At 45.8% G+C, this 143,208-nt stretch overlaps 4 protein-coding genes, 1 long non-coding RNA gene, 1 other non-coding gene and 1 pseudogene across 17 annotated transcripts in view; 4 read left to right on the plus strand and 3 right to left on the minus strand.

Annotated features, from left to right (window-relative positions):
• Positions 1-16,605: 16,605 nt before the first annotated feature.
• On the plus strand, positions 16,606-31,222 carry GRIN3B (glutamate ionotropic receptor NMDA type subunit 3B). Its single transcript, XM_078154074.1, is given in 10 exon segments — positions 16,606-17,254; positions 20,552-20,569; positions 20,571-21,124; positions 22,436-23,510; positions 24,082-24,227; positions 24,331-24,446; positions 25,739-25,890; positions 28,861-29,025; positions 29,520-29,587; positions 29,877-31,222. Coding segments are annotated over 10 exon segments (3,171 nt in total). The 5' UTR covers positions 16,606-16,756; the 3' UTR covers positions 30,256-31,222.
• Positions 31,215-88,733, minus strand: TMEM259 (transmembrane protein 259). Its single transcript, XM_020969233.2, is given in 13 exon segments — positions 31,215-34,034; positions 34,036-34,217; positions 35,332-35,431; positions 35,798-35,930; positions 36,433-36,516; positions 36,903-36,960; positions 39,356-39,456; positions 40,280-40,402; positions 48,857-48,967; positions 58,792-58,915; positions 61,791-62,057; positions 88,162-88,344; positions 88,347-88,733. Coding segments are annotated over 13 exon segments (2,259 nt in total). The 5' UTR covers positions 88,452-88,733; the 3' UTR covers positions 31,215-33,346.
• Positions 88,734-89,045: 312 nt separating this feature from the next.
• LOC144457382 (U6 spliceosomal RNA) lies at positions 89,046-89,152 on the plus strand. Its single transcript, XR_013486684.1, has one exon. It is a non-coding gene; the product is annotated as a U6 spliceosomal RNA (small nuclear RNA).
• A 6,056-nt stretch (positions 89,153-95,208) lies between these two features.
• LOC144456724 (ribonuclease H1 pseudogene) lies at positions 95,209-95,738 on the minus strand (annotated as a pseudogene).
• A 10,783-nt stretch (positions 95,739-106,521) lies between these two features.
• Positions 106,522-125,446, plus strand: CNN2 (calponin 2). The gene is made up of 7 exons (XM_020969316.2): positions 106,522-106,718; positions 116,645-116,766; positions 117,593-117,659; positions 117,903-118,040; positions 120,280-120,396; positions 121,544-121,690; positions 124,081-125,446. The coding sequence occupies exons 1-7, from the start codon at positions 106,656-106,658 to the stop codon at positions 124,351-124,353; spliced, it is 927 nt and encodes a 308-aa protein (XP_020824975.1). The 5' UTR covers positions 106,522-106,655; the 3' UTR covers positions 124,354-125,446.
• A 7,324-nt stretch (positions 125,447-132,770) lies between these two features.
• On the minus strand, positions 132,771-142,151 carry LOC144457097 (uncharacterized). 2 transcript variants are annotated; one of them, XR_013486434.1, is made up of 5 exons: positions 141,690-142,151; positions 140,816-140,965; positions 140,230-140,338; positions 137,595-137,759; positions 132,771-134,842 (listed from the first exon to the last, which is right to left on the minus strand). It is a non-coding gene; the product is annotated as an uncharacterized LOC144457097 (long non-coding RNA). The 2 variants fall into 2 exon arrangements; XR_013486433.1 differs by having other exon boundaries at positions 141,415-142,151.
• A 108-nt stretch (positions 142,152-142,259) lies between these two features.
• The window catches only part of LOC110196176 (phospholipid-transporting ATPase ABCA7-like), a 59,756-nt gene continuing 58,807 nt past the window's right edge, over positions 142,260-143,208 (plus strand). For 5 of the 11 annotated variants that reach the window (XM_078154078.1, XM_078154076.1, XM_078154077.1 and 2 more), the window contains exon 1: positions 142,263-142,396. The gene's annotated coding sequence lies outside the window, so the exon portion shown is untranslated. Of the gene's footprint in view, positions 142,397-143,022 lie in introns of all 11 variants that reach the window. The other 6 variants (XM_078154083.1, XM_078154084.1, XM_078154075.1 and 3 more) reach the window with 5 other exon arrangements.

Raw genomic sequence — 143,208 nt, forward strand, 5'->3', positions numbered from 1 at the left:
CAGGGAAGGCTTCCAGGAGGAGGTGGCATTGGCTTTGGACTTTAAGGCATGGGTTTGAAAAGGAGGAAGGAGGGCATTCCAGGCGTAGGGAAGAGCATAGGCAAAGGCTGGGAGGCTGGAGAAGGGAGCATGATATGTTTAGGAGAGAGAGAGTTATCTTGGTTAACTGGAGCATGGAGTAGATGAAGGGGAGTAACAAAAGGCTAACAGTTCAGGCAGGCAGTGCACAAGCGTTTAGTAAATGCTTACGCAGCAGGCACTATGCTAAGGGCTTCCAAATCGATGAAAAGAAAGGCAACGGCAACCCTGCCCCGAAGGAGCTCAGTGGTCTCCGGGTGTTTTTTCTGGCTGTTCCCCCATACTGGGGCCCTCTCCCTCCTCTACTTCACCTGCTGTCTTCCCTGGATTCTTTTCAGTCCCAACTAAAATTCCATCTTCAATAGGAAACCTTTCCCAACCCCTGTTAATTCTAGCAACTTCCCTCTGTTAATTTTCTCCTGTTTATCCCTTTGGAAGCATCTAGGTGGTGCTGCAGTGGATAGACCACTGGGCTTGGAATCAGGAAGACTCATCTTGAGTTCAAATTTGGCCTCTGACACGTACTAGCTGTGTGACCCTGGGCGAGTCACTTAACCCTGTTTGCCTCAGTTTCCTCATCTGTAAAATGAGCTGGAGAAGGAAATGGCAAACCACTCCAGTGTCTCTGCCAAGAAGACCTCAAATGGGGTCATGAAGAGTCAGACATGATTAACAACAACAAATTTATCCTGCATATAGCTTGGTTTGTATATATGTGTTACATTAAAGTGTAAACTCCCTGAGGGCAGGACTTGTTTTTTGCTTCTTTTTTTTTTATCCCTAGGACTTAGCACAGTGCCTGGCACATCACGTAGGCACTAATAAAAGTTGATTGATTGATGTAAATAGCTAGGTGTGTACTAGACTTATACAGCGCTCATACAAGGTAATGTGAGCGGGGCAGGCACTAGCCACTGGAAGGCCTCTTGCAGAAAGTGATACCTGAGCTTAACCTTGATGGAAGGAAGCCAGGGAAGCCAAGAGTGGGAGGTGAGGAAAGGTAGGCAGGGGGTCTCCAGTGACAAACAAAAGATCTTGAACTTGACTCGGTTTGCAGTACGGAGACCCTGAAGGTTTGGGTTTTTTTTTTTTTTTGGCTAGGCAATGGGGTTAAGTGACTCGCCTAGAGTCACACAGCTAATGTTATGTGTCTGAGGTCAGATTTGAACTCAGGTCCTTCTGACTCCAAGGCCCGTGCCCTATCCACTGCATCACCTAGCTGCCCCGATCCTAAAGATTTTGAGCAAGGTGTGGCAGTGGATTGTAAGACCCTAGATTTAGAGGTGCCAGAGACTTTGGAGGTCAAGCCCAACCCTCCTCATATTATAAATGAGGAAATTAAAGGCCAGAGGGGCTAAGCCACTTGTCCAATGTCACATAGGGTTAGGGCTAGGGGTAGGATTTGAACCCAGGATCTCTGAGTCCAAAGATCAGATCTAGGATCATAAAATTACATTTGGGAGGGACTATAGAGGCCATTTAGTCTAAACCCCTCATTTTACAAATAAGGAAACTGATGCCTGAGAAGGAAGTTAAGCAACTTGCCTAAGGTCACAGAGGAAGTAAACATCTGGGATAGGATCTGAATCTGGGTTCTTTGGTTCCGATGACTAGATGTAGGCCAAAAAAAAAAAGCATTCTGGCATGAATGTGCAGAATGGTTTAGACAGAAGTGAGAAAGAAAATGGGAAGGCTTGCTCTGTCCCTGGCATTCCCAAAGCTCAGGAGACAATGAAGTCCCAAAGGAAGGGTCTGTCTGCCAGGGGAGAAGGGAGGCCAGAGCCCATCCTGGAGGCTCCCCGAGCCACCCCACTGCTGCTCCAGCAGCGACTGGCTACGGTGCCCGAGCCTCCCCCTAAGCCATTGCTGCCGATAACTGCGGCGGGAGGGGGAGCTGGAGGCGCCTGCTGCCAGCGCTGAGCTCATGCTTCCAGTCTCCTAGGCGTCCTTCCCCCCCACCTCCACCCTGCCCCCGCCACGGGGGCTTTGCTCCCTTCTCTGCCTCCTGGATTGGTGGCTGCACACCGCATCACCATCACCGCCTCTCCCCACTGCCAAGGAGCCTCCCTGCCCCCGCTGGGCTGCCAGCTCCCAGGAAAGGACCGAGGGCTTGGGGGGGGAGGTTCAAGCCCCCTGTCTCACCTCAACGCCCTCCTCCCATTTCTTGCACCCAGGCCTAGAACACCAGGATGCAGGGCAACCCAAAGGGTGAGAAAGCTTGGACATCAGCCCCTCTGGGGAGCAGGTGTGGGAGGCCGGGATTTTTATCAGGGAGAAGACAAGGCTTGGGAAAGCTGGCCTTCCATCTGGACCTCCTTTTCCTTGCCTGCAAAATGAAGGGGTAGATCTAAATGATCTCCAAGGTCTCTTCTAGCTCAAAATCCTCTGTTCCTGTGGTCTCCCACCTCTGGGTCTTTGCAAGGCTATCCACCCAAGTCTGGAATTCCCTTCCTCCTCCCCTCCATGTCACAGAACCAGTGCCCGGCTTTCTTCAGGGCACAGCTTAGCAGCAGCCTCCTACTGGAAGCGTTTCCTGATGTCTACAGCTCTTAGGGTTTTTCCCCCACCTATGTGAACATGCTTTGGTCCCTCCTGCCTCCCAGTCTTGACATTCAGGCTTTGCTTCTGCTATTCCCTATGAATCCCTAGAATGCCCTCCCTCCCCTCCTGCCCTTCCCCGTTCCTTAAAACCCAACTCCAGCTGTGCCTGGGCCCAAGCTGTGCCCCTTCCCAGCAGAATACAAGCATTTGAGACCGGGGAGGGTTTCATTTTTTGCTTTTGTATCCCAAGGACACAGCACCTAGCATATGTGGTTCCATCATTCACCCACGTCTAACTCTTCATGATCCCATGGACCATGGGAGTTTTCTTGGCAAAGACACTGGGGTGGTTTGCCATTTCCTTCTCCAGCTCATTTTACAGCTGAGGAAATTGAGGCAAACAGGGTGAAATGACTTGCCCAGGGTCACACAGCTAGTATTTGAGGCTAGATTTGAACTCAGATCTTCCTGACTCCAGTTTGCACCACCTAGCTCCCCCAGACCCTGAATCAATGTTTATTGAATTGGTAGAAGGTAAGGGGGAAATATGGGAAGTGAGGAATGGAATAAGCATTTATATAACATGCTTATTACGTACCAGATGCTGTACGAAGCGTTTGTGTTTTTTTTTTTTAACAAATATCTCATTTTATCCTTTTAACACTTGGAGGGAGGTGCTATTATTCCCATTTTACAGATGAGGAAATTGAGGTTTCAGTAACTTGACCAGGATCCCCTGGCTAGTGTCTAAGGCTGGATTTGAACTCAGGTTTTCCTGACTCCAGACCCAGAGCTCTACCTACTGAGTCACCAGCTGGGCTCACAGAGCTAAAACAGGAAAGGCCTTCAGAGGTAGTCTAATATGACCTGCCTCATTTTCTACAGGTGAGGGAAATTCAGGGAGTCATGCAAGCTTAGTAAGGTAGCCCTCGTCAGAAGCAAGGACCTGCACACAGATGTCTCTTCCTCCAGCACTGTACCTCTTCTAATACTTCGAAAACATTAAAGGGATTAGACTGGGGGGTCCTAACCTGGGGTCCATAGACCCTTGGGTAATGGATAGATTTTACAGGGTCTATCTGTGAACTTGGGGCAGCTTGGTGGTGCTAGGCCAGGAGTTAGAAGTCCTGAGTTCAAATGTAGCTAGCTGTGTGACCCTGGCCAAGTCACTTCACCCTGTTTGCCTCAATTTCCTCAGCTGTAAAATGAGCTGGAGAAGGAAATGGCAAACCACCCCAGTATCTTTGCCAAGAAAACCCCAAATGGGGTCACAAAAGTCCAACACAACTGAAAACGAATGAATCTGTGAACTTGAATGGGAAAAAAAAAATCTCTTTTCTCACTAACCTCCCACTGACACTTAACATTTCCTTAAGTGATGAATGTGGGTGACAGTAGTCTTCATCCTGATCTTTTTTTTTGAGCCAATCAGGGTAAAGTGACTTGCCCAGAGTCACACAGCTGGTAAGTATGTGAGGTTAGATTTGAACTCAGCTCCTCCTGATTCCAGGGCTGGTGTTCCATCCACTGCACCACCTAGCTGCCCCAATACTGATATGTTTTTAAAAAATAAAATCCAACTTTTAAAACTTGGATATTTTTAACTTTATCATTTCATTTGTTTGCTAATAAGGAAAAAATATATTACTCAATCACAATTTTTAAAATATTTTGATAACTTGATTTCATCATAATTGCTTTCCCCCCTAATCTTCTGTATTTTATTTTATGCATTTAAAAACATGGTTCTGAGAAAGGGTCCATAGGCTTCACCAGACCAGCTGCCCAAGAGTCCTGAACATAAACAAAGGGAGAAGAATCCTGGGTTAGGCCCCTGAGGGCAGAACCAGGATGGGAATTGCAGAAGGGGGTTCCTTTAGGCTTTACAGCAGGAAGAACTTCCTAACCACTGGAGCCACCCCAAAGTGGAGTGAGCCATCTGGAGTGGTAGTGAGCTCCCTGTCACTGGAGGTCTTCCAACCAGAGGCTGCTTCTGCAGGATGTTGTAGAGGGAATTCCGGATTAGTTTTAGGTGGCCTGTGAGGTCCCTCCCAGCTCAGACACTCTGTGCTCTGAACCTCTGACACCTCGCTGTTGTCTTTTGCTCCTTGAGGTACCTCTGGGTACTGGGAGCTGTTTGGAGGAGCATATCTTAAAATTCAATTTCACAGCAATTGATCATGTCCACCACATTTTGATCTATTTCATCAAGCTGTGATACAAGCCCTGTGAGTCAGAGTGGGCTTTGCCAGGGGTTACCTGCTTTTGAAAACAAGGAAAACAGAAAAGAGGGGGCAGGGCTGGATTGGAACCCAGACATGCTGCTCCCCTCCCTGCCTGGTACCTTCCTTGTTCAGTCATTTTTTTTTTCGGTCTCGTCTGACTCTTTGTGACCCCAATTGGGGTTTTCTTGGCAAAGGTACTAGAGTGGTTGCCATTTCCTTCTCCAGCCCATTTTACAGATGCAGAAACTGAGGCAAACAGGGTGAAGTGACTTGCCCAGGATCACACAGCTAGTAAGTTTCTGTAGAGCCTCTTACCAACCTGGAGAGAACATACTCAGAGGGAATCACTCTATGCTACAGGGGATGAAGAGGACATGAGGGTAAAAGGGAGCGACTGGAAAGATTGGTTTCAGAGCTAAGGAAGGGACCTTAGCGTTCCTCCAAATTCCTCTTTTTGCAAAATGAGTTACTCAAAGCCAGGAAGTAGCAAAGGGAGGATTCGAACTCAGGTACTTCGACTCCAGTCCAGAGCTCTTTCTCTTTTATTTCTATTTATTTTCATTTTACTACCTCCTGCAGGGCTAAACAACCTAATGCTGCCTAGCCAGTGGATTTCTAGGTGTGGGGCCATACAGCACGGGGTTTGAGGACGCCCCGCCCTGGCCTCCGATCTCACCTCTGACACCCACCTCCCACATGGCAGGACGCAGCTTCCTCATCCATAAAAGGAAGAAGTTAGACTAGGTGTTCTCCCAGGCCTCTCTAATGCTAATGGACATTTCTGGAGAATTTTAATGTTTGCAAGGCACCACGCACAGAGCATCTCATTTGGTCTTCACAGTTACCCTGTGAGGTAGGCACAATTATTACCCCCATTTTAGAAATCAGGAAACTCAGGCTAAGTAACTTGCCCAAGGTCACTCAGCTAATAAAGCATCAGAGACAGGATTTGACCTCTGGGCTTCTGAAATGGAAGTCCAGAGCTCTGTCCCCTGCATCACCTGGCTGGTGGTGGCTGGTATCTACTTTACAGATTTTAGAATAAGCCATTTTATAGAGAAACAACTGACGTTCCAGTAGTTTTAGTGATTTACCCAACTAGTGAGTATAAGAGGCAGGATTTGAACCCAGGTCTTCCTGATTCCAAGCCCTCCACTCTTTCTGCCAAGCTACAGTAATGCTGAGTATGTCACCCTCCATGGTTGGGGAGAGGAAAGCGTCCAGCGGAAACGTGAGCCGAGGTTTCTGGATGGCCAGGCTCAGAGACTGGGCCCTCAGCCCCCAGACACCCACACCCCACACCTCCGCCCCCGACCCCTTCACCCCTTTCTCCCTGATGCCCTCCTATCTTTCCCTGGCTTCTGTTTCCCGTCCCCCTGGGGCTGAGTCCTGCCTGTGCCTCAGCTCAATATTGCAATGTCAGTCTGGGAACGGACAAATGATTCGTTCTGGAAATTTGGTTAATGGCCATTTGGCCCCACCACTAATTTCATTAGGATGAATTCTCAGAGAAGACGAGGGGTTTGGGAAGCTGCTTGGGCAGGTTCTGTCTTGTTTTGGTTTTTAACCATGAACCTTAAAAGAAGTGGAGAGAGAATCAATCAATCAACCAGCAAATATTTGTTATGCGCCTACACTGTCCTAGGGTCTGGCCAGGACAGAAAGAAATAGACCTTGAAGGAGGGGAGACTGGAACGCATATAGATAGGCTCTGCATTTCTCACCTGCTGGGGCGGCTCCTATCCTGCCTCCCTCTTCCTACCCTCCCCTGCCAACAAATCCTCCTCCTCTCGGATCTCATCCCTGGCTTTACTGTTTTCTACAGAGGGCTACAGACCTCCTAGATAAAGGATTGATAGGGGCCTTAGAACCCAGGATGTTAGAGCTGGGAGGGCCCCTAGAACCCAGAAGGTCAGAGCTGGGAGGGTCCTCAGAACCCAGAAGGTCAGAGCTGGGAGGGTCCTCAGAACCCAGAAGGTCAGAGCTGGGAGGGTCCTCAGAAACCAGAAGGTCAGAGCTGGGAGGGTCCTCAGAACCAGAAGGTCAGAGCTGGGAGGGTCCTCAGAACCTAGAAGGTCAGAGCTGGGAGGGTCCTTAGAACCCAGAAGGACAGAGCTGGGAGGGTCCTTAGAATCAACAAGGTAAGGTCAGAGCTGGGAGGGTCCTTAGAACCCAGAAGGTCAGAGCTGGGAGGGTCCTTAGAACCCAGAAGGTCAGAGCTGGGAGGGTCCTTAGAACCCAGAAGGTCAGAGCTGGGAGGGTCCTTAGAACCCAGAAGGACAGAGCTGGGAGGGTCCTTAGAACCCAGAAGGTCAGAGCTGGGAGGGTCCTTAGAACCCAGAAGGTCAGAGCTGGGAGGGTCCTTAGAACCTAGAAGGACAGAGCTGGGAGAGTCCTTAGAACCCAGGGTGATAGCTGGAAGTCACCTTGCCATGTGGCCCAGGAAGACAATCCTTTCAGCCTGAGCCCTCCCCAGCCCCTCTGCCCATTCTCCTGTTCTCACTGGGCCTGCTTCCCTTCTGCTGACAATCTTCTGGTCGCCCCCCTTATTGCCGCGCACAAACCTTCTGGAACCATAATCAAATGAATACTGAGGGGGAAGGAAAGAGAACAATTATTTATAAACTGCCTACTATGTGCCAGAGGCAGCCAGGCGGCCCAGCAGATAGAGTGCCAGGCCTAGAATCAAGAAGACTCCTCTTCCTGAATTCAAATCCAGCCTCAGACACTTCCTAACCAGGTGACCCTGGGCAAGTCACTTCACCCTGTTTGCCTCAGTTTCCTCATCTGTGGAATGAGCTGGAGAAGGAAATGGCAAACCCCTCCGGGCTCTGTGCCAGAGGTCACGAAGAGTCAGACATGACTGAATAATAGCTCAGTAAGAAGAACAAATATGTGCCAGGCACTGTGCTGAGCACGTCACAAATACCATCTCATTGGATCCTCACAGCTCTGTCAGGTAGGTACTATTATTATCCCCATTTTATAGTTAAGGAAACTGAGGCACAGAGGTAAAGTGTCTTGTCCAGGATCACATTGATAGTATCTGAGGCTGGATTTGAACTCAGGTCTTCCTGACTCCAGGTACATAGCTCTACTCACTTTGCTAGCTAACTCCACCCTTCTAGGCCACCCTGGTCATCATTCCTCTATATGTGTGGTCTCATTCTGTTAGAATGTAAGCTCCTTGAGGACAGGGACTCCCTTTGCTTTTTTATCTCCAGCAGTTAGCACAGTGCTTGGCACATAGCAAGTGTTTAATAAATGGGTTTTCTTTTTCTTTCAGTGGATAGAGTGTAGATCGGAAGACCTGAGTTCAAATCCAGCCTCAGATACTTCCTAGCTGTGTGACCCTAGGCACTTGACCTCTATTTGCCTCCATTTCCTCATTCATAAAATGGGGGTCCGAATAGCACTTACCTCCCAGGGTTGCTGCTGAGGTAGTAGTAGTAAAGCACTTAGCACAATGTCTGACATTTGGTGAGTTCTGTGTGAATGTTAACCATTATCACTATTCATTTCATGTAATTCTAGCATCAGATCTGGGAGGCACCTTCAAGCAGAAGATAGAAAGCCGGAGTCAGAAGAGATGGGAGAGACCGTCTAATCCAACCTCATCATTTTACTGTTGATGAGAGTGGAGCCAAAGAAAGGGACCGATCCCACCTACCACAATGGGGTAGAGCCAGAATTAGCCTAGACCCTAGTTCTTCTGACACCAGGGCTTTTCCCATTACACAGATCCCTCCCTTTGGGGAGAAAACTCTAGCTTCCAAAGTGGGAAAGCCAGGGGTGAGAGTTGAGGCAGAGATGACGGGGGTCACTTTTCACTTCCCCACTTTGCCTCCCTGAACAGGTCTTTTTCACTGGCCAAACAGCAGACCCGCTGGGTCTGAATTGGACACAGCCGTTTCTGTAAAGGATCAAAGGCTGTTTTCCACTCGGACCACCCTAGTCTCTGTCTTCCCTCCCAATTCATCCTACCCCTTTCCTTATTACCACCTTCTTACTTTTTTTTTCTTTTTGGCTAGGCAATGGGGTTAAGTGACTTGCCCAGGATTACATAGCTAATAAGTCTGAACTGTTTAAAAAAAAACAACAACTTGATTTGAGGCCAGATTTGAACTATTTAAAAAACAAAACAAAACCAGGGCAGCTAGGTGGCACAGTGGATGGAGCATTGCCCTTGAAGTCAGGAGGACCTGAATTCAAATCTGGTCTCAGACACACTACACTTACTAGCTGTGTGACTCTGGGCAAGTCACTTAGCCCCAATTGCCTCGCCAAAAAAAAAAAACAAAAAAACTTTTTATTGTTGTCTTTTATTTTTTACATCATCATAGTTTTATCCAGGAGCTTCCCCCTCCCCATCCCATAGAGCCATCTCATATCACAGATAGTATTTCTTAAAGACCAGAAAAAGAAGAGGAAAAAGTCAGCACAACCCATACATAGAATGAAAAAGTCCAAAAATGTAGGCCTCCACCAGCGGAGGCTGGACGGTCTGGCAGCTTATCTATGGCTGAGCCGCGGTCCCAGGGCTGGCGTCTGGCAAGTGCTGAGGCCGGTGGGGTGTTCCTGCATTTCCCCAGGGCCACCTTGAAGCAGGCGGTGGTCTGGCTGCTGGAAGCTATCTGTTTGCCCAGGGCTATGGTGAAGCGCTGGCAGTTCTTGGAGCTGGAGTCTGCCGGTTCCTCTGGCTATGCTCAGGCTCATGGGGGGGTCCTGGTGTTGGTGTGTGCCTGTCCCACTGACCTGCTCAGGATCTCCAGCTGGTTTGCTGGGCTGCTTCCTGGCCTGGACTGCGCTCCTCCTCCACAGACCTTTCTTGCCGATATCCCAAGTTTCTCGGGCTAAAAACTTGTTTTGCCCCGTCTTTTTGCTGGTTCTGCTGTTCCAGGATTTATCTTGGGGTGCTATTTTATGGTTGTTTGGAGGTGAATATGGGAGGGCTACAGCGATTTATTGCTTACTCCACCATCTTGGCTTCTGGAAGTCCTAATAATCTCTTAATTGCCAATTCCGGAGGCCTTTTCTCAGCCTAGTCCATTCAGGCTTCTGTGCCTCATTGGACAGAGTTGGTCATCTCCTGGAGGTTTTCTTCTGTCTAGATTTCAAGGCTCTTCTCTCTGCTGGCTCTTCTCCCATCTGTCTTTTCCTCGGTTTCTTTTACTGGATCTTTATCTATGTCATACCAACTAACTGTGTGTGTCCACCAAGGCTCTGACCCCCAGCACCTTTCTCTTCTTTCTATATGCTATATATAATAACATATAATCATTATATATTATATAATGTATATTTTGTTATATATTGTTAATAATGTTATTGTATAATAATTACTATTAATTACTACTAGATCTACTATACTATCTATATGCTATTTTGTTGGGAGACTTCTCCAACTGTCAAGGGTTCAAGGAACATGTGTCTGGAGACAATTCTCAGACTTGTGTCTCAGCCCTGGTCTCTCTCAGACTCCCATCTCACACTGACAATTTCTTACTGAACGTTTCAAACTGGATGACCTGCAGACATTAGAAACTGGACATGTCCAGGGAGAGCTCATTATCTCTTCCCCCAAACCCACTCTTCTGTTTCATTTCCCTGGTTCTATCCCAGGCACTGCCATCCTTCCAGTTACAACCTTCCTCACCAGTAGCCTAGATTGCTAGGTCTCCTTCACCCCTCAACTTTCCTCAATTGCCAAATCTAGTCATTTCTCCCTCTACACCATCTCTTGCATCTGTCTTCTTTTTCACTCTACTCTCAAGGCCACCGTGCTCATTCCAGCCTTCAATGCCTTTACATGGTCTAAGTCACCTTTCTCTACACAACTGCTAACGTGACTTTCTCTAAGCACATAATTGACCATGGCATGCTCTTCCTCAATAACTCCCAGCGGTTTCCTCTTGCCTCTAGGTTTCTATATCCCAGTATGTATATGCTGACTTGCTCAGCCAGACCGTAAGCTTCCATTTCATCTCATATCCTCAGAGCCCAGCATGGCATGCAGCTGGCACACAGGAACAACTTAAGAGGTGTTTTATGAGTGATTGATGCCAACTAAGAATATACAGGGAATGATGCCCCACCAAACTGCATGAGATGATAAATCCTTAGCTCTCCCTCATCCTAAGCCAGCCCAGGCAGTTTACAAACTGGGCGGGGGGGGGGGTGGAGTTGGGCTAGAGCCTTCCTATTTTGACATTCTGCGTTTTAAGACTCTAACCAGTTCTGACATCCTGTGTTCTAAGGGCCCTCCCAGCTCTGACATCCTGGGTTCTAAGGGCCCTCCCAACTCTGACCTTCTGTGTCCTAAGCACCCTCCTAGCTCTGCCCTTCTGTGTTCTAAGGGCCTCCCAGCTCTGACATCCTATGTTCTAAGGGCTCTCCCAGCTCTGACCTTCTGTGTTCTAAGAGCCCTCCCAGCTCTAACCTTCTGTGTTCTTTCTAAGGGCCCTCCTGGCTCTGACATCCTGTGTCCTAAGGACTCTCCCGGCTCTGACATTCTGTGTCCTAAGGACTCTCCTGGCTCTGACATTCTGTGTTCTAAGGTCCCTCCCAGCTCTGCCATCCTCTGGTCTGTGCCTCTGATCTCTGATGTTCTCCATTCTAAGGTCCCTCCCAGCTCTGCCATCCTCTGGTCTGTGCCTCTGATCTCTGATGTTCTCCATTCTAAGGTCCCTCCCGGCTCTGCCATCCTCTGGTCTGTGCCTCTGATCTCTGATGTTCTCCATTCTAAGGTCCCTCCCAGCTCTAACAGACTGTGATTCCATGGGGCCTGAGCCCCACACAGCCCTGCTCCCTTTGCCCAGCCCTGCCAGCTGCTAGTCAGAGTTGGGGCTGACAGATGGCTTGTTAGCTGGTTGGGAGAGCAAGAGAGCACTTGCTTGTGATAAAGCACCATGACGCCAGATATCACTATCTGCAGAATGAGAGGGCCCTTGGTTATGGAAGCGGCGTCCCTTCCCCTCTTCGGTCATTAAAGCTGATAGCTACTGTGTGATGAGGTTGTTCCCCCTCAGCTGAGGGACTTCTCCTCCCCCACAGGCCTCCCCCCCCCCCACAACTGAATCCCCAGCCATTCGTTATTAGCTGTAGTTAAGGGCCGAGTGATTTCTGAGCCTGGAGGAGGGCAGAGTCTGGGCACCAAGAGTGATGGACATTAGATTTGTCCCTCTTGGCAGGACTTTTTCTAGTGTGATGCCCTCATATTTTACTCCCCCCCTCCCATCCGCACTGGAGGCTGCGGCAGGACTGCTTCCTTGTCCTGCCAAGTTCCCCATAACTGAAGTCACACCACGGACCAAGAGCCAGCAGTCCGGAAGGGAGAGTCCCAAGGATGGATGTGTTGACCGTGCCAACAGATGAGGTGAAGAGATTGAGAGTGAGAAGAAGGGGCAAAGAAAAAGGGAATGGGGGGGGGCTGGGGCTTCTATAATGAATCAATGACATGCAAATCTTAGGCAAATACGTGCAAGCTAATTTTGAGTTCAAAATGCTGGATTACTTCAGAAAATTTCTCGGTGAACTCCTAAGGTGCAGAAATTCCCTCTATAGTGGTCCAGGAAGAGGGTCATTCAGTCTCTGTTTGAACACTTCCAAGGATGGAGAGCTCACTACTATCTCATGAAGCAGCCTATTTATTAGACAGTTTTTTAAATTCTGGGCAAATTCAATCTTTTCCTGATTTCTTTGATGTCAGGATGGAAATATAATTGGACAGGTTAGCCCCTGGACCATATGGAATTACATAATGTTGCATAATGCCAGCAGAGGGGTGGAGGGTCTAAAATAGAGTGCTACAGGGCTTGGACCTCAGCCTGTTTCTGTTCTGTTCACTTTTTTACTAATGACTTGGACAAAATTTGTGGATGGCGTTTGAAGCTCAGAGGAATAATCAACACAAAGCATGACAGAATGAAGATCCAAAAATTCTCCATAGACCAGAGTAGGGTGATTTTAGAACCAGACAGCCCAAGGTCAAGTCCCCCCTTTGCCACCATCTAGCTGTGTGATCTTAGACAAGTCACCTAAGGTCCCTGGGCCTCAGTTTCTTCATCTGCAAAATGAGAAGGATGGACGAGATGGCTTCTGAAGTACCACTAGCTCTGAATTGGTGATCCTAGAAACCATTGGCTGAATGTAATCAAATGAAATTTATAAGAGATAAAGGTAGAGTCTATTATGAGAGTAAAGAGAAGCAGGATGAGGATGGGTCTTTGGAGCACATCCATGCACAGGGGGCAGGGCATAGATGAAGATCCAGCAAAGGAAAGCCAGAAGGAGCAGTCAGTCATGGAGAAGAATTAAGAAAGTGGTGTCACAGAAGCCAAGGGAAGAGGAAGTAACCAGGAGGAAAGGATGGCACTGGGTCTCACACAGTGAAGAAGAGGTCAAGACATTAGAGGACTGAGGAAAGGCCATTTAACTCTCCAGTTAAGAGATCACTGGCAAACTTGGAGAGTTCCAGGCGAGTAGGTAGGGTCCAGAGGTAGTCATCAATATAGATCAGTAGAGGAGTGGAGTGAGAAAGGAGAGACAAGTGTCTTTTTTTGTTATTGTTGTATACAAACAATGGATCAATAGTATGATCTGGCAGCTAAAAAGCTTAATATAATCTTAGATAGCATCTGTTCAGTTACATTCGACTTTTCCTGACCTCATTTGGGGTTTTCTTGGCAAAGATACTGGAGTGGTTTGCCATTTTCTTCTCCAGATCATTTTACAGATGAGGAAACTGAGGCAAACAGGGTAAAGTGACTTGCCCAGGGTCACATAGCTAAATAAGTGTCTGAGACTGGATTTAAGCTGAGGAAGATGAGTCTTTGTGATCCCAAGCCCAAAGCTCTGTCCACGGCACTGCTTAGATATCATCTACAGGATTATAGCCCTGCCATCCTCTGGCCTCGTCAGACCACATCTAGAATACTGGGTTCTATTCTGGGGCTACCACAGTTCAGGAAGCTGGAGAGTATCCAGCCTCCCTGCCATCTCATCCCCCCCAAAATGAAAAAAAAAAAAGGAAAGGAAATGCAAAACCCTTTTAACAAATAAGTTGCAAGGTAGAACAAATTCCCGTACTGGCCATATGGACCTAAGAGACACTCATTGAATAGGTGAATAAATGAGCCCCCAAGAGGGAAGTTGCCTTTGCTTCTGGTCATATAGGAAGCAGAGCTGGCATTCAAAGGAAGGTCTTTGGATCTTGTCAAGCCTTGTGTCTGCCTCCAAAGAAGAATGGTCAGGAGGGATGGTGAGGGGATTAGAGACAATGCCATGCAACCTGTCAAGGACCATTTACTAAGAGCCTACTGTTGGAGTCAGAAAGATCTGAGTTCAAGTCCAGCTCCAGGCAATTACTAGCTGTGTGACCCTGGGCAAGTCATTTAACCTTTGTTTACCTCACTTTCCTCTCCTGGAAAATGGGGATAAGAATAGCACTTACCTCCCAGGATTGCTGTGAGGATAATATGAGATATTTGTTAGGCACTCAGCAAACTTTAAACGATGATGATATACAAGCATTCGACCCACCTTCTGATAGAGATGTGATGGACTCAAGGAGCAGCAGGAGATGACAGTTTTGGGAGACGGCCAGTGTGGGAATTTTGTTTTTACTTGACAACTTATTGTTAAAAAGGTCTTATATTTCTTTTCCATTTTTTATTTTTGTGCTTAGGGGGATGAGGGGAGAGGGAGGCTAATACTAGAGTTGCCCCAAAAAATAAGAAAAAGAAAAAAATAGAGTTGTTGAAACATTTTCAAAAAAATACACAGAAGTCACATATTAAATTTATTATATACTTAAGAAAAGCAAGCTATATATAGGTGATAGAGATTTACTGGTTTGTGCACAATTGATCGACCATCTTTTCCTGTGCTACTTTGTATATAGAAACACTTTTGGTAAGTTCAGAATTTAAAAAAAATAAAAAATTTAAAAGATGATGCATGGGAGAGAGAGAGAAGGCTGGAGGAAGGTCCTAGAAGGGTTAGGAGCAAATGGGATCAGGGGTGCAATGAGAGATTAGTCTCAGTGAACAGCCAGAAGTCCTTTTTTGAGTGTGATCTGAGGGCAGGAGGAGAGAGAAGCTGGGGATGCTGAGTAGAGAGGAAGAGAGGAGATGAGCTCATAGGATTCTCACTCTTTTCTGGGAAGGAGAGGGAAGATAGCACACACAAAAGGGAGCTAAAAATCTGAGAGAAGAGAGGAAGTTACGGGTGCAGGGGCACCGAGGAGAGTCAAAAGGGGAATGAAGCTTAGCCTGCCTGGGTCAGCCAAATAATGCAGTCCCCACCCCCTCATAAAGGAACTCTCCAATAGAAGAAGGGGGCTAAAGCTGTCCTCAGAACACAGAACTGGACATTCCACCTCCCACCTCAGTGCATTCTCCTGAAACGTACCCCAGGCCTGAAATGCACTCCTTCTTCTATGCTGAGTGGCATCCTTAGCTTTTTTCAGTCCTCAAATCAGACGCCACTTTCTACCATAAGCCTTCTACCATAATCGCTTGAATTGTTAGTACTGTCTTGTTCCTCAAATTATCTTATCTTTATTTAACAGTATGCTGTTGTTTTCATCTAGTATTTACCCATCTATAAATTGTGAACCTGCCTTCAAGATCTAGCTTTGACATAAACTGGCCGTGTGAGCCTGGCCGATCGCTTCACCTCGCCAACGCTCAAGGCAGCTTCCTTACACTTTACATTGCAGAGGGGATTTCCTCACTTGGGAGTTCTCTACCAGGGGTGGTGAACCTTCTGCCTCGAGGCCACTTATGACCTTCCAGGTTCTTGGGTGCGGCCTTTTGACTGGGTCCAAGTTTGACAGAACAAATCCTTTTATTAAGTTTGGATTCGGTCAAAGGGTTGCACTTGAGGACCTAGGGGACCACATGTGTCCTGGAGGCTGCAGGTTCCCCACCTCTGACTCACTGCAGTCCTAGTTATGCAATCCCTCTACAATTGGGTTCGTCCGAATAGAATGCCCCTTTTAGGGCTGGGGACCGTTTTTCATTGTTGGTTTGGCATTCCCTGGGCAGAGTGGTTGACGCATGGTTGATGCTTCATGAATGTTCTTCACTAGACCTGAATTCGAACGCCGGAAGGGCTGTCGTGAGGGTGAGCAGTTCACGAACTGGGGAGGGGTATTTCTGAATTTCCTGAGCCCCCCACCTCCAGATCTGCCTTTGGAGCCCCCCTGGTCCCTGTCCCCTCACACGTGGGACTACTGGGGTGAAATGGGGGAGGTGGGACGGGAGAGGGAGAAGGGGAGCCGGGAGTGCCCTGGGGCCAGCCTTCCTCCTCCAGCTGTCATTCCCCAGCGGTGCATTCGCCACTGCCCTCAATGTAAGCTCCTTAGGGGATGAGGATGGGGGATTGGGAAGGGTCTTTTGTCCTTTTTGCCCACGGATGCTGAGTTAGACTTGTTCAGCTTGGCCCCAGAGGGCAGAAACGGGAGCAACGGGTGGCTGTAACAGGTACGCAGACGGGCTGGTTTTAAGAAAAAGCTACCTAAAGACCAGAGGGCAGCCAGAGGGAGGGAGTGGTATGTGTTTGCTGGTGGTCGAGAAGAGGCTGGATGGCTACTTGTTGGGGGTCTAGGAGAGGGGATGAGGATGCGCAGGAGACTACGTCTGGCTCAAACTCGCCCCCGCCCTCGGAGCCCCTGCTGGGCTTCGCGCGGAGATCTTGGGATTCTGCTTGGGGAGCGCAGACCTGGAACCTGTGTCTGGGACCTGGCTGGGAGGAGATGGTTGGGGGTGATCTGGCCGGTCCTGGGGGGCGGGGCCGGGGAGCACGTGGGTCTGGATGCCGGCTTTGGCCCCGCCCCGCGCACCTCCCGCCCTCCCGGTGCTTTCGCTCCCTCTCTCCCGGGGCGCTCTCTCGTAGCCCCGAAGTTTCCCATGGAGTTTGTGGCCGCGCTGCGCCTCTGCCTGTGGCTGGGGTTGGGGCTGGGGCTGGGATCCGGGCCGGGGCCCGGGCTGGGCCACCCGCAGCCCTGTCCCCGGGGCGCGCAGCTCGGGGGCCCGCTGCGCCTGGGAGCCCTCCTGCCCCGGGCGGCGGCCCTGCAGCGCCGCTTGCGGCGCGCCCTAGCCCGGGCTATCTCGGAGGGCGCATGGGGGCCCGAGCTGGGGCCGAAGCTAGGGCTGGAGCTGGGGCTGGGGCTGGGGCCGGAGCCAGAGCCGGAGCTGGAGCTGGAGGCCCCCGCACCCCCCTCCCGGGACCCCGCCTCGCTGGCCGCCTGGCTGTGCCGCCTGCTGGCCCGGCCCGGGCTGGCTGCACTGCTGGCCTTCCCCGAGTCCCGGCCCGAGCTGCTGCAGCTTCACTTCCTGGCCGCCAGTCTGGAGACCCCCGTGCTGAGCCTGCTACAGCTGGACGCGCGCCTGCCGCCTGCCACGCCGGTACAGCTCCCACCCCGCCAGCCACTGACCCTCATCTTCTCCCTAGGGAGCCCGTAGACTGACTTCCAGCTCCCCCCGCCCCAGCACGGACTCCCAGACTCCCCTACCCCTACCTCCCTTGCCCACAGAAGGCCACCCGGACTTCATCCCACTGTTCCCCGTCTCTGCCACCAAGAGCCCTCCGGCGCTGCACCCCTTCACCGAGACTCCTAGCGTCCCAGCCTTGCCCCAGGGAGACCCCTAGGCTGCACCCCATTGCCCCCCCATCTCCATTCTCAAGGAGACCTCCCGGACTGCACCACTTTCCAGGGACTTTCAGTCTCCTAGCCTTGACTCGGGGAGCCCTCAGATTGCACCCTGTTGTCACCTATCGGGGTCCTCAGGGAGTCTCTCCTTCCCGGGACTCCTAGTCTCCCATCCTTGACTCGGGGAGCTCCCAGATTGCACCCCGTTGTCTCCCATCGCGGTCCTCAGGGAGATCTGGATTGCACGTCCTTTCGGGAACACCCAGCCCCTCAGCCCTGTCTCCGGGAGTCTTCCTTCCCCAAATTACATCTAGACCTGCTCATTCTCCCTGCCCTCACCCTGGGGAGCCCCTGGGGAATTATACTCTCCCTCATACCCTTACCACTGTCACTGAGGACTTCCCAGTATATCATCCTCTTCTTAAGACTCTAAGCTCCTCATTCTCCCAGTCTTGCCTCTCTGGTCCCCACAACCCAGAACTCCCAGACCACGACCCCCATCTCCACCTTGATCCACCCAAGGTCTGCATCTCTGAATCTCTTGGGTATTTCCTTTCTGATCCAGCATCGTCCTCAAGTCCTTCTTCATCTCTAGAATACCACCCCCCAACCCCCTTCACAACCTCGGGGGTAGCCTCAGGATTTGCCTTACTCTCTGTCCTCCTTTCCCCTGATCCATGTCCAGGCCTGCCCTACCCTGGACCCTCACACCCTCCTCCTAGGAGGCTCCAGCTCCGCCCCCCTCCCCTGCCCGAGCCTTCACCTCCAGCTCCACCTTCAGAGCCCCCAGTGTCGTCACAGGCTTCCCTCCATCCCTCCCTCCTTAAGGGTGGGACTGCTAGGGGAAAGAGGAGAGGTGAGACACAAGGGAGAGAGGCACCTGGGAATCACCGACTTTAGGGAAGCGCCCTGAGGCAAGGGGAGAAGCTAGGGATAGAGATGAGGAAGACCTGGAGGATATTCCCCACCCCAGGCTTGAGAGAAACTTGCGGGAGGGTTCCACTGAGGTGGGGGGAGGGGAGGAGTGACTGAGAAGAGGGTTTGGGAGACCTAGGGAAGGAGGACGCAGTGCTGTAGGTCCCCAAGAGGGTGCTGGCAGGGGCAGGGGCTGGGAGGGAAAAGGGAGAGGTGGGGTGGGGTGCTAGGGCCTTGGGGAGCCTGGGAGCTATGGGCAGGGAAAAGCCTTGGTCTCAGGCTGACTGGTAGTGGGTGGTAAGGAGGGGAATAGCTGCAGGCTCTACCTAGACCCCCCAGGAAACAAGGCTCTGGGGCTGGGAGCCCACCAGTGGGACATCCTAACATTCTGTCCTTGGAGCCCGCCTTCCTCCTTGGGGTCCCAAAGTCCTGTTCTCTGTCGCCCTCTACCACACAGCGCTCATAATGGCACCCAGAGGTCAGGGCTTAGTGATTCAACAACGTTGGACTATAAAGGAAGGGGCATTTATCAAATACCTTATGTGTTAGGAGCTGAGGATCCCGGCTTTGCCCTTGAGGAGCTTACCAGGTTGGGGGGGGGGATGACATCTAGTAGGGTATAAATACAAATGAAATATAAGGCAGTTGGGGGGAATCAGGAAAGGCTTCCTGGAGATGGTGACTTGAAAGGAGTGAGGCGTTCAGTTAGGTGGAGATGAGGAGAGAGGGCCAGACCCAGGAAGAGAGATGAAATGTTCAATGTTGGGCATAGAGGAAAGGCCAAGATGGCCGGATGTGGGCAAGGGAAGCCTGAAAGGTAGACTGAGGCTAGATTGTGAAATACTCTAAAAGGTCAAGAAAGACGTTGGTGTTTGCTTCTAGAGGCAGTAGGGAGCCATAGGAGTCTATTGAGCAGAAGAGTGACCTATACTTACGGGAAATTACGTTGGCAGCTGTGTAAGCACGGCTTGAGGCTGGGAGCCCAACTGGGGACAGCTCCTGCAAAGGCAAGTAAGATGAGAAAAGGAATATTGTGTATTGAGAAACAGCAATTATACCAATTTGGCTGCAATGTAGGCTGTAAAAGGACAGCTAGGTGGTGCAGTGAATAGAGTGCCAGGCCAGGAGTCAATAAGACTCATCTCCCTGCGTTCAAATCCAGCCTCAGACACTTCCTAGCTGTGTGACCCTGGGCAAGTCACTTCACCCTGGTTGCCTCAGTTTCCTCATTTGTAAAAATGGGCTGGAGAAGGAAATGGCAAACCACTCCAGTATCTTTGCCAAGAAAACCCCAAATGGGGACACGAAGAGTTGGACATGACTAAAAATGACTGAACAACAAAGTAGAGTATAAAGTGTGGGGAAACAGGAAATCAGGTAAGGAAGAAGGTAGGCTATATGTCTGATGGTCAGGTATGTTGTAGAAGATTCCCGTTCAGGCACAGGTGGGTTAGATGTTCCCCTGCTGCTGTATTGTCAGCAAAGACTGACAGAGCTGGAAAGAGAACTTGTAGAGAGAATCTAGTTCCCTCATTTTACTGAAAGTCAGGCCCCGATATCTAAGACCTTCAGCAAGCATTATATGTAATGGGGACAGGCTAGAAGCATTTCCGGTAAGATCAGGGGTAAAACAAGGATGTCCATTATCACCACTGTTATTCAATATTGTACTGGAAACCTTAGCCTTAGCAATAAGAGAAGAAAAAGAAATTGAAGGCATTAGAATAGGCAAAGAAGAAACAAAGCTATCACTCTTTGCAGATGACATGATGATATACCTAGAGAATCAAGTAAAAAACTACTTGAAATAATAAACAACTTTAGCAAAGTTGCAGGCTATAAAATAAACCCACATAAACCATCAGCATTTCTATATATTACTAACAGAGCTCAACAGCAAGAGATAGAAAGAGAAATCCCACTTAAACTTACTGTAGACATTATAAAATATTTAGGAGTCTACCTCCCGAAACAAACAGAGAAAGTCAGGCCCCGAGGGGGAAGGATGTCCCCACTGTCACACAGGTGAGCTTCCTCGTCCTTCCCCCAGGGAATCAATGGCAGGGCTGGGATTGGAAGGCATCTTCTGTGTCTCCCAAGCTCACAGACATTCTTTCCTCCCTTCCCTGTCCCTTAGAATCCGTTCCACCTGCAGTTTGGACTGGGCCAGCCCCATGGAGACACTGGTGGACGTGCTGCTCTCTGTGCTTCGGGCCCATGCCTGGAAGGATATCGCCCTGGTCCTGTGCCGCATCCGTGATCCCGGCAGCTTCTTGGACTTCTGGACCCAGCGCACGGGGCTGGCCCCGAGGATGACCCTGGAGCTGAGCCGGCTGCCCGGAGCCCTGGCACGCCTCGAGGCACTGGCTGGGGAGCCTCCCCCTGTCACAGCTGCGGTCCTGTTTGGCTGTGACGCCAACCGTGCCCTTCAGGTGCTGGCTGCTGCCCCCCCCGGGCCCCGCTGGCTCTTAGGCACCCCTCTGGAGGCCACAGAACTACCTACTCAGGGCCTGCCCCCAGGAGTACTGGCCTTTGGTGGGGAGAGCCAGCCTCTCCTGGAAGACCTTACCCAGGATGCCGCCGGGCTGGTGGTGCAGGCGCTGGGCAGGGCTGCCCATGCCTACCCTGACCAGGCCCTCTTCCCCTCAGCAGTCAGTTGTAACAGCCCCCAGCTGGCAAGGCCTGAGTCGTGGGGCCAGCACCTGGCTGGGTGAGTATCCCTTGCTCCCCAAATGCCCTGTCAGGACCCAGGGTCATAGAGAGGTAGCACATTGTATCCCAGACTTGGATTCAAATCTCACCTTTGCTATGTACTAGCTGTGTGATGTTTGGGGAAATCACTTCACACCTCTCAGAGTTTCAGAATGTTCTTCTATAGAGAGAAGCATTCTTTGCCCAGGTCTTAGGGAGATTGAGGCTCTGGTCAGACCCTACCTGGAGTATTGCATTCAGTTTTTGGAACCAAATTTCAGGAAGGACGTTGACAAATAGCAGCATGTCTATCATGTTGGGCACCATCATCTAGGCTGGCTCCCAGCGGCTCCCACAGGAAGCTCCATACTTGGTAACGATGCTGTGTATAGGGTATGGTGAGAGGGAGGATGTTGAGAGGCCTGCAAAACCATCCCTGGTTGAAGCAGTTGTGAATGCTCTGCCTCCACAAGAAAGACGGGGTAGGCCGAGAGGAAGAAAGGCCATCGTGGGGAACAGGCTTTGGCCTCGATTTGCCCATTGGCCCCAGGGGGCAGAAATGGGAGCAGTTGGGGGGGGGAGGCATTGCAAAGAGATAGATTTAGATTTGACTTGTAAGAAGAAACTCCCTAATACTGAGAGCTATCCCAAAGGGGAATGGGTGGCCTCTGGATGTGGTAGGCTCCCCAGCAGAGCCTGGATAGGCAGCTGTTGGGATATCGTAAGGTTCTTCTTCAGATGTGGGTTAGACTACATGGCCTCTGAGGGTTCTCCCAGCTCTGAGATTCTACGAATCTGTGAAAATGGGGTGGCAGTGGGACAGGCAGGGGAGACATGAGGTGACCCCAAAGGTCTTCCCTCTAAATCTTATGAAACTTGCCCATGAAATCGTGAATCCTGGTTCAGCTGCCTACTTCAGTCAAAGGAGCCCTGGCTGTGGCATCAGGACCTGGGTTCAAAGCCTGCCTCTGATGCTTACCGCCTGGGGGACCCCAGCCAAGTTATTTCCCTTTAAGTGACTGGGCTTTGGTTTCCTCATCTGTAATGTGAAGGGGTTGAAAAAAGGGTCTCTGAGGGAGGTCCCTTCCCCTCTGGGATCTGTGGTCCTCTCGCTAATCTGAGGGGACACGATGAAGGTCACACAGTTAGCACATGTCTAAAGCTGAGACGGAAGCCCAGGTCTCCTAAATCGAGGTGATTCTGCTTCATAGGACCCACGGAGAATGGTGGCCCTTCATGAGGCAGAGACTAGAGCGGGCATCCTGGCCCTCATCTCAGTCCACACTGGAAGGCCCAAGTCATAACTGCTCCTTTCCCCACTCCCCCACAGGTTCCTGGCCAATGCTTCCTTCCACGGTCGGACGGGCCACATGTGGGTGACGGGCACCTCCCAGGTCCGCATCCAGCGCCACTTCCAGGTGTGGAGTCTCCTGCGGGACCCCCGAGGTGCCCCAGCCTGGGTGACGGTGGGCCACTGGCAGGACGGGAGGCTGGAGCCTGCGGCAGGTGGGGTGTGGCCGGGGGCAGGGGGCCTTGGAGGGCGGATGTCCCCCCAGTCCTCACTGCTGGAGAACGAAGCTCGGCAGCAGAAGCTGCGGGTGGTCACCCTGGTGGAACACCCCTTTGTGTTCACCCGGGAGGTGGATGAAGACGGGCTCTGCCCTGCTGGCCAGCTGTGCCTGGACCCGGGGACCAATGACTCAGCCATACTGGGCGAGCTCTTCGCTGCACTGGACGAGCCAGGCAACAGCTCGGTGCCCCGTGACCTGCGCAGATGCTGCTACGGGTACTGCATTGACCTGCTCGAGCGGCTGGCAGAGGACTTACCCTTCTCCTTTGAGCTGTACATCGTGGGGGACGGCAAGTACGGTGCCTGGCGTGATGGGCGCTGGACCGGCCTGGTGGGAGACCTCCTCGCAGGCACTGCCCATATGGCAGTCACCAGCTTTAGCATCAACTCGGCGCGCAGCCAGGTCATTGACTTCACAAGCCCCTTCTTCTCCACCAGCCTGGGCATCCTGGTCCGGACTCGGGACACGGCCTCCCCCATCGGGGCTTTCATGTGGCCGTTGCATTGGACCATGTGGGTGGGTGTCTTTGTGGCCCTGCACCTCACCGCGCTCTTCCTCACCCTCTATGAGTGGCGCAGCCCCTACGGCATGACGCCCCATGGGCGCAATCGCCTCAAGGTCTTCTCCTACTCCTCCGCCCTCAACCTCTGCTACGCCATCCTCTTTGGCCGCACGGTCTCCAGCAAGACGCCCAAGTGTCCCACGGGGCGCTTCCTCATGAATCTCTGGGCCATCTTTGGCCTCCTTGTCCTCTCAAGCTACACAGCCAACTTGGCGGCGGTCATGGTGGGAGAGAAGACCTTTGAGGAGCTGTCAGGAATCCATGACCCCAAGGTGACCCAGGGCAGGGTGGGAAGAAGGGGGGGTGGAGGGAGTGGGATGGAGCGTCACTGCTCTAGTGTGAGGCTTCAGGATGTCCTCAGCCAGCCTTCTCCAGCTCTGGGGGACACAGGAGTTGCCTCTGACCAGATAGGAGCGTGGCTCCTCCTTTCCCTGTAATTCGGAGGTACAGGTGGCCCCTGGATGGGGCTGCCCAGCTCTGGGGGACACTTAGGAGGTGCCTCTGACCCAGATGGAGTGCGGCTCCTCCTTTCCCTGTAATTCAGAGGTACAGGTGGCCCCTGGATGGGGCTGCCCTCCAGATGTGGCAGCCCCCCTCCCCCATTGTAGGGCCACACCCCAGGTCTAGTTGTGCTCACAGAACAGCAGAGAATAGCATCTCGGGTTGCTGGGGCTCTCTGAGGTGCCATGATCCGCCCCGGGCTTAAGGTACTAGGCTCATTTCAGACGTGGTGTCTGTCGTGTAAGGGTCCCCAGCTGTGGCTACAGAAGGAGAAGGGGCGGGGCTTCTAGGAGAAGCCCCTTCAGGTGCCTTACTCTCCGTCCCCCTCCCAACCCTCCCCAGCTCCACCACCCCTCCCAAGGCTTTCGCTTTGGCACCGTGTGGGAGAGCAGTGCAGAGGCCTACATTAAGAAAAGCTTCCCGGAGATGGCTGAGTACATGCGAAGGCATAACGTGCCCACCACGCCCGATGGGGTCACCATGCTCACGTGAGGGCGGGGTGAGGGTGGGACGGGGTGGGGTGGGGATGGGGGGCTGGGCTAGGCTGAGCTGAGGTCCCTGCCCATGACTGGGCATGTCCTTCTGACCCAGGACAGACCCTCCAAAGCTCAATGCCTTCATCATGGACAAGTCTTTGCTGGACTATGAGGTCTCTATTGATGCTGACTGCAAACTGCTGACTGTCGGGAAGCCATTTGCCATCGAAGGTGAGTGCCCTTCTTCCCTCCCTCAGGAAAAAGGCAGGGTCATGGCAGGGAAGGCTCAGCAGAGGGCCTTGTGATGGGCAGCTCAGACCCTGCCTCTTGCCAGGTTGTGGTGAGTGGTGGGTGGCACTGGGGGTCACTGATGGCAGTGGGGGCTGGGGCATGAGGCATCAAACCCTGATGACAGTTACTGCACCCTATTGTTCAATTTCCCAGCCCCCATTAGGAAAATCATAGGGCTGGGAGAAGCCTTAGAACCCAGAAAGTCAGGGCTGGGAAGGTCCTTAGAATAGAGAATGTCAGAGCTGGGAGGGGCCTTAGAACAGAGAGTGTCAGAGCTGGGAGAGCCCTTAGAACACAGAATGTCAGAGCTAAGAGGGTCCTTAGAACAGAGCATCAGAGCTGGGTAGAACCTGGGAACGTGGAATACAGTTTATCAGAGCTGGTACAGACATTCAGGGCTTATAGGAACTGAGGAGAGATTCCTGTGGGCTGGGGCAGTTAGAGGGCTTCCTGGAAAAGATGGGACTTGGGCTTGTCTTTGAAAGACAGTGAAGATCTGGCTAGGATGAAGGGTGGTAAGGAGAACCTCCCAGGCAGGAACTTTGAGGAAAGTTATGAGGCAGAAGTCTGAAAAAGCACATTCAGGGCACAATACACAATCCACTTGAGGGGAAGAAAGTGTTTGCAGAGCAACTTGCAGGAAGGATGGAGGGCATGTGGACACAGAACTTCAAAAGTGACTGCAAATTGCATGCATAGGTGAAGAATGACCATTTTGGGGGAGAGGTTAGGCAGTGGGGTTAAGTGACTTGCCCAGGGTCACACAGCTGGTAAATGTTAGGTGTCTGAGGCTGGATTTGAACTCAGGTCCTCCTGAATTCAAAGCCAGTGCTCTATCCACTGCACCACCTAGCTGCCCCAAGAGACAGAACTTAGAATAGTGGACTGAAGAGTCTGGACTTCCTCTAGTGGGCAGTGGGAACGTGGGATAGTTTGTAAACCGGGGCTGGGTGTAATCAGAGATGCACTCGCAGATGATTCTGGCCAATTGTATAGGAGAGATTGGAAGAGGGACAGAGAGATATGGAGGTGAGGCAGGAACCTTGTACTATGGTCTAGTGAGAGGCTTAAGGCATTGGCTATCTGTGAAAAGCATAAGGCCTTGGGGCATCTGGCTATCCCCCTTTCCCCTTAAGTTTTGAGCACCAGGAGGACCTGGGAAGTAAACACGGCCTAGAATTTACATTCTCTGCCTTAACGAAATGAGGAAGAGTCCTGGGTCCTGTCTGCAGGCTATGGGATCGGGCTGCCTCGGAACTCACCACTCACCTCCAACCTGTCCGAGTTCATCAGTCGCTACAAGTCGTCAGGATTCATCGATCTGCTGCATGACAAATGGTACAAAATGGTGCCCTGCGGCAAGAGGGTCATTGCTGTCACGGAGGTGAGTGAAAACTCCTGGGTGCGGTGAGCCCCAGTCTCCATCATCATCATCTTCTTCTTCTTCCTCTTCCTCCTTTTTCCTCCTCCATTCCACTACCACTAAATTCTTAACGTTCTTCATCAGCTTCAGCTTAAAATACAGGAAGAATGAGCCCTTGTCCAAGGTCAGAGAATGCTGGGCCTCTGGTCAGCAAGTTCAAATCCGGTCTCAGACACTTACTCGCAGGGTAACCTTAAGCAAAGTACTGAACCTGTCTCAGACTCAGTTTCTAAATCTGTGAAGTGGGGATAATAACAGCACCTACCTCTCAGGGTCGTTGTGAGCACACAAGGAAATACTTGTAAAGCCAAGCACAGTCATTCAGTTCTGTCTGACTCTACAAAAGTCCATGGGGTTTCCTTGGCAAAGAAAATGGAGTGGTTGCCTTTTCCTTCTTCAGTGTGTCCCCATTTTACAGATGAAGAACTGAGAAAAATAGTTAGTGACTTGCTCTGTGTCACATAGTTAATAAGTGCTCTATTATTCACTGTACCAGCTAGCTGCCCAGCATACAGTAGGGGTTAAATAAATGCTTGTCTAAAAAACAAACCTGGAGAACACCGTAAGAGGGCAGCCAGAATGTGAGAGGCCTCAAGAACTCACCACAAATGGGTCAGTTGAAGGTACTACATTTAGCCTGGAGAAAGAAATGCTTGGTAGAGAGGGAGGGAGATACGGACAGTCATCATCACTTTACCTTTCAATGCCTGGCATATAGTAAGTGCTAATAAATACTTGCTGACTGACTGGGGGCGGATTTCTTTAGGAATTTAAAAGTATGGAGGTGGGGTTCGATGTCTATCTGGCTCCCAGAGAGGAGAACAAGAGAAGGGGCAAGAGGATGAAGGTGCAGACGCAGACGTAGGCTTGATGTCAGGAAGAACTTACTAGCATTAGAGCTGCCCCTAAGTGGAATTGCGGGGCCAGGGAGTCCCAGGGGGTACTCAGGTTCTCCTCCTTTGAAGACAGAGGTGGATGACCCCCTCAGGGAAGTCAGAGAGGGCATTCTGGCACAGGCTGGACCAGGTTGGTTCTGAAGCCCTTTCCTTCTCTTGAGATTCTGCCCTTCCTTACTCAAAGGCCAGTCATTTCCTTAGGGTCTTAAAGTCCTTTCTGTAGTCACTCTGAGGTCATGGAAAATTTACTGCCCCCATTTGACGGAGGAGCCCAGAGAGGTTTTGTAGAATGGCATAGCTCGAAGCCACCTCATCGAGCAAGTCTCAGCCCATTCCCATTTTATTGATGAGAAAATGGAGAACTGGGATGGGGAAAGTTGCCCCAAATTCCATCTTCCCTGGGGAGGCAGGGGGAGATGGGAAAATCATAGCATAGGGGACTGAGGTGGCCCCCCCAGTCATAGTTTTAGGGCTCCAGGGGGGATCTCAGAGAGCATCCGGACCAACCTGTACCCAAGTGGGAATCCCCAGTATAGAAATTCATCATCCATCACGGCAGACCATCCCATTTTTGGACAGCTCTCATGTTGAATTATTGAGTTTTTCCTTAGACCGAAGTGAAAACTGCCCTTTTACCCGATCCCAATTGGACCCCGTTTCTGCCTTCCAGAGCCAGGCAGGCTCTTCTCTCTTCCACGTGACAGCCCTTCAAGTATCTTACGGCTGTCAGATCCCAAGAACTCCTCTTCCCCATCTGCTTTTTTCCAAGTCAGCAAGCATTTATTAAGAGCCTATTACGCGTCAGGCGCTGTGCTGAGCTGGGGATAGGAAGAAAGGCAAACCCAGTCTCTACCCTTTGGGAGCTCACAGTAAACATCTGCAGTCTCTCCAGCAGTGCCTAGCACAGTGCTCTGTAAGTGGCTTAAAAACGGCGGAACTGCGTCCTCTTGTGTCCTAGGCATCTTTTATCTTCCTGAATATGTGGTGCCTGGATGTGAGCTCAATAATCCAGATGGTTTGACTAGGACAGAGTACGGAGGGAATGACCCCTACCCAACCCCCACCACGTTACGGTTTGTCGTTTCTGCGCACTAATTTTTTAGTCATATATGACTGACTCCATTTGGTAATGATACTGGTTTTCCATTTCCTTCTCCAGCTCATTTTACAGATGAGGAAACTGAGGCCAAAAGGGTTAAGTGACTTGCCCAGGGTCACTCAGGAAGATGAGTCTTCCTGACTCCAGGCTAGGTGCTCTATCTGCTGCACCATCTAGCTCTCCCCACCACATTCTGCTTTGGACACAGTGCTTTTCAAGGCAGCTTTAAGAGCACGTTACCTTTTTTTTTTTTTTTTGACAAGCACATCACACTAAGGATTAAGAGAGCTTGCATTTCACTAAGAACTCTAGATCTTTTTCACACGAGCTGTTGTCATCATACTTTCCCCACTCTGTAAATTGTGGTTAGATTTTATTTTGAAACTAAGTGTTGGACTTTTCAAGGATGCCCTATGGTGTAGTATAGCAGATAGTGTGCTGGACCTGGAGTCATGATGACCTGAGTTCAAATCCAGCCTCAGACACTAGCTATATGATCCTGGGCATGTCACTTAACCTGTATGCCTTTTACAGTTTCCCCAACCATAAAATAGAGAGAACAATAGCATCTAACTTCCCAGGGCTGTTGTGAGGATAAAATGAGATATTTGTAAAGTACTTAGTATAGTTTATGACAAATAGTCGGTGCTTAATAAATGCTGTTCCCTTCCCTAGCAGTCTTACTAGATTTGGTCTTTAGTTCTACATAGATCTTTTTAGATCTTGAATAATAATATGCAATACATTAGCTCCTACTCTGTCCCTCCTTCCACCAAAGGAGGTCAGAGGTGGAAAAAGGACAGTATATGTGCAGATGTATGTATACATATGTATATATACATACATGCATGCATGTGCTACACAAGGTATCTCAGAAGTCTTAGTTGTCAGATTTTACGTGTGCACACACACGTGCATGACATGCCCCTCCCTCAGACTCTGCAGATGAGCATCTACCACTTCTCGGGGCTCTTTGTACTACTCTGCCTGGGCCTTGGATGCGCCCTCCTCACCTCTCTGGGTGAACACATCTTCTACCGCCTGGTCCTACCTCGGATCCGAAAGCACGCCAAGCTACAGTACTGGCTGCACACAAGCCAGGTGAGTGGCCCCGGCTTCCTGGGGAGGGAGATGGCAGCTAGTCTGAGCCATGCGTGGACTTAGGGGAGGGCCAGAGAGACCCACTCCAGACAGAATACAGGAGTCCCAACAGCATGCCCAGAATTCAAACCTGAGAATAAGAAGGGTCAGCTCAAGGCTACGAACACTAATCATTATAGCTCCCCTGCCAATTCTGTAGGCTTTTGACCCAAAAAGCCCGTGGAGACGGGAATTCCAATGTTATCATGTCCATTTTACAGTAGAGAAAAATGTCCAACAGGAACTTGGGTAGCCTGATTCCAAGACTGCTCTATTGCACTCTTCCCTAAAGGACTCACAGAAAACAAATTGAGCTTTTTTTTTCTAATTCTAGTGACCCAAACACCAGGGTCAAGGGAAACGTTCTATCCTCAGAAATCCCAGGGGTAGAAGGGAAAGGGAAGGAATGTTGGCTCACTGCCCCCCCCATCCCTCTCTTTTGCATGGGCTGGTAGAAAATCCATCGGGCTTTAAACACCGGCTTAGACCAGCAGAAGAACCAGAAGCCGGAGCCGGAGCCAAGGTTCGCTGTTGAGAAGTCCGGACTGCCTTCCTCCCAGGGGAGTCCCCAATCTGAAGGGGGTACTTGGTGCCTGACCTCAGGGAGCCCCTAGTCTGAAGGGGAAGGAGGGCTTTCTGGAGTTAGCACTCGAGTTAGATTCTAAGGGCTGGGTGAAGATTCAACAGAGAGGTTAACAGAGGAGGAAACCGGAGGCGACGGGCCATATTCCGCGATAAGGACGTGACCAGGGGAGGGGCAGAGCAACAGATGGTGTCGTTGCAGGTAGTGACAATGGTTCCTCTTGTTCCAGCTGCGATCCCCAGTGTGAGCAGGGCAGCAGGAACAGCCTTAGGACAACCGTGAAGGGTGAGCGTAGGGTCCGATTTCAGGAGCCGGAGGTCAAGGGGCCTGACCTGCAGCTCACCAACGGGCGCCTGCCTCAGCAGCAGCTCGCAGTGCCGCCAGAAGGACTTCCACAGCCCCCTCCTCGGGCAGCTGCTGCTGCTACCACCACTACTCCCACCACCCAGAGTGAGCTGAGGGCCCTGGAGCTGAAAATCGAGGGCATGAGGGATCAGCTACGGGCTGCCCTGCTCAGGAAGAGTGAGCTGGTGCTCTTGCTTGGGAGGGACCTGCCCCCCTGCAGCCGGCTCCTGCTGCCCCCCCCGGAGGTCAGCGAAGACAGGTAACCGTGCCTGACTGCCCACCAATCCCACGGCCTTCCCATTACCTGGCGCTGACACTCTCTGGCCCTGGAAATGCAGCCACTCTGCCTGGAGCATATTGGAAGGCAGCAGGTGGGAACCTACCTAGCTCTGCCCAGTGGACAGAGGTGATGGTAGCACCCAAGCTCCTGTTTCGCTCTGCTGTTCTGGGCATTCCTGGCCGATTTCCTGTCACCCTTTCTGCACACTCAATACAACAGCTGCTGCCCTCAGGCCCCTCCACATAATGAAGACCACTTCTAAGTCACGATGTGCCCATCCTTTGGTGTCAGCTGGCCAGGACAAGGCCCAGGGAGAGAACAGTCTGAGGCTAATTTTGGCCAAGGCAGAAACTGCGTGCAGGTCATCCCGAGACGACCCAGCACAGGCTGAGGGTACTGGCCTCTTGAAGCAACATCCCCTTGCATGTCTCTGAGCTCCACTTTAACTAGGAAGCATGGATCCCAGCCTCTCCCTCGACTGTGCCCCGGTGTCAGCTCCTCAGCTGAATGGCCCCAGCAGTTTCTCCATCCTGGGGCCTTAACATTCCATAATCCTGTAGTTAGAGCTGGCAAAGAATTTCATCATTTAAGAATATTTTAAACACCATAAATAGGAGCCTGGAGACAAAATACAGATGTTGGTCTTTCACTTTCCTGTGGGCCTGGCGCAGAATCAGGGCCAGATGCAGGCTGCAACAAACTGCCAAGGATGAGTGAATGCAGGGGGTAACCCAAAACATGCCCCGCCAGAGAGAGGGCACCAGTGAAGGGTACCACCTGCCAGCTCCAGTGCCGCCTTGAGGAAGGCCTCTCATCTACCGAAAGACAGATGAGAACTGGGGGCAAGTACCCACAGCAATGAAATCATGACTCTATCCCAAATACTGAAGAACCCCTGGCCCTTTTAACTCCTCCGGGGGGAAGTCAATATAGAGAGAGCAATTGTTAGATAGACTATTTATTATATATACAAACACAATTTTTGTACATTACAATTAAATAGAATGGAATGAATTTTTTATTCTTCATTCCTCACCAAGTGATTTGGTTGATTTACTCAGCCTCCGGACTCATCTTCCAAAGCTCTTGCCCAAAGGCCCAGACAGAGCAAGTCAGATTTCCAAATCTGCTCATGGTAGCAAAAGGAGGGTTTGGGCAAGGGATTGTCTTCTCACTCCCCATAATCTTTCATTCCTTTTGACTGGTAGGGGCTGGGACCCAGAAACTGTTTAAATCCATTTCCTGAGCCAGGAGATCATCAGCTTTCCCACTGAATTCTCACAGTTCCTGGGGCCATAATACCTACTTGTACAATTTCCCCTATAAATGGAACATTTCACCAGGTGCAGCTTTGTAACCAGGTACAGGGTGGGGAACAGGATATGTGGGGATACCTAAAGTCAAAAATCCTGCCTCTAATGAACAAGATTCCTTATGGGTGTCACTCAGTGGCTTCACATGGTGCTCAGTTCTACACATCTGGGGACTGCCTTCTCCCCTTCCTTCATACCAGAGCTCTGCGCATATATGTATATGTATGTATGTGTGTGTATATGTATGTATGTGTATGTGTGTGTGTGTGTGTGTGTGTGTATTAGACACACACAAAACACACTCTCCTCAGGCAGCTCTACAGATTCCTCTCAGAGTTAGAAGAGGCACAGTCATTTCCCTCTACTGTCCACTTCCAGCTGCCTGGAAGCAATCCCTCTATGTGGGAGCACCTGAGTCAGTGAGCGGAGCAGGTACTCCCCAGCCAACCAAGAGAGCTAAGAAGTGGCCTGTGGGTACCACGCTGCTTCCCACTGGGTAGAATCCAGGCTCACACTGCACCCACCACTACCTTCCACAGGACTCTCCCAGACCTCCTCCTTAAGAGTCAGCAGGAAAGTCAAAGCTCTGGCCAGAAGGAGGGAGGGAGAGTAAGCCATACTCCAGGCCCAAGAAAAGGCACTGAACTCCAAGCACCAGGCAGAAACCCCTGTGGAGGGATGGAGAGGGAAGAGAAGAACCCAGCAGGCTATCATACTGAAGGCCTCACTCCTACTCTCTCTTCTGTGGTCCTGCATGTCTGTGCCAGCTGATGGCTGGCCTTCACCAGCTGTGGGCCATTCGCTCCATCCTTCTGCCCACCACATGCATTTCACTCCTAGCCAAACCAACCCTCAACTAACAGCATCGTTGTTTGCCCTGGGCTGTAGAAGGAGGCCAACCTGGAGTGGGAGGGGTAAAAGAGGGGCTGCCAGAGATGCTCCTACCCATGGAGAGGTGCGACTCCACCTCCCTCCTGACACTCTGACTGCTCTGTACTAGGGACCCTGGGACCCTGCCCCACACAGGCTTTGGCTCTGCATCACCCAACTTCACAAGGCTCTTACAGAGCAGCTTCTCACTGCCTTCTCCCCACCCCACCCCACAGCCCTAGCTCTTGCTGCCTCAGAGGACTGAGAACACAGTGAGTACTTGGTGGTGCACAGAACCCCATTCAAACCATTCCCAAACAGAGGCTGAGTAGAGTGGTTTCCCTCCAGGTCTCCTCTAGTCAAAGGGGAAAAAAAGGGTTCTCTCATGGAAAAAGGTCCTCATGCCCCAGGAGGAGAGAAGAGTCAAAATCACCAGAAATTAGGACATGTCTGCACAAAGCAAGGAGATGGGGAAATTCCATCCTGGGCTCCAACAAGGCCTGGCACCCAGAAGGGGAGGCAGCAGCACAAATCCCGGACGAGGAGAGGAGGAATTGTTTGGAGGGGAAAAAGAAACCCAAGGGTAGTGGTGCAAGGAAGCCCACAGGTTTAGGCCAGGAGTTGGGCAAAGAAACCAGCTGCTCTGGAGACTACCGACATTAGGTTACACATCTTCCCATGGAGCCCGGGGGGACACAGAGCTGGGACCAATTGCCCTTGGTGAGTAAGGCCCGTGCCTCTGGAAGGCTGCTCTCCCTGAAGCTGCCTTCACTCAGTGTATTTAAAAATAATTTTAAAAATTCATCTGAATCTGGTTGGGGAAGAAAAAGAGCCAGTGTCTGACAGGAACAGAGAGATTCCCTCTGCCCTATCAAGGATCAGCAAAAGTGCTCACGAGGGACTCCTAAACTCTGCTTCTGAAAGCATGGCTGGGAGGGCACCATTGTCTTTGGAGCAGGGATGACTCTCCTGTGTGGCCTGAAGATCTGGGGTGACACACCTGTCTGAGGTGGGGCCTTGGGCAAGGACCTTGGAGACGCTCTCAGAAAAACTGACAACGTCCTGGCCACCAAGTGAGAGTGAACTGGCCCTAGTCTGATCAGCAAGGGAAGCAGCTGGCTCAGAGATGCCAGTGGTGTGGGCTGGAGGGGAGGCAGGAGACTCACGGGTGCCAGTGGTGTGGGCTGGAGAAGAGGCAGGAGGCTCCGGGGTGCCAGTAGTGTGGGCCGGAGGAGAGGCAGGAAGCTCCGGGGTTGTACCTTCTGCCTGTGGGGTTACCAGTGTTGCTGATGTCACTTCAATGGTGATGGAGCCAGTGGTGGCCCCAGGGCTCTCACTAACTCGGATCTGGGCAACTAGGCCGGGGGAGGTGGTAGCAGCTGGGACATTAGGGGGACTTCCATTGGCCAGGGCTCCAGGTCCTGCTCTCTGCTCTAGGAGGGAGGCACTCAGATCAGAGAGAAATGAAGGGTCCGTGAAGATAGTGGCTGTCTCAGCCATCCAGTTCAGTTCACCCCCTTCTGAGGCAGAGGTGGGGCCGGCCCTCCCCGGGGGCTGGCCGGCTGCCGCTCCCATTGTGTAGAGAGGGCCCGGGGCTCCCAGGGGCCACAGCTGCGCCTGCAGTGTTGTTGTTGAGATTGTCCTGCAGGGCCGTCTGCGTGCCCTGGCCAATCTGCTGGTTCTGCAACAACATCTCCTGAATGCGGATCTGCTGGAGGATGGCCGGCAACTCAAAATGATGAAAAAAGTAGATCATGGAATGCTGTCAAGAAACAGAGGAGCAAGACAATCAGACTTATCTCCCAAAATGACATCATAGGGGGCTGTCGCCGGACTGGGAGAAAAGGAAATGAGAACTGGAAATTCTGGCCCACGAGTCTCCCCTTGAGTCCACAATGAGCACAGAACAAACACTATGGGATGAGCGAGCCCAGCAGAGGCTCGCTGGGGCTGCCTTCAAAAGCAGTCAATTCCCCTTCAGAAGAAGTCTTCAAATACAGCCACCCAGGCACTGCAAAGCACTTTACAATTATCTCCCCATTTTACAGATGAGAAAACTGAGGAAGGCAGTGGTCTCACAGCTAGGCAGAGATCTGAGCTCAGGCCTTGCTGGCCCCAGACCCAGGGCTCTGCGCAGGGTGGCGCCACCACGCGGGCTCAGAGAAGTCCAGGGAGTTTGCCACATCACAGAGCAAGCCTCGGGGCCACAATTAGCCTCTCCCGGGGGTTCCTAATGCCAAACCGAGTGGGATTCCTTCAAAAGTCCCAATGCTCCCCATCAACTGCTTCGCCATGAGATTCAGGGCTCTCTCCCCTCCTTTACGGGCGAGCTTTCTGGTCCCTTCCTTTCCCCTTTCTAGAGGATCATTCAATTCTTCCTGAAGTGACGGCCCTGGGTCTAAGAGCGGAGGTGGGGCACCCTAAAAAAAGCAGTGCCTCCAGTGTCTAGCACACGGCCTCAGGCCCCCTTTCCCCTTCCCGTACATTCTCTACACCCTGTATGTGCACACTGTCCAAACGTGATCTGGCCCAATCTCTCATGAGTCCAAAATTCCTAAGATATTAGGGTTGAGAGCTGGAAGAAACAATGATCATTACTGATGAGTCCAGCCCCCTCATCTATAGAGGGAAAAACTGAGGCCAGGTGAGGTAACCTAAAATGACTTGTCTAAGGTCACAGAGCCAGTGAAGAACAGAGCTGGGATTTGAATCCAGGTCCTCCACTCCAAATCCAGTATCCTCTTCTATAACCACAGATTGCCTTTCAGAGGCCAAACACAGGGTGAGGAGAGGGGCTGGGGGGGGGGGGCGCCGGCGGCGGCTTGCCTAGTCCTCGCCCTGTGTGGTCATGTTTCTTTATCCCCTGCCCAAGTTACCTGGATGAAGAGCCAAGAAGTGACCAGGGCCAAACTGCTGTACTGGCCATTGAATCGGTAGTGATAGGCATAAAAGGCAAAGTGGTACAAGTAGAAGAACCTGAAACCAGACAGAGAAAGGACAAGTGAGGGCCTGCCTGTGGCTCCTGGACAAGCGAAGTCACTCTTTACTGGCAGGTGCTCTCTGTCTATCCCAGGGTGCTCTTTACATCCCTTCTCTCAACAAACGGCTGAGAGAAGTTAGAATAGAGTCCCACATGCCCAGCTATCATTAAGTAGTGCCCAGGACACTTGCCTTGGGGTCCAGCGCTCTGTCCATTATGCCCTGCAAGGAGCAGGGCACGGCAAAGGGAAGGTCTAGGGCCTCCTCCTCAGCCTTGCTTAGTCTGAAGCCCAGTGTCCTTCAGGATGGGGGCTTTTCCCCGCACAGGTGTGCCTGGTCCTGGGGCCAGTGCAGGGCACCTACCTCAGCCAGTGCCTCTTACTGGTGTTGGTGTGGCAGCAGATGGCATCATACTGGTCAGCCAGCCACACGATGAGGATGATATAGAACGCTGTTGTGGTGTCATTGAAGAATTCAGACATGATGGCTTCCATACCTGGCAGGAGCAAGGAGGAACAAGTGTGTCTAGAACGTACTCTGGGCTCCCCAAGCACCTCCCAAGACGGACCGTTTGGTCGGCACCCCCTCAATAAGCGTGCTCCTAGCCCTCCTCTGCTTTAGGAAATGATTTCATGAGTGTCTGCACATTCTTCTCCCTCACAAGAACAGCTCAGGTCCCTGTGATTCAATTATTCTCCTCCCTGCTTTGAGTTCTACACCAAGGCCAACCAAAAATAGCTTCCTCCAAGCTCTGGCACTTGGAGAGACGAGCTCTGAAGAACGTGAGCACTTGCTAACTCTGGAGAGTTAGAGACATCCTCAATCTACGTTCCAAACCCCAAGGACGAGCGGGTAATGTCTGGGGTTATGCTGAACTTGGCTAACCAACCGCGGCAGCTGTAAAGTGGGCTTCAGTGACGTGGGACAGGACGGGACGTGGGGGCAGCAGGAGAAGCTCTGGCTGTCCCATCTACAATGTGCGGGGCTGCCACACTTACCGACAAGAGCCAAAATCACTGTAAGCAAGGGCGCGGCGGGGAAGGCGATCGTCATGTTCATTTCCAACATCTGTAGGAGGTCCACTGCAAGATGAGAAGGGCAGGAAAAACCCCTAACTTAGCAGAGAGGCCAGACAAGGGGCGACAACAGAGCCTGACTGCAAGAAGTGCCGACGACTCGCAGAGCGGAGGGGAGGAATGGACCTGCAACTGAGCGGCAAGAGCATGGAGGTGGCTGAAGACAGCTTACAAGCCATGCGCTGGTTTGCCGCGGGTGAAGAAACTTCTTGGAAAATCAAACCAATGGTGGCTAGCAGGACCAGCAAGACCAGCTCTACCACTCTGGGCCCACTGTGTATGGTATCCAATGGGCCTCACTAAAGGGACTTCTTTCACATAACCAAGAAGTGCCTAGGATCACAACCTCGAATGCGGTAGTGTTTAATAAATGTCCGTAGAGTCACACTTACCAATGAAGACGAAAATCTGGTGGTGCGAATACCGCAGGAGCATTGAGACCGACAGAGTCTGCAATCACAAGACAGGAGAGGTTAGGCTATTGACCACTCTACCAACGGGCACAGCTGCATCAGGGAGAACGGACGGACTTGGGCCCTAGCAGGAGGCAATTAAGAAGTGACTTACAGGAAGCCTTTCTGGCTTTCGAGGTGCTTTATGCGCATTATCATTTTTGAGTTTAATAGCAACCCCAACGTAGCAACTATATTATTGTTCCCATTTCCCAGGTTAGTGAACTGAGGTTCAAAGAGGACAAGAGCCTCAGCAACGGTCAGTGTCAGAACCAGGATTTAAACCCAGGTTTTGCTCAACTCCAAGCACAGGGCTCTTTCCACCACTGGAAGGCTTCTTAACCTTTTTGTGTCTGGCAGTCAGTCTGGTAAAAGCCCATAGATCCCTTCTCAAAATAATCCTTAATCTGAGTACATAAAATATGGAGAATTACAAAGGAAACAAATTATACTGAAATACACAGTAATCCATTGTTTTTTAAAGTTCACAGATCCTACTCAGATTAAGAAGTCATGTGTTTTGACATGCTGCCCTCTCCAAATGTGGAAAGGTAGTCAATTATGATGGATGCAAGCTTGCACTTTTGTGATCCATGCAGACGTCAATTAATTAACCTAGAAGCCTTGCCTTATTGTGGAACTGTATGGAAATTAAAACATGAATTCCCAACTAGGGAGGTAGAGTAGTGGTGAAACAGTTCAGTAGGTCTATTGGAAAAATGTCAGCTTCCCAGTTAAGACAGGCAACTCCCCACGAGGCACCAATGATGCGTGCACCCGGAGAGCTCAAGCAGTTTGGGGATCCAGTCCCTTACTCTCCACCCTCCCTCTCACAGGGAGGTCACTAGAGCACAGTTAAGTGGGGACAAAACCTCTTTCTGAAAAGATCATGACGCCTCTGTTGGTAGATCAGAAGCTTTTACTAGAAATAGGTAAATACAACATAAATGAAAAGATCACTAGAAAGAAACAACCCTGAGAAACTGAAAAAGCAGTAATGATTGCAGAGAGCCAATAATGAAACACGCCTCCCCCTTCTATTGGAAGAGTCGAGGTCGAAAGGCAGAATGTGACACTGAGACAGTGGAGGTCATTTTATCAGCTGTTTTTAACGGTTTTGTCACAAAGGAAGTTCAATTATGGAAGATGGGAAGTGTCCAGAAATGACAGTAATATAAAAGGAAATGTGGGCCTAAGGCTCCACACAGTGAGACCAAACTGTTGCAATTTGACATCTGGTTGTTGAAAAAGGAGCTCCCTAAATTCTTCTTGCTCACAACCTAAACTGGAAGCTGACTTTTAAAATCCTGAAGGCCTAAAAAGTAAGACAATTCAGCACTTACAGTTTTTAAGTAAAATTTGGTAGCATGGTGAGAGGAGCGTCACACTGGTCTTCTCCACTAGAACATAAGCTCCTTGAGGACAGGAACTGTTTTGCTTGCTTGCATTTGTATGCCCAGTGCCTGGCACACAGCATTTAAGAAACACTTTTTCATTCATTCATCCGGAATCCCAGTTCTGCCACGTAAGGTATAATTCTGAGCAAGTCACTGAATTTCTCTAGGTTTCAGGAGAGGTTGAACTAGACAGTGAGCCTTTGTAGATCTAAGTCTTCGTAATCAAAATCAGTGACGAGCACCACAGTCTTCTAATATTCAGACTGGGCGTGCCTATACTACATGTAAACTCTTTTATGCCCACTGCCCTGGGTTTTATCATCTCTCAGCTCCTGATCCTTCACCTTCACTGCCAGAGGGATTTACTAGTCCCAGGACTTCAGAGCTAGAAGAGTTCTTAGCTCACTGACATCAACCAATCCGCTTTATGGGGGAGGGGGGGAAGGACAACAGGGACAGGGACTCAGACCCACTACAAGACACGGAGTCAGAATTAAATTCTGGCCTGGCCAGTTTGAAAGATCACACAAATTGAGAGGTAGAAACCACCTAAAACCACCTTTAGTTCAACCCCTAGCTGACCAAAAATCTCCACTCAGGTCTCCAACAAGCAGTCAGCAGAGGCCTGCTTGAAGATGTCTTACATAAGGAACTCACTGCCTATCAAATCCACCCATTTCATTTCTGAACAGTTATAGAAGCGATGCTTTCCTTATAACAAGACAAGCTCTTCCTCTCTCCAGATCACTAGCGATGACTGGTCCAGATGGTTCTTCTAGCTATGCCTTAGGCTCTGCACCTTTATCATCCATTTGCGCCTCTAAACAATCTTGGAGGCCCTTTCCAGTCCTTGCTCAATGTCCCCTGCCTAGTACAGGGCTTTCTAGTCTTCCTTCAATTCCTTGCAGAGACCAGGGTCTTTGGCCCAAGCCTCCAAAGGCTGTAGGTCTGGGTTTGTGAAGCATTAACGAGCCATGTAGTTTTTCTCACACTTACAAATATGACCATAATGACAAAGGCAGCCAGGTAGGAAGTTCTCGCCATCCACATGCTGACAAAGCGATAATGCTCCCCAGATACAACATTGCGCAGGAAACCTATGGAAAACAAGAAGAGTCAGGAGAGAGAATTCCAGTGGGTAAAGTAACAATAGCTTATTTGTCTTCATTTTAAGGTTTGCAAAGCTCTTTACTCACAATCATTTGGTAGGATAATGAGTGTATCATGGTCATATTACACAATTAATGTAGGGAAATCCTAAAGTGGGAACTCTCTCCACCAAAGCAGAGGACACCCTCATGACTTAGTAGACGAATTCTAGGGAAATGCCCAGGGGCTTCCTTGACTGTAAGCTCAGCTCACTCCCTAGGTCACACTGTCTCATCCCCAGAAAACGAGGCTCAAGAAAGCGGTGTCTGTGGTCACATGACAAGTAAGTCAAGGAGCTGGACCTTCTTAAAAACTCAGGCTCTTTGGTTCTAAGCCCTAGGACATGTCCAGTATACTAAAACCAGGGCCAATGCCAGAAACAGAAGACACTGCCGGTGTCTTCATGTAACCAGGCTGCTGGTTTTTAGATAATCAAAGTTCACATTTCCAAAATGATATATATAGCTTATGAAGTCGTCCTCATAGCACAACCTTTCCAGGCAGGAAGTGCAAATGGGATTCCCTTTGTACAGATAAATAAGTTGAAGCTTATTTGCTCAAAATTACAGACCTGAGGACAAAGACCACCCCTCCTCCATAGCCCCCAACCCAGAGATCTTCCCACCAAACTACACTGCTGTTCTTGGGCTACAGCACACATGCATGCCTGTACGTGTGCCCGTGCGAGCACATGCACACCCACTCACACCCCTGCAGAAGACCGCCCCCATGAGCTCTGTCTGCCCTTCCGGTCCCTGGCTGACGACTGACCCTTGTTCTCTTCGTTTTCCGCCAGGGCTTTCACGCTGGACATCAAAACATCATCATAACCCAAGAATTCATCCAGGAGCAAACGGCTAAATCGATCTCCAAAGCACTGATCCCTCGTAGGGTCTAGATTGGAGGAAGAGAACTATGTCCATGAGTTGAAAATCCAGGTCAGTCTGGAGCAAACATTCCATGGCAGGAGAACCTCAGACCTGCCTCTACAAATGGTACCTCCCACTGCTGGTTTCCATTGTGCTTTGCACATAAACCGTGCCCCCCCCCCACTTCACCTCCCAATTCCAAGGGAGGCAGAGGTTACGGGCCACATTCCACAGATGAGGAAACATCCTCGGAGGTAGCAAGTGACTTAAGGTCACACCAAGCTACTCAATGGCATATTCAGATGAGAATGTCCTCACTCCTGGGCTGTTCACTTTTCACATGCCCTAAATCCCAAACCTAGCTCCTATTTGTACGGGGCTTTACAGAGGCCATCTCATTTAAATTTTATTAAAACTCTGTGAGGTAATACCTAAGGCCTGCGTCATTAAGAAAACGACTCAGGCTTAGAGAGGTTCAAAGACTTGTTCAAGGCCCTCTGGTAGTTGAGGGAAGGAGTCAAAATCTGAACCAGGCCTTCTGTCTGGGCCTAGGGCCTCCTAGAACACAACATTCCAGCTTCCCCCACACTGCCCTCCTAGGTGCTTTTCTGGACGCTGTGCCCTGCCTTTTCCTGAAGCTACAGCTATTCCAAAGTGCCAGGCCACTGAAGAAACAAGCTGTCCTGTTCTGATCGCCCACAGGAACACGTGGGAAAGTGGAGAGAACAATGGTTTGAGAGCCAGAAGAGCTGGGAACATGTCCTGCCTCTACCACAAAGTTGCTGGGTACCTGGGGGAGTCACTTCTCCCTCTCCTCCTCAGCTGGCTGCTTCTACAAAATGAAAGCCTCTGACAAGCTAGTCTCTAAAGTTCTTTCAACTCTGACAATGTACAAGCCCATAAAGAGGTGTATGCGGGTTTTTGTTCTTTTTCTTTTTTTTTTTTTAGGGGGAGGAGGAATGAGAGCTAAGACAAGGGAGATCACTCACGTGACTCTGGAGTGACATTATAATCTAGTAATTCATCCAGTAGTCAATGACTAAGGGAATAATTTCTAGAGGAGGCAGCAGCCTGCGAGAAAGATAAATATTCTGAAAGGCTGAGATGAAGAGAGTGTGTATATTATAGACACAAGGAATACTTTGTGCAAATACAAAGAGGGGAGAAAGGGAATATTCAGTTTTGGAAACAGGCAGTACTCCAGTTAGGCTAGAACAGGGAACAGGAAGGGAAATAATATGAACTAAGGCTAGAAAGTAAGGCTGGAGGTATATCCAGGTATAGGCCACAATAGAAGTAGGGATGTTTGGAGAGACAGGCTTAGGGAAGGAAGATAAGGAGTTTGGTTTTGGATATGCTGAATTTGAAATTCCCATGGTACATTTAGTTGGAAATCTAGGCCTGGTGTGCAGGAGAGACTTGGCAGGATGTACAGATGTGGATAGCATCTCTCTGGAAATGGAGTAATTTGCACAGAAAATTTAACATAGAGGAGCAGACGAGGTCACTGAGACAGTGTAAACACAAAGGAAAGGAGGCCTGGGTTCTAACCACACAAAAGTGGAAGTTGAGTGGTCTGAAGGAGACAGAAGGAAAAGTCAGGCAGTAGGCATGAGAAAAAAAGTGTCATGGAAGCCAAGACAGAAGGGGTTGGCCAACAGTCCTAATAGCTGCAGAGGTCAAGAGGTATGATGACCAAGAAAGGCCACCAGATTTTGTAGATAAGATGTAAAAAGAAGATATAAAAAAAAAAGAGTAGGGAACTCAGGAGACTGAGCAGTGAAAAGAAGTGTTATGAGATAATCACATAAACTGGAGAGTTTTTAAAGACGAGGTTAGTAGAGGGCAAGGGGTAGGGTGCTAAGTGGAAGCAATATGGTGGAATAGCAGCAAGAAATACAGATCCTCCAAGCGGATCTGGAAAATGCACCAGACTGAATGCTGATGGGAAAATCAGAAAGGAGTCAATGTGAGTCACACGTCCAGTGAAGGCCGTTACAGAAAGGGAGATAGACAGAGAGTCTGTGAACACTAAGGATAGCTCCTGGCCACAATCAGACACGCAGAGCAGTCCAGCCCAGGGAGAGACTGTGCACCAGAGCAAGAGGAGTTCTCAGACACACACAGGGCCCCTCAGCTCAATGGGTGTTAACTGGCAGCCTTGTCACTCACTACCCAGTTCAGGGCCATAGACTCAGGGTGGCTCTAAGAAGGAGACCTGCATGCAGGGTAGGGGTAGAACAACATTCTAGTGTAAGGAGCCCTATGCTGTGTATCAAGAGGGCAGCAGCAGGGGTGTAGCTTAGACCCCCAGAAGCACAGTGGGATCCCAGCTCTAACTTCAAGCCCAACTAAAGCCTGCAAAGGAATAACCATGGCAAGAATCCTAGCCCACTTCTCTCACAGTACTTCCAGTTGGCTGACTGCAGCAGACCCAAACCCAGAGCAAGAACTAGTAGAGTTCAGACTACAGAGGGCAGCAATCAGACTTTTCCTAGATCAGCTCACTTTGGGAGCACCGAAGGCTTATAGGTCCACAGCCTGAGCTGTCACTGAGATTCTGGGGGAGTATAATACTCAATACTCCCAAGAAAGCATCAGCAGGACCAGCCCAAACCTTCCCTCCTCCACAAGTATGCAGAGCCAAGTCCTAACAACAAGTTTAAGGTCAGGAAGTAGTCTGAAAGAATGAACAAATAAAAAGACTTGTATGAAATGACGCAGAGTGAAGTGAACAGAACCAAGAGAACAATTTATACAATGACAATAAAATTGTAAAGACAGAGACAACCTTGAAAATTTCAGAGAACTATTGATGAAACATATTTTCCCACCTTCTGACAAAGGTGAAAGACTCAGAATGCAACATTTATGTAGTGTGTGTGTGTGTGTGTATACATCCAACTCTTTTATCATTTGTAAACCTCAGTTTCCTCATCTGTTAAGAGGGAGAAATAATCCTTGCATTGCCTGCCTCCCAAGGTTACTGTAAGGAAGGAATTTTGTAAACCTTATAGAGCTATTTCCAAAAAATCTAGCTCAACATGGCTTTCTGCTTTATGTGTATTTTAGAACCTAAGCTATCTCTGCCAAGTGGTCTAGAAGTTACTGCACAAAGCAGATGCTACAGAACCTTTTTCCGTGAAGAGGCAGAATTGGTCTCCAAGCAGCCAACTATCTAGACCAACAGAGATCTAAACAAGGATCTCCCGAAAAACATGCCTGACAAGTGGCCATCCAGCCTTTGCCGTGCCTTCAAGAGAGGAGGAACCCACCATCTCCTCAGGCAGACCACCCCACTCTTGGAAAGCTCTAACTGTTAAGAAGTCTTTCCTCTTATCAAATGTAAACTTGTCTCTTTGACACTCCACCCAGCCACTGCTCCTACCTCTAGTTTTGTGGGGAGAGCTTAGGTAAGCAGGGATATGGTTTTAGCAGACAGGGAAAAGTCTGAGCAGCCTTAAGTGATGCTAACTTTTGTTTGGTCCTTTAGCATGGCCATTTAATCATCTCTATAGTTACAATCCTTTTATTCTTCCCTGAAAAACCCTCTCAAGCTCTCAGCAGCAGCTCTTACACATCTTCCCCTAAAGTCCCCGGCCATCCCCATCCTTGAAGTATCAGAAGATAGCTATAGCTATATCCTAATGCAGACTATTAGACTATCGTTCCCCAAGACCTGGACAGTAAGCCTTCCAAAGTACGGTCCAAGATTAGCTTTCTTGACCGCTAGCACAGTGCTGATTCATATTGAGGATGCAATTCATTTAAAATCCTCAGCTCTTCAGATGTGCCAACTGCCCCCCCCACTCATCTTGCATTTAAGCTGAATTTCTGAAGTTCATTTTTTATCCCAAATGTAAAATCTCATATTTTTCCTTATTAAATTTCATCTTATTAGATTTGGCCCAATATTTTAGCTTATCAGGGTCTTTTTGAATCCCAACTCAACTCTGTTATTTGGTGTTAGCTATCTTTCCCCTGGCTTTTTGTTATCTGATAATTTTCTACCTGCATCTTTAGCCAAGCCACTGATAAAACATGTCAGTGCAACATATGTAACCTATATCAAACTGCTTGCCTTCTCAACGGGGGTTGAGCAGAACAGAGGGTGAGAATTTGAAATTTATCAATTTTAAAAAACCAATGTTAAAAATTCTTTTTACATGTAATTAGGGGGGAAAAAACTCTCCAAAAAATATGTCAGTACAGGGCCCAGAAGAACTCTTTGGAGCACTCCACTAGAGAACTTCCAAACAGACACTGAATCATCAACGATTATACTTCAAGGCTGGCCACTCACATCACCTTTGAATCCAACTACAACTCTATCACTATCTACTGCACATTTCTTCACCTTTTACAGAAAAAAAAATGCAAGCAGCTTTATCAGATATTTTGCTAAAAAATCTGGGAATACTCTAGCTCTAGAGTTCTCCTGATATCCCAGCTTAACAAGAAAGGGAGGTTAACTGCCAATCAAGAAGGGGCAGCTAAATGGCTCAGTGGATAGAGAGCAGGGCCTGGACTCAAGAAGATCTTAGTTCAAATCCAGCCTCAACCATTACTAGTTGTGTGACCCCAGGCAAGTCATTTAACCTCCATTTGCCTTAATCCCCCGAAAGAAGGAAATGGCAAACTACCCAGTAACTTTGCCAAGAAAACCCCACGGACAACTCTGGCACACTATGGTCCACAGGGTCACAAAGAATCGGACGTGACTGAACAGCAGCAGCATCAGTCGATAAGCATTCTTGACTTCACTATGTGCTCGACACTGTGCCAGATGCTGGGGATGCAAAGACAAAGCGAAACAGCCCCTGCCCTCAAGGAGTTTACATTCTAACAGAGGAGACAACACGTACATACAGGGTAACCCAAAAGTCTCAGTGCAGTTTCAAGGTATTTGTAATAATACAAAATGTCATGACTGGTCTTGATTAACCCATGCTGGCTTGCTGCTGTGTCATGTCTGACTCCTCATAACCTCATTTTTTGGGTTTTCTTGGCGAAGATACTGGGGTGGTTTGACGTTTCCTTTTCCAGCTCATTTTACAGACAAGGAAACTGAGGTAAACAAGATTAAGTGACTTGCCCAGGGCCACACGATCATCTAGTCCAACTCTTACCCCTTCTCCTCTACAAGTTGTCCCCCGTCCTCTGCCTGAAGGCCTCCAAGAAGGGAGGCAGACCACTGCACTTCGGGACAGCTGTTAGGAAGCTTATCCTTACATCAAACTGAAACTGACTCTTTGCAACTTCTCATTACTGTTCCTAGCTTTGCCCTCCAGGGTCACATGGGAAAGACTAATTCTGCTTCCACAGTCAGCCCCAGCCTTTCAAATATCTGATGACACTTTCCCTGTCCTGAATCTGCTCATTTCCAAATGGGTTCTGCAAAAATTGAGCCACAGGATTTTGAGACTCTAACCTCCAGGCACGGAAAATGTCAGCAGTGGTGTGCAAGCCCCCTTCTCTTTAGTATGCCCTTATTAAAAAGGTTCTCAGCTGTGATTCCATCGGTCTGGATCTGTTCTCTACTGACATCGACCCCAACTCTCCACACAGCATAAACAGATGGTCTTTGTGAGTAGCTACAATCAAAACAATTCACAGGTACTAGCCAGGTTCACGATAATAACCTAAGCAGCTGGTTGTCAGGCAACAGACACACAGGAAAGGACCTATGCTCAAAGTCCTGAGCAGAACTTGTGGACATATCCATAGCACGAGGCAATAAAAGAGGCCTTGAGAGGCAATCTGATGTAACAGAGTGTTGGTCTTGGAGTCAGAAAGACTGGGAAGCCAGCTATTTATAGGACTGTAAGCAAATCATATAAACTCTCTGAACCTCTGTTTTTAACCATAAAACGAGGATTATAGTGCCTACTCTTCCAAGGATACAGAGGTTCCAGTGAGAAAATGTACGTAAAACATTGTGCAAACTTTTAAAGCATTATAAGTTGGGGCAGCTAGGTAGTGCAGTGGATAGAGCACCAGCCCTAGAGTGAGGAGGACCTGAGTTCAAATCCTGTCTCAGACATATAACACTTACTAGCTGTGTGACTCTGGGCAAGTCACTTAACCCCAACTGCCTAAAAAAAAAATAGCATTATAAGTCAGCTATGATCACTGCTGTGATTACTGGTGTCTGATACTTCAAAGAGCCATGACTTTGTGGGGTCTAAGTATTTCTTCCACTGATGCAGACAGCAACCACCCATGGCCTGGTATTCAGGGTTGCCATAGTTTAAAAAAATTTTTTTAAATTGCCATCTTGCACATGAAAGCTAATTTCCCCAAATCTGGTCCTCCTCCAAACTTAGCCGTTTCTGTCAGATTCTCCACCACTCTTCTGATCAAAGTAGTCTGAAACTCATACTTGACTCTTCATTCTCCCTCACTCCCTTTACGCTATCAGTTATTCTCCCACAGTACTTCTGCCTCTGTGTCTTCTCTCTACTTTAATAGCTTCTCTCCAAGTTCAGGCCCTCATTCCCCTCTCATATGAACTATTGCAACAGCCTTTCTAATTGTGTTCTCTGTCTCCAGTGTCTTCCCTTGCAAATTTGTCCTCCATATAGTTTCCAAATAAATATTATAATAACATGACACAATGGCAACATAATGTAACAAACACCTGATACCATGTCACACCCCCAACACACCCTACCATCACCTCAAAAACCAACAGCACTCTACTACTGCTACAACAAAATACAAAATCCTTAAGATTGGCCTTTAAAGCCATCCATAATCTCTCTCCCACCTCCCTTTTCCAGTCACATTTCATTTTACTACATACACAATATTCTGTCTCCCACCTTTGAAGCCTGCCTTTGCACACACAGCGGGGCCCCCATGAGTGAAATGCACTTTATCTTTACCTTCACTGCTTAAAATGCTTTCAAAAGACAGTTCAGGTGCCCCCTAATATCAAAAGGCGCTTCCTGATATCTCCACTAGTAGAGAGTGTTACTCCCTACTTCTTGAAATTACATTATATTATTTGTACTTACACATCTATGCACGCTGTGTCACCCTGGTAGAATACAAGCTCCTTGAGGTCAGGGTTTATTTCATTTGTATCTCTGTATCCTCAGTACCTGGCACAGAACCTAGAACACACTAGGCTTTCCACAAATCCTTGCTGGATTGAACTGAGATGCCTGGGTGATGGATAAGCTCTCTAAACTTAGCTGGGCAGGTCCTTAGATGGATAAACAGTTCCTCACCCAGACTTTTTGGCTTATAGAGCCTGCTAGAGTCCTTCCCCCCCCCCCCCAACACTTCTACTACCAACAATGCCTCTGAAAAACCATGAGGAGGCACCAGAGTAGATTACAGTCTTTGGCTCTTACCTCATCAAAAACTGAAAACTCAAAACCTGAAGGAACAGGGGCTGGATCCAGAGCCCAGGAGCCCACAAGCTCTCTGGATCACAAATAAAACCAGAGGGCAAGGGAAAATACACAAGGTTGTTCCTGACAGTTCAGGATTTCCTGGCCTTCTGGGGAGTCTGAAAATGGAATATGAGCAAGGGAGGCCCCTTATTGGCACTCTAACCCGGAAGAACACTGGAAATAAAGGGAAGATCTTTGAAAATAAAAAGACAGATTGGTGGTATCATGTCCTTTGATTTGAAAAGCCACAAATTAACATTATTGATGTTGTACTGTATTTTTATTTATTTTGTTAAACATTTCCCAATTACATTTTAATATGGTTTGGACCGTGTGACTGACACCTCTTATCTAGACCAACTCATACTCAAGCAAAATTCCCTTTATATTAATAATGACTGACATTTTTATGGAACTTTAATTGTTTGCAAAGCACTTTACAAACATCTCATTATGTAATCCTTATTACAACCCTTTGAGGAAACCAAGGCTCAGAGATATTAAGTGACAGGCCTACAGTTACACAGTTCCCAAGGGTCAGAAGTGGGATTCAAACACTCAGCACTCTCTGCACTCTAACATGCTGCCTTTACAAAATCCCCCAGAGTCATCTAGTCCCTGTAAGTAGAACTATAAGGAACTTACTGACCTCCCGAAGCAGTCTAAGCCTCTCTGACTGAGAAGTGATCCAATTCCCTGTAGGTTTTCTTTCACACCGAACTAAATGGTCTCCCTGGGTCACTTCCCCTCAGTGGTCCCATTGCTGCAGCTAGGGCCAACTAGCCTAAATTTCACTCCTCTTCTCCATGACAGCTTGAAAACTACTTTAAAGCTACCTCGAAGACTTCTCTTCAAGGATCACAGAACACAGCTATCAAAGCTAGAGGGAACCTCACATAGCATCTAGCCAACTCCTTCCTTCTGAATATGGGAAAACGATCCAAAGAAGAACTGATCTGCCCAATTCCACAAAGGGAGAGTTTAGTCTTGGCTCTAAGCATGTAAACAATCTCGTCCTTCTGAAAATGGGCTGGTGTCAGATGTCCTGTGGAGGCTCCAACGGGGGCTCCACTTACCCAGCGTCACCACCATGACCGGGATGCTGAGGCGCTGCCGAGTGCTCTGAGACAATCGTAAAAACCCATACTCCAGGGAGTACTCCACTATGTACTCTTCTTGGGGCCATACTAGAAGAGAACAAGGGAAAGAGAGATAAGCATTTGAGGTGGAAAAGATGAAATTCCAGTTTCCTTAGATACCCCCCCCCAGTCTGAAAGAAGTTAAAGCAACACGACAAGGAACAAAACCACAGAATTGAGAGCTGAAAGGTGCTTTAAGTATCCCATCCAATTCTTCACTTTACAGAGAAAGACAGAGGTCCAGAGGGGATTATAACTAGTAAAAAGCAGAGCTAGAACTTGAAAACAACTGCAAAGATTCCCATTATTACCGCTATTTAACATAGTGCTAGAAATGCTAGCTGTAGCAGTAAGACAAGAAAGAGAAATCGAGGGAATACGCACGGCAAAGAGGAAATGAAATTACTACTTTTTGCAGATGATATGATTTATTTAGAAATCCTGAAGCATTAACCAACAATTAATTGAAACAATAAATTCAGCAAAGCTGCAGGATACAAAATAAATCCACACAAATCATCAGCATTTCTGTTAACAACAAAACCCAGCAGGAAGAGCTAGAAAGAGAAACTGCATTCAAAATAACTATAGAAGCTATAAGATACTTGGGAGTGTATTTTTCAAGATGCGCTCAAAGAACTTTATGAATCCAATTATGAAACACTGTAGAAATAAAGCCGGACCTAAATAATCAAAGAAGTATTAACTGCTCATGGGTAGGTTGAACTAATTTAACAAAAATGACAATATTACCTATACTAATTAATATTCAGTGTTATATCAATTAAACTACTAAAGATATATTTTACGTAGCTAGAAAAAACCCAACAAAATTCATATAGAAAAAAAAGAAAGGTAGAGAATCTCAAGGGTAATAATGGAAAAAAGTGGGAAGGAAAGGAGATTATCAGTACCTGATCACAAATTATACCACAAAGTAGTAGTTTTTAAAACCAATTTGGTGCTGGTTAAAAAACAGAGAAGTCAATCACTGAAAGAGATTTGGTACACAACACACAGAAGCAACAAACAGCAGCACTGAAACTGATAAACCTTAAAACCCCAAGTTGCAGGGAGAAGGGCTCAATGTTTGACAAAAATTGTTAGGTTCAAACCAAGCCTCATGTCAGATACAAAGATAAACTCCAAATAGATACGTAATACATATAAAAGGTCATATCATAAACAAAGTAGAGGAACAAGGAAGAAATTATGGATAAGAGAAGAGCTGATTATTACACAAGTGAGAAGATCACACATGATAAAATGGACAGTTTTGATTATATAAAATTAAGAAATTTCTGCTCAAATTTGTTGTTCAGTCATTTTTCAGTCACGAAAAATGAAAAAAGAGTCCAACTCTTGATGACCCCGTTCGGGATGTTCTAGGCAAAGATACTGGACTGGTTTGCCACTTCCTACTCCAGCTCATTTTACAGATGAAGAACTTAGGCACACAGGATGAGTGACATGCCCAGTGTCACACAGCTGATACATGTCTGAGGCCACATTTGAACTCAGGAAGATAAATCTTCTCGACTCCAGGTCCAGCACTCTATCCACTGCACCATCTAGCTGCACAAACTTAATGTAGTTAAAATGAGAAGACAAACAGATAAATGGGAACAACCTCTACAGCAAGTTTTTCTGATAAAGGTCTCATATCCAAGAGGGAATGAATTCAAATTTACAAAACTTAACAGCCATCCCCCAACAGCTAAACGGTCAAAAGATACAACAGGCAGTTTTCAAAGGAAGACATCTAAGCTATCAGTAGCCATACGAAAAATGTTCTAAATGACTAATAATTTCTCTAGAGAAATGAAAATTAAAGCAATTTTGAAGTTGGATCCATCTTATACCTATCAATCAGACTGGCAAAAATGACAAAAGGAAAAACTAACACATGTTGAAGAGGCTGTGGGAAAACAAGCACACTGGGTGCACTGCTAATAAAGCTGTGAACTGATCCAGCTATTTTGGAAAGCAATTTGCAATTAAGTCCAGAAGGTCATACCAAACTGTGATCCAGCTATAGACCACCACTCAGGACTATACCCCAAACTGCTCAAGGAAAGGGGAAAAGGCCTTATACGTATAAAGATATTTACAGCAGTTCTATTTATAGTTGCCTACAATTGGAAACTAAGGAAGTAACCCTTGGAGCAAAATGGCTAAACAAGTAATGGTCCATGGACGCAATAAAATATTATTGTGCCATAAGAAATGACAAAACAGGATCGTTTCTGAGGAAAATGGGAAGACCTTATAAACTGATATCCAGGCAAGTGGGCATAACGAGAACAACAATCTGTACAACATTATAGAGGAAAAATTTTTTAAAAGACTTTATAACCAGATTTGATTTATGCAACAATAAACCTCAAGTCCAGAAGACAGATGAAATAGGCCACTCAACTCCTGCCAGAGAGGTGATGAACTTAAAACTCGCAGAGATACACATTTTTGTGATATCTTGTTTTTTGGTCTATCTATGTTTATAATAAGGGTTTTATTTTTCAGTTGTTGCGGTTAAACGTAGGAGGAAGAGCAATGGGTAGGACAGATTAAGAAAAGCAAAACAGTACTTGAACCTGGTCCTCGGTCTCCAAAGCCAGTACTCTGGTCACTATGGCATATTGGCTCTCCTCAATGCCTGGGGCTAAGATTTCTTGTATTCCTCCTCCTAGAAGTTTTCTGGACATTACTCCTTCACCAGATGACTTGGAGCCATTAATCCTACTTGCACAGTTAACATATACACTCTAAGTCTGCAAGATCCAAGATCTGTGCCAGTCTGCTTGGAGTAACTGTAAACGTTTATGCACAACCTGCATGTGGGTAGACCCCTGGAGATTGTCATTTCTGTACAACAAATTTAAATGGGAGACCAGGTTTATTTAAAAATAAATCCCTATAACTCCAACTACTAGAGAGGCAGAGGTGTGAGCTCTCTTGAGCTCGGGAGTTCTGAGTGACAGTGGCTAAGGTGATGGGTTGTCTGTACTCAGTTCAACATTAATATGGTGTGGGGTAACTAGGTGGCTCAGTGGATAGAGCACTAGCCTTGAAGTAAGGAGGACCTGAGTTCAAATCCGGCCTCAGACCAAACACTTGACACTTACTAGCTGTGTGACCCCAGGCAAGTCACTTAACCCCAAATGCCTAAGAAAAAAAGGAAAACAAAACATTAATAATATGGTGAGTTCTCAGGAGCTCACCACACCACAAGAGTTTGGCTGGGGATGAGCTAACTGGTCAGGGTCTGAAATCAAACTAGTCAAAGTTCCCAGGCTAATCGGAGTAAGACTGGGCCCATGTACTTCCAGCCAGAGCAAGATAAGGATATAAAGAATTAGAGCCAAGTCAACAAACTATGGTATATAAATATAAAGGAATACTATTACACCATAAGAAATAACAAATATATAAAATTCAGAAAAAACATGAACTAATGCAGAATGAAGTAAACAGAATGAGAACAGCGCACACAATGACTACAATGACGTAAATAAATGTGAAGCGACACTAAAAGGCAGATGAACTCAAATTAAAGGTAGGAAACAACACTGGCTCCAAAAGACAGATGAGGAAATACTATTCCATTCTCTTGGCAGAGGTGGGGGATCTGCAGGGGTTGAATACTGTTGTACGTTGTTAAGACTGTTGCTATTGTGGTCGGTTTTGTTTACTTGTTTTTCTTTGGGGGAAGGAAGGGAGAAGAATTATCAGGCAATATCTGTGGTATCAAAAAAAGCAAACAAACAAGCCCCCAAAACGAACAATTATTCCTAAAACTTCAAATAGCCATTATTAGAAGCCTACAGAGGGGAAGGGACCTGCTCACGGTCACAGCGTCAAGACCACCGCTGGGCCCAAACCCAGATCTCTTGCAAAAGGCTTACTATAACTCTGCACTGGAGTGATCTGCTTTGCAGATATCAGCCCTATCCAGTGAAGACATCTGCTTCACAAGAATTCACTTATTCCTCCTTTTTCTGCACTAAGCCTAAAGTGGGGAGGCTATGCTTTGGGGCTAGGGAGAAAGGGGGAAAGAGAATATCTGGTCAACAAGAGGCCAACAAAATACATATGGAAAAGGAAGACATGAGGGGAAAAATAAAAGGAAGATATGAGTTTAAAGGACTTCTCTCCCAATTCAGTTAAGTCTGTGCTCCTGGGGCCCGGGCTGAACCATAATCCTACCGAGCACAGTGTCAATTCATCCTCAGAGTAACAGAGCTTAAACACACTTCTCCATTTGCAATGAAAAGTCACGTGCTGGAATAGGCAGAAAAGCACTGAAAAGGATGTAAGGTGTTCCACAAATGGATTTTCCTAAGCTGATCTACATCCCCTTCAACGTTAGGGCAGACTTTATATAACAGCTTGCAGTGTTGTAAGACAGACAATGTAAGGATTATCAACCCAATTTTACAGATTAAAAAACTGAAGTTCAGACTGGCAAGGTATTTTCCCAAGGTGACATGACCCACAAGCACTGGGGCCAAGAATTCAAACCGAGGTCTCCTGACTTCCAATCAAGTACAGTACCTGTTTTCATAGAGCTCAATTGTAATATAGATCAGAGCATGGAAAGTACATAAACGAGATGTGAAGCAAGGTCAGTATAAAAGGAAAGACATATTTCCAATGTTGGGGTGGTGGTAGTAGGTTATAAAAATCAGAATCCTCCCTTTTTTTATTTTATTAATTTATTTTGATTTATCAACAATCACTTCCATATGCTTTTGAGTGCAAAATTTTTCTCCCCCTTCCTCCCAACCCCCCTCCCCAAGATGGCACACAATCTGGTACAGGCTCTACATTTACATTCCTATGAAACATTCTTCCTTCTTCATGGTTCAGACTAGATCCCAACCACAAAATACAAAAACCCTGCCTGCTCTAACCCTGGACTAAGACTCCTCTGTCACTGCTGACCACAGCTCCTTGTCAATGGTAAAGGCAGAGACTGGGATAATAAAATCATACACACATAATGATATATATGCATATACATGTCCATATTTATATGCATATGTATACATGCACACACACATTTCCCAGAAGCTTCCAAAGCAATCCTACTGAGGACAGAAATACAAGTAACTAACTTTTATTTTACAACTGAGGAAACAGGGATTGACTTGCTTATTAAGTTTCTGATGTGCAATGGCCCTCTTCACTAAGTCCAGTAGTATTTGTACTACACTCAGATTCCTTACGCTTCACCTGTGGTATAGACTAGAAAAGAGAACCCTTCTTTGCATAACTTGGCCTTTACTTCCCTGAGTACAAGCTGTATCTTCCCAGTAGAATATAAGCTCCTTGAGGGTAGAGACTGTTTTATTTCAGTCTTTGTATCTCCAAAGCCTAGTCTGGTGTCTTATACATAAAAGGTGCACTAACAAAAGTTTGTCAGGTTGAAGTAAATTCTCTCAATCTGAGGGCTTGGTGAAACACAAGTCATGTTTGTAGCCAATCCCAGACATCCGTCCTCTCCCTCTCTTTTCCCACTGCTATCACCCTAGTGAGCAGAGGTTCTCCTTACCAGCTAGACACCCTTCAGGCTTTCCCATCCTAATCTAATCATCCAATCCAATAAATATTTATTAAGCGCCTACTATGTGCCATATACTGTGACAAGTGCTTGGGGATACGATTTATAAAAAGACAGTTCCTGCCCTCCAGGAATTTACAATCCAAAGGTAGAGAAGAGGGTGGGAGGAGAACTGGACACCAGGAAGGCATCACAGTCTCTGCAGCTGAAATCAGGCAGATCACCAGATACAAAGAAGAGTGAGCTGAGAGTCCAGTTTTAGCCCTCTATAAAGGACAACCATGGGAGGAATTTGGTACTCTGCCCTCCAAACCTGCCACCACAGGGAAGAAGTTGAGGGGGCAGTCAATCAACACTTGAGTTAAGCAGCAGGTGGTGAGGTTAGCGGTGAAGAGCTTAACCTTAACTTGTTCATTTGTGCCTCACAACCACTTTGTAAAGTAGCAACTATAGGTATTATCCCTATTTTACAGATGAGACAACTGAGGCTATGAGAGATTCCATGGCCTTTGTGTGGGCTTACAGAGTCATAGTTTAAACACAGGTCTTCCAAGTCCAGCAGCACTTTATCCTCTGTGGCCAGGAACCTTCTCTCTTCTGCCCTCATGGAGGATTCTGAGTGCAATGAGGTAATACTAAGTATTAAAACTTCAAGTGTACCTGCTACTAGCAGGTAAGCACCCTAAATCTAAACTGCACAGCCAGGCTAACACTAGACTCTAAACAGATGAGGCACTTAAAATTTTCGTTGTACTGCTCTGTAAGTAACAGTATACAAAACTCCAGCTTACGAGGGGTTTGAGTGAACACCGTTCTAGTTAATGGTAGACGCTGGACATTTCTGGACCCCCACCCACCTTTTCTACACAAACCAGGAAATGGGCTTTGTAAGCCAGAAGGAAACAGTATCCTGTGGATCCTGATAAGTTAGACTGGTCTTTGAAACCTTGAAGGAAATGCTACTGCTTTCTTCCCTGTTCAAATGTAGTCACTTTCTGTCAGGCTACTTTGGGCTGTGGATGGTTACAGTCAGGCCAGCTCATTCTAGTTAGCCAGCTGGATCAGTACTTGCTTTTAGGAATGGGGGAAAAAGGCTCATAAGAATGTAGATTTAGGCCTGGAGGGTATCTTAAAGGTCTTCCAGTCCAATTCCTATATAGATAAGGAAACTGAAGCACAGGGACTTAAGTAATTTGCTCAAAGGTCACTGATAACAACAACATTCATGATCTGAATGCAGGTCCTCTAATACAGAATCTAGCTTTCTCTTCCGTTAGTGGTTTTTTTTTTCCTTTCTGGTGAGGCAATTGGGGTTAAGTGACTTGCCTGGGGTCACAGAGCTAGTTAAGTGTCAAGTGTTTGGTCTGAGGCCAGATTTGAACTCAGGTCCTTCCAACTCCAAGGCCGGAGCTCTATCCACTGTGCCACCTAGCTGCCCCTTAACAATATCTTTCAAGTCTCTCCTCTTCTCCCTACTCACATAGCCACTATACTAATCCAGGCCCTGATCACCTCTTACTTAGACTTAACTATAATCACCTAATCGGTCTCCCTGCCTCTAGTCTCTATCCTGTCTAATCCACCTTCTTCTTTTTTTTTAAATCCAATTTTATTTTATTTTCAATTCTGAATTCTCTCCCTCCCACCATTTCCTGCACTTATGGAGAAGGCAAGAAAAACAAAACCCAAACCCACACCAAGCAAGTAAAAGAAATTCCTGTATTATCCATGTTCCCCTCCAACACCCCCCCCAACAAAAAAATGATTCAAAGAAAAGAACACATGCTTCAGTTTGTATTCTTTATCCATCATCTTTCTCTCTGGACGTCTCCGGTCCAATCCATCTTTCAAGGAGATACCTCCCACAGTCATCTTCCTCCTGTGTCACAGATGCTCAAAACCTTTTAGGGGCTCCCTCTGCTTAAAACAAACCCGACATCAACTCCTTAGTATGACCTATAAGTACTTCCCACTGTGTGGTTAGGCCATACCAACATGATAAAAAATGATGTTACCAACTAAACTGACTTACAGTATTAGGGTTAGGGTTACTGCTATAGCAATCAAAGCTACAGGTGACAAAAGGTAACTTTTAAAAACCAGACAAAACAGCAACATACCTCATTTGGAGGAACAAAAGGTCTAGAATTTCAGGGGAAACTATGAAAACCATGAGAAAAAAAGTACAAGCTAGGGGCATAGCATTACTAAACCTCAAAATATAATATAAACAATAATCAAAACTATTGGTTCTGATTTTTAAGAAATAGGTCTGAACAGACTAGATAAAGCAATAAACAGAAGCAAATATGAAGAGTAACCTACCTACTGTCCAATAAACCCAAGAATATAAATTACTTGGGGAAAGATCGTCTTTTTGAAAAAAACTGCTGGGAAAAGTCAAAAAACAGTATGGTAATTAGATGAAATCAATACCTTACAAACCAAAATAAACTTTTTAAAAGATAGACAGGGCCAGCTAGGTAGCACAGTGGAACAGCACAGGCCCCAGTCAGGTGGGCTTGAGTTCAAATTCAGCCTCAGACATTTACTAGTTGTGTGACCCTGGGCAAATCACTTGACCCTGGTTGCCTCCAAAAAAACCAAACAAACAAACAAAAAGAAACCCAAGACAACCTGAATATAATAGGTCACATTGGGGAAAAAAATTCAAAGAAAATGAAAGGACTGAAACTTTTAACAATTATGGTTAGCAAAGGATTTTTTTTCTTTTTTACTCTAATTAGATTTTATTTTGGGATCTGCATTTTCTCCCTCTCACATCCCTTCCCTTCCCTAGTTGAGAAACCAAGAAAAACAAAACAAAACAAAAAACCGTTACAAAGATGTGTCGTCAAGCAAAACAAATTCCCACACTGGCCATGTCCCCAAAAAAGTCTCAACTGTACTCTAACAGGAAAATTATAAACAGAACATAAGACAGAGGAGAGTATACAAGACAAAAAAAGATGATTTTAATTACACAAAATTAAAAAGCTTTTGCATTAATGAAACCAATGAAGATAAAAGAGAAAAAAAATATTTGCATCAAGTGCTACTGATAAAAGTCCACTATCCAAGATATATAGGGAACTGAAACAAATATTTAATGCCAAGAGCAATTCCTCAAATAGTAAGTGGTCAAAGGACATGAATAATTCCCAAAAGAAGAATCGCAAACTACAAAGAACTGCTTTAAAAGCACTAATAGTAAGTGAAATGCGAATCAAAACAAATCTGAGGTTTCTCCTCACACTCAGCAAATTGAAAAGATGATTAAAAAAAAACAGTCAGTATTAGAGGGTAAGGCAGGCACACCAATGCACTGCTGGCAGAGGTTTAAACTGGTCTAACCATTTTGGATAGCAATTTGGAATTATGCAGGAAAAGTGACCTGTCTATACCCTTTGAACCAGCTATCTCACTGATGGACACATACTCCAGATCAGTTAAAAGGCAGAAAAACAAAGATCTAACATATGCTAAAACAGTCACAGCAGCACTTTTTATAGTAGGGAAGAACTAGACACAAACTGGGTACCCATTAATAGGAGAATGGCTGAAAAAGCTATGGTATATGAATGTGATGGAATATTACAATACAGTAAGAAATGATGAATATGAGGAATTCAGAGAAATAAGGGAAGATTTAAATGAACTGATGTAGACTGAAATAAGTGGAAATGAAAGAATATACACCTAGGATTACACAAGAAACCAACCCTACTGAAATACAATAATACCAAAAAAAGTTCACAGACCCTGGGTTAAGATCTCCTGTTGTAAGTGCCCTGTACTGAAGGACATTCTTCTTTGGGGTTAGTGACCTACAAGTCCTCTCTGTTGCCTTCCAATTTTGAAATCTTGTCAATGCTATGACTAGAAGGACTGCAAGGCAAGCTGCTTCCTTCCACTACATCATGCTAATCTCTAAAGACTCAGGCCCAAACTTCTCTGTTCTTTAACTTAAACCAAGGCTGATTAAAGAAATTACATCAAACTGCACTCACTGGCGTCAGGGCTCAAAGAGCCCCTTAACTTCTCCACTTCCCAAACAGATGCCCAGGGAGAGAGCCACACGACTGGTTAAGACCAGTCCACTGGCTTGACATGCTTATCACTCATATGTTGACTTGACTCAGAAAGGGGCAGAGGAATGAATGAAAGATAAACGGATGGAAAGCTGAGGTGAGGAGGAAGGGAGGAAAGGTGGTGGAGAGGGAAAGAACAGGGTACCAAAAGAAGTTGTCTTTACCTGCTCTGGCTAGCATCTCAAATTCCGACACAGTCTCGATCAGAGGCTGCATACCTTTAGTCGTCGCCTCAGTGAAGGAAAGCTCCTGGCTTTGGTTCTTGGCCATCTGGGTCAATGCTTCAGGGTTGCTCACCCGGGAAGGCTTCAGGAACACCTTTGGTTCAATGTCCAGCTCAAACTATTTAAAAAAAAAGAAGAAAAGAAGAAGGAGCAGCAGCAAGACAATCAGTAAAGTCTCCCAAATGAATAATACAATCCTGGGAAGGATGTAGTCCACCTAGCAAGTGAGAAGAGGAGAGAAATGGCTACGACCACAAAGTCACGATAACACCAAGACTCAAACTTAGGCCATCTACCTAGCAGTTTTGTTTTGTTTTTTTACTGTAATCTAAAAGGACTTAGATCATTATTCCGAAAACCAGATATACTATTTTCAATAAAATGGCCAAAAACTCAGTATTGCATTGGGACCAAGACAAGTCCTATTCTTCTCAGGGATAACTACTCCCTGAGGATTCAAGGACACTGGAATAACATGAGATAAACCAAATTCTTTACTGGACTGAGCCATCCACCAGGATGTTGAGCATGCGGTAAAAAATGAATGCTTTATATACCAATAAATTACTGTCAAAGACCTAACCCCAAGCTGAAAAACTGAAGAGCTAAAGCTGAGGATTAAATGAGATAATATATGTAAAATACTTTGCAAACGATAAAGCTCTATATAAATATTAGCTATTATAATTCAAAATTTTTTATAACGACAGTATTGGGCGAAGTACCTGGGACATGTTAAAACTAAAAGAAAGACAAACAAATCAGGTGACCTCAATCATGCAGAAGCCTAGGCTAGCTTCATTTTCTGTAAAACGAGGCAGTTGGACTAAATGATCCCTAAACCCTATGATCCTATAACTTCTGACAATAACAGCTGACACTTCCAAAGTTCCTTACAAAGTGTTTTCTGTACATAATATTTTGTCTTCACAATAGCCTTGTGAAATAAGTAGGAAACACACATATTATTAGCACCCTTATTTTACAGATAAGAAATAATTTGTATAAAGTTACACAATTGGAAAGTTGCAAATCCAGAACTCAAACATACTAAGTCCAGAGCTCTTTTTGCTATGTCAAATTACTTGTAAATTTTGCCATGGAAAAGGGGTGGGAGGTGTGCTAAAAGTTTTAGGGGGAAATGTCATTTTCTCAGAGGGTGGCCGTCCCAGTTTAAGAGAAAACAAAAATAGTCCAAAGGAAGAAAAAAAGGTTTTTGCCTGAATTATTCTATGTTTCCCCCACCATGTAAAACTCTAAGACAGAGATGTAACCTAACGTGATAAGCTCATCTCTCCCCTGGCCTGTCCAAGGCCTGGTTATACTTAGGGCAAAGTAGGGATAATGTGACTTTTTGACCAGAATCCCAGAGCCAAGGAGCAAGTATTCTCCCAGAAGAGATCGACAAGGGATCTACCCAATCCCCTGGTAAACTGAGGATCTTCCAGAAGGGCTTCAGCTTATAGTGATTCTTAATACAGCTTTACTACAACCTCTACCCACTGACCTTAGCTCTCCCTGTGTAGGCAAGCAGAGGGAAGTCGGAAGTCTAATTCTTCTTCCATATGACATTCAGATATCTGAAGACTGTGATCCTACCTCATCCAGACGGTCAGAAGACCAGAATGATGGAAAGAACATTAGTCTTGGGACTCAGAACAACTAAGTTTGAGTTCTGGCCCTGCCTCTTATTTTGTATGACAATGAACAAGTCACTTCAGTTTCCTCATCTATAAAATGGGGGTAATAACACATGCATTCCCTAATTTGTAAACTGATGTGCTAAAGAAATGTGAGCTGTCATTCAGAAAGACTATAAGCCATGAAATCCTCTTCAGGAAAGTATTTGGCCTCAAAAAATGACTTTTTTCAAAGAGATGACATTCAATTGGATGTACACCTGGTATAGTGGAAAGAAGTAGAACAGGCATCAGGAGACTTGAGGCTCAAGTGCTGATGCTATACCTTTACAGTGTCTAGCCCTTATACGTGGAATGCCCTCCCTCATTACCTCCACCTCAAGAGTCCCTTTCTTCCTTTAAGACAAAGCTCAACAATCATCTTCTGCACGAAGCCTTGGCTGACTCCTCCCAACCAGTGCCCACCTTCCTAAACGATCGTGTCTTTAACTACTTTGTACACATTTGTATCAATTTACTTTATATTTAAGGTATATATATTTATATATATACATACTCGTCTTCTGTGTCATTCTTTATATCTGTATCCTCAGCAACTGGCACAAATGGTGCTGGGAATACAAATACAAAGGCAGCATTCCACACTGGCATCTGAAAAATTCTTGTTGACAGGTGTGGTGGCACACACCTGTAATCCCTGCTCCTGGGGGGAAGCTGGGGCTGGTGGATGGCTTGAGTCTGGGAGCTCTAAGCCTCAGCAGGGTGAAAGCCGACCAGGGGTCTGTCTACAATAAGTCCCACATTAATACGGTGAACTCCCAAGAGTGAAGGGCCACCAGGCTGCTTAAGGAGGGACCAACCCAGGTGGGAAAAACAGATTCAAGCTTCTACTCAACAGCAGTAGGACTGAGACTCTGAGGGGCTGCTGCACTTCCAGCCTAGGCAAGACAGGGAGACCAGCTGACTGACTGATTGACCCCTTCACTATGATTTCACTCTAACTTTGGTCCAGTCATTTTCCTTATTTAACCCTCTGGCTTCCCACCTGAACATTAGGGAACGGGACGAGGTAAAGCTCTAGTCTAGCTCTAAATGGTAGGATTCCATGTGAATAATTGAAATTGACATAGCAGTAGAGTCCAGGGCTAGAAGACCCAGGTTCTAGTCTTAATTTTGCCACTATTTTGCTAGTGGCTTGTTGCCAAGTCCTGCTGATTTCACCTTTACAACACCCCTTCTCTTTTCTGACATTGCCACCACCTTGACACAGGCTCTCCCTCACCTCATTTTAGGGTAGGGGGAGATGACATCAGTTGCCATTTATAGTCATCCAGCATACCCCCCTGAACTTACCTTGACTGAGCTGTTCTCAAACATCTCTACTGTCATTTCATCTTCTTCCTCCTCCTCTTCTTCCTCCTCAGACTCTATCACCATGCCCGGGAAGCTCTCTGCATCACAAAACTGGAGGAAGATGGGAGCTCGGCTGGAGTTGTGCTGAATTTCTACTCGAAGGATGCCATCTCTGGGCCACTTGTCTCGCACATGCTCCAAACAATTAATAGGGGTGCGCGAGAAGGCAATGTGGATGTAGGCCAGAATGAAAAGCACAAAGAGTGCCTAAAAACACCAGGAAACAAGAAAACTAAAGTCAATAATCATATTTATTTCAATGAAGTCCAATAGCCATGTATTAAATGACTATTATATGTAGGACACTATTTTTGGTGTTGAAGGAAGTATAAAACTAAGTAAGGTGTGACCCTGACCCTCTGGGAAACACCTCAGTCTGACAATGAAAAAGAGATATACAATTAATAAGAAACAAAATTAATATAGGTAGTGCTTTGTGCTTGTTGGTGGGAGAGGTACAAATAAGAGTAAGTGGCAAAGAGGCAGATATAGGCTTAATGTGAGGACAATATCAGAGCTAACTAAAAGTAGAACTGGCCATACTGGGACTTAATGGGTTCTCCATCCATCAGAGGTCTCCAAACAAAGGCTAGATGATCACTCGTTGACTATGTTGCAGAGAAGATCACTGTATAGGCTAGACTAGGTGACTTCTGATGGTCCTTCTAATGCTGACATTCTGTAAATAAAATATGACCACCATCCTGAGGGATTCCTTTTTATAGTCTAGTAGGGGGGATAAGACTTAAAATTAACTGTATAAGACCCAAAGAAAGTAGGATTATTTCAAACTAAGTGATCAGGGAGAGTTCCTGGAAGAGGTGCAATCTGAGCTGCGTCCTGAATTTAACAGGCAGTGATTGAAGTGGGGGTAAGGAGCAAGTACATTCCAATGGAAGAGAACAGCATGAGCAAAAACGCAGAGAGGTGAGAAAGAATATATGTTGTTCAAGGAACAATGAATGGCCTGTGCCAGCTGGATCAGTTTACTGAGAAGGACTGAGAAGGAAGAATGTGAGATAAGATTGGACAGCCATGCTAGCACTGGGCTGCGAAGGGGTTTGGAATCTTATTCACTAGGCTTAAAAGAGAGCCACTTAAGTATTTTAAGAAGAGGAGGGACATGATCAGAAGTATGTATAAATTAAATGTCTGGAGGTAGGAGCATAACAACCAGCAACATGTCTAAACTTGGCACTCCAAATAAAAAGCTATAACACAAGTAAAGGACTTCAGTCCTTTTTATAGGTTTCCTTTCTTTTCCTTATACTTTTTTCTTTTCTCTTTTTTGTGAGGCAATCGGGGTTAAGTGACTTGCCCAGGGTCACACAGCTAGTAAGTGTCAAGTGCCTCAAGCCACATTTAAACTCAGGTCCTCCTGCCTCCTGGGCCAGTGCTCTATCCACTGCATCACCTAGTTGCCCCTGATTTTAGTCTTTAAGAGGCAAAAAACCAAAGTCCCTTGAGGGTTGGCCCAAGGAAGCTCACTGAAAACTGACGGGGTGGGAGGGCTGGAAAAGGCCCTCCTCATAAACAGACCTTCTGCCACAACAGGACTTCTTCAGCTCTGAGTGCCAGGGACAGAAGGACAATGGACTGTAAGCTCCAGGAGAGCAAGGCCTATGTAATTTTTCATCTCTGAATTCCAAGCACCTGAACAGGGCCCTGCACATAATAGAAGATTGGTAAATAAATGTTCACTGAATTGAATGTAAAGACTGCCCAGAGAAAGGGCAGCTCAACATCACAAGCACAGAATGAAAATAATATAAAGTCTGCTGGTTTATCCAGCACTGTACTTGGAATCAGGATCTGAGTTCAAGTACTAACTGCTACTGTGGACAAGTAACTTCACCTTTAACATCCAAAAAAATAATAATATTTGTAACTGTTATCTCAAAGGTCTAATGTGAGAAAAGCTCACTGAAAATGAAAAATACTACAGAAACATAAGCTGTTATCCAGAAATGAGAATAATCGCATAGCTGGGCCCTTCCTCCAGATCTAAACTCATGCTTGGCTCTAGAGAACAGAAATAGAAGTAAAACGGGCTAGGGGTTAAGGGAAAGGAGAAAGGGAGAGACTTCAAAGAGACACATTTCAGCTCAACCCTAGAAATAACATCTTAACAATCCTAGCAGTCCAAAAGTCAAAAAGGCAGTTTCAAGAGAGAGTGAAATTGAAGGTCTGCAACGGTAATGCCAGTAGTTCATACATCTCACTGGGTGGTTGTGGTTCAAAAGAAACAATGTTATGTAAACAGTTTTGCAAACTTTAAGGTACTATATGTAAAGGTCAGTTATTGTAAAAGTGGGAGGTAGATGATTACTTCCTGGGGAAGTTAACAGAGAGAATTCATGATCTGAGTAGAGGTTGAACCAATTTTTGAGGTCCGTTCCAACTTAAGGTCTATGATTTCACAATTTTTTTTAAGGGAGAGGAACTAGATAACCCACAAGTCAAAAACAAAGTGGCTGTTTATTCCTATGAACCCCATCTCAACAACCATGGCTACTAGGGGATGAACTATTTCTACAAGTTTATGGCCTCTCAAGACTGCGCAAAAAGAAACTGCCTTATTGCTCTCTATTATGGACCAAAATTTTTTATAATGCAGCTTTGGACTCCATGAATAGTGATCTGTCATGGCTCAAAAAGGATGAACCTGGCAGAAGAGAAATACCTTTGCCAGCCAGTTTCAGACTCCATAACCTTACTGTATTACAAGTATGATGAGCCTTTATCCAGTTCTCATGGAATGGATGCTGTAAAGATCTTTTTTGAATTTCAGCATGAATCCATTCCCTTAACCAAAGTGCCACAAACACAAGCCAATGGAAATAGAGAAAATGGGCAAGAGCCTTATCCCAAGGAAAGAAAGTATGCCCTGTGTATATTTTCTCTAATCATAGGGATCTCTAGAATGGAAAGGGGTTCATCTGTATAACCAGACTATTCAGCAGTACTAACATATTCTTTTCTAGTAAATGTTGGAATCTTACTTCTAATGGAGGTGTTCTGCTCTCTACAATACTGTGCTGCCTCTGGGGCACTGACCTGAGAGGCCTTCCTGTGAAGCATATAGGGCAAGCACTGTCAACTGTATTTTAAAGATGAGGAAACCGAGGTTCAGAGAAAGAAGGGACCGTTTCAAACAGAAAATGGCTAAGCCAAGAATCAAAACAGTCTTCATCATCTTTCTCAATCAATAAGTATTTGCTGAGTATCTACCACATGTTCATTACTGCGCTGCTTGCTGTGAAGGAGATGTAACTTTAAGTGTCTGTCTAGCACGAATCCTAGTCAAAACTATGCCACTACCTTGGGAAAGTCAAGTCCTTTCCCTGGGCCTCAGTTTTGTCAACTATAAATCCTAACACTGGCAGCACTGACCACCTCACATGGTTGTTCTGTAAATCAAAGGACAATGGACATAACATAAGGAGATTTGTAACTATAAAACGCTGGTTCTCAAAGGGTTGCCCTAGATTGTATGAAATGTATACTTATGATCACCTTTGGGAGGCCACAAATTTTAAGAAAATAGAACTTGCAATGGCATGTGCTTAACAAAGACTCCCAACTCTCCCACAGCAAAAGACAGCTGGGATTCCTCAGAGCAAAGAATACTGAGCTGCCATGAGCAAAAGAAAATTGAGAACCACTACTACCAAGTGTTACGTAAATGCCAGTTATTATTAGTATCATCACATGAAGAAGCGAATATTCTTAAATTGTAACTGAATTCTTCAAAGCAAACACTGTACAATGCATCACACCACATAGGTTTGGGTCACTGCTGCATCACTGTGTGACCATGATACAGACACAACCTCTGAGCCTCAGTTTTATCTTCTACAGTTAGAAATTAACCCCAAATCCCATACGCAGAAGATATCCTGTCCCTTTCTGCTCTTCTCCATGTACCAACCACAGCAGGGATCTCTAGGGATCTCTAACCATCCATCAGCCATCATACCCTCAAAATGATTTCCAAATGCCTAGATTCTAAACCAGCCGTTGGATTCATGTGCTTGTCCCTTAGATTCCTCAGTTTATTTCTTTTTCTTCACACGGAACCAGGTTTTACTACAATATTTCAAGTTCAAATGTTCTCAATTATTAGCTACTCAACGACAGATCAACACCAGCAAGTCCAGGAGGCCGAGATGTTTACTCTGGAAATATAAACAAAGAGTCTATCAGCCTCAACAGTCTACCAGTCATCAGCACACTAGGATTTTACTAGGTGCTTGGGGCTACAACCCAAATTGCTATCTGGAGTCCATAAATTCAGATCCTCAGTACAAGTATAAGAAAAGCATGACAGGTTTTATCCAGATAAGACTAAAAGACTATTTTTAGAACTGGAAATGACCATTGGGGTGATGATTATAACAAAATTGATGACAGCACATTTATACAGAACTTAATGGTCACAAAGTCTTTTATATCCATGATCTCACTTGATCTTTTACATCACGGGAATTTAGAGTTGGAATGGGTCTTAGAGAAAATTTAGGGAAAACAAGGCCCAGAGAAGGAGAGTCTTACAGTTAAAAGGGACTTCAGTGCACATCCAGTCCAACCCATGCCCAACCCAGAATCTTCCTTAATGCTGTGCTTTCCCCATAAGATCATCTCCAATTTAATCTGCATTTGTGTGTGTATATAAACACACATACATATCTATACAACATACAGTTTGTACATCAATGTTTGTATACTGTCTTCCCCATCAGACTGTGAGTTCCTTGAAGGCAGGGATTGTTTTTGCCTTTCTTTGTATTCCCAGCAATGCCTGGCACAAAGCAGGTGCTTGAAAAATACTTGCTGACTTGGCCACGAATCCTTTCTACAACATAAGTGGCAAGCGATCATCTAACCTCAACTTCAAGACTCCCAACAGAAACTTTCCATAGCGAGCTAATTCACTTTTGAAGAGCACTAATTTTACTTTATTTGTTCTTACATCAATCCTAAATCTATCTCTTTGCTACTTCTACCCACTGCTCCTAATTTTGTTCTCTGGGGCCAAGCAAAAAAGACTAGTCCCCTACCACTTGGAGGAATGAGTGGAAATTTAAAGTTTAACAAACACTTTAAAGTTTAAAAACTTGAAGACAAAACTATAATGACTATTCAGTCTTCTCTGACATAGCGTGATAGAGTGGAAAGAGTACTGGGTCTGGAGTCAAAGGACTTCAGTCCAAACCCCATCTCTGCTCCTTCCTGGCTGTGTGAACTTGGTTGAGTCACTAGGCTCATTCCTCATCTAAGATGAGGAAGCTGGACTAGAGTCCAGGGCTACTTAAACTTTTTCCACTCATGACCCCTTCAGCGCTTTTTAAACTGTGGGTAGAGATCCCATGGGGTCTACGTGTGGGTCTCAACACACAGCTTAAGAAGCACTGGACTAGAAGAAGACCCTTTCAGCTCGGAATCAAGCACAAAAACAGCAACAGTTAATCAAGTGTTTGTTATGTGCCAGGCACTGTGCTAAGCAATGGGGATACCATGAAAGGCAAAAATAGGTTCTACTCTGGAAGGGCTCTAACATACTAACAGGACAAACAACAAGGCACACACCAGACAGATGTAGGACACACAGCAGGGAATGCATGAAGGAAGGAAAACGATGACCGGGAAAGAGAGCTTACAGAAAGTAGGATTTGAGCTGAGTATTGAAGAAAGCCAGGGAAGTCAGTAGGTGAAGATGAAAGAAAACATCGCAGGAACGGAGGACAGCCAGTGAAAAGGGCAAAGAGTAGGAAGACAGAGTGTTACATCTGAAGGACAGCAAGAAAGCAACATCACTTAATCATAGCATGTGGAAGGGAATAAAGTGTAAGAAGACTAGAAAGGCATGAGGGGGCAAGGTTGGGAAGGACTTTCAATGTCAGATGATTTTTATACTTGATCCTGGAGGTAACAGGAAGCAAGTAAAGTTTATTGAGTAGGGAACTAATATGGTCAGACACACATTTTAGGAAGATCACCTTGGCAACTGAGTGGAGGAGGGAGAGACTTGAGGTGAGGAGACCAATCAGCAGGTTATTATAAGAGTCCAGGCATGAGGTGGTGAGAACCTGTGCCAGGGTTGCGGCTACGTCCCTTCATCCTCCTATTAGCAGCCCTCTTTTGGACGCCCTTTAGCTTGTCAACGTCCATTCTAAAGCATGTCCCCCCACAAAAACAAACAAACAAACAAACAAACAAACAAACATAATACCCTAGATGTGGTCTGATCACTGCAGAGTACAGCAGGACTATCAACTCCCTTGTTCTGGACACCACGCCTCTCTCGAATAGATAGCATTAGCTTTTTTGGGTTGTTATGTTACACTGTTGGCTCATTTTAATACAGTGGTCCATCAAAACTCACAGTCCTTTTTCATGACCCAAAGTCACAAGGTGTGAATTGGCAAAACAAAGACCGAACATGGATCTCCAGAGTCCTAGCTACTATTTTCACCTCCACACCATGCTATTTTAAGGATATGATACATACTACCCTTTGTATTAAAAAATGACACTTGTCATGACTTGTCACCAATGTATTAGAAAGGAAAAAGCCATTCATTCCTTTGCTTCTACAGCTGGGCAGGGCCAGACAGACTCCTTTGCTATTAGTAGCAATTCTCTTAGGAACAGGTGTCATCTCACCTAAACTTGAAAAACTACAGTAGACATTTTCACTTCTTCTGCAATCTGTTTTCTGACCTCATGTCACTCACCAGAGGTGCCCATAATCTATAGTGGCCTTTTCTCAGTTTCCATCTTTCTTGAAATCTTGGAAGCATGTGACATTGTTGATTACCTTTTCCTCCTGGCCACTCTCTGCTCTCTGGATTTTTATGACATTACTTTCTTGGTTCTCCTTTCTACCTGTCTGACCACTTCTTTTTTTTTTATTATTAATTAATTAATTTTGATTTATCAACAATCATTTCCATAAGCTTTTCAGTTTTAAAATTTTCTCCCCTTCCCCCCAAGATGGCATGCAATCTATCCCAGGTTATACATATATATTCCTATTAAACATGTCCGACCACTTCTTCAAGCTCCTCTGCTTCATCTTCATCCATGTCATACCTATTAAACATATGCGTCTCCAAAGGGTCGGTTCCGGGTCCCCTTTTTTCTCTCTACACAGGTGATCCTGTGAGCTCTCATGGGCAGTCTCTCTCTTGAGCTACTGTCCAGTAGACAGCTCTAACCCAACCTGTACAACATAGAATTCATCTTCCCAACCGCCAAAACCCATCCCTTTTCTGAATGTTCCTATTTCTGGGGAAGGCAGTACCATTCTTCCAGTCTCTTCGGTTTGTAACTTCTCTGACCATATCCAAGTATGGTCAATTCTACTCATCAATATGACAAACACTTGCTAAGTACCTAAGATGCTGGAACCAGGAATACAAAGAAACCAAAGACAAAAACCCTCAAAGAACTTATGTACTAGGAGAAAGTATAAATTCACAGATAAGTAAATAAAAGTAATCTAAAGAGGGAGAGCTAGCAGTAACAACCAGCAGTTCAAGGAAGGCTTCATACAAGAGGAGACACGAGAGTCTTGAAGGAAGACGGGGATTCTGAGAAGCACACATTGCAGGTACAAGGGAAAGCTCTTGCAAATCCACAGAGGCAGGAGATCAAATCACAAGCTTGAGTAACATCAATCCTATATGACTAGCCTGTAGCCCACATAAAGAGGAACAGTATGGAATAAGATTGGAAAGAGAAACTAGAACTTGTTAAGGGCCTCAAATGCCAAGCTGAGTGTGTGCTTAAATGTAACCAATTATGGACACTTCTAGAAATTTGAGCAAGATAGCACTAGAAATACATGACACCAGAATCAAATTTCTTGGCTCTACGACCTGGTACCTCAGATCTGTGAAATCATTTAGGCTTTACCCTCCACTTCAAGCAGTAAAGAATGCAAGGCCTATCCTTGCAATGCTTTTCAAAGTGCCAAATAAGAAAATAAAATGTTAATTTGATGAACTGATTCAGCTTTACTTTCCTAAGAACAAGTTCTGGTTACTCTACTAGGGGAAAAAAATCTACACAAAGCTATCTGTGTGATCCTTAGATTGTTCTCAGTAGAAGGAACGTCAGACATACCATTACTGTGCACCTTACCATGCCCTGACAATGGTTACATGAAACCTTTCTGCAACAGAGGACAGAAGCAGGGAAATTTATCTTTGGTGTAATCAACAGAACTTGATGGGTTCTTAGCATTTCTGTCATCTGATTATGATAAATTTCTAACTTTAAAATATGTCATCCTCTAATGCTCAAATTCTATCTTCCCAGTAGACAGGGCAGACAGCACAGTCTAATAAATTATACAAATGTCAGAGCTGGAGACCTTAAAGATCATTAAGTCCAATCTTCCCTTTTTACAAATTGGGAAACAAAGTCTCAGAGTCAATCAGTCAAGAAGTATTTACTGAACATTTACTATGTTTAGGCATAGAGCTAAGTAGCAGGGACATATACCAAAAAGGCAAAAAACAGTCTCTGCCCTCAAGAAGCAAGGGTAACAACATATAAATAACTAGGTACATAGAATACACACACACACACACACACACAGAGTAGATGAAGATAATCTGTAAGGGGAAGGCATTAGCAATTGCTGAAGCAGTTGCCCTGTAGGAGATGGGATCTGAGTTAAATATTGCAGGAAGCCAAGGAAACTGGGGTGGAGAGGGGAGGACATAAAGGCAGAGCATTCCAGGCATAAGGAACAATTAGCACAAAGGCTCAGAGAAGGAGATGTCACATCTTATTTGAGGAACCACAAGCAGGCCAGTGTAGCAAGATCATCTAGTAGGTGTAAAGGAGTAAGGTATAAGAAAGCTGAAAAGGCAGGAAGGAGACAAGTGACATGCTGAAGGTCACAGAGTGAGTTAGTGATAGAGCCAGTAATAGAAACCAGATCTCCTGACTTCAGATCCACTGGCTCTTTCCACAACATTAGTGCCATATGCTGACATACGCAGCTTATTGTTAAATGGTTCATCCCAACCCCATTCAGGTGAGAATTGTCAACATTTCTATGACAAATCTCTATTCTCCGGGCATTTAAAAAAATGTTGGCCCAAGGATAAATACATACATACATACATATATATATATATATATTTATGAATGTGTAAAAACATATATGAAAGTTCCAAAGAAGAAACAAAAAGCAATCACTATTTGGAATGTTAATAGTAACAACAACAACAACAATGCTTTAGATTAGGGGAATACTTAACCATGTCTGTAAACTTACTTTCTTTTTAAATTTAATTACACGTATAGTCATGCAAAATACATTTTGGCATTAGCCATGTTAAAAAGAAAAAGGCAAGAAAAAGAAAGGGGGAAAAATGCTACAATCTACACTCTGAGTCCAACAGTTCTCTATCTGTAGGTAGAAAGCATGTTTCATAACGAGTCTTTTGGAATTGTGGTGGATCACTGTCGATCAGAGTTACTAAGTGTTTCAAGAACTTGCTTATTTAAAAAAAATTTTTTTTCTTTTTTTTAAGGTAAAAAAATAAAAAAATATTTTGACAATTGTATTTCAATACAATTGGCCTCCTTTGTGATCTCATATATTTTATTTTATGTGTTTGAAAACATTTTTCTCAGAAGGGGACCAGGATGCTATGGCACAAACAAGATGAAGAACTCCTGCATTGAATAAAATTTTACATCAGGTAGTTAGTTTCATATGAAAAAATAAAAGACGAAGGAAGGCAGAAGGCTGAGAAAGAGAAGCCTTCTCAGCCTTAACATCTTTATGAATTTCATTTATATCCTCCACAGCACCAGGCTAGGTACACATTAAGTGCTCAATAAAGATATGAATTGAATGTAAAGTATAAGAAGTTGGAAAGGGCCAAGAAGACTGGAAGAATCGAAGAATTAGGGACTAAAGGTTGAAGACGAAATAAAAGAGTGCAGGAAAGGGAGAAATTAAGGAACTAGCAATGTTTTGAGTAACAACTCACACATCCAGATTTCTAAGTACTTTCCTCATAACCTTTGAGGTACTCCAGACTACCAACTTGCCTATCTGAGGAAGATGGGGCTCCCCAAAATGGGAGCCAGTATTATATCTCATTTAATTCTCAAATTCCTGCTAGGAAGGTGGGACAGGTATTACTACCACATTACATAGGAAACTAAAGCTCAGAAATGTTCAGGTCCTAGTTCTGTCACTAATTAATTTGATTTGGGCAAGTTTTTTTGAGCTTCAGTTTTGTTATCTGTGAAATGAGGGTACTGAATCATAAGACATCTAACCATGTCTCTTCCAGCTCTAAATCCTATGATACTTATTCCCCTTGGCTTCAGCCCTCCTCTACCTCTGATATTCTGTAACTGTTACGGTGAAAATTTACCTTCTCCCCCATTTTGTCTAGGTGTTTACTTGTTCCCTCCCTTCCTCCTATTCTGGGTTTCGAAACTCAGAAGTTATCTGCCAACACTGAGTTCACATTAAAGAGCACCAAAGACTTCGGGATCAGCGCGATAAATAGGACAGACACTGGAGGCCAAAGGGAAATCTAAAAGAATGCACTGCAGAGTACTGCACATCTCCCCAGAGACGACAACTAGAAAGGCTCAGACTTGCTGCTGAGGCAATGCTTTCCATGAAGGGCAAGGACATTATCAGCAAAAATAAACATAAGCCCCACCCCCACGCATTCCACTTCCAGAGGGCAGTTTACTCTCGGTTACTACAGTTCTTTATAGGGTCATAAATATGGATCTAGAAGAGACATTAAGTCTAGACCAATCCCTTCTTTTATAGATGAGGAAACTAAGACCCAAATAAGCTAAACAACTTGCCCAAGGTCACACTGAGCCAGAATTTGAACCCAGTGTTCTTTACACCAGACCATAATTATATCCTTCCCTAAGGCTTCTCTTCTCCAGGCTAAACATGGATTACTCCATACAATGAGAAAGGCCTTAGATTTAGTTACTGAGGGGCAGAGCCAAGATGGAGGAGAAAAGGCAGGGCCTTGCCTAAGCTCTCCCCAAAACTCCTCCAAACAACATTAAAAAATTCCTCAAAACAAATTCTGGAGCGGCAAAAGGACGGGGTGAAACAATTTTCCAGCCCAAGATAACTTAGAAGGCTGGGAGGAAAGGTCTGCTGCATAGGGGTGAAAAGTGGAGCTCAAGTCCAGTGCAGGCCACACCCCAGCAAACCAGCAGCAGGACTTGGGGGCAACTCAATCAGTGGCAACAGTAGTGGTTTCCAGACCTCTTAGCCCACAGATGATAAGCACGTCATACAACTGGTCAGAAGGAAATTACAGAGGGTCCTTTTGTTGGCACTGGGGGCAGGACTGTTGCATTGCCTGTATTTGAATCTGGGTCACAGACCTGGGTCTCAGTCCCAGGGTGACCACTAGCACACAAGAGCTTCCAGCCACAGGGGAGCTGGGAACCTGGTCACAGGGTGGAAAGACTGCTTGTCCTTGCTCACAGAAAAGAGCATAGACCAGGAGCATAGTTAAAACATCTCACCATAGATCATACCACCTTAGAAGAACCAAAAAAAAGTACAGGTCCTGAGAATCATCTCTGAAAAGAGCTGCACAAAAACCCTAAAGCTTGGAAATACAGCCCCACTTTAGCATAGAGTAAAAATCAAGAAATAGGCTGGGAAAATGAGCAAACAGCAGAAAAAATCCTGACTATAGAAAGCTACTATGGTAACAGGCAAGATCAAAATACAAACTCAGAGGACAACAAAGTCAAAACTGCTACATCAAAAGCCTCAAAATAAAAAAATATAAATTGGTCCTAGGCCACGGAAGAGCTCAAAAAGGATTTCAAAAATCAAGAAAGGAAGGCAGAAGAAAAATTGGGAAGAGAAGTAAGAATGATGCAAGAAAATCATGAAAAAAAGAGTCAACAGGAGGCACAAAAAAAATAACTGATGAAAATAACACTTTAAAAATCAAATAGACCAAATGGTAAAAGAGGCACAAAAATCCAATGAAGAGAAGAATGCCTTAAAAAGCAGAACTGGCCAAATGGAAAGAGGTACAAAAATTCATCGAAGAAAAGAATTCCTTATGACGTCAAGGGATTTTGAAAGGAAGAGGAGAGAAGAGGTAGTGCATGTCAAAAGATTTGGTTTTCTCAAAGTAAAAGTGAAATCCTCAGCTGAGAGAGAGTAGGAAGGGGGACATATGGAAGGTTTAAGGAGATGAGAGAAAGTTTGGAAAAAAGTTGTTTGTTTTTTTCTGGGAGGGTGACAGGGAATATATTAGGGAAGAATAAAAGAATTGCCTTGTGACAGAATGGCCCAGTTATAAAGATCAAAATTACGATTCTTGGTTTGAAAACAGATTCTTGAACTCCATGCCTTCCTGCATAATTTGGCCCATAGTTAGGGAATGACTAACCTAGGTAATTATTTTTATTAGATATCTATTGGTATGTCCTTAGTTAGAATTGATCTAAAAGGGCTAATTTCAAGGCAACCCACCCCCTTATTCCTAATTTGAGAGAATAAAATTGGAAACATGATGGACTTAGGAAAAAAAAGAAAAGAATTCCTTAAAAATTAAAATTGAACAAGCGGAAGCTAATGACCTTATGAGACACCAAGAAACAAACAAAATCAGAAGAACGAAGAAATAGAAGAAAATGTGAAATATCTCATTAGAAAAATAACTGACCTAGAAAATAGATCCAGAAGAGCTAATTTAAGACGTATTGGACTACCTGAAAGTCATGATCAAAAAAAGAACCTAGACATCATCTTTCAAGAAATTTTCAAGGAAAACTGTTCTGATATTCTAAAACCAGAAGGTAAGACAGAAACTGAACCCACAGATCACTTCCTAAAGAGATCCCAAAATGAAAACTCCTAGAAATACTATAGCCAAATTCCAGAGCTCCCAGGTCAAGGAGAAAATATTGCAAGCAGCCAAAAAAGAAATAATTTGAATATTGTGGAGCCAGTCAGGATCATACAAGACTTAACAGTGTCTATAATGAAGGACCAGAGGGCTTAGAATATGATATTCCAGAGGGCAAAAGAGCTATGATTACAACCAAGAATCACGTACCTAGCAAAACCAAGTACAACCCTTCAGCGGGGGAAAAAAAATGGATATTCAATGAAATACAGAACTTTCAAGTATTCCTGATGAAAAGATCAGACTGAACAAAGATATGAAAACTTTCTCATTTTTAGGGAAAGACACATACATGTATGAGTTAAATATGATGGGATAATTATCTAAAAAAATAAAGGGGTGAGAAAGATGAATGTGCTGGGAGTTGTAGAAAGGGAGAGGTAAAATGGGGTAAATTATCTGACATAAAAGAAGCATGAAAAAGCTTTTACATGATTTTGTGCAGATGCCTTTCAAACTTCTGCCTTCCTGTTCCCTCCACTAGCTATTCCCATTGTCTATTCAATCTCTCAGACCTCCCCAATTAGAATTCTTACCTAGACCCTTTTCCCAAACCCGTTCTCTGGCCACCCAAAGTTACTTTAGTATTTAAGATCCACCTTGGTCCCATTCAGATGTTGAGAATCTCAGGCCCACAAGGTTGAGAACCTCTCATGCCTGCTCATCTTCACGGGCGCCACCCGGCTTCTGTGATTTATCACTAATAAACTTTTCCTCTGGCTGAAAAAAAAAAAAGCTTTTACAGTGGAGGCGAAGGTGATGGGAAGTATGTGAACCTTACTCTCATCAGAACTGGCTCAAAAAGGGAATAACATACACACTCAGATGGGTACACAAATCTATCCTACCATACAGGAAAGTTGGAAGGGAAAGGAATAAGAAAAGGAGTGGGGGGGGGAGATGGAGCTGACAGAAGGAAGGGCAACTGGGGATGTAAAAGTCAGAAGCAAAACACTTTTGGGAACGGACAGGGTGAACAGAGAGAAAGTAGAATAAACAGGGAGTAAATAGGATGGAGAAATACATAGATAGTAATCATAACTGAAAAAAATTTATAGCAAGTTTCTCTGATAAAGACCTCATTTCTCAAATGTATAGAGAACTCAGTCAAATTTACAGAAATAAAAGCCATCCCTCAATTGATAAATGGTCAAAGGATATGAATAGGCAGTTTTCAGATGAAGTAATCAAAGCTATCTGTGGTCACATAAAAAATGCTCTAAATCACTATGACGATCAGACAAATGCAAATTATAACAACTGTGAGCTACCAACCCATACCTATCAGATTGGCTATTATGACAGAAAAGGAAAATGACAAATACTGGAGGAGATGTGGGAAAAGTGAGACGCTAATGCACTGCTGGTAAAGCTGTAAACCAATTCAAGCATTCTGTAGAACAATTTGGAACTACGCCAAAGGGCTATAAAACCACGCATATCCTTTGACCAAACAGTACCATTACTAGGTCTGTATCCCAAAGAGATAAAAAACAAAGAGAAAGGACCTATACGTACAAAAATATTTATAGCAGCTCTTTAAGTGGCGGCAAAGAATTGGAAACTGAGGAGATGTACATCAATTGTGGATTGGCTAAACAAGCTGTATGTGATTGTGATGGAATACTGTGTTATAAGAAATGACAAGAGGATGTTCTCCGAAAAACCTTGTAAGACTTAAATGAACTGATGCAAAGTGAAATGAGCAGAACCAGGGGAATGTTATATGCAATATCAGTAACGTTATGACGCTCAATTGTGACTTAGTTATTCTTAGCAATACAACGAATCCAAGACAATTTTGAAGGACTCATGATGAAAAGTGCTACCCATCTCCAGAAAAAGAACTGATGGGAGTCTGAATGCAGAAGCATACTCTTCTTTACTTTCTTTACTTTTCTTAGTTTTTTTGTCTGTGTTTTCATTCACAACATGACTAACATGGAAAAATGTTTTGTATGACTGCACATCTATATCAAATTGATTTTCTTATTGAGGGGTGTCAGAGAGGGAGGAAGGGAGAGAATTTGGAACTCAATAAATTTTTTAAAACTAATGTTAAAATTGTTTTTACATGTAATTGGGGAAAAATAAAATACTAAATTAAATTTTTTTAAAAAGATTTAGTTATTGAAAACAAATCTCATCTGTGACTTAAAAACAAAAGGCTTTAAATGAAACCTAACCACCAGCTCAGCTCAATTCTCAATTCTTATGGAGCCTGAATAGATATGACCAGGAAGCCAGAAAGGACCAATTCACGTGAAAGAGGTTTCAATTACATAGAAAATGTTTAGTCAGCTCAGAGAGAAAACAGGTTCTTAATACCATACCAACAAACAGCCCCACAGGGACAGTCACTACCACAACAGCATTACCTCTACTCTAGGCTCAGAAATATAATGCTTTCAAAGAGAAAACTTGGTCCAGGAACTAGAGGAATGAAAAGGGGAAGTGAAGGCAAGCCAACAAGGGAAAAAAACTCCAAACATTGCCCACTGGATATAGTAAACTGTTACTAGCTAGAGAAAAGGAGAAGTAAAATTAAACTAGACAGAATTCTTGGAACAATTCAACACTTAACAGTGTGACTGAACTGCCCTTCGTTTTTACAAAGTATTAGTTATTTCCTCCTGACTGGCTAAAAGAGTTACCAATGCAGCTCAGCATCCTCTAGATATTTCAAGAGGCTTATAAAAATACACTTGGCTCTTCTCAATCTCACCAACTCAAAGAACATCAAAGCTGCCAAGATACTGGCATTTCATGGGATCATTACGCTTTTTAGGGGAGAAATAGCCTTAAAATAATCCAGTCCAACCCTTCATAGCAAAGATGAGCTAACTGAGGCCCAGAGAGGGAAGGCGACTTGGTCTCTAAAGACCGTTCTAGCTGTAAACGATGATCCACTGACTCCAAATCCACACTCTTTTCACTCCCTCTCACACTGCCAAATCTGGGGCTTAAACTAAGACATCTGAATTTTGATCAATGAAATGACAGTCAACTTCAAAGGACTGATAAAATAAACCTCCCTCCTCTTACCAGACAGGAGACAGTCCATGGGTATGGCAATGAGGCATACATTGTCAGACATGATCAATGTGTCACAATTTGTTCTGTTTAACTGTACTTCTTTGGGCAGCTAGGTGGTGCAGTGGATAGAGCTCCGGCCTTGGAGTCAGGAGGACCTGAGTTCAAATTCGGTCTCAGACACATAACATACAACACTTACTAGCTGTGTGACCCTGGGCAAGTCACTTAACCCCAATTGCCTAGCCAAAAATAAATAAATAAATAAACAATAGTTTAACTGTACTTCTTTGTTCCAGAGGAGGAGAGTATTTTGGGAGGTGTTACTGGGAAATGACAGTGATTTTTTTTAAAGTACCCATTTTATGTATCTCAAAGAGATCAATGAAAAGGGAAAATAAACCTATTTGTACAAAAATATTTTGGGCAGCTCATTTTGTAGTGGCAAAGAGCTGGAAATTGAGGGAATACCCACCAACTGAGGGAATGTTGAACAAGCTGTGATATATGATTGTGATGGGATGCTACTGTGCTATTAAAAAAATGACAAGAGAGTGGCAGAGAACTTTGCAGCGAGCGGAGCTTGGACCCTCCAGCTAACTCCTGCACCTCGCTCACGCCTTCGCCACCACCACAGCCCCTCACTTGCTGGCCAACCTCCAGAGCAAGGACTGTCAGCGGTCTGCTCCCTTTTTGTCTTATGGCCAGAACCCCTTCTTCCCCAGTCCGATCAGGATGTCTAGGCAGAAGGCACCTGAACCTCTCCTGCGAAGTGGGCCCAATCCTTCACCTCTGCAACCTGCAGATCCAGAATTTAATCAAGGTACAACTGAATTGGCCAAACGAATTGCAGAAACCAGAGACAAGCTGTATTTGTTGTCCACTCTTTCTGACACAACCTAAAGTTAACTGACAGATAGGGCGTTAACAGTGAAGATCCCCAGTATGCTGGGTGTTGTAAAAGGTTTTGAGGACAAAATGTGGAAGAAACTAGCTTTTCGGTGAATGCTATTAAGGTTTGTCAGAAGCCATTCTTTTCAACCATGGAAATTCAAGAGGATACTTGGAACTTGGAGTGTTTGCATTTCAGCATTTTCAACAGGGTTCCTAATGCCCATATGGAATGTTACATGTCACTAACAGATGCAGATAAAATGTTTACCTTGAACGTCTCAACTTTAAAACAGGATTTCTAGTTACATCTACATTTTGACCACTGAATGTTTCAATCTGCACACACTACCATGTAATTTCCAAATACATGTGCACATGAAGAACTTGGTTCTTACCAACGAGACATTTCAGGCCTTATCTGGTTTATCTGGTTTACGTAGTGAATTGTACTGGTTTGGCTTCTTTCAGAAGTAATTAGCACATGGATTTGAAAGAAAACGGTGGGGTCTTTTTGTTTTTTTTTAACTATGATTTGTAATGTGCCTTCCACTTATTTATTTAATTTATAGTTAAAAATTCTGATAGCCATTTTTGTATTTAAAAGGTTATGCTATGTGAGGACTGCATATGACAGTGTTTGGCATGTTATTGCAATAAAGTTAAATCAAAACCTAGATTAAAAAAAACTACAAGGTAGGCTAGGAAGACTTATATGAACTGATGCAAAATGAAATGAGTAGAACCAGGAGAATATCATACACAGCAACAGTAATATTATAAAGATGATCAACTGTGAAAGACTTAGCTACTCTGATCAGTCTTATCCAAGACAATTCCAAAGGACCATCATGAAAAATGCTATCTACCTCCAAAAAGAGAACTGATGAATACTGAGAACAGATGGAAGCATACTTTTTAAAAAAACTTTGGTTTTTGCCTTTTTTCTTTTGCAACATGTCTAATATGGAAATGTACTTTACATGACTGCACATGCATAATCAATATATGAAGAATAGAATCTGGAACTCAAAATTTAAAAAAAAGTTAATTTTTTTACATGTAATTGGGAAATATTTAATGAAATAAATTAAAATATAAAAAAAAATAAAAAGCACTAACTGTACAGCACATGTGTGCGTGTGCATTATATATATATATATATATATATATATATATATATATATAAAAAAACAGGTACATGTTGTGTGTGTGTGTGTATATAAAACATTCCAAAAATCTTAGGGCAGTTCTAAGCTTTATTAACTTCATAGTATTTAAAAGGTTACAAACTTACAAAAATCACTTGAAAATTTAATTATTTAAATTTATTTTACCCATATTTAGTTAACAAGATGAGGCACCTTCGTTATGCATTTTGTGAGCTACAGTTTCTGAATGACATTTCTTGGGTCAGTGAATAGGAAGAGGAAGGCCTCTTGTTTGGCCACCTCAATCACCAGATCTCCATTAGACCTTCTTTAACAGACGTGTCAAAGCTATTGTGTATGCACCAAAATCTCATTCTTTGATGATCTTAAGGCTACTGAGTCACAGATGCAGTCCTTTCAGTCACTGATGAAAGTTTTTTGCCAAGTTCAAAAACTGACTAGAGTGTTGAATTTTAACATCAACATTTTAAAAATTTAAATAATTAACTTTTCAAAACTTGTAGCTTGTAGCATTTATACTTTTGAAATTATTGAAGCTTAAAACTTCACTAAGACTTTTAGGACACAATACACACACACACACACACACACACACATCTATATTTTAAAGAATAAGTATTAGACTTGGAATCAAGAGTGCCTGGCTCTGAGTTCGATTTCTGGCTGTACTGCTCACTTGTTGTGCAGCCTTAAGAATGTACCTTAACCTTTCTCTGTGCTTCAGTTTCTCCATTCACAAAACAGGGTACACAGTACTACTGGCACTAGTCACCTCACAGTATGGTGATGAGAATTCAGTGAGGTAAGATCTGTATAAAATGATTGCTCAACTCTAATGGACTACATACAAACATCAGAGCTACTAACATGCTGACAAGCGCTGCCTTGGCAAATGGCTATAGGCAGATGGATGATCCAGTCATAAAATAATTATTCTTTAAAATTTACATCAAAATAGTCACTCAGTTCTTTTTCCCTTGTTTACATCACTGCCTTCAATTCTTGTGGCAAAGGAATGACTTAAACACTTCAGTAACTGGCCTCCAAGGGATTCCAACATACAACAAACCGGAGAACCAGGGTTGCATTTGTGCAGACTCTTTCAGCCACCAAGGTATGTTTAACATAGCTGGTTTCTGTTATTTCTTGGGGCCTCGTCTTCACAGTGAGCATAAAGGGCTTTGGCAACTGCACCCTAGGAGTGCCCAACAGCTAGTCATTTTCAGATGAAATACCGATGACTCCCCAACTGCTAGAAGAATGAGAATAGCTTTTTACTGTAAATAATGCCACTGCTTGTAATAATTTCTAGGGCTAGGAAGAGAAGTCTTGTTAAATACCATACACAGAATGTCAGAACTGGAAGAGATCTTAAGAGATCATTCAGTCCAGTCCCTTCGTTTTACAGATGACAGAATTTGGAATCAGAAAAACTGCCATTTCAATCTGTATGAATTTAGGAAAGTAACTTAACCTCTCTGGTTCTCAGTTTTTTTATATTTACTTTTCTGAGGAGAGACGACTAGGGTTGTGATGGGTGGAAAAAGACAGTAAATTAGAAAATTATGGATGTTTGATTAGCACTAGAGGATCTCTAAGATCCCCCTCTAAGGCTAAAGTCAATAATCTTATGATTCTGTGGCCCACACACACACAAAAAAGTAGCAGTAGAGAAAAAACTAAAAGCCAGGTTTCCTCAAACTTAATCTAATGCTCTTTCCAATACACCCTTTCTCCAGTCTTGCCAATTTATCCAGAACAGGTAGAACAGGATAGAAATAGGTTAAGTTTGTCTTACCCTTAAATCACCGGCCAATTGGCCAACATCAGTGCATGACACAAGTACAGTATACAGAGATGATTCAGCTTGTTGCTATGTCTTAACTAAACAAGCAGAAACTGAATCGATAGAAATCACAGAATGTCAGCAGTAGAAAAGACCTCAGGGATCATAAGATCATAGATTTAGAACTGGAAGAGCCCTGAGAAGTCATAGAGTCCAACTCCTCATCTAGTCTGGCTCCTGGACAGAGGAGAAAACTGAGGCCTAAAGAAAAGAGGCGATTCACTCAAGGTCACACAATGAAGGTGGTGGCAGAACCAGAACTAAAAACCCATCTCTTGTCCTTATATCAAACAACTGAAACCACATACATCTGGGCACTCATAGATAAATCTTGGTTTAAATTTAAAGAATGCAGAACTAAGTAACTTCACTGAAAGACCATACCTTAAGAAAGGCCACCAACCACGCAGACTCTAGCAAGTCACTTCCTCATTCGTCAAATAAGGGAATTGAATGAGCTCTCTCTGAGCCCCTTCCAGCTCTAAGCGTCTTCAATTACCAATGCTGGAATTGTGTTTTACCCAAAGCTGAGTTAGATGTTTCTCTAGCAGTTTTTCAGCTGGTTCCTTAAATGTCCAAAGGATTTTAGCCTCTGAAGAAACCTGTATTTTGAACACTTCCTTTGCAACATTTCCAAAGACATTCTTTCTCTCCATTTTACCTATTAAATTACTACCAATTCTTTAAAACCAAACTCAAATGCTACCTCCTTCAAGAATAATGACCTTTCCCAGGGACCTCACATCAAACTTTCCTTTTTACCTCTTTACTGAATTATGCATTATAACGTAGCATAATTCTGTTTTTTGTCACCCCTGTACCATGTGCTCCATGAAGACAATAACTGAGTCTTATCTAAGCTTTGTATGACCAACACAGTACATGTTTAATGTTTATTAAATGAATGCATCATTATTTAAGGAAACTAAGCTCTTCCTTCCTTAACAAGAAATGAAAATCACTCTCTTTGCTTTATGCCAATGCATACTCAACACACTTGTCACTGCCATATCATAAACACAACTAAGAAATCTGACTTTTACCTATTTCAAGAGTTCATGCTTGTAAAATAAATCAGGCCAACTTCACTCTGTTGATCCCCTGGCCTAATCCTTTAAGATATCTCTAGAGTCTTGTCAGGTCACACATACTCCTTCCTCTTTCAATAGAGACCAACAAATGATATTTATCCAAATGAATTAAAAAACTGTTTTGTCATCTGAAACCCATCGTTCTGCCAGGAAGTTTACTGGAACCTGCCAGAACCTAATATGTGAAATAAAAAGTCTTTTTCTAATTTGGGGGGGGGGCGGGAATATCTGGGAAGGGAGGAGGGAGGTTTCACATCAGAACACCTGACACTGGATCTCAGCTCTGTCAGTACCTGTATAATCTCAGCTAAATTGCTTCAACTCTCTGAAACTCACTTTCCTTATCTATAAAAGGTGGTCAGAATAAATGACCTAGTCCAAGGGGTGGAGGCTGTAGGTTCCCCATCCCAGCCTGGTCTAAGTTCCTCCCCTCTCCAAACTGATGATCATTGAAAACGGGGTATTTCTAGAAGGATCTATCCACACAAAAAAGAAAATGGAAAATATAGAGAAGAATGAAGACCAAGGGTGGGAAAGGAAATCAGGTGTTCAATATATGTGACCATGCCAGGAACGAACCTAGAGAAGAGAAGAGGTCAATGAAACTAGAAAGTGGGCAAAAAGTAGACTTAGGACTAGTAATATGTGAGGCAAGATTTGGGGAATAACAATTCTGAAAAGGGTGGTCCAAGTGGGTGAATACTTTTTGTGACATATGTGAATACTTCTAGACAGATCACTCCAAAAGAGGAGAGAGTCTTCAAAAGAAGACTGGAGTAGTGGATAAAGACCTTGGAGACAATGTCTAAGAAAAGATGTGGAGGTTGAAAAATTTGGGGCTGGGAACCTAGAAGGAAAGGAGGAGGTGGTTCAAGACTTTGGAGGCAGAGGAAGTAAGATTACAGTTGGCCGTGGTAAGGAATAAGAAGCAGTACAGTCCAATGGAAAACAAATTCAAGTTGGAGTTAGAAGAATAGGGCTTCAAATCTGGACAGCCATATGACTCTGGGAAAACCATTCTGTCTTTCAGGACCTCGATGTTTCTGTTAAATGAGGGAATATGAGAAGATGGATTAAGTGACTTCTCTAAATCTGTGATTTTTATGAATGGTGATAATGCCTTCAGGGATGGGATGTAGACAGGTAAGCGACTGAAGGGGGGTGGAGGGAAGGGATATTGAAGAGTTTAGGGTAATGGTGAAGACTTTAGGAGTCTTTCCCCCTAGAGGGGAAAGAACAGAAATAAACTTGTAGGCAGGACTACAAAAGGGGTTTGAAAGGAGTGAATAAAAATCCTGCCACGGTGATGTAAGCACCGGGGGGTGGGGACTATGACGCAGTCAGGTGTAGTATAAAGAACAATGCGGTTGAGATCAGGAGACTCAGTTGAACTATTGACTCGACCACTTAATACCTGTGTGACATTGTGTAACTTAACCTCTCTGGGCCATAGTTTCTCTTTCGTAAGGACTGGACAGGTGAACTCTAAGGTCCCTCCCAGCTCTAAATCCTATAAAGATTGTCTCCATATTGACACTTGCCCTATAACATCCAGAAATGGGTGGACCTTAGAGGCTGGTCTGGATGGGACAGGAAACTGGAGGCCAAAACTTTAGGAAACGGGAAACATTAAAAACCTTGAGTTGGTGGTGAAGACTCTGGGCATGGGGCTCAAGTAGGTAGTTGTCACGTAGTGAACAGAACACCAGTTTTACAGTCAGGAGGCCTGGTTTCAACTTAACTGCAAGCCTCTGCTACTTACTCCCTGTGTGACCTTGGTCAAGTCACCTCCCCACTTTGGGCCTATTTCCTCACCTATGAAATGAGGGGGTTGGATGAGATTATCTGTCTAAATTCCAGAAAAATCCAATTTCTACATCAGGAGTTTTCAACCTTTTTCTGTACCACAGACCCTTTGGCAATCTGGTAAAGCCTATGGACCCTTTCCTAGAATATTTTTAAATGCATAAAATATACAGAATTACAAAAGAAATCAATTATATAGGTTTATAGTAGAATTATTTACTATGTTGTATATGTTATATGTGTCCATATATACCTGTTATGTATATATGCCTGTGTGTATGTATGTATTCATATACATAAAACACATTTGTGGTGGTTTTTTAAAAGTTCATAGGTCTTAGATCAAGAATCCCAGTTTACATACCATTATCTGCTCTACTACATGGGGGCCTTGGCCTGAAGTGAAGTGAAACTGGTAAAGATTCAGTCTGGAAAGGGCAAGAGATTAAGGATAAAGACCATGGGTGCAGGACTCCAGGAAATGGGATAGGGGAGTATAGGGTGACCTGCTTGGATGCAATAAAGAATTATGGATTTATAGCTAGTAGAGACCTTAAAAGCCACTGACAGATGAGGGAACTGAAACAAAAAGGAGGAAGTGACTGGCCTCTGTCTCACATCTGTAGTGGTCTGAGGCAGGATTTGCACCCAGGAGTCTTTTCACTCTTCCCTTCTAGGTGTCTACTCTGCTTCTGGGGTGGGGCCCTAGAAGAGATCACACTATGGTGCACTGCAGTCAGAAGACCTGAGGTCACCACTGCTGATTCCGATACTCACTACCCTGTGTGACCTATAACTTCCCTTCCTTGGGCCTCAGTTCCTCAAGGATGACCTTTCAGCTCCAAATCCTATGAAAACCCAATTGTCTCCATGTCTCCTGCCCTCAAAAACGTTTGAAATGGAACACCAGAAGGTACTTTTGGGGCAGGGTCTAAAAGAGGCAAGAGGTCTGAGGTGAAGATCTTACAGGTAAAACCCCCCAAAAGGTAGAAGGGTTGAAGATCTTGGGATAAGGGTCTCAGAGGGTCAGTGATGACTATGGGGTAGTCCTGAATGCTGAAGGCTTTGGGAGTGGACCCCAGAAGGAAGCAACATACTGTAGCAGACAGACTACAGATTTGTAGTCAGAAGCCCTGGATTCAAACCCCTACTATAGTTTCCTCATTTCAAAATTGAGGGAGGTTGGACTAGATTCTTCTGGGGTGAGGGGAGAGCTGAAGACCTTGCAGTCAGAACACTATCAAGCGATGGAGCAAAGATCTTAGGGGTAGGAAGAGCAAGGGCCAGGAAACTCTTCCACAGGATCCCAGAAGACTCAGTGGCAGGGCTGAGCACCAAGGACACTGAGGAGGGACAGCTGTGTGTGTAGGAAGAGGGGAAGGAGATAAGCCTTGGGGATGGTGGTAAAGGCTCAGGAGTGTACCTCTCTAAATCCTATGAAAATCCAATGGGCTACAGATTATCATCTGCTCTATGGCCGGGGGAGGGGAGGATGAGGGTGGAGGTGGATTGCTGTGTTAAAGACCTTGGGCACAAGGCTTAGAAAAGGCATCCATGGTCCAGTAGATAAGAGCAATGAACTGGCAGTCAAGAGACCTGGGTTCAACCCAAGTATGCCATTTTGCTACCTGATCCCTCTGTGACCTTGCCCAAGTCACTCCCCATCTCTGAGCCTCATTTTCCTCATATATAAAATTTGGGAACTGACCTCTCAGGTCCTTTTTGGGTTCTAAACCTCAGGAAAATCCACTGTATTATACCTCTTTCAAATTGTCTTTATCTACTGTATATGTATGTGTACATACATATCTATATACCTATCTCTACATGTACCTAGTTATTTAAATATTATCTGCCCCATTAGAATACATGCTTCTAGAAAACAGGGCCTATTATTTGCCTTTGTATCCCCAGCACTTAGCACAGTGCAGAGAAAATCAGTCTTCCCCCCCCATGTCTTGACTCTTTGTTTTTGTTTTTTTTGGGGGGGCAATAATACAGGAATGGTTTCCCATTTTCTTCTCCAGCTCATTTTTACCGATGAAGGAATTGGGGCAAACAGGGTTAAGGCAAACAGGTTCACACAGGGTCAATAAATGTCTGAGGCTAAATTTGAACTCAGGAAGATGAATTCCTGACTCCAGGCCCAACACTCTCCACTGCGCCATCTACCTGTCCCTACAGGGAAAATAGTAAGATTAAAATTATTTATTATTGTTTTATTGAAATTATTGTTAAAATAGTAAGGTTAAAAATGCTTGTTGACTGCCAGTCCTTAGACCAAGAGTGGGGAGGTTGGAGAACTGTGGGGTTAAAGACCTAGGGGGCAGGAGAGAAGGGAGTAAAGACCTCAGGGCACGATCGAAGAAAAGAAGATAACCATCTTGGAAGGAAAACAAGACCCAAAGAGGTTACAGCAACAGTCTATCTCACAACTCTAAAGAAGCAGAGAGTGGATTTGAATTCAGGTCCCCCCACTCCAAATATATTACTTCTTCCACTGCACCACATTGCCTTCCAAGATTTGGGGTGGGACCCCAAATTGTATGAGGGTTGTGGTGGGGGGACAGAACAGGACAGGGTCTGGAAAGGGATAGGAATAGGGAGAATGGAAATGTAGAGTATTAAAATCCTCAGGGTTTTTACATTGTATATATTTTATATGCTGTATGGTGGCTTGCATGTTTTCTCTCCCACTAGAATATGAACTCCATGAGGACAAGGTCCCAGTTTTTGTGTTTCTTCCTAATCCCAGCACTTAATACAGTGCCTGGCACATAGTAAGCTTTTAATACTTGTTGGCTGACTCAGGGACAGGACAGTGGGACAGAATCACTGTTTTAGAGCTGGAAGAGGCCTATAGAACCTGGTCTAACCTCCAGCGCAGTAAGGACAGGAAACCAAGCCCTGAAGGTGTTAAAGTGACTGGTCCACAGTCACACAGCTCTTACACTGAAAAGCTAGGGTTTTAATTCAGATCCCCAAACTCCATAAACAGCTCCTCCCACTTTACCACACCACCTTCTCAGATTAAGGTTGAGGGCCAAGATTTTTTGAGGGGAGGGAGGAATAGTGTGTGTTAAAGACTTTTGGGGACAAAGATCAGATCAACGTGAAGTAAAGCCCTCAAAGGCAAGGTGTGCAAAGGGCAGGGGGTGGGAAGGAGTTGTTAAAGACTTTAGGGGTAGGATGTCAAAGGGGTGAAGTTAACAACTCAAGGACAGGGCCTGCAGAGCCAGGGGACGAGGGAATTAAAAGATTCTGCAGGTAGGATGTCCATCAGAGGGGTGGGTGCTGAGCCCTCCAGGGCAGAGCCCGAACAAGGAGGGGTGTTAAGAGACTCGGGGGCAGGATGTCCATCAGAAGGGTGGGAGCTGAGCCCTCCAGGGCAGGGCCCGCATAAAGGGGAGTGTTAGAGACGCGGGAACAGGGTGCAGGTGAGAGGGGCGGGGCCGAGCCGGGCGGGGGGGGTCGGAGTGCCAGGGGAGGGGGCGGTGCTGCGGCCCTCCGGCTCACCTTGAGCAGCACGAAGAACTCGAAGACTCGGCGGAAGGCAGGCGGGAAGAGGCGCGAGTAGGTCACGGCCATCTTGAAGAAGAGCGCGTGGAAGAGGCGGTCGCGCACGTTAATGAGCGGGTTGGGGTTGGGGTTGAGGTTGGGGGTGCGCGCCCCGCGGGGGGTTCCGGCCCCGCCGCCTCCGGCCGCCGCCCCCCCGGGCCCGGCCCCGGCCCCGCCGGCCGAGTTGGCAGGGCCGCCTCCCGGGGCGTTCCCGGGCCGGGCGGGGGCGGCGGCGGGTTCTCCGACATCCTGCGCTGGGCCGCCGAGGCGCTAACAGGCCGGGACTCCGGGAGGCGGCGGCCCAGCCGCCATTGGGCCCCTTCCGGGCCGCAGCGCTCCCGCCGGGTGCTCGCCCTCGCTCTCGCCCCTGCCCCGAGTTCCGGCCGCCGCCGCTTCTCCTCCTCCGGCCGCGCCACCGCCTCCTCACGGGCGCTTACAGGCCGCCATTCGCCCCCTCCGCCGCCGCGACCGCGGCCCTGCTGACTAGACGGCTCCGCCCGCGGGGAATCCTGGGACGCTGAAGGAACGGCCCCGCCTACCAATCGGCCCCTCCGCACTTCCCTGCCCTCCCCTCCGTCCGGGCTGCCTGGGCGGGGCCAAGCCAAAGCTTCTTTTGCATACTCTCTCCCATGAGACGCCGCGGCACAGGCCTCGACTCGAAATTTTGCAAATGCAGCAGCATTTTTAATGCAACGCAAATAAAGTGGGAAAATTGTACTTTGCAGTTGTACATTGCTTTATTCTGAAGATGGTTTCGTTTTGGGAAGTCAATCATAGTCGTCCTAATCATAAAATGGCTCGATAACTCAGCTTTAAATACTCCAAGTCAGCCAAAGCATCTTGTGCTTGCTTCGGCAGCACATATACTAAAATTGGAACGATACAGAGAAGATTAGCATGGCCCCTGCGCAAGGATGACACGCAAATTCGTGAAGCGTTCCATATTTTGCTAATTTTAAGTTACAGCCTGGCAGACCAATGGAACCTTAGAGCTGAAAAGTGACGTAAATGGAAGTCGTCTATTCCAAACTTCGCTCGCGCGCTCGCGCGCTCTCTCTCTCTCTCTCTCTCTCTTTCTCTTTCTCTCTGTATGTATACACACATACATATGTATATAATATACACATACCTACATACACATGCATACACACACATATATACACGTACATATATGCACACTGAGGCCGGGAACAGTCAGCCTGTGATAACTGAATGTGAAATGTAGCAGCCTGTGCCTGAAACCACTGGATCTTGCCAAGCTGTCAGATGAGGGTGGCAGGAGAATCCCTATCTTCCAGATGGCCACTCTCTTTTATTGTCTTATAGAGACAGGGTAAGCGTAGTGAGACAAACACAGGGTGGGGAAGGAAGGGGGAAAAAAAACCACCCTGGAATTGAAGTAAAGTGGTGGACTTGAACCCCAGCTCAACATTTACTAGCTATGTGTCTGAGGGCAAGTTATTGAACAGCTCCCCAGCCTCTGTTTCCTCATCTGTCAAATGGGGATAATAATGCTTGCCTCAAAGGGGTGTTGCAAACATGCAGTTCAATACATTTATTAGTGGCCTACTGTGTGTTGGACCTGAGGGAGGGAGCTGGGTACAACCATATGGCTAAGCATTGATTAAGCACCCACTATGGGCCAGGCACTGGGATTGTTGTTATTGTTCAGTTGTTTGAGTTCCTCCAAACCCAGTGGAGTTCTTCTATGGGGTTTTCTTGGCAAAGATACTGGAGTGGTTTGCCAGTTCCTTCTCCAGTGGCAAACAGAGGTTAAGTGACTTGCCCAGGGTCACACAGCTAGGAAATTTCTGAAGGTGGATTTGAACTCATGTCTTCCTGACTCTAAGCCCAGTGAGCTGCCCCAAGGAGCTGAGATTACAAAAGCAAAAATACAAAAAATACCTGATTTCTTTGATATATACGGTGCTCTAGCAAATTCCTTCTGCTGATGCAGGTCAGCACCTTCTCTCTCATTTCTAATCTAGAGTACTGAGAGCTAAGTGATTTGCCAAGGGTCACAGAGCCAGTATATGTTAGAAGCAGTACTTGAGACCCACTCTTGAATCACTGTTATACTCCCTTATTGAAAATAACGATAGTTAGTCTAATGTTCCATTGCACCTTGAAGTTGGCAAAAGAGCTTTATAAATATTACCCTGTCCACAACCTCAGGGAGGTAGATGCTATATCATCCCTATTTGACAGATAAGGAAACTGAGGCAGACAGCGATCAAGTGACTTGCCCAGGGTCACACAGTTGGCATCTGAGGCTGGATCTGAGCTGAGAACTTCCTGATTCCAAGCCCAGTCATCTATTAACCTCGAGAGCTGGATGCTTAAATACAAAATCGTTTGGCTGCATCAAGACATTAGAAGCTGGGGAAGATAAGGAAAGGATATGGTGTTTCTACACGGCCCAGACCCTTGCCCTCACAGAGCTCCCAAATTCTTAAGAATGAAATGAGAAAATTTGAACCTTAAAGCCATGGGCAGTTGGATGTTAACAATTGCTTTCTATGCCCTGTGCCTCTGCCCTCCTCCAAAAAATCATCTCAAAATAGGCTAACTCTAGGTTGTCAACAGAATTTTGAATGCAGGCCAGACTGAACCCGTCTCTAACCTAGGAATGGCCAGAGCAGAACACAGCAGGCTAGAGACAGGTGTGTCACATACAAAGTAGTGGTATAATTTATTTCACAGTGAGAAAATGATTTGCGTGCAAGGAAGCCCCCCCTCCTAAGAAGGGGGACTTAATATGTTGGGGTACAGGCAATGCTTATATACCCAAGTGGGCTGAACTATGATATAATCATTTTTAGGTCTTGAGTTACTGTTCCCACAGAACATGTGGGAGTCTTGTCCCAAGTCTTGGGGGTCATGATTACTCTATGGGGTACAGAACCAGAATTCTGTGACGGGAACAGGAGTACAGTACAAGGAACAGGTATTGTGAGCATATCAGAGATGTGATGGATGTTGGCTCTCAGGTCCCTGGGAAATGGAGGGAGTGAACACCTAGTACAATACACTTTGCCAGAGGGTAAAGGATTATTGTTACGCCAAGCTCAGGGCACAGCCTCCTTGCTGGGCCTTAGCTCTGGGAAACAGGATATCTCCAACATAATTTGACAAGGTCCTCCAAGGCCAAAACCCGAAATCTGATCAATGGCCCTTTATGTCAATCCCCTGAGGACCAGCCTAGCTAACTTCTGAGAGGCTCTTCACCAGACTGGCATGACAGTGATGAGTACCCTAGCTAACTCCTGACAACCAACTGGTAAAGGGGTTGTCCCGGTGGGATACTGGAAAGTATAGTGGATTTAGGAATGGAAGGTCTGGGTTCACAATCTTGACTGCTACTTACAAGCTCTCTGGTTTTGGGAAAGTCCCTTTAACCTCCCTGGACCTCAGTTTCCTTATCTATAAAATGAAAGCTTGACTAGAGGGTCTCTGCCAAGGTCTATTTCAGCTCTAAATTCTACAAGCTCATGGATCACTGAAGTGACGCTGCCAATCAGACACTGAAGGAAGAAGAGGTCCATGGGCATCTTGCCAACCAACCACATGCTGGAAGGCTCCAGACTGTTCAGGGAGAAGAAATTGATCCAGGAGGAAACGAGGCTGGGGACAAACCTGGGGTTCTAAAAGAGTTTATTCTTCCTGGGCCCTTTCCCATAAGACACCAATAGCATTTCAAACCAGAAAGGACCTTTATAAAACCAGTCCAATTTTCTCACTTTGCATGGAATGGGAGACAAAGCTTTCATGGCCTCAGCAAGGATTGAGCCAGCTGACTGTGTTTCCGGTGCCATCTTGAGGCTACTCCAAGCCTCAGGGTAATTTTCATGACCTTAGGAATTAAGAAGCCTCTGGATGAGGGTGAAAGAGGAGAGTGGAAAAGCTGTCCTGGAGCTTAACATTAAAAAAAAAACAAAAACAACCTAAGATCTTGGCAACTGGTCCCATCACTTTCTGTCAAATGGGGGAGAAGAAATGCAAGAAGTCAGATTTTATAATCTTGGGCTCAAAGATCACTGCAGATGGCGACTGCAGCCATGAAATGAACCCTGCTCCTTGGAAGGAAAGCTGGCCAGCATACTAAAAAGCAGAGACATCACTCTGCTGATGGAGGTCCATGTAGTCAAAGCTTTGGTTTTCCCAGTAGCAATGTCTGACTGGACTATACACAGAAAACTGAGTGCCGCAGAATCGACGCTTTCAAACTGTGGTGCTGGAGACTTTCCAGAGTCCCTCGGACACCAAAGAGATCAAATCAGTCAATACTTAGAGAAATTAATTCAGGCAATTCACTGGAAGGTCAAAGACTGAAGCTGAAGCTTAAATACTTTGGCCACATAATGAGACCGAACTCATTGGAAAAGACCCTGACTTTGGGAAAGATTGAAGGTGAAAGGAAAAGGGGACGCCAGAGGATGAGACAGACAGACAGTGTCGTGGGAACAACGAACATGAACTTGGGTGGACTTGGAGAGATAGTGGAGGACAGAAGGGCCCGGGCAATGGTCCAGGAGATCATGAAGGGTCAGATGAACAACTGAACAACAATAATGACAACAAGAGGGAAGAAGAGGGGGGAGAAGGACTGAAAGAATGGCAAGTAGAAAGCAATGAGAGTGTTTTTCCAGGAGGCAAAGGATGAAGTGAGAGGTATTGGTCACATAGGGTCACCCTGCCTGTACTCCAGGGCAAAGGAAGGAGCGAATGGAATTCAGCTGCCCTGATTCTGCTAGGAATGAGTACTGGGGACTTTCAGCTGAATAGGGCAAGTTAGAAGCCTTCACACAACCAGCCTAAGGAGGGTTGCAAGCCTACAGAGAGATGTGTTAACTATAGCCCAGAAATCTATTCGCCCTAGCTGGCTCAGACTCATAACACTTTTCTGGGGAAGAGGAGACAGATAGAAGGCATAGTAGTAGGGCAGAGGTCTTAGCGGTGGTGGTGGTGAGCAGCCCCTTGGGGCTCCAGTAAGAACTGGAGGGAGTGACGGGGTCGAGAAACAGCTTATCTGGAGGATTTCCTGCTCATGTGGATTGGGCAGGTCTCTCTCCACCTGGAATCTGCCTTACTCCTCCCAGATTTCTGCTGGTCCAAATCTTCCCTGTCTTTCCAGGCTGTGCCGATGTGGAATTGCCTCCAGGAAGCCTTCCCTGATCCACCAGGATTTTGCCTTCCCAACTTTGCAGCTGCTCCTCTCCCATCCTGATATTTCTTATAGTTATTTTTGTCCTCGTTTTATGGTCTCTCAGCCCAGAAACTACCTGAGAGCAGGAAGAGGCCCCATGCATCCCTCTTCCCAAATTTACTCCATATGCAAGGCCCCACATGTAGGAGGCAACACTGCCTATAGAGAAGTAGCTGGATGTCAAGAAAAGGGCTCTGAATTTCAGGCTCAGACACTTTTTGTTTGTGTGACTGTGGACAAGTCTTTTCCTTTCTCTCCATCTCAATTTCCTCCTCCGTGAAACGGAAATGAAAATATCTGCCATCTCTCTCAGAATTACTGGGAGGAAGCTATCGTCTGTCCCAGGAGAAAATGATAAATGGAATCGGCATCCCAGCTGTGACCTAGGCCAGAGTGACTCATTCATTTGTACAGAGTTATCGGCATGTTGTCTCCTCCATTAGAGTGTGAGCTCCTTGAGGGCAGGGGCTGTTGTTGCCTTTCTTTATATGCCTAGCACTTAGCACAGTGCCTGGCGTAATACAGTTAGTGCTCAATAAATGCTTGTTGACTGGTAATGGTATGACAACCAACTACCCTGTCCCATAGCTAGCAAATTCTCTTTCTCCGTCTCCAAATCCTTGTGACTCTTGAGTCAAAGATTGTTTAGGTTAAAACTCCCTTCCCCTACCACTTATTATAACAACAGCTAGCATTTAAATAGTGCTTTGAGGGCTTTACAAATGTCATTTGATTCTCACAAGCATCCTTTGAGGTAGGTGCTCTTAATATCCCTGTTTTGCAGTTGAGGAAACTGAGGTAGACAGGTTAAATGAGTTGCCTAGGGTTATACAGCTAGTAAGCTAGTAAGGCTGGATTTGAACTCAGGTCTTCCTGACTCCAGACCCACTGCTCTATCTACATACTACCACTATCTAGCTGTCTTTTCATCATCCTCTGCAGCCATATCCCTCCATAGTCCTATCCCAAGCTGCCCTTCCATTTCATTGTATTCCCTGGATCAATTGCTAGCAACCTGCCCTTCATATTTTTTTTAAGTGAAAAAGCATTTACTGAATTCCTGTTCTTACTGAGTTCCAAGTGCTATGCTCAGTTTTGGGGGTGGATGACAACTACAGAAAGACAGTCTATGGCCAAGTTCACACTTGGGGCCGGGGAAGACAACATATTAGAGGGCGCAGTTGCTGGGTACATGAAAAGACTTTTAAAAGTTCTAAGTCCTAAAAGTTGTAAGGATGCACCAGAGGGGCATGTTGCATAGCCCAGACAGGCATCTTTAGATTGTCAGAAGGTCAGACAATATTGGGATACATACGAGCCTGGCAAATGGTAAAGCCAGTGAGCCCTTGGAAAGCACAGACAGCAAAGTTTGTTTCACAGTCCATTTTACCTGAAGGAAAAGTTGGTGACTCCCGTTATCCCAGGTCACGTGAACAGTCTGGATTCATTTCTAGGTGATCTGGAGCAAGAGTTGAACAAGTCAGAGTTCATTTGGATGTGACACAGATGAGGATATCTGCCTTTCTCTTATTGTTACTACATGTGAACAATTTCTACAGTTGCTTATAGTGTGTTTATAGTATAGTATATAGTATTTTTTGTTTATATTATTGAAGAAAAATAGCACATAGAAAAATTGAGAAAGGATATGAAGAAAAAAATTACCAAAGATAGCCATGGAAGACAGCTCCAACACAAGGGGTAGGGGGAAGGGTAAAGAGAAAATGCTTTGGAGATTATATTGCGGGGTTAAAGAGAAGGACACTTTAACACCATCTCTAGGTACTAATTGAGTCTTCTCACTTCTTTCTAGTTGCTTCTCTGGCTAATCTTTGAGCTTCAGCACTGCCTTCAACTTTTGAATGAGCAGGTACGTACTTCCACTCAATGTCCATGTCCCGAGTCATATTATCCAGCTTAGTGAATTGGTCTCTGTGGACGACATCTTTGTTTGTACTTGTTTTCCAGCCATTTTCTTTCCAGTTGCCAATCTATTCATTCATACCTTTGGTGATAAGTTGGTTATCTGTGCACACAATAAGTCTGTCCTTATTTTGGGCCTTTGCTTGCTCAATCCCTTTGGCAGCTGCTTCTAATGATGCTCTTTGATTTGTCTGTCATCCAGAACACGTGTTCTATTTAGATCATGGTCTGGTCCCCGGTAGACACCAATATCTCCTTGCACCCCTTCTCTTCCATTATCTTTGCAGGTACCCTTGACATACACAGAGCTAGGGTCTGGTTCCTGGTGTGGTTGCCCGTACCGACTTTCAGAGCCTCTAGTCTACCAACTGTAGTCATAACTCCTCAAACTATGTTTCCAACTCATCTCCAGTCTTTCCAAAGGCTCGGTGAAAAAATAAACTAAGTCAGACCTTCAGAGACTGTCAACCTGCCCTTCATATTAAAAGTCTCATGCTTCTTCCATTTTCCTTGGTAGACGTTTCCCTTCAAAGACGCCACATCCCTTCCCCAGCCCATTTTCATACAGGATGCTCCTTCTCTCATCCCCACACCCACACACGCTAGACTGGACAGTAGCGATGGAGCAGGTACACCCCTTGTTCCCCACAGCCACTTCCATATCATCTTCCTTCTGACATCACTCTGGAACCTTCAAGTTTCGCTCCATCCAGACATAGAACTGTATCCAGGTCCTGGTGGCATTTACCTAACAGGTTATTCTCCCTCTTTTCTCCAAGTGCTCAGTACTTGGCTCATAATCTTCTCCATCCCTTTCCCAGGCCCTATACCGGGGGATTTCAACGTCTGTGTTGACGTCCCTTCAAACACTGGCTTCCATCTTCTCAACCCTCATAACTCACATTCCACTTCAGCCACGCCATCCAGAGCTCTGAATTTTCTCCCTGTGACCCTAGCCCCCTGCCCTTCCATTTCCCTCACACTTCACCCTCCTGTGGTAGAAGAAATCTCCAGCAGGGTCCTACCGTGTAGGTGAGGCTACAGCTTCCCCTGAAAGGAGTGGAAGCTGTCCCTCAGACTTGTTGGTCCCATGGCTTAAGGCTTCAAACTGTTGGTGGGTCTTCCAGTCAACTGGGGATATAAAGGACCGAGAGTTGGAAGAGACTTCAGAGGCTGTTATGGCCAACCCCCTCATTTATCTTTGGACTGCTCCAGTCAACTCATGGCATAGTGGATAGAATGCTGGACCCTGAATCAGGAAGACCTGAATTCAAATCTAACCTCAGATACTTGCTAGCTCTGTGACCCTGGGCAACTCATTTAATCTGTCTGCCTTGGTTTTCTCAGCTGTAAATTGGAAGTAATAATAACACTTACCTCCCAGGACTGTTGTGAATAGCCAATGAGATAATGTAGTTAAGAGCTAAGAATACCAATACTAGCATAATCCGTGCCTCCAAACCCATTTTATAGATGAGGAACTTAAGGTTAGAATGAGGAGATTGCGCTAGATGGCCTTTAATGATCCTATGATCCTTCCTGACCTCACTGGAGCTTTTTTTTTTTTGCTAGGCAATGGGGTTAAGTGACTTGCCCAGGGTCACACAGCTAGTAAGTGTTATGTGTCTGAGGCCAGATTTGAACTCAGGTCCTCCTGAATCCAGGGCTGGTACTCTATCCACTGTGCCACCTAGCTGCCCCCTCAACCTCAGTCTCTTATAAAATAGAGATAATAATATTCACATGGTGCTTGTGGGAAGGTAGAGGACCAAGAAGATAACACTGCCAGCTTCGGGGAAAGAGGCTTAACTCTGAAGCTCTCTTTCTCTGTTTCTGTCTCTTTTTCTCCCAGTCTCTGTGTCTGTCTGTCTGTCCCTCACACACACGGTTGTTGCAAGAAGGAAAAAAAGAAGAAAAGAGGAAGAGGAAAGCAGAAACGCGAGGAGAGAGAAGAACTGGGCAATCCCGTATTATCTCTACCTCAAGAGTCCCTGGGGTAGCCCAGGAGGCTTGGGCCCAAGAGCTTCTCACTCTGGGGGAGTTCCACCTTTCATTGTTTGGTCCCTAGCGTGGGTGAGGACAGCTTCCTGATTCTGCTCCACCCTCCTTGGGGCCTTCCCTCCAAGGCAGACAGTGCTACTATGGTCTTCTTGGAAAGCTCTCTCCCCTAGAAGAAGCATCAGCTCATGGGGGAGGGGGTGGGGTGGGGAGAAGTATCTCTCCATTGTGAGGGGGTGCTATGTCTTTTTATCTATTGATGCCACTTTGTTTCTTTTTTTTTTTCATGTTAAACAGATTTCTACATTAGTCATGTTGTGAAAGAAGAAACAGAACAAAATGGAAAAACCATGAAAAAAAAACAAAGAAAGTGAACATAGTATGCTTTGAACTGCATTCAGACTCTATAGTCCTTTCTCGGGATGTAATATTTTCCATCATGAGTCCTTTGGAATTGTCTTGGATCGTTGCATTGCTGAGAAGAGCTAAGTCTATCAAAGTTGGTCATTGCACAATGTTGCTGTTACTGTGTACAACGTTTTCCGGTTCTGCTCACTTCACTCAGCATCAATTCATATAAGTCTTCCCAGGTTTTTCCAAAATCCTCCTGCTCATAGTTTCTTATAGCACAATTGTATTCCATCACAAGCATATATGATGGCTTATTCAGCCATTCCCCGGTTGATGAGCATTCTCTTAATTTCTAATTCTTTGCCACCACAGAAAGAGCTGCTATAAATATTTTTGTACATGTGGGTCCTTCTCCTTTTCTCTCTGTCTCTTATTTTTCATTCTCTCTACCTTTGTCTTTTTCTCCTGTCACAAAGAATTTGAGAATTGGAAGGGACCTCAGCAGCCATCTAAATCCACCCTATGCCCCCCACCCAAATCTCCACCATAAGGGATCCAGCCCTTAAGGGATCTGGATGGTGTTTCTGCAGCCAGATATGGTGAGAGTTGATTAGACTGTGAGCTGGGACTGTTTTTGTCTCTCTTTGAATCTCCAGTGCTCAGCACAGTGCCTGACACACAGGTTAATGTTTCTGTCTCTGTCTCTCATTATATCTCTGTTTTTTTCTCCATCAAAGCATAACCACAAGGAGGAGGCCAAAAGAGTCCAGAAGTCTCCTCAGCCAGTCAAGTCTTGACCTTCTTGTCAATCAACATGGCAAGCCAGGGACAAACTATCTCAGAGTACAAACTCATTTGTACTTTGGGAAAGAATAAAGGGAGATTAAGAGCACCAACCTTGAAAAACAAAAAGAAAGAAAAAAACCCAGAAAGGAAAAGACGTTTGCTGAAAGTTGGCATGAGATACAGCAAAATCAGATCATCATGGGAACTGTGTATGAAACACTTAGCTGCAACAGCCCTTTTTGAGCTGAGGAATGCAGGGTCAAACCTGCTGAAGTGGCAACTTGGAATTTATATAACAGTAATTAGAAGACCTGGAAGGGGAGAGCTCTCCCCCGGCTTAGAAGCAGGCGAAAGGAGGCAGATGGGGAACAAGATGATTTTCTCCCTTTCCTCCTGAGATTTTGAAAGCAGGACCCACTGGAGACTGCTTCCCTAAAAAATCATTTGGGTGCCCCTGGGAAACACCCATAGGTCAGACTGGGAGGGGAGAAAATGAGTTTTCTGCTTGTGCATTTTAAGAGCAAACATCATTAATTTCATTTTCATTGTAGTGAAGATTCTGAGGAAGTTGAAATTGCAGACTCTGCTCCTAACTTTTTTTTTTAACATTAATTTCCCCTTAAACATTTTTTTTCCTTAGCAAAATGCAGCCTAATCTAAATATAGCAAGTAGTCCTTTTGGGTCAAGAAAAGATAGGAAAAAGATAAGATTCTCAATAAGAGGAGAATGAATTAGTTATGGATTGTTGTTAGGCTTGTAAATTCTCACCCTGGGTTAGAACACAAATTTTAAATTAATGATGATAATAAAATATATTTATAATTTATATGTAGTTTATAATTATATCTATAATTTATATATAAATTATAAGTTATTCTTATAATTTATATTTAGGTTATAATTAAAATTATATTTATAAATTATGTATAAATTATATTTACAATTTACATATAATTGATTATTAGAAATAAATTCTTAATTATAAATTCTAATTGATCATAAATTCTTAGACTAAGTGAGAATAAACTCAGGCTAGGGTATAGAAAGAAATGTTGGAAGGTCTGGGGCCCATCAGAGATGCTGAAAAGGGACAGAGAACTTAGAACAGCTGAGTCCAGCTCTCACCTGCACAGTTTGTACTCAGAGGTTCTATACTCTGAACGGCTCCTTCAGCGCTTTCTTTGACCCTTAAACACCAGTGTAAAGAAAATCCTCTTGTGGAATAAGGCAACGCCTCCTCTCTACCCTCCCCCTCATGCAGCTGGAACCTGAAGTGGACAACAAATAGACATAGAATGGAACAGATGTGACACATTTCCAAAGTCAACAAGCATTTATTAAGCACCTCACGTGTGCCAGGGAAAAACAATCCCAGCTCTCACGGTGCTCCCAGTCTGATGGAATGATCACCTCTCATCTTTTCCAGCAGGGTAAGCACTTGTACCGAAATGCCTCAGTACCCAGTGAGCTAAAGAAGAAATAGAAATGGCATTTAAGCAGATGAAAGTGGAAATTGAAGCTGGACCTGAAGAAATCTCTGCTGGAGAGCACTTAGGTGTTGATTTTCAAGATATCTTAAAAAGGGGGCAGCTAGGTGGCAGCTAGGTGGCGCAGTGGATAGAGTACAGGCCCTGAAGTCAGGAGGACCAGAATTCAAATCCGACCTCAGACCAAACACTTGACACCAGCTGTGTGACCCTGGGTGAGTCACTTAACCCCCATTGCCTTAAAAAAAAAACTCAAAAGAAGATATCTTAAAAAGGGAAGATTCCTCCCAAAATGGAAACAGTCCAAGATGGTATTGTAATCTCTACGTAAAATAATGACAGAGAAAGATGGACCCGTGGCCCTATTTACTAATAATAATTTGCATGATAATATGATAATTATGATTTGGTGATAATATGAAAAGAGAACAGGCAGACTTTTGCAAATTATTTTTCACAGCAGTCCCTGTCTTCATTGTGATACAATTGAGAATGCATGATTCTTCTGGGTTTATTGTTTGTTGATTCAAACCAAAAGAAAAACAAAAAACAGGAGTAGCTAGGTGGTGCAATGGATAGAGCACTGGCCCTGGAGTCAGGAGGACTTGAGTCCACATCCGGCTTCTGACACTTACTGAGCCGTATGACCCTGGGCAAGGCACTTAACCCCAATTGCCTCAAAAAAAAAAAGAGAGACTTTTCCTTCTGCTCTGTATGGATCTTGCATGTATATATAGGTATTTACATATTTTCTCCCTATTATAGTCTCCCTAGGCTCTGAGCTCCTTGAGGGCATGGACTGTTTCTGTCTTTCTTTGTTTCTGGCACAGAGTAAGTACTGAACAAATTCTTACAAACTGACCAGTTCACAGTCCGAATGATGGTGTGCTGTTGTTCAGTCGAATCTGACTCTTCGTGATCCCATTTGGTATTTTCTTGGCAAACATACTGGAGTGGTTTGCCATTTCCTTCTCCAGTTCATTTTACAGATGAGGAAACTGAGGCAAACAGGGTCACACAACTAGTAAGTGTCTGAGGCCAGATTTGAACTCAAGAAGAGAAGTTTTCCTGATTCAGGCCAGGCACTCTATCCACTTCGACACCTAGTCGTATGCATATTGTCTCCCGGGTTAGACAGTGACCTCTTGAGAGCAGGAGCTGTTGTTTTTGTTTTTGTTTTTACTTTCTTTGTATGCCTAACACTCAGCCCTGTGCCTGGCACATAGTAGGTGCTTAATAAATGCTTCTTCAGTGACTGACTGCCTGACTTGCCTTCAAGGGCTTCCATTCAAATGGTGGAGAAAACATGGCCATGTATGTGTAGGTATATGTAAAGAGAGGGGCTAGAGCTGTGATTTCATTGGTGTATAGGGAACTCTCTGGGTGACAAAATTGCAATTTACAATCTCAGAGGGTTGACTAAGGGCGGCTAGGTGGCGCCATAGTGCACACAGCACCTGGCCTGGAGTTAGGAAGACTCATCTTCATGAGTTCAAATCTGGCCTCAGACACTTACTGTGGCTGGGTGATCCTGGGCAAGTCACTTCACCCTGTTTGCCTCAGTTTCCTCATCTGTAAAATGAACTGGAGAAGGAAATGGCACACCTCTCCCGTATACTTGCCAAGAAAATCCCAAATGGGGTCACAAAGAGTCAGATGAAGCTAAACAAACAAATAAACCAAAAAATAAAAACAAAAACAAAAAAAGACGAAACAACAAAGGGTTAACTAGAACACCAAGACTCTGAGCGATTTGCCTGCGGTCAGAGAGCTAATATGTATCACAAGTCCAACTTGAACTCAGGTCTTCCTGGCTTCTTGGAGGCTCTCCAGTGAATACACCAAGCTAGCTCTCCAGTTTCTATAGATATAGGGTAACCTTGGGGAGGAATTCTCTAGCAGCTGGGGTGGACCAGGAAAGGTAGGTGGAATTGCTTCAGCTGAGGCTTGGGATTCCAAGAGAGGAAAAGAGAGAGCATTCCACAAAGATATGACATCAAGACATGGTGTGTCCTGTGCGAGAAATAGCAAGACGTATCTCCAGTCCTGACTTTGTTCAATGGGCTCTGATTATTTACATCACAAGAGACAGAAAACAGGGACTATTTGCTCCGCCTCAGAGGTCTTTGCCAGCGTTCTGGACAGCGTTCAATGCCGGGCCCTAGAGGACATGGGATTGCCTGGAGATCTAGCTGAAGTCCTCCAGAAATTCCCATTGTCAAGTGACAGTCCGTCTGAGCTCAGAAAACTACAGAAACTCCCTAGTGAGCATCACAACAGCTAAAAAACTGACCATGTGAAGAGAAATACAAATGGTCATTTTGACTCCTATACCTATGAAGCTTCTATGGTGCTTTCTACATAGCTACCTGGGAGGCAAGGAGTTTGCAAGTGCTTTTTATATTCATTTTACAATGTGGAAGGGTGAGATGGGAATAAGTATTGAGTAAGTGCCTCCTATGCATCCGGCACTGTGCTAAGCATTTGCCAGTCATTATTTCATTGGATCCTCATGACAACCCTGGGTGGTGGTTGCTCTTATTATCCCCATTTTACAGAAGAGGGCACTGAGGCAGATAGAGGTTAAGTGACTTGCCCAGGATCACACAGCTGGTTTTGAACTCAGGTCTTCCTGATTCCAGGCCCGGTGCTCTACCTACTATGTCACTTAGCTGCTGGATACGGAGACCCTAAGAAATTGACACAGTTACAGTTACAAAGTGTATGAGGCAGGATTCAAACCCAGGTCCTCCTGACTCTGTCTAGTTCCAGCTCCATCCCCCTCACCACACTCTCTGTAATATACATTACACAGATTACAGCATGCTGCTGGATGAGCATTCTGTGAGTTAGACCAGAATAGTGGTGCAGCGGATAGAAGGCCTGGCCCGGAATCAGAAAGACCTGAGCTCAAATCCAGCCTCAGACACTCACTAGCTGTGTGCCCCTGGGCAAGTGATTTCACCTTGTTTGCCTCAATTTCCTCATTTGTAAAATGAGCTGGAGAAGGAAATGGCAAACTACTCTAGTATATCTGCCAAGAAAACCCCCAAATGGGGTCACAAAGTGTCAGAAACGACCGAAAACAACTTGACAACAACATACATATTCCATCTAGGATAGCTAGGCATCAGGAAAAGCTGCCCCCCTGGAGGAAGGATTGCCTTCCCCCTTCTCCCGGGCTGTTTGACTGCTCTCACTTCCTATGAGATAAAGGACCAGCCAGCCTTCCTGTCTCCCCTGCCTCCATTCCCTGCCCTCCCCCCTGACACTACCATCTCAATGACCTATGGAACCCAAGGCATTCTGGGCTTTTGCATCCAGCCCGGAGCTGAGCTTTCTTCCCCAGTGAGCACATGAGCTCCTGGAGAGCAGAGATTGTCTTGATTTTTTTCCCCTCTCCATATCTCCAAGGTTTAGCATGGTAAGCATTTAACAAATGCTCATTTATTCATTCACTCACTCACTCACTCACTCCTCTGTGGGCTGGCACAGCTGAGAATGGACAGTGAGCTCCTGGGCTTTCTTCGTACTCCTCACCTACTGTGTCCCAACCAAACTGGTTGGTTTCCATTCCCTTTCTGTGATGCTCTCTTTTCACCTTCCTACCTTTGTGGGCATTCTCTCGGTCCTGGAATTACTCCTTCCTCATCTCTGCCTCATAGAATTCCTATTCTCTTACAAGGCCCACTTCAAGTACCACTTCTACGTGAAGCCTTTCCTTCCCTCCTCCATCCCCTGGTGCCCCTCAAAAAATTTTTGAGGCCAGATTTGAACTTAAGAAGGTATCTTCCTGATTCCAGGCCCAGCGTTCTATCCACTGAGCCCCTAAGCTGCCTTTGGGTTGAACTAGATGATCTCTAAAGGCCTTGTCAGTACTGGGATTTTTGTCATGAGGGTCTTGCCCAGCTCTGACATTCTGTGTTGTAAAGGACCTCTCTCTGACACTGTTCTAAGGCCCTTTCCAGACTCTCACATTCTCGATTCTAAGGGCTCTCTCAGGCCTGAATTCTCTATTCTAAGATCCCTCCTGCCTCTGACATTCTGTAACCTGAGAGCTGTCCCGGCCTTGATATTCTGTTTTGGAAGGTCCATCCCGGTATTTTCTAAGGGCGCTTGCATTCTTCATGTTTCATAATTCTCAATGGCCTTCTGTAAACTGTTCTGGGAACTAACCCTTATTTTTAACCTTGTTCCTCTGGGAAAACGTGCTCCAAATCACAAATACCCAATTTGCAAATAGCCTTTTGGCAAATAACTCCTGTTGGGTTTCTCAACCTCCTATATTGTGGCTTTACTTTGTGGACTCCCTATTGGGTGGGAGGCTTATCCAGCCAGACAGTCCTTTTGTTCAGAAGTAAGAGGGGTCCAGAACATCCCATTCTCCTCCCCCTTCCCCCCACACCTCATTCATACATTCTTTCCTGTTGCTAGCCAGCTCCTCAGCCCTGACATCACTGGCCTGGCATCTGAGTCACTGGGGCAGCCAGGAAACCCTGGGGCTCCCAAGTCTTGGGTCTGGGCTCTGGCTCCAGGGAGGGGCTGGGGGAATTCTGAGTTAAGGATTCCCAGGGCATGGGAGTAGGGAGGGGGAGAAAGGACACAGCACTGGGAAGACCCAGAAAAGCCTAGATCCCAGGCCCCTTAGGTAGTGTCAGTGAGGGGAAGGGGGAGGTGAAAGTAGAAGCCAGGCCCTGACTGCAGGGGAGATAGGAGGGTGTGGAATTCCGGGGAAGGTGCTTCCAGCCTAGAACTCTTATGTCAAGGGAGAGGCACAAACCCACAGATGGGGCTGCGTGCTTGGCTCAGGATCCAGCCAGGTGGATGTATCTACTATGGTGTATGTAGGAGGGCTGACAGAGCACTTTCATGTTTGTGTTAGTGCACACATGTTCTAGGGTGTCTGTGCGTGTATCTAGATGTGAACACGCATGAATATCTGAATGTAACTATAGATCTCTACATGTTTAAGAGAGTACCTGAGAGAGACCTTATCTGTGAATGTGTCCTAGGCTATTCCTCAATTAATCAAACCATCGACAAGCATTCATTAAGCACCTACTGTATACCAGGCACTGTGCTAGGGATACAAAGAAAGCCAAAATCATGCTCCCTGCCTTCAAGGGGCTTACATTCTTTTTTTTTTTTAGGCAATTGGGGTTAAGTGACTTGCCCAGGGTCACACAGCTAGTTAAGTGTCAAGTGTTTGGTCTGAGGTCAAATTTGAACTCAGGTCCTCCTGACTTCAGGGCCAGTGCTGTATCCACTGCGCCACCTAGCTGAAGGGGCTTACATTCTAATGGTGTAGAAAACACGCAAATAACTACATGCATTTAAGATAGATACAGGGTAGATGGGCAGTGGGCAGCTAGGTGGTGCCATGGTGCATAGAGTCTTGTGCCTAGAGTGAGAGAGACCCAAGTTCAAATCCGGCCTCAGACACTTCCTAGCTGTATGACCCTGGGCAAGTCAGTTACCTCCTGTTTACCTCAGTTAATTGCAAACCACTCCAGTATCTTTGCCCAAAAAAACCCAAATGGGGTCACAAAGAGTCCAAGGAGACTGAACAAGTGGGAGGTACTCAGAGGGAGGACACAAGAAGTGTCACTATGTCACTGAGTCCTGGCAGAGACAGCCCTGGCTTTTTTCATTTGGGGAGACAAGGTTCCCACACCTGAAACAATGAGAGATTAACACGCAGCAGGAGGTAAATTGCATGGGGGGACAGCTGTAGGAGTATGTGCCTTTTTCTGTACACACTCCACCCATACACCTGATCTGTGTCTGATCTGGTCATCTGAGGTTTATATCTGTGCACGTGTCTTGTGTGTTTCCTTCTTTCCAGGCGTTTGGCTGTGTCTTTAAGCCAGTCTGGCTGGCTGGGTGTTTTAAGTCTGGGTCTGTGTATCCAGCCATTGTGTTCAGGTTTCTTCCGGGTGTGCATGTGTGTGCCTCTCGGACTAGGTGTATGTGTGTGTGTGTGTGTTCATGTGCACGCACTGCAGCATCCATCCAGGTGTGTCTGTTGGTGTCTATCCAGACGTGTGTCTATCACCGGATGTGCCCTTCATCGGTCCATCCAGATATGTATGTGTCAATCACTCCGCCTAGAAATGCCCATCCAAGTTGGTCCCTCGGTGTCCATCCAGGTGTGTTCCTGTGAAAATGCTCTGGCTGGATGTGTGTGTGTGTTCATCGGCCCATGCCTGTGTGTGGACATGTGCCTACGGATGTCCCTTGGGTGTGTGTCCAAGGTGTCAGTCTGCCCGAGTATATGTAAGTCCTGATGTCCGTAGGCATGCCCTGGCCGGGGTCCCGAGCCCTGGGAGGCCAGGTTGGTTCCGATGTGACTCCATCACGAGGGGTTGGGGGCGTGGGGGCGGGAGTTGCACAAAGACAGAAAGGGGAGGGGTCCGTGCCGGGCGCCCCGGAGGCAGGGGGCAGAGGGGCGGCTGGGGCGCCGGTAGGGGGGTTCAGGAAGCTCCCACCCCGCAGGAATTCGAAGTGTTCGGCCCTTATAAGGGCATTTCCACTCGCGGCCAATCCGCGGCCGGGGGCGTGGCCGGGCCCCTAACTCGGGAGCCGAGAAAGAGACGAGAGAGCGTCTTCTTGTCTGTCCTGTCCCATCCAGCCAGTCCGGTCGGCTCCCGTCCGCTCCCGGCCTGTCAGTCAGTCCCCTCCGGCCTGACCCGGCCACGCCATGAGCTCCACTCAGTTCAACAAGGGCCCGTCCTACGGCCTGTCGGCCGAGGTCAAGAACCGGGTGAGTGGCGGAGGAGGACCCCAGACAAGGATGGAGAAAAGGGGAGGGGGGCTGGTGGGAGAGGATGGCTATCCCTTGGCTTGGCTATCCCTGCCGGGTTTGGGGAGTAGCGGAGCTCGTGGTGACCTGGGGGTACCTTCTGGCCAATTTCTCCCTCCTCCTGGCTCTTCCCAGAGGAGCCTCCTCCCACCCCAAGCATCTTCTGGAGGGGGATCTGGCTTGTTATGGGCAGGACTCTCACATCTGACCCATTTGGATTCCCACTCTTCCCTTTCCAGGAAAGAGGTTTTCAACTTCCCTAGAACCCTCCCCATTCACCCATGTATCCACGTCTGAAGCTGGGACCCCTGTGTTGGGCATTTCTCGTTCCTCAGCTCCCCAGTTCCTTCTAAGAGGAATTAGAGGAGGCTAACTCGCTGTGTGACCGTAGGCAAGTCCCTTTCCTTCTTTGGGCCACGATCTCTGTATTCCAATCACTCAAATGAAGCTGGGTGAAATACTAGGTCTCTGAGGTCCTTACGGGTCTAACTTTCTGGGTTTCTATCACGATCCTATCCCGAGGCTAGAGAATGGATGGGGGGGGCGGGAAGAGGAGGACGTACGTGGGTATAGGAACTGGGGGAGAAGGTTCTCATCCTATCAGATCTGTAGGACTGAGATGTCTGGTAGCTAGTGCCCCACCCTCCCCTCCCGGAGCCACCCTACAGTAATTTCCGTTTGGCTCAGCTCTGTAGAAGGGTGTGTATTTGTATTTGTGGGGGGTGGGTGTGTGTGTGAGGAGGAATTCCCCTTAGCCAAAGCCAGCACCTGCTGGCCACCTTAAAGGGGGAGGGGAGGAGAAGAGGGGGTTCAAAAAGAGGAAGTGGGGGTGGGTGGAGTTAGCCACTGCTTCTTAGACAGAAGCCTCCTGCTCCTTCCCCATCTCCTCCTTGAAATTTAAAGGGACAGGGGTGGGATGGGGTGGAGACTCAGAGGGCATCTCAGATTCTAAACTTACCCAGAGCTTCTCTCTCTGCCTTTTTCCTCCTATCCTAACCTCCCCTTTCTGGGCCTCGGTTTGGGCTCTATAATTCCCAAACCTCAAATTCCACAATCCTAGCCCTCCAGAAAGGAGGAGGTTATAAAATTTCAGAGCTGGGAACCCTAGGATATAGAAGTTTAGAACTAGAAGGGACCTTAGAAATCATCAATTCCAACTGCCTCAATTTACAGGCTAGGAAACTGAGGCTGGGACTTGCCTCCAAATTGGAAAAGGTGGGATTAGAACCTAGCCCTCCTGATTCCTAATCTATGGCTCCTTGTGGGTATCCTTTGGTAGGGGGACAGAAAAGGAGTGATCTTTTGATTTCCATTCTCCAATCAAATGTCCAACCACGGACCTTGGTGTTTCAGGCAGCACTCTGCCAGCCACATGAATGGACACACACCTACATGTTGAGCTATTTGGGAATTTGGGAGAGGCCTGGTTGAGGTGCACTCTGGGATTGCATCATGCCCCACCTCCATGGCTGGGGTTGAGTCAGGAATGGGCATCTCAAGTGGCACCACAGAATGTGGCAACATAGCTGTTGGCAGAGCCCTTCAAGGCCCCACATGCCAGCCCGAGGGTTGGGGGAGCCCCACCAGCCTGCTTGGACATGCCTGCCCCTGCTGGCTGCCCACAGCAAACATCGAGGACCAGGATGAATCTTCTGCCTCTCAGGCATCATAGAAACAATCTAATTTCAATGGGCTATTTCTTCCCACCCCAAAGAGTGTGACTAATGTTGGGAAAGGTGGAAGAAGTGCCAAGCAGACCTTTCTTAGCCTCTGGAATACAAGAGGAGTATAAAGCCAGGGACCTGGGTGGGAGGGTAGACTAGGCCTGAGCAAATCACTCCTCACCTCTGGACCTCAGTTTGCTCTTCTGTAAAATAAAGATCTTGTTTTCTTTCAGCTCTGACCATCTGTGTTCTAAGGCCCCTCCTAGCCCTGATATCTGATGTTCTAAGTTCTCTTCCAGCTTTGACATGTTCTAAGGTCACTTCCAGCTCTGGCATTCAGTGTTATAAGGTCACCCCCCACATTCTAAATTCTCTCTTAGCTCTGACATTCTATGATCTAAGGTCCTTTCCACCTCTAACATTCTATATTCTAAGATCCCTTCCAACTTGGATACCAAAGGAATCTGTGATTCTTTGATGCCTCGTTTCTTCCTTTCTCAACACATTCCCTCCACCCTCTGACTCTAGAAGCTACATTATAACGCCTGTTCTGCAGCTGGGGAAACAGAAGGTGGCAGGCAGGGATCTTCCTGAGTTCTCTTTGAATGGACTCTCTGAAGCCAGCCTCATTTGTCTCAGGGTTCTGTGCCAACCTCTTGGGCTTCCTTGCATGACTCAGAGATGCTTCTGGAGGTGGGAAAACAGGAGACTCTGTGTGGGGAACCTCCATGATTAAAGTACAGGCTCATTTGGACAACTAGACAATCTGGGGACATTGGCCAGGACCTGATGGGGAGGGTGCCCGGGTCACTTGGTTTTTTTTGTTGGTGCAAGCTAGAAACTCTTCCTCTCCCTCGACCGCTACCTCCCTCCCCAAGTCATCCCTTTTTCAACAACATTCACTAAAGCTTAGAATCCTGGAAATCGCAAAGCTGGAAGGGCACCTAGACTAACACCTAACTGAATAACCACCCACCCCACAACATTCCTGACAACTTCTGCTTGAAATCTTCCAGGGACAGGGAGTTCACTTCTACTGAGGTGACTCCACTGTTGGACAGTTCTAATTTTTGGTTCTAAGGTCCATTCCGACACTGATTTTTTCTACCACTGACGGTCTATGTTCTAAGATCCCTTCCCACTTGGACACTTTAGAAATCTATTTTTCTCTTATATTTTATTAGCCTCTGGAGAGTATCATCAGTTAGGACAGAGGTCAAAGGCTTAGCTCTACTCCCAGTTCTATGGAATCTTCTAGAACATGATGCTAAAGGTGCTCCAAGCTACGGCGGAGACATGAGTTCTTAAGACACAGCAAAACAACCTGCTTAGAACCAGCTGAACTGCCCCCACACCTTTTTGGAGCCAACCTTTCACAGATGACACAAGGCCACGTGTGCCCAGCCCTGTGCTGGGCACCATGGGGACAACAGACTTAATAAGACCTGGCCCGTTGCCATTTGGGGGGACATTCCCAATCTGGGGTGGGGGTGGGGTGAGAGCAGACTGAGACACACTGCTACTACATGAGGTGAGAGGGCCCAGGTGCCTTAGGAGAGGGAGAAAGACAGACAGGGTCCTGTATGAGGGTGGTGAGGAGGAAGAGTTCCTTCCAGATGAGGGGGGAACAGAGAAGGCTGCCTGAAGGCAGTGGTACCTGAGGGAGAACTTGAAGGACAGGAATTAGGGGGTGGGGTAGAAATGGAGGTGGGAGGCAGTGAAAGGCACAGTGTCACAAAAGGTGTGGAGTGCCTCAAATAGCAGGCTGAGGTATTTGAGGCAGGCTGAACTATTTGAGGTACAGTGTAATAAAAGATTTGGGGTGGTGAACTAGGTGTACCTTTGGTCAACAGTTATTTGGAGAACCCCTTCTACTCCATCATCTTTTCTCCAGAGGATGCTCTCAACAGTCTGTACTGAAGGGATGGGGAGGGACAAGGAGAGGGGCCTAGCTTCACCTGGGCAGAACTCCTACTTAATGGCCCAAGAAGAGTCTCACTCTTACCCCTTCTACAGATGGAGACTTTCAGCTTCTCAACAGGACTTCCCCAGCTTGGAACTGGAAGCCCCAGGTTCAAATCCCAGCTCTTCCACTGACTGGCTGTGCAACCTTAAGCAAATTGATTAATCTTTCTGAGCCTCTGGTTCCTCTGGCTGGCTAAAAGAGCAGGCAGGACTCGATGAAGACTGCAACATCGCTTCCAGCCCTAAATGCTCTCATCCTTGTTTGGGACAGGGAGCCCACTGAGGCTGGTTTCAGGGCTACTTGGCCAGGGAGTGGTCCTGGACTCTGGTGTCCCTGCCCACTTGGTCAGCCCAGCCAGCCCCTCCAGAATGGCTTTGATGGGGCCTGTCAGGCTACTGGCAATAGAGTTGAAACCTGTGGGAACAGCTGCTCTTCATTTACAAAGAAAATAGCCAGCGCATTCTTCGCATTTTGTGGTGACAAAAGAATCTGTGGGCGGGTCTGATCTCAGGGAGAAAGCAAGGATCCTAGAGGTGATGTGGGGAGGGAGAGGAGATGGAAAAATGGATCCCAAGGAGCCAGCCTGGGGCTTCTGGGGAGGGGGAGGAAGGGCAGGCAGCTGGTGTAGGAATAGCTAGGAGCCCAGAGAAGGAGCCTGGCCCAGGACCCAAACCACCAGCCCCAGAGTTCTGGGTTCTCTTCCTCTGGGGGTCTTCAAGCAAAGGCTAGATGACCACTTGCCAGGCAAGGTGTGAAGGGGAGTCTACTTCAATAGATAACTTCTGAGGTCCCTTCCAACTGTGAGATGCTGTGACACTAAGGGACAAACCCATGAAGAGGGAGGATTGGCTGTTGGTCCAAGGGGCCCAAGGGAGGTTGTCTCAGAATCTTGGAGTGGGTGTCTGGTACCACGGCCAGAAGTGGCCACTCCAGTTGTGTGCTGTCCAAGCCCTCCCCGCCCCCACCTCCTCCAACATCCTAGAGAAAATCTTTAGCCTTCCTCAGCCTTCTCCCCTTTCCCGATTCCTTTGGGAAGATGGGAGCAGGAAGGCCGCTGCCTCGCTCTAAGGGATCACAACCCACCTTTGTGTGTCTGGAGTGGGGCAGGATCCAGTCTTCCTTTTGTGGGCTTGTCCAGAGAATCCTGGGTCTATTGCAAGCCCAGGAGGGGGAGAAGTCAGTCATCCAATGACGAAGCTAGCATTCATTTAGTGGTTACTATGTGCAGGCACTGTATTAAGCTCTGGGATACAAGGGAAGGCAAAAACATGGTCCCCGCCCTCAAGGAGCTCATTGTCTAATGGGACAGACAACTTGCAAATGGTTATATTTGTACAAAGTACCTGCCTTGTAGATGGAAGATAATCCCAGAGGGAAGATACTAGAAGGAGGCATCCCGGTGGAAGGTAAGGTTTGAGCTGCCTGGGAAGTTAGGCATATACCACAACTTGTTCAGCCATTCCCCAGTTGATGGGCATCCCCTCAGTTTCCAATTTTTTGCCACCACAAAAAGAGCTGCTGTAAATATTTTTTGTACATGTAGGTCCCTTTCCCTTTTTTATGATCTCTTTGGGATACGGACCTAATAGTGTCATTGCTGGATCACAGGGTATGCACAGTTTTATAGCCCTTTGGGTATAGTTCCAAATTACTCACCAGAATGGTTGAATCATTTCACAACTCCACCAACAATGCATTAGTGTTCCAGTTTTCCCACATCTTTTCCAATATTTATCATTTTCCTTTTCTGTCATATTAGCCAATCTGATAGGTGTGAGATGTGTATTTGATTCTAGAGGTGATCGGAAGCCACTGGATTTTATTGAGTCAGGGGTGAGGTGGTCCAACCTTTAGGAAAGTTACTTTGGCTTCTGAATGGAGGATGGATGGGATGGGGAGAGATGTGAGGCAGGCAGACCCTCCGAAAGCCTATTGCAATGATCCAGGCATGAGGGGATGAGGATCTGCCCTGTACTGCAGTGTCAGAGGAGAAAAAAAGTCAATATAATTTAATGGAAAGGTTACCAAACTCAGAGTAAGAGGTGACCTGGGTTTGAATTCTATGTCTTCCACTTAGTATTAGTTGTATGACTTTGGACAAGTCACTTCCCTTTTCTTCCCTTTCCTCATTTTCCTTATTTCATAACAACAATTCTTCCATCTCCTTCACATTATCAAATAGCTAATGTATGTAAAGAGTTTTGTAAACCATAAAGTGTGCGCTCCCTCTCTATAAGACACATATATATATGTATGTATATATGTGTGCATGCATGCGTGTGCAAGTGTATGTGTGTGTGCTATGATTTTGATCCAAAAATCTGGGTTGAGTGCTAAGGGGAGTCAGAGGGAAGCAGAGAGGACCTACAGACCACCCCAAAGCATCCCCCTCCTCATTCCTTTCCTTTCCTGGGGTTTGTGATTAATGATTAACTTATCTGGAAGACAAAAAAAAAATGAATCAGTTTTAATAGCTGCAGAAACTTTACCAGCCATGTAGTTCAACACCATCATTTTACAGGGAAGGAAACTGAGGCCCAGGATTACAGACGGTGAGCTGAAAAGAGATCTTAGAGACCAGCTAATCCAACCCCCTTGATTTTCTAGCTGAAAAATTGAAAAAGACCTACTCCGGGTGAGACATGGAAAGACATTGAACTGGAAAATGAAACTAAGATACTGTCTAGTCCAGTCTCTCCATTTTACAGAGAGGGGAACTGCTGAGGCCCTGGGAGAAAAGGAGGTCCCTGAATCACACTGAGTTAGTGGCCGAGTCAGGACTCAAATCCAGGACTCTTGACCCAGCTTGTATTGCCTTTGTAGATGGACAGAGTGCTGGGCATATAGTTAGGAAAACCTCCTCTCCAATATGATCTCAGACACATACTAACTTTAGAAGAGGGAATTCAAAGGTCTTCTGGTCCAACTGATTCTTTTTTCAGGTGAAGAAACTAAGGCTTGGAAGACTTTAGATGACTTGCTCAAGGTCACACAGGTGATAAATAATAGCAAACATTTATATAGCACCGACTGTGTACTAGGCAATATGCTAAGTGCTTTACAATTATTATCTAATTTGATCCTCACAACCCAGTGTTGTTATTATCCCCATTGTACAGATGGCAGAATTCAAAAGATTCCAAGTCCATTCTTCTTTCCTCTACCTCGTCATGGCCTTCGTGCCCCGCCCCCCCATTAGTGGCATCAAGGTCTCTAGGCCCCCTCCCTCTGTGCCATCTGAGCTACACAGTCCTGGGGGCATCAGGTAGATCCTGGAACCTAGCCTGCTTTTGTGCTGCTGGGCCTGAGGCAGCTTCAGGCCTAAGTCCTGCTTTCTTAGCTTTTTTTGCGTGTGGGGATCAGGAAGCAGGCCCCATTTCGGGAGCACTGCCTCCTCCCCTGCTCCTTCAGGGCCCCTACCCCACCCTTGAGTCTCAGACGCTGCTTTCTCCTCAAGGCCAGGCGCATGCCCACGTACTCAGGTAATCTCTGGAGTGCACTGCTTTGCCCATGGGCCAGCCAAGGCTTCCCCATGGTATGGTGGAATATATGGGAGGGGCAGGAGTCTGGAGATTCAGGAACAAGTCTCCACCTAGCAATTATCAGATCTGGTTCCCTTGTCTCTCGTTGGAAGGCACTAGAGCCGCCATCCAGCGCCTCTCACACTCAGAAAGGTTCCTCAGTCTAAAGCCCCCACGCCACGATTGGCGTCAGTGTAGCAAGGCATACAAGGCTTGAACCCAAGGCCAGAGAGCCCAAGTTACCCAGCATCCCACGGATAGCAGGGATCAAAGGCAGGATGCACTCCAGAAATGCATCTTAGTTGGTTGATTGCTCGATTGAACTAAGAGAAGTGGGTGGGAGCTTCCGGGGGGCAGATTTTGACTCTTAGGAAGGAAAGTTTCCTAACAGTGTTGTCTAAAAATTGGAATAGAATCCCTTTTAAGGTAGAGAGTTCCCTGTCTTTGAGGGTATTCAAGTATGTGCTGAATGATCACTTGTCCAGGATGTTATAGAGGAAGTTCCCATTTAATTCGATTCAGCAAACTTTTTTTTTCAAGCTGTGGCTCTGTGCTGGGCATTATACTAGGCACTGGACACACACAGACAAAAACTCACTTTTTTTCTGCTTTTCTTTGTTTCCTCAGCACTAGTATAGTGCCTCAATCATAGCAATTGATTAAGTAATGTTTGTTGACTGACTGACTACATTTTACTGTTTGAGTATACTAGTAAGTGGTGGGAGGTCCCTTCCAGCTTTGAGATTCCAGGGGTCTAGATTCTGCCTAGGAGCTGCCTCTCCTTCCTCCTCTGCCACTAATTAGCTTTGTGACCTTGATCAAACCATTTCCCCCCATTCCCTTCTCTGAACTTTGATTTTTATCATCTGTAAAATGGGCAGAATAATTTCATCTTTGTCCTGTCCTGAGCAGCTGAATGAGAGAGGAAAAAATGGATACCGAAGTGGTCGGCAAGTCTGAAAGGACTTTGTAAAGAGTGGAGCAGTACAGGCGTATAAGGAATTATGATGAGTATTCATTGCTTTGAGGTCATGGGATGCAGACCTGGAGGGGAACTTCAGGGTTATCTCATCCAACCCCCTCACTGGACAGATGAGGAAGCTGAGGCCCAGGGGGGAAGTGACTTGGCCCACATCACCCACAGAGAAATAGCAAAGCTCCTGTTTGCCCCCACTAAGCAAAGTGGAAAACAGGCAAAGACATTGGTTCTACCTGCACAACATCCCTCCCATCCATCCTTCCCTTTCTCCCCAATGACACAACCATCACCCTTGTTCCGAGTTTGATCGTCTGTCCTCAAGGCTACCATAACAGCCTCCTAATTGGTCCTCCTCTTCAGTCTTTTTCTTTAATAATTCATCCCCTCTACAGATGCCAAAATGATTTTCCTAAGCCACAGCTCTGACCATGTTAACTCCCCTACTCAAAAACCTTCAATGGCTCCCTATTGTTGCCTCTAGGAGAAACGACAAACCCCCTAGCCTGGGATTTGCAGCGTCTAGGACCTGGTGGCGGTCTCCCTTTCTGACTTATTCCACGCTGTTGTCCTTCAAGCTCTCTCTATTGCAGTCCAAATGAACTACTAACAACATCCCAAATTCTGTGCTTCTTGCCTCCACACATTAGGACCAGTTGTCTGCCATATCTTCTTTTTCTTTTTTTTTGGCTAGGCAGTGGGGTTAAGTGACTTGCCCAGGGTCACACAGCTAGTAAATGTCAAGTGTCTGAGGTCAGATTTGAACTCAGGTCCACCTGACTCCAGGGCCGGTGCTCTATCCCCTGCGCCACCTAGCTACCCCTAGTTGTCAGCCATATCAAGGGGAACGTGCTCTCCCTCCCCACCTGCCCATCTTTGAGTCCTTGTCTCCAGGCAAGGCTCAATTCAGAGGCCACCTCCTCCAGGAAGCCCTCTTGCCCCTCTCCCTTTCTCAGTTTCGTTTGTGTAATGAGACAACTGGCCAATGAGTGCTGAAGGGGGCAGCTGCACTTGGACTAATCATAAATTTAGAGGAGGAAGGGACCTCACATACCATCTGGTCCATATCCCTCATCTGAAGGATGGGGAAATGGTGGACACAGGGAGATTAAAGGGCTTGTCCAAAGTGACCCAGGTAGTAAGTGGCAAAGCTGGGGTTGGTATTGAGGCCATCCGGATCCAGCCTCCTTTCCACTGTACTGAGCTGCCTTTTATGTTGTATGGGCCCAGTGGAACATAAGCTTAGCACAGTGCCTGGCACACAATAGGTGCTTAATAAATGTTTATTGGATTGAATGGAAAGATTTTGTATTAGAGATCATCTAATCTGGACTTCTCATTTTACATAGGAGAAAAATCAGGCACGAAGAGTTTTAGTACATTGTTCTGGGTTATTGGGGGGGAGAGGGAAGGGAAGTATGTAACAGAGACAGAATTTGAACCTGGATCCTTTGACTCTAAATTCAGTACTCTTTCCATTACCCAAGGTCATTATTAGGCTAGTAGAAAATTTGGAGCTGGAGCAGGAATGACTTGATGTTAATAGGAATGTAAAATTTAGAACCATAAGGGACTTTGTAGGTCATGTAATCCAATCCCTTCATTTTACAAATGGGGAAACTGAGACCCTAAATGGTTGGGACTCACCTGAGCTTCCTGCCAAGGATGGGCCCGGGAATCTTAAGCTTCCAGCCTAACTTTTCCCCATGCTTTAGGGCCAAATACAGTCCTAACAGTATGGCCTGGGCCTTTCTTCTTAGCTCCAGTCCAAGTATGACCCACAGATGGAAGGCGAGCTGAGGGGCTGGATCGAGGGTCTCACCGAACTCAGCATTGGGCCAGACTTCCAGAAGGGACTCAAAGATGGCGTCATCCTATGCACGTGAGTAAGCACTGGGGCTGGGGCATTGGAGGGACAGGGGAGGGATTCAGGGAGGAGCCCCAGTGCCTACATCCCTATTCCAGATGATAGGGTGCCTTGAAGAGGGGTCTGCAACTCAAGGTCTGGCTTGCCTCTGACCTAGAATTTGTAGACTCATCAGACCTAGAACAATGTCAGAGCTATAGAAACATCAGAGCTGGAAGAGACTTTGGAGCAGAGAAGAGAAAGTTAGAGCTGGGAGGGCCTTTAGAACACAAACTGTCACAGATAGGAGGGCCTTAGAACATGGAATGTCAGAGCTGGGTGGGCCCTTAGAAGCCAGGATGTCAGAGCAGGGAGGGCCCTTAGAACACAGAATGTCAGAGCTGGGAGGGCTCTTAGAACATAGAATGTCAGGGCTGGGAGGGCCGTTAGAACCCAGGATGTCAGAACTGGTAGGGCCCTTAGAACCCAGGATGTCAGAGCTGGGAGGGCCCTTAGAACCCAGGATGTCAGAGCTGGGAGGGCCGTTAGAACCCAGGAGGTCAGAACTGGGAGGGCTCTTAGAACACAGGAGGTCAGAGCTGGGAGGGCCCTTAGAACACAGGATGTCAGAGCTGGGAGGGCCGTTAGAACCCAGGAGGTCAGAACTGGGAGGGCTCTTAGAACCCAGGATGTCAGAGGGAGGGCTGTTAGAAACCAGGATGTCAGAACTGGGAGGGCCCTTAGAACCCAGGATGTCAGGCTGGGAGGGCCCTTAAATAACATTAGTGCCTGCTGGGATAGGCACTAATATGATCACTATTCCTCCTTCCTTTTTACCCCTCCCTTGGTACTATCCCTCCAGTCTCATGAACAAACTGCAGCCTGGCTCCGTGCCCAAGATTAATCGCTCCCAACAAAACTGGCATCAGGTGAGATGGTCCTGGGATACCCCCAGGGGAAAGAGAGGGACTAGTAACCCAGTCACTTGTCCTGACACTCCCCTTCCCCCTCCAATGAAGGATCTTCCAGGCTCCTAGCTTAGTGCCTAGTGTGCCACAGCAGAAGGGCAGAGAATCAGAAGGGGAGGGGCAGGCTCAAACACTCACATGGGGAGCCCCAGAACTCTGCTCAGTTCTGTTTCTTATCTTCTGCCTCTTCCCCCTCCTGATCAGCTGGAGAATCTCTCCAATTTCATCAAGGCCATGGTCAATTATGGCATGAACCCCGTGGATCTTTTTGAAGCCAACGACCTCTTTGAAAGTGGGAATATGACCCAGGTTCAAGTGTCACTTCTGGCCCTGGCTGGCAAGGTAAGACACCCCTTCAGGGGAGCACACATCCGGGTCTGAATTTGTTCCCTGCTCAAGAAAATGGGGATCCTAGAAGTTTGGAAAGGAAAGAGGCCAAGTGACAAAAAGTCCTAGGTTGGGGAAAACTGTTAGCTGTGGTCATATATCTGCCACCAACTTGCTGTGTGACCTTGGATAACTTATTTCATCCCTCTGGGCCTCAATAATCTGATTGCTTACTATCTAACTCTGCGTACCTACGTGGCTGTCCTGTCTTCCTAACGGGATTGTAAATGCTTTGGATTCTAGAACCTTGTCTTGTTCTAATGTCAGTCTCTCCCTCAGCACCTAGGACAGGGTCTGACACACAGAAGGTAAATGTTTATTGAATTAAATTAAGTTGAAGAGAATGGACATCATTGAATTAGATGGTCTTTAAAAAAGGTTTTAATTCATTTTTAAAATTTTGAGCTTCAGCTGGGTATGGAAATCTATGTTACCCTACAGGAAAATAGGGGAAGAAGGAGACAAGAGAGCAAGGAATGATAGAGAGGAGGGCAGATTAGGAAAGGGGGTAATCAGAAGCAAATACTTTTGAGGAGGGACAGAGTCAAAAGAAAGAATAGAATAAATGGGGGGGCAGGGTAGGATTAAGGGAAATAGAGTTAGTTTTTCACAACATGACTACTATGGAAGTGTTTTGCATAACTGCACATGTATAACCCATATTGAGTTGCTTGCCTTTTCAATGAGGGAGGGTGTGGAAGGAGGAAGGGAGAAAATTTGTAACCCAAAGTTTTAAAAACACATGTTTAAAAAAAATGTTTTCACATGCAACTGGGAAATAAGAAATACAGGAAATGGGGTATAGAAATCTATCCTGCCCTATAGGAAAGTAGAAGAGGAAGGGGATAAGAGAAGGGGGGGAGAGATAGAAGGGAGGGCAGACTAGGGGAAGGAATATTCAGAATGTATGCCATCTTGGGGTGGGGGTAGGGGCGAGATGAAAATTTGAAACTCAAAATCTTGTGGAAGTAAATGTTGAAAACTAAAAATAAATAAAATTTTTTAAAAAGAACAAAAAAAATAATACCAGTCACATATACATCAGTGTTGTTTTGAGATTCAAAGGAGCTTTGAGAAAGCTTTGAATAAAAGAAGCTCTATAAATGCAAAAAAACCCAAACAAACAAATTTTGAGCTCCAAATTCTCTCTCTCCTTCTAGCCCCTCTCCCACCCATTGAGAAGGCAAGCAATATGAGACCCATTATACATGTGAAATCACATAAAATATATTTCTATGTTAGGCATGGAGCAAAAAAAAAAAATGAAAGATGGCCTTTCAGGAATGTTCTAATGCTAGAATTCTATGTTTTGTGTTCTAAGGATCTGCTTAACTCAGACATTCTAAGGACCCTTAGAATAGAAATTCAGATCTGGAAGGAGACTTAGAACACAAGACACAGAATGTCAGAACTGAGAGGGCCCTTAGAACATAGAACATCTAGGGGCCCTCTCAGCTCTGATATTCTGTGTCCTATATTCTAAGGTTCCTTCCATTATTTGAATATATGTAATAATATATATTATGTAATATATAATATATATTATACACACATATATATCTACATATACATAAACATATATCTATATATCACATATACATAGAATATATGTATATAGAATAATATATAATGTGTATATATATTTAGTAAATAGTATTTTATTTTTCCATTTACATGTAAAGACAGTTTTCAACGTTCATTTTTGTAAGATTTTGAGTTCCAAATTTTTCTCCCTCCTTCCCTTCCTTCCCCTCTCCCCAAGATAGCAAGCAATCTGATATAGGATAGACATGACATTCTGTGTTCTCAAGGCCCTCTCACTTGTGATGTTCTACATTGAGGTCCTTCCAGCTTTAACATTCTGTGCCCTGTTTTCTAAGGTCTCTCTCGATCTTTATACTCCATGTGCTAAAGTTCTTTCAACTCCAGTATTCTGTGTTCTATGTTCCAAAGCCTTTCCTGGCTCTGACGTGCTGTGTCCTAGGATTAGAAGGCAGAATGTTGAAGGTAGTAGAGGAGGCTCCTAACATTTGGTCCTCTTCCTACTTTGACTGAGCTGGGAGCAGGAGATGGAGGTGGTAGAGGTGGTGGAGCAGAATCATTTTAAGCTCTGAGACTGGAGCTTTCAGGGGCTCGATCTCTTCTAACCACCCTTTCCTAATCCCTTTTCTTCATCACTGTTCTTCCTGGCCAGGCCAAGACAAAAGGGCTACAGAGTGGCGTGGATATTGGGGTCAAGTACTCAGAGAAGCAAGAGCGAAACTTTGATGACGCCAAGTTGAAGGCTGGACAGTGTGTTATTGGCCTCCAGGTATGAGATGGGGCTAGCCTGAAGCGCCTTCACCCTGGATGCCTGTCCTCAGGGTGGGGCTCCTAGGCCTGACAGAAGGGCTTGGTGAGTGTTGCCCAAGTCTCCCCAGTCTGGCACCCCCTCTCCCAGTCTTGGAGGGAGCAGAGCTTGGGGACATGGGCCCAGGAATCCAGATGGCATTGGGCCTGGCTGCTCAGCTCTGCTTATCCTGAACAGAGCCATCACCAATCTCTAGGTGGCCCATAGGTCCCATTTCCTTCCTCATTCCTTGATCTTGTAAATTTCAGTCTGATTTCTAATCCTTAGGAGCCTGGGTGAATTTGAAGGGTCCAAAGAAAGCCACTTTTCTCTTCCACTTCCATTTCCAAATCTCACCCACAGCACCTGAAATGCCTGGTTGACCCGTCATTCCTTTGAGTTCACCATTGCTCCCTGAAAATTCAAGTTTCCCTTTGAGAGAGATAATATGTGAAGGGAAGGAGTTTATCAGAAATGTTCCTTCCCAGTAACAGGAGAGAAGGACAGTGTGATTCCTGGGAACCCTGAGGGTGACGGTACAAAGGAAAGAGAAAAGGGAGATGAAACAGGGAGATATTCAGAAGGAGAGTAAGGATGCTTCACGTGGGGAAAGAGATGGGAGTAATGTTCCAAGGGGAATGTGAAGGGAGGGAGCTACCTAAGGTGAGGTTAGATGGTACCCAGAGGAAGTTAGGTTGGGAGATTTTCAGTGGAAGATACAAATGGGGTTGCCAAGTAAGTGTGTGTGTGTGTGTGTGTGTGTGTGTGTGTGTGTGTGTGTGTGGTGTGTGTGAGAGAGAGAGAGAAGAAGGAGGAGAAGGAGAAGGAGAAGAAGGGAGGGGAAAGGAGAGGGGAGAGAGCACGGGGGATGCTGGATATGCGGCCCAGGAGACACACTTGGATGGCTTCCCCATTTTGCTCTGGCCAGACCCTGTCTGCAAGTCAGATACCTTCCTTCTCCTGGAAATTCTACCCAAGTAGGAAACCCATGGAAGTTACAGGGGTTAAGCAGGGCTCTTGTGTGGGAGACGAGCTCTCAGGGCCTCAGCCAAGAGTGTGAGCCCTAGCTTCCAGGCAGCAGATGATGGACCACTGGTACCCTAATGACCCTACTTCCTTCTGACCATAGATGGGCACCAATAAATGCGCCAGCCAGTCAGGCATGACAGCCTATGGTACCCGGAGACACCTGTATGACCCTAAGAACCAAATTCTGGCCCCTATGGACCACTCAACAATCAGCCTGCAGATGGGGACCAACAAGTGTGCCAGTCAGGTGAGTGGGAACTTCTAGGGCTCTGAAATGGGAGAGAGGAGCACCACAAGTAGGGCAGTACAATGGTTAGGGCAGTGGTAGCTGGAAGACCCAGGTTCCAGGATAAGCTCAGAGGTCTCCACTCTGGACTTTAGAAGGAACACCGGCATGCAAAGAGCCCTGAATTTGGAGTCTTCACTGTGATTTGGACTCGCTGTGTAACCTTGGGTTGTAAAGTGAAGGCAGCAGCTGGTCTTGGAGAAGATGACCATGAGGTCGGCAAAAGAGTTGGATGTAAAGTCAGAGGACCTGGTTGTGCTTTTTATTTACTTGCTACGGGGCTTTCATAAAGCCCCTTCCCCTCTCTGTGCCTCAGTTTTCTTCTCTGTGCAATGAAGGGGTTAGACTAGAAAGTCTCTAAGGTGTCTTCCAGCTCTGACATTCTGTAACCACAAGAATTCTTCCCCTCTATTGGAGCTTTCTGGCTTTGGGTCCTATTCATGGCAGGGGAGCCGGGGCTGGAGCCCTAAGCTTCCAAACTGGTTCCTATCCCTTTAAGAAGGGATGAAGGTTAGGGTGGAAATAAAGCCGAGTTCTCTAAGCCTGCTGGGCTGGTTAGAGCTGGTTCTTTGACGCCAGCCAGCCACTCCCTCCAGCTCTTGTTTCCTGAAGTGGGGGGTAGGGATCACTCTACACCCAACAGGTGGGCTCAAACCTGTCAGTTACCAAGTAACTGAGCAAAGCATCCAGGGGCTCACTCAGTCAGAACTTAGGAGCGGCTGATCCAAATTCAGGGCTGCCAGGTCTGGGGGTGAGCCCTGCCTCTGTCACTGTCTCATCTGGGCCTTAGTTTCCACATCTGGAAAATGGGTATGATAATAACTTGCACTACTGCCTACCTCACAGGCCATTGCCCTGAAATGCCAATGAGATGATGAAAGCAATAACTCATAAAGTGCTATATTCATGTCAACTTATTATTGAGCCCTAGAATGTCAGAGCTGGGAAGGTCCTTGGAACAGACAATGTCAGGGCTGGAAGGGCCCTTAGAACAAAGGAATGTCAGAGCTGGGAGGGCCCTTAGAACAAAGGAATGTCAGAGCTGGGAGGGCCCTTAGAACAAAGGAATGTCAGAGCTGGGAGGGCCCTTAGAACAAAGGAATGTCAGAGCTGGGAGGGCCCTTAGAACAAAGGAATGTCAGAGCTGGGAGGGCCCTTAGAACAAAGGAATGTCAGAGCTGGGAGGGCCCTTAGAACAAAGGAATGTCAGAGCTGGGAGGGCCCTTAGAACGAAGAAATGTCAGGGCTGGGGGGGCCCTTAGAACGAAGGAATGTCAGAGCTGGGGGGGCACTTAGAACACAAAATATAGAATATCAGAATTGGAATAGGTCTTAGAACATATTTTAAAACTAGAAGAGTCCATAAAACATAGAGCATTGCAGGAGGAATAATAATAGCTCGTATTTATTTGTGCTTTAAGCACCTGACATATATCCTCTCATTCGATCCTCACAACAATCTATGAGTTTGGTGCTAGCATTACACTAATCTTACAGATGGGGAAAATAAGAAGGTTCAGTGACTTGCCCAGGGTCACACAGCCAGTGTCAAAGACAGGATTGGAACTGGGGTCTTCCACCCTGCAAGTCTGGTGCCCTAGCCACTGCACCACCTTCGGAAGGGCCTTAGAACTCAGAATTTCCAATGTGTGAATGTAGAATATCATAGCTGCATCGGGGGAAGGAGTGGGGGAACCTTGGAGTACATAGGGTCAGATTTGGGAGGGACCTCAATTAATAAACCAGAAAGTCAATAAGCATTTATTAATTGCTTACACTGTGCTAAGAGACTGGAATACAAAGAAAGGAAAAAAAAAGTCCCTCCCCTCAGAGAGCTTATGTTCTAATGGAGGAGATATGTAGATAACGCTGTACATTCAAGATATAAGCAGATCTGGTAGAAGGCATTCTCAGTGGGAAAGGCACTAGTGGGGGTGGGGTGAAGACTTGGGGGCCAGAAAAATGGGTCAGAGAAAGTCTTCCTGCAGAAGGTGAGAGTTGAGGAGAGTCTTGGAAGAGCCAGAAGGGCGAGGAGAGAAAGCACAGCAGGCATGGGAAACAGCCTGTTCAAATGCACAGAGAGAGGAGAGGGCATGTCTGGCTGGAAGAACTGCAGGGAGGTCAGGATCACTAGAGATAGCTAGAATGTGAAGGAGAGCCTGGAAAGGTAGAAAGGAGCTGGATCATGAGAACTTCAGCGAATCAGGGATGGAGTGAGGACCGGGGTTGACCCATTGCTCCCGGAAGATGGAGTGTGCTGGGGGCCAGGCTGGAGAGGGTCCAGATGGACAAGGACCTGGGGGAGTCCCAGGACTGCGGAGCCTGAATTCCTTTCCCCATCCTCCTTCCAGGTTGGCATGACAGCCCCAGGCACCAGGCGGCACATCTACGATACCAAGATGGGCACAGACAAGTGCGACAACACCTCCATGTCCCTGCAGATGGGTTATACCCAGGGTGCCAACCAAAGCGGGCAGGTGTTCGGGCTGGGGCGACAGATCTATGATCCCAAATACTGTCCCCAAGGTCCCACTGGAGATGGGCCAGGGGCAGGCCCAGGGGACAGCCCTAGCACTGTGGAGCCACCTGAGTACCACTATTACCGGGAAGAAGAGGGGTATTGAGACCGAGGGCCCCTCCCAACCTCCTCTCCCCTCCCTCATCCTCCCCCTTTTCCTTATTCTCACCCCCTTGTGCTCTCTGATTTTTGTCTTATGCTGGGGGTATTTTGTTCCCGTCTGAGCTCTCTCTTTGACTCACCCTGTGGCCCTGGGCAAGTCTCTGGGCCTCGGCTTCTCTATCTGTCAGATGAGGGGGCCAGGACTGGCTGCCTAAGGGGTCCCCTCCAGCACTGATGTTGTATGGCTCTGTGTATTTGAGCGCCTCATCTCCTGAGCAGAGAGCCAAGGGCTTCTCAACAGGGGTGTGTGTGGGCTTGGGGGATTGTGAAGTGGGAATCCTTCTCATCCCCTCCCATCTACACCCTTGCCCCAGACCAGGCCTCACTGTCTCTTCATCTCTTCCTGACCCCCTCTGGGTTGAACCTGGGCCCTGGGGATGAAGGTTTGGCAGGAGGAGGAGGAAAACAGGGCCACCATAGCATTTCCTGTCAATGGTGAGCTTTCTTCTTCCTGCTTCTGAGGTTGGCCGGTGGTTTCCTCACCCGCTACAAAAGATGTTGAAAAATAAAGTTCTTCCGGGGGGGAGGGGCAAGAGTGGCAGCTTCCTTTCTTTCTCCTCCACTCATGCCCTTTTCCACAGGAGCAGGTGAGCTCCAGCCTCCCCTTCAGCCTAAAACCTCTTAACACAATAAGGGACCAGAGTCTGGTTTTAACTTAATGTAAAAAGAAAGACTCCAAACAAAAGATACTTTGTATTTCTGAAGGTGGAAGCTAGCAGCTCCAGCTCTTTCTGTCTGAGCCCCATCACAGTCCAGGGCTGACTCTCCTGGGCCCCTCCACCTTCCCCACCCTACCCCACTCTACCAGGCAAAGCCCCTTTTTCAGACTGGATCAGCTGCCTTCCTTCTTGAACACTGCACAGTGGCCTTGGTGGTCTGGGCCAGGTCAGCCTGGGTCAGGTCAGCCTGGGTCAGGGGGGCTTTCCTGGGAGAGGCATCCCGTCAGCCCTTGGGGTCTGGGAGAAGGACCTGGAAATAATGTGAAATGGTGATGTGGGAACACAGACAATAAACACATTCTTTGTTTAAGAAATGAAGATGAAGGTAATGTCTGATGCTCAAGGAGTCTGGGCAAGGCATGAACTGGGAGGTCCTGGGGTGTCCTGGCCAGTGGATCCTGCTGGGCACACAGTGGGGGTTAAAGGTCTGTTTCTGGGGCTGAGTGCTTGTCCTGGTGAACAATGGACTCCCCTCTGCCCGCTCCCTTTAGTTCATTCATTTAGCAAACATTTATTAAATACCTGCTGGATATGGGCTCAGGCATACTCACTGGGAGATAGACCCCAATCAGTCAATCAATAATCATTCATTAAGTGCCTACTATGTGACAAGTACAATGAATGAGACAATCTTCACTCGCAAGCCTATAAACATTTATTACAGCATAAATATAAAGTTAACAAATACCCATTTATATTTTACACACACATACAGAATCATTAAATTCTCTACCAATGAAGGCTTCATGCATAAGGTGGTACCTGAGCTGCACAGAGAGAGAGAGAATGAGGCATAGATGAGGCGGGAGGGCATTCCAGGCAGGGGAGAGAGAGAAGGGTAGCTTAGCTGGACTGCAGAGCAGGGAAGGGGTATTTATGTACAGTGAGGTTGAAAAGATAGACTGCGGTCAGGTTATGAGGGGTTTTATTTTTTTAAATATGATTTTTTCCCCAATTATATGTAAAGACAATTTTTAGCATTCATTTTTACAAAATTTTAAGTCCCAAATTTTTCTCCCTCCTTCCCAATTTTATATAGGTTATATGTGTGTAATCATGTAAAATATATTTCCATATTACTCAATTGTGAAAGAAGAAACAGACCAAAAGGAACAAAACCACGAAAAAAATAAAGTGAAAATAGGATGCTTCGATCTGCATCCAGAGTCCATCAGTTCTTCCTCTGGATGTGAATAGCGTTTTCCATCACAGTCCTTTCGAATTGTCTTGGATCACTGTGTTGCTGAGAAGAGCTAAGTCATTCATAGTTGATCATCACACAATGTTGCTGTTACTGTGCACAATGTTCTCCTGGTTCTGCTCATTTCACTTTGTATCAGTTTGTGCAAATCTTTTCAGGTTTTTCTGAAATCCTTCTGCTCATCATTTCTTACAGCACAATATTATTCCATCGCATTCATATATCACAGCTTGTTCAGCCGTTCCCCAGTTGATGGGCATCCCCCAATTTCCAATTTTTTGCCACCACAAAAAGAGCTGCTATAAATATTTAATTTTTATTTAATATAAATATTAAATGCCAAACAGAGAAGCAAATTTGAGTCTAGAGGAGCCCATGAAGTTGGTTGATAGGGGAGTCACATGGTCAAATTACTTTGGCAGGAATGTGTAGGACAGACTAAAGTGGGAAGAAATTTGAGGCCGGTCCCAATGAAGAGGTTGTTGCAATAATCCAAACAGGAGGTGATGCTTGAATTAAGGTAGTAGCTGTGTGAGTAGACAGAAGGGGTTGGATGGGAGAGGTGTGAAGGCACAAACAGCAAAATGCTCCAGTGGTTCCATGGAGCTGTGATCATTGCATCCCCGCCTACAACAACTGTCTGTATCTTCCCATCAATTCTCTCGAGGGGTGCCAGCCACTGTGATGGGACTCTCCCTGGAGTTCTCTGGGCATCAAGAGAACAATGCAGCACCATAGGCCATCCACCCTCCATCCCTCATTTTCACCACATAACTGGCCTCCTTTCCTGGTCACACACTTTGCTGGTGACGTCCTTTACTGGCCTTCCCTTGCTCTACTCCTGGTTTACAGCATGTTTCAGCTTGCTCATGCCCACCATGAGGCTCTCCAACAGTCTGAAGGATCCTCAGTTTCAATTCTTGGGTGTCTGTGGTGTTTTGTGATATCACAGGATTGCAACAACAGCACCGGAAGAGGGTTCATAACAAAAAGGTAAGCCTCTGTTTTAGGGAGAAGCTTGGGGAGGGGGGTCATTAAAAAGACTTTGTAATTTCCCAAAGGCCACCCAGCCCACTCTATTCCTCTTGGCCAGCTCTGTGTTTTTGCCCATTGTTAGGGGCCGGCTGTTCCCGGTGGGTCTCGGCTTTGTCCACTGATACGGAAACTGTCCTGGAAGCGGAGTAGAGGTGCACGGGCTGTGCGTGACGTCACTCTAGAGGTGGCGAAGCCTATGCTTCTGCGACGTCTCCATCCTATAGAGGCATGTTAACACGCCTCTTATAATGTCTATTGAGGCGGCTGAGCCTATGCGCTCATGCCACGTCTCTGTCTAGAGCTGCAGCAGTACATGTTTGTTCTCCTCCGCTGAAGGGGTGGGGCGGATTGGTGGTCGGGGTCAATCCTCGCGGGGGGCGGTACTCTCCCTGCTCCCTCCCTCTGGCTTCTTGCTTTGCTTCTCTGTCTGCTGATTTCTCTCTCTCACCTTTATGGCTTTTCTGTAATAAATGGTTAAACACCTCCCGATCGACTTGTCCTTTGGTGTATCCGGGTGGGCTCCGAAGACTCGTGGATGGCCAGGAGTGTGAGTATGAACCTGGCAGCCTGATCTCAGTAGGAGATAAAGCACGGAGTGGTTCCCAACGTGGGGCAGGTGAGTAGTGCCAGGTCCTCCTAACTCGGCTGGTCCGGTTAGGGGAAGAGGGACGAGGCCCCTTCTGTGTGACGGGAAGATGGGTCAGGTTTTAGTTAAAGTCTCGGATCAGGAGGTGTTAGGAAAGGAGATAGAAAAACTAGTTAAGCCAGCGGGTGTAGATCCTAAGGACGCCCTCGCCTTTGTAGACACAGTTTTTCGCTGCTGCCCATGGGTATATGTTAATGGGCTTGACTTGCAAAGGTGGGCTGTAGTCGGCTCCCAGATGGCCTCGTTTGATAGAGACAATCCGGGAGTTATTCCTCCCCTACACCATTTGATCTATACAGTACTGAAAACTCAGATACATGGACCCCAAGTGCCCCCCCCAACGGATGCTGAGGCACAAACAAAAGAAACGGGGCCCCAAGGCTCCAAGAAACCGTACTTGACGAGAAGGGGCGGGGGTACAGCCCGGGAAAGAAGGAGAAGAGGGGGAGGGGCACTCAAGCGCACTTCCCCCGCCTCCTTCAGACTGGCTGAGCCCTGCCCCCTCTGCGCCTCCTGTTGAACCCCGGGGAACTTCCTTTTTGACCCCTGCTTGTAAACAGGCTTTAGAAAAAGGGGATGAGGAGGCTAAGGAATGGTTGGATGCCTGCCCTGTTTTTGAAACTGACCAAGGGCGCAATTGGTCACCATTAGACTGGAAAAAACTAAAGGATTTAAAACAAGCAGCAGAGTCATATGGCATTGATTCCCCTTTTGTTAAGGAGATGCTTGCATCTTTGGCAAATAGTACTATCCTGACACCCAATGATTGGAAAACTTTAGCGAAGGTAGTTAAGAAGGCCGGTTGGGAGGTTGATTGAAAAACTGCTACGGCTTTCGTAGATACCATACTAAAGTGCTGCCCCTGGATTCAATATAACGGGTTGGATTTATGTAAGTGGGAAGTGGTGGGCTACCAAATAACCTCTTGTTCCACCACCAAAAGAGGAAGAGTTGCCAAACAAGAAATTATAACCAAAACAGAAATTATAAATGAAGTAGGTTAGAAAGTAGCTGAAGCTTCAAAGCCCCCTCCAGATTGTTTTGCTTTTATAAAAACCAAAACCTTAAGAAAGATTTTGCCTGGTTTACATAACATCTGAAATACCATGAAAAGAAGAGATAAAATATGATAAAGATAGTATTATTTCCTTTGTGTAGGGGATTTCTGATAAGTTTCTCGCTTTTGGATTCTCCCTGTCATTTTGTTCTATGGTTGTCTGTGTCTGTGTGAATGATGGTCTGTGATTAATGTCTGTCATTTGTTTTGATCCTTTACTGCCAGGCAGCCAAGGGCTGCAACTGGATTCTGAAATGCTGCTAGTGACTTTCTCTCTTTCCCCCTCCCTACTACCAGCCGCCTCCCAGGAGCGGGTGGATAGGGGTGAGATGCAGAGAAAAAATATTTTATTATTTACATTATATGATTGATAAAAGAAAGAAAGTTTAAGCATGCAATAATGAGAGAAGTAGGGGTAGAAAGAATAGCATAATCTGTCTGCATTAATAGCATGAACAGAGGATTTGAGAATAAATGATTTGAAAACTTTTGAAGAGTTATTAGGAAGAAATTCTCTTTCTTTTTTGCATTCTAAAGCTCTGGCCAAAGCTTTGGATGTAAAACTGAAAGATTATCAAAGATAAGTTGTTGGGAAATATTCTCTTCCTTTCTCTCCATTCCAACCCTGGCCAAGTTGGGGTGTGAGAGACAGAATGAGAATAGTGAAAGGGAGGGTGCTCCCCCTCAGTTCATAAAGCAAAGTTTTTTAATGTATTTGAAACACAATCAAAAGATAATTTAGCTCATTCAAATTAGTAATATGCTTGTTTCAAATTTTAAAAAATCTAGTATTGTTACAAATTGGTAAACTTTTGTATTGTTTTGTGCTATGTCAAACAATTTTTAATAATTTAGATGTTATTGATATGTGAATTAAAAAAGACTGAAAGACAGTGGGAAAGCTGTGTAAAAACCAGCTAAATTATTTTATCAAGTCCAGTTAATTTTGTCTCATAATGTTTTATAACTGTCATTTAGAAAATCAGACATCTCTATCTTTACCTATGATTGAAGAACAACTTATAGCTAAAACAATTTAACTATCACTTATGAAAATTACCAAAGTGTTAACTAAGTTATTTGCAGTTACTGTTTTAAGTTAAAACCTACAATTCTTCATTACTTCTGAGTGAAAAGGAGGGGCACAAGGCAATTCCCTTAACTTTGTAAGCTTACCAAAAGCTCCTGCTACCTGTGTTCCAAGGTCATCTGCTCTGAGAAGAGAATTTGTTTATGTTAGTGAGTTCCCAAACAATTAATTTACCTTGCTGAGAAGCTGCAACTATATAAAATGATTCCTAATAATTGGCTTTTTACCAGAACAAGTTTAAATTGAGAAAGAAAGATGTTAAGTGAAATCTATTATGTATGCGACTCATGGTAAATCTTTGTTAGTTATTACAACTCCATGGGAGTAAAATTAACTGTACCTGGCTTTAAGCCAAGATTAGTGAAACTTGCTGTTTGAGGTAAAACACTCTTAGGACTATAACTAATTTTGTTTTGAGTTTGAATTTCAGTATAGTTGTCTCCATTAAATCAGTATTTGAAGTTTTCCTATTATGTTCCTTTAAGAAGGAATGTTTTCTACCATTTGCAAAAATTGTGTTCATACCACTTTTAAACTTGTTAGGCAGAAATATTCCCATTATTATATGGATGATAAATTTTGCAGTTGTTCTATTACTGGCAAACTTTCCTTATTAATGTGTGAGCTTTAACAAGCTCTTCAGTCTCAAAGATTTATAATTACTCCTGATAAGGCACAAAAGAAATCACCCTTTGCTTACTTTGGACATATTGTTTCACAGCCCATAATTAGACCCCCAAAATATTATAAAATAGGAAAAGATTCTTTAAAAACTCTTAAAGATATTAATTAGCTTTAGCCTGCCTAGTAGATCACCACTAATCAATTATTTTAAGATGTATTTACTCAATTAATTCCCTTTAATTTGTGGGGGGCACGATATTTTACATCTAGGGGAGCTGTTATTTTGTTTGGGTGGAACAGTGGCTATTGACAAAAAGGAGGCTTTTTACAGTCAAACAAGACTTTTAAAAGGACATATAGAAATTTTTACAAATCCTTGGAATTCACCTGTTTTTGTTACTAAAATGAAGTCAGCGAAATAGAGGATGCTTCATGACCTCTGAGCTATTAATGAAGTCTCCCTTCACCCATTATGAATTCTGTTTCCTAGCCTTTGATAGTTATTGATTTAAAAGACTGCTTTTTTTTTTTTACTATTCCACTGTAAGAAGCTGACAAATATTTTGCTTTACCCAGTGTTAATGCAGAACACCCTGCAACCAGGTTTCAATAGAAAGTCCTTCCTCAAGGCATGAAAAACTGCCCTACAATGTGTCAAAATTTTATTAATAAAGCTATACAACCAATTACAAAAAAATTCTTAATGCAAAAATATATACTATGTAGTGACATACTTTGTAGCTGTTCCACTGAAAACTCACACATTTATTTCCTCAGCCTCAATTAGCTTTACAAGAATATGGGCTTATTATAGTCCCAGAAAAAGTTTAAGAAAAATTTCCATTTTCCTACCTAGGTCATATTGCCACCAAAACAACAGTGAAGCACTTAAGGAATTTTCAAAAACTTTTAGAGGATACTAATTAGTTTTGACCATCATTCCAAATTACTATAGCACAACTGGCTAATTTCTTTTTCACATTTGGAGAAGATCCTAATCTAAATTCCCCTAGGACATTAACTCCTGAGGCAAAGAAGGAGCTTTATTTAGTCTAACAGTAAAATTCCTGAAGCTCAACTCACCCATATTTTTTTTTAATACCAGGTGCTATTCTTAGTACTCCAGTGTCCCCTACAATTTTTAATTTATAGGAAATTTACTTTCTGTTATTAATCAACCTTATAATAAAAGCAAATACACTCTTGTTTCCTCTTAAGGATTGGCAAATTGCTATTACTATTTTTTCTGGTCATATTGATATGGATAATTACTTACCATTTCTTAAGATATTAACATTTTTTACTAATTATTCATAGGTATTTCAAAAAGATTGTTAGATTTAACCCCATTCCTTCACCACCCATGACACTCATCAATGGTTAAGTACAGGTATGGCAGGATATTATTAGCCTATTAATGTTGTTTCTGATAACAAGTAATCTGTTTATGTCTCTCAAATATATAGACTGCAAAGTTAAAATATATTACTAATACACAATTATATACTGAAAGCAATGCCATTATTGATTCTTAACTACAATGCTGCCACTTAACTTTTATTAAGCTTTTATTGAGCCTTTTATTAACTATATTCTCCCAATACAACAACCTTAACTGTAGAGAAGAAAACATTTTGTGACTATTTTTGAATAAACTCCTACAGTATTAGAAACATAGTATAAAGAATAATGATTATTTTTTAATTAACAGCCTGTTTCAAATGTATCAAGAGGCTTTTCTCCCAAACATATTTGACAATTGGATGTAACCTATATGCCTTCTTTTGAAAAGCTTTCTTATATTCATGTTATAATGGATACTTTTTTCTTTCATTTTTGCCACTTTACAAACAAGTGGTACAATTAAATATGTGATCAATCATATTTTACAAGCCTTCACAGTTATGAGTGTACTTAAATGAATCAAAACAGATAATGCTCCTGAGGAGCTTCCATTAGCAAAACATTTTCTTCTTTTATGCTTTTTATAACATTTCTCTGATCACAAACATTTTATATTATTAAAAACGAAGATATTAAAATTATTCTTTTTAAACATAAAAGGGGGAATCTGGGCTATTACCCCTCATTGATAATTGGTTATTAATTTTTGATAATTGGCTATTAATTTTCAAAATATTAACAAAGATGAGTACACTCCAGCCTAAAAACATCCAGAGGCCCAGATCCATTACTGGATCCATTACTAACAAGGGGATGAGGGTGTGCTTATAATTTTTCAGAAAACTTTGATAAACCTGTCCGGATACCAGAGAAAGATGTCAGAGCATGTATAACAACTCACAGCTCGAATGCAAAGTATGAGGATTCTGGGAAAGCGCAGAAGGAGCCAATCTACAGTGACAGTCGCCTTCCCACATGGGGTCCAGTGAAAGCTCCCTCTCATCGAGCGATGGAAGACTCCTGAACTTGTATTTTTAACATTAGTAGCTTTACTTTCTGCTCAAGTGTGTAATGTACAGACTGCTCAGCACTGGACTTAATTTTCCTTTTCCACCCTGGATGCAACCCCTCACATATATAGACAAATTGGGACTACACATATACTAATAATACCTGTATATTCGGAAGACGAGAAGATCGCTATCTCCAGGACAAAAGTCAATGTTACAATTACCCTCAGATCTCTAGCATCCAGTACACCTATATGTTTTTCAAAATTTAGCAACAATATTGAATCATGTCTGTTCCTTGTTACATCATTTGTTAATACCAGTTTATCTATTGGATATGTAAATTTTATTCAATCTAATTCTGTTTTTTGGATTGAAATGATGCTTGTATCAATTGTACTCTCAAACAATGTATTGATCATAATGACTATGTTGTACTTTTGGTAAAACAATTGTCATTTGTTATTTTCCCTACTAATATTACACATGAATAGTTCCAGAACTCTGGTAAACGTGTTCCTAAATTATCATTTCCTCCTTAAGTCAATCAAAACAATTTATTTGTCTCCTTATTATTGGTTTAATCATTGTTGCTTCTTTTATTGTATCTACTGCTGTTTCATCTATTATGCTACAATCTGAAATCTAAACTGCATAATTTGTATATGACTGAGAAAAAAATAGGTTTAGTACTTAATGCACAAGAAGGCATGCTGTAATGACACCACCAGCAATGACACTTGGATAACCTGATGGTGCGAACAACAGGCAACTCTGAGTGCCATTCAATCCACTAGTATGACTTTGGAGATACAGGCGTTGAGACGATTGGTAGAACTGTCTAAGAATGCCACGACACAAATGCATGACAGCTCTGACGATGCCATTCAAAAGATTACGGACTGGATGAGACATGTGTCCTCTCCAGTGGCGGGGTGGTTGGGCCACATTATCGCTCTTGAGTTTGCTATTGTCTTGCTCTTTTTTCTTCTACCTTCCCTCCTTGTTTGCTTTGTGCATTTAATTAGGTCTGCTATTGAGCAGGTCAAATCAGAGCTTTTGGTGCTATGGCCAAGGGCCCGACGATCTTAAACAAAAAGGGGGAGTTGTTAGGGGCCGGCTGTTCCCGGTGGGTCTCGGCTTTGTCCACTGATAGGGAAACTGTCCTGGAAGCGGAGTAGAGGCGCACGGGCTGTGCGTGACGTCACTCTAGAGGCGGCGAAGCCTATGCTTCTGCCACGTCTCCATCAGATAGAGGCATGTTAACACGCCTCTTATGATGTCTATTGAGGTGGCTGAGCCTATGCGCTCATGCCACGTCTCTGTCTAGAGCTGCAGCAGTACATGTTTGTTCTCCTCCGCTGAAGGGGTGGGGCGGATTGGTGGTCGGGGTCAATCCTCGCGGGGGGCAGCACTCTCCCTGCTCCCTCTCTCTGGCTCTTGCTTTGCTTCTCTGTCTGCTGATTTCTCTCTCTCATCCTTATGTCTTTTCTGTAATAAACGGTTAAACACCTCCTGATCGACTCGTCCTTTGGTGTGTCCAGGTGGGCTCCAAAGACTCATGGATGGCCAGGAGTGTGAGTATGAACCTGGCGGCCTGATCTCAGTAGGAGATAAAGCACGGCGATCCCGGCCATTGCAGCTCATCTGTAATGTTTTTCCAAGATACGAGCACGGATGAGCCGAGTTATTTTTTTTTAAACGGGAACTTTGCTTTTATCAGTTGCAGAAGCTTCTGTTGAGAAACTTCCCTATCAGTGCAAATCAACATTGGCTTTACAGTTATAATTTTAGAGTTGACCTGGGGGACAAGGGGTAGTCAGGGAGGCACTCAGAGGTTGTGACCTGTCTAGGGTCATATAGCCTGTATGTGTCAAAAGGCAAGACTTGAATGAAGAAGAGATAGATTCTCTATTCTCTACTCCAGGCTGCCTTTCATAGTCAAATTATTGGCAATAGGTATTCTTCATCCACTTTGTTTTTCCTAAACGAATAGTTAGGCTGAACTCTCTTGTGTGATAAAAGATCACATTCAGGAAGCTTAGAAATAAATAAGATATGATCCTCACCCTATAAAAACACATCAGAGTATGGAAGTTATGCTACTAACCCAAATAAAACTTCAAGGATCTTTGATAATAAAACTGCAATTATTCAGGGTGTCCCAAAAGTCTTAGTGCATTTCTTTTGGGACACCTTGTGCTATAATAGTGCTTTAAGGTTTGCAAAGCACTTTTCATAAGTTATCTTCTCCATTTCTCACAACAGCCCTGAGAAGTAGGTGCTACTATTATCCTCATTTTACGAATGAGGAAAGTGAGGCTTTGAGAGGGTAAATGACTTACCCAGGGTCACACAGCTACTAAGTATATGAGGTAGGATTTGAACTCAACTCCTCCTGACTCCAATTTCAGTGCTTTAGCAGCCTGATTTCCTTAGTGTGGGACTCCTTCCACTGACCCTACATACCTCTTTCCACATAATCTTCATAAATTTCCATAGCCAAATACACACACACACGTGACAGAAATATAGTCACAGGCATCCTAGATTTAGGGCTGGGAGGGGTCTTAGTAGTCATCCACCCCAAACTCTTCTTTGTCTTTTACAGAAGAACCTGATGCTTAGAAAGGCTGAGACTTGCCCAGGATAATACAGGGAACAGCAAGGCTGGGATTTGAATCTCGGTTCCTTGACTTCCCATTCGGTGCCGTTTCCACTCTACCTCACCTGTGTCAATGGGTCCATCCATTCCTAACATTTTTTTCACTGGGGAGAACCCAGCAGAACTTGTGTTCCCTGGGAACAGGGAGCCTCCAGCCTTGGAGGTTCCAGGGAAGCTAAGAGGGTGGCAGGGGAAGGTCTCGGATAATTGTCACATAAAGGAGAAGTATCTAATAGCAGTGGGGAACTTCGGTCTTAAGGCCACATGTGTCCCTTTGGGTCCTCAAATGCAGACCTTTGACGGTCTTGGATTCTGTCAAAAGGCCGCACTAGAGGACCTAGAGGACTACATGTGGCCTCAAGGCCACAGGTTCCCCACTCCTGAAGAGAACGGAGTGTGAGGAGATCTTGGTCAGAGCTGGGGACTCAGATGTGAAAGCCTAAGGCAAACAGGACAACCCACAGAACTTGGGGATGCGACGGCCAGCCTGGGCTCTCGACAAATTCAGGCCTACAGGGCATGATGGCATGGATGATCAGCCACCCTCCCCAAAGTACAAAAGTGCTTTGAGAGAAAAGCAGGGAAAAAATAACAAGCCTTTCCAACTTCGGAATCAGGGAATACTTCCTGGAGGAGGTGACTTTGAACTGGACGCTGGAAGACAATGAGTAGGGGATCAATTTTCAGAGATGGAATACCTTACCTCTATGATCCCTGGCCCCTTCTCCACCCATCCAGGGAATGGATCTGAACCATGAAGCCGGGACTGGAGCCCCCGTACTGATCCACATCTAGGATACTGGATGTTGAGTCCTGGGTTCAAATCCTGCTTCAAACACTTCCTAGGTTTTATGATCTTGGGCAAGTCATTTTACTTTTCTTTGCCTTAGTTTCCTCATCTGCAAAATGAGGGTGGGATATGGGATTTGTTAGCCTCTAAGGTTCTTTTCATCTTTCCATCTTTTCATGGGCTGCTAGGCTAGAGCACCTGGCTTGGAGTCAGGAAGACCTGAGTTCAAATTCTGGTCTCAGATACTTACTAGCTGTGTGAACCTGGGCAAGTCACTTCACCCTGTTTGCCTCAGTTTCCTCATCTGTAAAATGGGCTGGAGAAGGGAATGGCAAACCACTCCAGGATCTTTGCCAAGAAAACCCCAAATGGGGTCAAGAAGAGTCAGACACAACAGAAATGACTGAACAACAACATTATTAGATACCAATCCATTTGGTGCATATACATAAACATACATATATATACACACACACACAAAGTATTGATGTTATTTCATTATCTAGGATGCCTTTCAGCATCATCCTCCTGTCTTTTAACCATGTCTATTTTTATTATTAACTTGACTAAGACCACAAATGCTACCTCTGCTTTCTAAAATTCATCTGAAGTATAAAAGTGATCTCATTTGGGGCAGCTAGGTGGCGCAGTGGATAGAGCACCCACCCTGGATTCAGGAGGACCTGAGTTCAAATCCGGCCTCAGACACATAACACTTACTAGCTGTGTGACCTTGGGCAAGTCACTTAACCCCACTTCCCAACCAACGAAACAAAACAAAACAAAAAAAAAGTGACCTCATTTGGGGCCTGACTCTAGGCCCAGTACTCTATTCACTGCCTCACCCAGCTGCCCTGACCAGAAACCACAGAGATATCCAGAGAAGCTAGCATCCCTCTGAGTGCATTCTCCCCAGCTTGGTAAGAGGCATTACAGATACTTACTAGCTGTGTGATCCTGGGCAAGTCACTTCACCCCGTTTGCCTCAGTTTCCTCATCTGTAAAATGAGACGGAGAAAGAAATGGCAAACCACTCCAGCATGACAGACGCTTACTAGCTGTGTGATCCTGGGCAAGTCACTTCACCCCGTTTGCCTCAGTTTCCTCATCTGTAAAATGAGACGGAGAAAGAAATGGCAAACCGCTCCAGCATTACAGACGCTTACTAGCTGTGTGATCCTGGGCAAGTCACTTAACCCTGTTTGCCTCAGTTTCCTCATCTGTAAAATGAGACAGAGAAAGAAATGGCAAACCACTTCAGCATCTTTGCCAAGAAAACCCCAATTGGGGTCATGAAAAGTCGTGACTGAAAAGTGACCAAACACCAAAGAACAGATTTACACATCAAAGTCCTAACCAACAACCCTATGAAATAGATCTGGCCCATTTGGGGGTAGAAATCTTTTTGGTGATTTACTCACCATTTTACAGGTGAGGAAACTGAGGTCTTGAGAAAACCAAGTAACCTGGCCAAGGTCACATAAACAGCAGAGCTGGAACCCTGCCACAGATCTTGTGATAGCCCCAATAATACCCCATTACCACTCTGGTGGAAAGCCAGAGCCTCAGAAGCTCACCATGGATCCAGAGCTGGCAGCCCTGGGAGACAGCCCAGTCTAACCTCTTCATTTGGAGGTCTAGCGAAGTCGAGTAGATTTACCCAAAGCTGGTGACAGAAGGCGTTTAACTGGCAGATAGGAGATTCAAACTCAGGACTTGTGATTCCCTCCTTCACGGTTCTTTGCTCTGTACCACAGAGCCTGGCTGTATGACTGCGGGCAAATCATTTCATGTCTCTGAACCTCAGTTTCCTTATCTATAAAATAGGGATGATAATTCTTGGACTTGGAGGACTTTTGTGAGGAGAACCCTTTGAAAGGTGAAAGCCAAGTTTGGGAGGAACAGGAACGGTAGTTTTAATGAAAGATGTGCCCTGGTCCTGCCAGGTATGGGGGGCAGCCAGGTCCCAGCAGAGTTCAGTTACTAAACTCTGCCCCCAGCCCTGGCAAGAAGATTACAGAATCATAGATTTTTGAGCTGAGAAGAACCCTGCTGTTCAGTCATTTTTGAGTGGTGTCCTTGTGACCTCATTTAAGGTTTTTTTGGCAAAAATACTAGAATCGTTTACCATTTCTTCCTCCAGCTCATTTTACACATGAGAAAACTGAGGCAAACAGGGTTAAGTGACTTGCTCAGGGTAACACAGCCAGTAAGTGTCTGAGGCCAGATTTGAACTCAGGTCAGGGACTCTAGCCACTGCACCCAGAAGCTGCTCCCAATCTAACTGTGACTTGGTGTTATTACTACCCGTATGACCTTGTGGAAGTCTTTTAACCCAATCTTTCAGCCTCAGTTTCTTCATCTGTAAAAATAAAGAGGTGGGGCTAGGTTAAATCTTGAAAGTCTCCTTCCCTTTGGCAGAACCTCAGAAAGGAAGATTCCAGGCTTCCTTCTCCACCCTCCTGGCTCTGGGACTCCCTCCCCCTCCTCCTCCTTGAACTCTAAGTTCCTTTATCCACCACTCCCTAGGGACACAGCCCTCATCCAAACCTTTTAGCCATTCCCCAGATGCCCGCTGGGTTGGCCTTCAGCCACAGCAAGCTGCCATTCTCCTTCAGGGCTCACTCTGCCCCTCCCATGCAAAGATGACTTTGCAATGTTCGCCAGTCTGATAGACTTGAACTCTGCACCAGAATGTTCAACTAGAAGCAGAATGACCACTCATCTCTTCCTTAATGGGGGTTCCTGCTCCTGTACAGGTCAGTGGGGCTGGCTGACCTCCTAGCTCTGAGACCACTTGCCATTTGGCTAAGAATGTTTCCACTTTGACTACATTTTGAGGCAGCTCAGGGGTGCAGCAGATGGCATGCTGGGCTGGCCTCAGGATAACCTGATTTCAAACTCAGACTCAGACCCTTAGCAGCTGTGTGACTCTGGACAAGTTGCTTCACCTCGGTCTCCTCTGTTTCCTCATCTATAAAATGGGGAGAGCAATAGCACCTACCACCCAAGGTTTGTTGTGAAGATAATATTTGTGGGTCACTATGTAAAACCTTAAAGAGCTATATAAATTCAGGCTATAATTTAACCCAAGAAATGTTTGTGATGTACCTGAGTACAAAGGTACCATCTTCAGGGGTGGGGACACAAGAGTCATTCAATCCTCAACAAATGTTTATTGAATGCCTACTATGTACTAGCCACGGCTGCAAGCTCAGAAGAGAATCAGAATCCTCCAGGCTAAGATCACTGAGACCACCAAAAAGATTTCTACCAGGTCTATTTCATAGGTATGGGAACACCCAGATGAGAGAGTTATCCTTACCAAGGGAGGGTGGCACCGTATTCCTGGCTCCCAGGCTGACTCTCTATAAGTCAGAGGGCTGAGAAAAGTAAAATACTCCCTGCCCTCATGGGGCTTACATTCTAATGAAGAAAAACAAGCCATTGAAGGGTGCTGTAAATAGAGTCAGGGCATAGTGGAGAAATAAGTCTGTAGAGTCAAGAACAGAGCCAGGAGAGGAATGAAGGATGGCCCTGCTGGACCCTGCCTCAAAATGGAGATTGGGAAGAACTCACCAGTGGGAGGAGGGGGCCACAGGGGCAGAGGAATGGCCTAGGGTGAGAAAGTCCACAATCACCGGCATAGGAACTTTCAGAGGGAGAAGGCACTGAGCCTCAGTGTCAACTGTTGGAGAATCAGAAGTAGAGTCAGACTGGCCCTGAAGTCAGTAGGACCTGAGTTCAAATCCCACCTCAGACCAAATATTTGACACTTACTGGCCTTTTCTCAGTCCTCACCCTCCCTTAACCTCTCATCAGCAGCAGGTGACACACCATTCATCGGGCTATTTCCCACCTTGTCTCTACCCCCCTTTTCTGGATATTCTTTCTAGAGGTTTAGCGGTAAAGAAAATAGAGAGAAAATAATAGCTCTGCAGCAGGTAGTGGGCTTAAAGGAAAATGTTTTTTGGATGGGGAAACTTGAGCAAACCTGTATGGCCAGGGAGAAAGAAAAAGAATGAGAACAGTGGAAATCAGAGCTGGGAGGGGCTCTAGGAAATAGGATGCAAGACAGCAAGGGACCTTAAGAAAAATACAACATGGAATATCAAAACTAGAACAGACCTTAGCTCACAGAATGTTAGAAGTAGGAAGGACTTACAACACAGGATGTCAGAGCTGGAAAGAGCTTTTGTACAGGCAGAGTGCTGGACTTTTAATTCAGAAGTTCTGAGTTCAGATCCTGTCTTCATATACTGGCCTTGTGATCCTGGATAAGTCACTTAACTTCTTTTGCTCTGGGTTTCCTCATCTGTAAAATGGGGATAATAATAGCACCTACCTTCCAGGGTTGTCGCTAGAATTAAATGACATAAAAACCGTAAATCGCTTAGCACAGCGCCTGGCACATAGTAATGGCTATATAAATGTGAGCTAGCATCAGCATCACTCAGCCTCAGTTTCCTCCTCTGTAAAATGGAGACAATAACAACACCTGTACTTCCCAACGTTGTTGTTACAATCAAATGAGATAATATTTATAAAGCGATTTGCAAACCTTAAAACCATCTATAAATACAGAGTATAATTATATAATGCCGGAGCCAGGAGAAAACTTCACCAGAGAACGTCTGAGCTAGGAGGGAGTTTAGCCTCTAGAATGCCAGGGCAGTACGATAACTAACAATTTTTGCAACACAGACGAGCTGCAGGAGGGAGCAAGGGTTTACCGAGGGTACTGTCTGCAGGAAAGAAACTTACCCTGGGTGATGGGGAGGTTTTTGAACGCTGAAGCACTCACCGCAGGTGGGAAAGACGAAGGGAGGGAGGGGGACAGGAAAGGAGGGAGAAGCGGGGCCTTCGAAGCAGGGGCCATCTGGGCAGCAGGGGAGGAAGCATGCCCTGGGGTAGCGAAGGTGGCACCCTCTAAATTTCCCATCAGGGGCAAAGTTCCCATGGTCTCTCCCTAGGTAAGAGCTCGTGTCTGATCTGGGAGCTAGGAAGGAAAAGCCTGTGAGACTGCCTAGTGCATTCACCTCATTTTACAGATGAAGAAACTGAGGGCCAGAAAGGGAAAGGTCCTCTGCCCGAATCACATCGGGGCCAGGGCTTGGGCAGGAGTGGGTACTGGAATGCCAGTTTCCAGCCTCCAGGCACCGGGCTTGTCCCAGCTTCATCCCACCCCCGGAGGAAGAAGAGGGGCCCGGGCGGGCCACGGTCTTTTCCGACTGATCTGGGTCACTTCCCCGAGCTGGGAGTTTGCAAGGCAATACAAAATGCATGAGCCTAATGCAGGGAAATGGGAGGATGCAAACCCGGCTCTGCAAAACACTCTGAGGAAATTGCGCAGCTCCAGCCCGGCATCTGCCCAGCCCCGGAGGCGCCTGTGACTAGGTAGGAGGCCGCGGGAGCCATGGCGGCCGTCGGCGGGAGCGCACTGTGCCTTTAAGGCGCACCTGCGGCCGCACCGCGCCGGCCAAGAACAACCTCACGGCCGCTCCCTGCGCTCCCAGCACCCCGCACCGGCTTCCCGGCGCTCGGAGCGATGCCGCTGATTGGCGGGCCTGGCAGCCAATGACGGCGAGAGGGGGGCGGCGCCAATGAGATGTTGGGGGACCCGGACCGGCACGCCCGGTGCTGCGCGCACAGGTCCCTTCGTCGCGCAGCCGGCCTGGAGAGGGCGGGGTCCGGACGGGGGCCGCCTGTGAAGGAGCCCCGCCACTCTACCTGACTCGGGGAGCAGGTAATCATGGGCTGTGAGCGGGAGCCCTCCCACCCACCCGGGGAAGGGGCTTGGGAGCGAGCCGGGAGCGGTCTGGGCTGCTTAAAGGGCCCCGCCCTGCAGATACCGGGCTGGGAAAACTGGGGCTTCGGCGCTAGACCTCTGGTGGTCTTTGGGGGACTAGACGGCTGGGTGGTGGGGAGTGAGGGCTAGAGAACAGACTGCGGACAGAACTAACCTTAGAGTTTAGAGCAAAGGACATAGAACACAGAGCATAAGACTGAAGGGAGGGAACCTTAGAACCAGAGAAGCCAGAAAGAGCTGGGAGAGCCCTTAGAACAGAGAACGTCAGAGCTGGGGGGAGACGCTTAGAACCCAGAAAGTCCGAGCTGGGGGCCCTTAGAACAGAGAAGTTTGAGGGGAGGGCCTTAGAACCCAGAAAGCCCGAGCTGGGGGCCCTTAGAATAGAGAAGTTTGAAGGGGGCTTAGAACCATAAAGTAAGAGCTGGGAGGGCCCTTAGAACACAAAATGCAACTAGGAGAGCCCTTAGAACCCAGGATGTCAGTAGAAGGTTCAGAACTGGGAGGGACTTTAAAACACTGAGGGCGCCATAGTTCAATTACCCGGTTTGGGGCACGATGTATAGATATGGGACTCGTCTGCAGAGAGATGATAAATTAAGCCCTTGGGAGTGGATGAGATCACCAGACCATCAGGGGTTTAGAGAGGAGCCGAGAACCAGTGCAAAAGAACACTCAGAGTCAGTGAGAGCCAGTGATCATCCGGCCAAGGAGATCGAGAAGAAGCAGACAGGTAGGAGAAGCAGGGGAGA

This window comes from Phascolarctos cinereus, unplaced genomic scaffold (assembly GCF_003287225.1).
Source record: "Phascolarctos cinereus isolate Bilbo 61053 unplaced genomic scaffold, phaCin_HiC Scaffold_4;HRSCAF=312, whole genome shotgun sequence".
NCBI lineage: Eukaryota > Metazoa > Chordata > Mammalia > Diprotodontia > Phascolarctidae > Phascolarctos > Phascolarctos cinereus.

Bases quoted from the DNA above. Each gene is read 5' to 3' on its own strand.
- CNN2 (XM_020969316.2), top strand. From the start codon at position 106,656: ATGAGCTCCACTCAGTTCAACAAGGGCCCGTCCTACGGCCTGTCGGCC. The intron at 106,719-116,644 runs GTGAGTGGCGGA...CTTTCTTCTTAG, and splicing joins CGGCCGAGGTCAAGAACCGG to CTCCAGTCCAAGTATGACCC. The intron at 116,767-117,592 runs GTGAGTAAGCAC...CTATCCCTCCAG, and splicing joins GATGGCGTCATCCTATGCAC to TCTCATGAACAAACTGCAGC.